General features: G+C 46.2%; 2 protein-coding genes and 1 pseudogene across 7 annotated transcripts; 2 read left to right on the top strand and 1 right to left on the bottom strand.

The window, feature by feature from the left end:
- The first annotated feature begins 5,262 nt into the window (after positions 1–5,262).
- Positions 5,263–75,560, top strand: LOC132507355 (nebulin-related-anchoring protein-like). 6 transcript variants are annotated; one of them, XM_060126619.1, is made up of 40 exons: positions 5,263–5,496; positions 5,815–5,909; positions 6,496–6,583; positions 11,415–11,519; positions 14,415–14,519; positions 15,835–15,939; positions 16,655–16,759; positions 17,544–17,651; positions 17,944–18,048; positions 21,117–21,221; positions 22,189–22,305; positions 27,273–27,380; positions 28,429–28,533; positions 32,666–32,764; positions 34,018–34,122; positions 35,439–35,546; positions 35,788–35,889; positions 37,475–37,672; positions 38,278–38,382; positions 40,804–40,902; positions 41,991–42,095; positions 43,245–43,352; positions 44,938–45,249; positions 46,380–46,484; positions 48,578–48,676; positions 50,342–50,446; positions 51,163–51,270; positions 51,790–51,903; positions 53,583–53,780; positions 55,490–55,594; positions 56,852–56,950; positions 58,857–58,961; positions 59,306–59,413; positions 60,262–60,573; positions 66,100–66,204; positions 67,019–67,117; positions 68,746–68,850; positions 72,130–72,237; positions 74,625–74,756; positions 75,304–75,560. In XM_060126619.1, the coding sequence occupies exons 1-40, from the start codon at positions 5,425–5,427 to the stop codon at positions 75,406–75,408; spliced, it is 4,776 nt and encodes a 1,591-aa protein (XP_059982602.1). In that variant the 5' UTR covers positions 5,263–5,424; the 3' UTR covers positions 75,409–75,560. The 6 variants fall into 6 exon arrangements, with proteins under 6 accessions (XP_059982602.1, XP_059982600.1, XP_059982599.1 ...); XM_060126617.1 differs by having other exon boundaries at positions 21,114–21,221; XM_060126616.1 differs by having other exon boundaries at positions 15,832–15,939.
- On the top strand, positions 72,244–74,618 carry LOC132507356 (nebulin-related-anchoring protein-like; annotated as a pseudogene).
- Positions 75,561–75,995: 435 nt separating the features above from the next.
- HABP2 (hyaluronan binding protein 2) lies at positions 75,996–111,902 on the bottom strand. The gene is made up of 13 exons (XM_060125962.1): positions 111,834–111,902; positions 99,276–99,312; positions 88,644–88,754; positions 87,107–87,214; positions 85,799–85,915; positions 84,926–85,045; positions 84,258–84,429; positions 82,941–83,038; positions 81,290–81,530; positions 80,741–80,883; positions 79,901–80,035; positions 78,382–78,527; positions 75,996–76,160 (listed from the first exon to the last, which is right to left on the bottom strand). The coding sequence occupies exons 1-13, from the start codon at positions 111,900–111,902 to the stop codon at positions 75,996–75,998; spliced, it is 1,662 nt and encodes a 553-aa protein (XP_059981945.1).
- Between the last annotated feature and the right edge of the window lie 8,339 nt (positions 111,903–120,241).

Here is a 120,241-nt window from a genome sequence, read left to right as displayed (position 1 = left end):
CGCGGCTCTGGACGATGGGGCGCTCGTCGGAGCCCCCAGCTCCTGCCCTCCCGTTGCTGCCCGGGTCTACACCTGGGCTTCGGCCTCCACACCAGCTCCAGGACCCAGTTCCCAAGGCCCGAAGGCGCCTCCCCCGCCAGACCCTGACCCCAGTTTGCGCGGGTTGCGCCCCTCGGGGGACTGGGTGCCCACATCTGCAAGAGCTACCGTCGCCCAGGGGCCCGCGCTGGGAGCCGCCGTGGTCTCCCGCCTCCCAGAACTTGCTTCGAGTCCCAGGTGTGCCTTTCTCAGCCTTGGGCAGCAGGACGCTAACTCCGTTTTCTGCAGAGCGCGTCCCCAGTGCCTAACACGGCCTGCTGGCCTGGATGTAGCGCCAGAATCATTCATGGACTATTTATTGAGTGCCCCCATGTGTCAGCCGCTGCGTACGTGGCCGTGACTTGGCCTAATGTGGGAGAGTCAGTGTAGTCCCCCCAGCACCACTTCACCCAGGCGTCTCCCACATCTGCAACACCCACGCACCCTCCCACATTTGTCCTTTTTCAACCTTCGGCCTCCAACTGAGGCCTCCAAGGCCTTGCTCTGCGAGACTCCTCAGGGGACCAGCTAATGAACACAGTCGCACTGAGGTGTAAATAGCTGAGGAGAAATTACAGTTTTATTCACACCAGAGATGTTGGCTGTGAAACTGTCAACGCCTTGAGTGAAAGGAGTGAACCTTCGTGGTGTGACATCGGGCAAGAACCACATCTTGTCTTTTATTTGCTCTCCTCTGGGACTGAGACTTCAATATTGTCGGTAAAATCTCACCAGGTAAGGACACTTTCTTGGTTTAAGAAAGACTGGTCCCAGGCAAGGGTAAGGGAGTAATTATAATTTATTAACTTCTGCCAGAATACTGAATTCCTGAATATTTTAAACAAGCAGTTACACAATTTCCACTATGGCTGCCCTATAGGCTGACCTTTTGTGCCACTCCCACCCCCCAATTCCTATGTTGAAACTTAATCCCTAAAGTGATGGCATTAGGAGGTAAGGCCTTTGGGAGGTGCTTAAATCTTGAGGGTGGAGCCCTGGTGAATGGGATTAGTGCCTTTGTAAAGGAGGCCAGACAGAGCTCCCTGGCCTTTTCCGCCGCAGAGAGAAATTGCAGTCTGCAACCCAAAGAGGGCTTTGACTAGAACCCAGGCATGCTGGCACCCTGATCTTGGCCTTCTAGCCTCCAGAACTGTGAAGAATAGATTTCTGTTGTTTATAAGCTACTCAGTCTGTGGTATCTTGTCACAGCAGCGAAAACAGACTAAGACAGGCTGCACTACTCTCTTTAATACCCATATTTGTGGGACTTCCCTGGTAGTGCAGTTGTTAAGAATCTGCCTGCCAATGCAGGGGACAGGGGTTCGAGCCCTGGCCCAGGAAGATCCCACATGCCACGGAGCAACTAAGCCCTACTGAAGCCTGTGCACCTAGAGCCCGTGCTCTGCAACAAGAGAAGCCACTGCAATGAGAAGCCCGTGCACCGCAACAAAGACTCAATACAGCCGTAGATAAATTTTAAAAATAATAAACTTACGTTTAAAAAAATACCCATATTTGCAAAATATCAGGCAAACTAAATTATTTTAGACACAAAGATAATTTACTTTTTGAAGGAATTCAGTTGTGAATCATGGGAGAAATGAAAAATCCTATTAGTAAGGCAAATAAATTACTCTTTAATTTATCTGATTTATAAAATTGTTTTTGCAAGTTATTCCTGAAATATGATGAAACGGTGTTAGATGTGGAGGAGCCTTAACAACTAATCCCTCTGCTCATATTATAGATAAAGAATCTGAGGCACAGAGAGGTTGCCAACATCACAAGCTTTCTAGTGGCAGAACCAGGATCAGGTTGCCTAGAAAAATAATGAATTTTTCATCCACAAGAAGGTTCTACCATAAATTATATCATGCAATTGTTAAAATGTGTTGCACACAGGATTTCATTGCTGGCTCAGGTAGAAAGACGGTTTGAAGGAAAGCTTTCTTTTTTCAGTTCTGTAGTGTAGACTGGCATGGGAACTCCCAATGTATTGCTCCGAGGCTGGATTATCACTGTACCAACACATAAAATCACAGATATGTGAAAGGGAAGAAACAATTTTGAACTTTCCCTCTATAATAATTGTACTGACCCTTTAGACCCAAATGATATTCTCTTCTAATTGTATTTCCTGTGTTTCTCCAGCCTTGGCCCATATCATTGTTTTCTGCTTCCTTTCCAAACTCACATGAGTAGAGCATAAGTCTTCCTCTTCACCCTAGAAAAAGAGACCAAGAGATCCAGTGTCCGGTGGCTTCTTTGGGAAAGGACCCTCGTGTTGACTCTCCCCCCTCCGTTTCCTGCCTTCTTACTTCTCTCCCTGGGACCATACTTCTGAATAAAGTCCTTGCACATAAGCCTTTGCCCCAGGTTCTGTTTTCTGGATAACCCAGGCTAACACACATTGTCTGAACCGATGCCGGGGGGCAGAAGAGCATGTGTGCTCATTGGCTGAGGCTTGGAGGACCTCATGTAATCACTGTGACAAGGGGGAGGGGCTGTACTGGATGTGAGAGGGGTCAGCTGGGCACAGGGAAGACCATCCACAAGGTCTATCAAGCAGATGAGGGCTGTGTGTCTCTTGCCAGCAACAAGGGTTCATTTTAGGTCCTTAAACTGTCCCATTTCCAGTTCTACGGGGTTGTTTTTCCTCATTATTTCTGATACATAATAAGTGCCTTTTAAAAGCAGAAGTGATGGTAGGAGTCAAATTTAACATCTTTCATTTGGGCCATCCTTGTTTTCACAAGGGTGACTGAGAACTTGTAGCAGCGATGCAATCACAACCTTAGAGGAGTGTTAGTTTTTTTCTTTAAAGGAAATCTGGCTGCGATTCCTCATCCCTCCGGATGGGGGCAGAGTTCTTTCTCTGTGATTGCTGGGGCTTCCAGCCCAGGTCCAGGTAAGGCTGGAGAAATCCCACACAGAGCAAAACGTGTGGGGAACCTATAGGTCTTAGTTCTTTGCCTTTGCTCTTCCCCTTTGTTCAGGCTGCCTTGTATCACATTTCAGCCTGGGAGTCTTCCTGGGTCTAGAGCCCCTACGTAGAGCCTCCTTCCCCTGCTGAGAAGGCAGCGCTATGCCCACTCTCCATCTGTGGGGAATTCACACTGCACCCTCTCAGTGTCATGGCAACGCTGCTCTTCTTCACTCGCTCTGTGGCCTCCTCCCCCTGGTTCTCCCAACACAACACAAAAGCACCACCGATTTCTCTCTGCCCTACCTGGGGTCCCTCCAGCAGAGTTTCCTTAGAGCCTTTTCTTTAGGCCACAGATCACTAATTGGTAGCCTGCCGTCTCAGTACTGCCCATGTTTCTGTTTTATTGTTTTATTCCCGGTGTTATACAAAAGAGAGAATTTCAGGTGCAGATGCAGATACCTGGCTTTTCTGGAAAAATCATAATATTAGGCGATGCCGGGTACTGATTGCCTCATGACAGATTGCTGGCGTGGAGTGGTTCAGATGGGACATGTGACCTATGGCTTCACCTCTGTCCCCTGTAGGTATTTTGGTGTGAGTGTTAAGTTGATTTCTTTGATTTGATAAATACTTGTTGAGCCCCTTTTCCATATCAGACCTTGTTCTAGGCACTGGGGATACAGAAAGGACAATAAGGACCAAGGCTCCTATTTTGATGGAACTCATGTTTTGATGGAGGAGACGGATAATTTTTAAAAGTAGATATAGTGGGCTTCCCTGGTGGCGCAGTGGTTGAGAGTCCGCCTGCCGATGCAGGGGACACGGGTTCGTGCCCCGGTCCGGGAAGATCCCACATGCCGCGGAGCGGCTGGGCCCGTGAGCCATGGCTGCTGAGCCTGCGCGTCCGGAGCCTGTGCTCCACAACGGGAGAGGCCACAACGGTGAGAGGCCTGCGTACCGCAAAAAAATAAAAATAAAAAAGTAGATATAGTAAGATTTAAGGGGTCAGGTGGTGGTAACCGCTGTGAAGAGCATAAAGCAGGGGGAGGGTCATAGAAGGCAGTGAGCTGAGGGGGGGGGGACAGGTGTGATGCGGTTTTTTGTAAGCTGTTTCTGGAAGGCCTGTTTTAAGTGACATTTAGGTAGACCCCTGAAGGCAGTGAGGGGCTTCACAAAGCCAAGAAGAGAGCTTGTCTTCAAGCTGCTCCCTTTCCAGCCTGGGAGGCAAGGACTTCTTGGAACGGTCCAGGATAGCATACAGAAGCCGGCACTCAAAGAGTTCTCATCTGTTCTTAGTTTTGCATTCTTGCAGAAGCTGCACACGAATTGATATCTTAACAAGTTTGCCGTCCTACTCTTATAAACATCTTTATTTATTTTTTTAAGTTTTATTGAATTATAGTTGATTTACAATGTTCTGTTAATTTCTGCTGTACAGCAAAGTGACTCAGTTACACATATATATACATATATATTTTTCATATTCTTTTCTTTTATGGTTTGTCCAGGATATTGAATATAGTTCCCTGTGCTATACAGTAGGACCTTGTTTATCCATCCTATATATAATAGTTTGCCTCTGCTAATCCCCAACTTCCAGTCTTTTCCACTCCTACCCCCCTTCCCCTTGGCAACCACAAGTCTGTTCTCTATGTCTGAGTCTTTTTTTGTTTCATAGATATGTTCATTTGTGTTGTATTTTAGATTCCACATATAAGTGATATCATATGGTATTTATCTTTTTCTTTGTCTTATTTCACTTAGTATGATCATCTCTAGGTCCATCCATGTTGCTGCAAACGGCATTATTTCTTTTTTATGGCTGAGTAATATTAAACATTTTTAATAGACAAGGCTAAATTTCAGATATGGCATTTACCCTCCTGTGGAGTGAGTCAATCCTGTTTTATTTTCTTTTGCGGGGGGAGCTGGACTTTCTGCTTTACTCACCGGCCTCACAGAGCAAGCTTTCTCATCTGGTCGTTGGATGAGGGTGTGGTGTATGCCTTCGAGTTCTTTTCTTGGATTATGATCACAGTTAGTGTTAAACTACTACATGCTGCCTGATCGTACACGAGGACTTGGTCATCCACTTAGACGTGATGCTGTTGTGAGTTCACTTTTCTATTTAGGGAAGCGTGTCAGCTGGGAATACCTCCACCTTATTTCCCAGACGCATGCGTGCTGAGCGAGTTGCCAAAATAGCCCTTTGAGTAAGTGGCAGCTTTAAAAACCATCCAGCTGCTGACTTCAAACTAGAAGGTCAGCAGAGGAAAGTGGAAGTTGGATTCTGAACGGTCAGGGTGCCCACAGAAATTTACTAGGGGTCGGGATCTTGGAGACTTGAACAACTAGACTGGGGCTTCTCCTTGGATTTCTTACTTGTTACCTATCTTTGTCTTCTCTCTTCGGACTTCAAGATGAATGTGCAGGCTTGCTCCAGGTGTGGGTACGGAGTATACCCTGCTGAGAAGATCAGCTGTCTAGACCAGGTCAGTAGACTTTTCTTGGCCTTTGGGAATCATAACAAACATGAGAAATTTATCTTCTCACATATGGACATGTGGGCTTTTTTAAACCACCAAAATAAGATGCTTTCCCCACCTTTCTTCACTTCTACCCATTTCTAGCTACATCTCCTGTATTGCCTCAAATTTTTAAAATTCATTTATGTATCGTAGCCATGTGTGTGTGTGTTTTATCACCATTTTATCACTAAAGCTCATTTGTTTTTACCCTGAAATATATTAAGAATCCTGAGTCTGAAAAAAAAAGGTAATTTTGCTAAATCTTTTCTGTTTGATTTCTAGATATGGCACAAAGCATGTTTTCACTGTGAAATTTGCAAGATGATGCTATCGGTTAATAACTTTGTGAGTCACCAGAAAAAGCCATACTGTCATGCGTAAGTGTTTGACGCCTCTTCCCACCACCTCTTGAGTTGTGTTTATCTTTTTTTTAACAAGCAGCCAACCGGAGGTTCAAATCACACACTCCAGGGTTAAATCCAAGAAATGCCTTCTCAAAAGTTTTTACTTCCATACAAACTTCCATACAATCATTACAGAGACCTAAGACGGGATTTTATGCAATGGACAGAAAGTTGAAAATTTCAGATTTCTTATAAGTAAAAGATCAAATCTATCCACTACAACCTCATGTCAAATTATTAAATATTGTGCAGAACAGTGTGATTTCCATGAATATGCATGAAGCTTTAAAACGTTTTCTTTTAAATAATTTCAGAATCCTTTTCTATTCCTTCAGAAAGTTTTTAAGTGATCATTTCCAGTTAAATTTGGTCTTTAAGTTAAATAGGTTGAATTTATTTGATTAGCCTTTGTTTTCTTTAAGACGCATTGCCTGGAAAATCTTGAATTTAATTATTAGGTTTTATATTTTTGATTTAAAAAATGACTCCGCCTTTAAGAAGAGTCAGTCATCTTGGATAAAGCACAGTTCTAATTTTGGCTTATATCTACTTTTTGTAGCCATAACCCCAAGAACAACACTTTTACAAGTGTCTGTCACACTCCATTAAATCTAAATGTGAGGAAATCTCCAGAGGCCATTTGTGGGGTAAGTTACTTAATTTTGAATTTCAAAATAGCCTTTAAAGAAGATTTCTTAGCTCAGGCACCTGTTAGGATTTTAAGTGTCTCTGCCTAGATGTGAACCTGCCCATTTTCTCCACATATACAAGCAAAGTATATTTAAGTAACAAATATTGCTATTTGCCCTACCACAACATAGAGGCCAGTACACAGGATAATCTAGCTTGAATATCTGAGATCCTTGAATCTATTTTAATCTCTCTGTGTCTGCCAGCTCTGGACACCTTGATGCAATAGGCTGTGCATACACTAGGTGCTTAATACATAAAACAAAGTTTATATAGTTGGAAAGTATTACAAAAGCCTTTCCTTTCTGTCCCCATGATATTTTGGTACAGACATTGAAACCTCTAGTTCCGTACTCTTAAATCTCTCCGAATTCAGTAGTGTTTCAGTTTATTTGCAGTGTTTAAGATCTCTTTCCCTATGGGTAGTGGTAGGTCAAAGATATTTCTATTTGGACCTGATGTTTGGATAGACCAGGAGGCCATATTGATAAACCAACCTCTTTTGAAAAAACAACAGTAGAGTTTTGTCAAATAACTGTTGATTAAATGCTTGCACTTATTAAAATGATGAATCATTTCACTTCCCTCCCCCATGCTCCACAACAAGTTGTTTTTTGGGATGGACCTAGCAGCTTTCTAAAATTAGAAAGTGACACATGAGGTGGAAGGCTCTCTAGTAATCTGCCTTCCTCATGTTACCTCACCTCATCCTGACTCTCCGGCCTGCCCAGGCCGTGTCCTCCTCAAGAAAATGGTTTAGATTGAGCTTATCATTACCATGTGGCTCTCTACACAGACGGCCAAGTAGCTTATTTCACTAAATGCTTTGCACCAACTGTGAGTTTATTATTTTTACAAGCTTATATAGTATTTACTGTACAGTCAGTTCATTTAATACCTTACAATCCAATAAAGTAAATACTATTATTATCCCATTCTACTGGTGAGGAAACTGAGGCTCAGAGAGTTGTTCATATATCATTGATTTCTAAGGATTAACAAGCCTTAAGAATTCACAAGCCTAGATTACTGAGAAGGCAAATTCTTTTAGGATTTTGCTTTCATCTCTGTTTGTTTGGTTTTTGTTGTTGTTTGTTTTCATCTCTTTTAGTCTAAGGGCAACTACACAAAATTACAATCAATACTGCATTTAGCTCAGTTCGATAGAATGCCAGCACTCTTTGAGGCCCATTATCTGTGTGATCTCACTTTTTCTTCACAAGAACCCTCTGTAATATTATCTCATTACGGTTGGGGAGGCTGAGGCTCAGAGAGATTAAGTAACTTGCCCAGTTTTACCCGCTAGTTCAATGGGCACAAATCCAGCTCTTTCTCACTCTGGGACCTGTATCCTAAACTGCTCCATGGGTCTACTCCCATGTACCTAGCGGGTGGCAAACTCTCTAGGAGGAAAAAAAAAAGCACTTATTTATGTTTACAAACATCCAGATATTTCTGCAGTTCTGGGGCCAGAGTTTGACAGATTGAACACAAGGAGACGTACTTATACATCAGAGTACTATTTGTATTTATTACAAAAAGATCCATAATATCTGTATCTTTCATCCTATGCGAGGTGTCAACTGGCATGGCCCCCTTATGCTCTTACAACAGGTCACACAGTATTTACCTTTTTTTGAGGTGGTAGTGGATTCACTTTCTTTTTTTTTTTTGTGGTACACGGGCCTCCCACCGTTGTGGCCTCTCCTGTCGTGGAGCAACAGGCTCCGGACGCGCAGGCTCAGCGGCCATGGCTCACGGGCCCAGCCGCTCTGCGGCACATGGGATTCTCCCGGACCGGGGCATGGACCCGTGTCCCCCGCATTGGCAGGCGGACCCCCAACCACTGCGCCACCAGGGAAGCCCAGTATTTACCTTTTTTTGAGGTGATAGCGGATTCACTTTCTTTTAACTTGTATGACAGGCCCAACCTGGAGCAAGATCATTGCTGGTTCTGTTTCCAGCCACAGACAGTGATGTGAGCTTCTCAGGAAGCCTGTGTGTGTGTATTTGTTCGCATCTATGTAAACATATGTGTATGTGTATAAAAATGTATGTGTGCATGTGGGGAGTGTATGTAGGTATGAATATGTGTACACGTTTATACATATGTGTGTACATGGTGCATACGCGTGTGTGTATGTATATGTACATGTGTATACATATCTGTGTGCACGTCTGTGCAGGTGTGTGGTGTGTGTGTGTTATCTGTGTGTGGTGGATGTGTGTTTACATGCATGTGTATGTACATGCATATGTGTGTACATGCGTATGTGTGCATGTGTGTACACGCATGTGTGTGGGTGTGTACATACATATGGGTGTGTAAATGCATGTGTGTGTGTGTGTACTGAACAATTGACTGCTGAGACCCCTTTCTCCTCCTTTCCCACCAGGGAAAACATCTAATGGACAACCATGTCTGTTCTAGGCCCCAGATTTTTTTTTTTTAATAAATTTATTTATTTGTTTATTTTTGGCCATGTCGGGTCTTGTTGCTACACACGGGCTTTCTCTAGTTGCAGCGAGCAGGGGCTACTCTTCATTGCAGTGCGAGGGCTTCTCATTGCGGTGGCTCCTCTTGTTGCGGAGCACGGGCTCTAGGCACAAGGGCTTCAGTAGTTGTGGCACATGGGCTTAGTTGCTCCACGGCATGTGGGATCTTCCCAGACCAGGGCTCAAACCCATGTTGCCTGCATTGGCAGGCAGATTCTTAACCACTGCACCACCAGGGAAGTCCCCAAGGCCCCAGATCTTATAACCATTCTAGGGAGTGTGGTGGATTACTTTCTTACTCCCTTTTCTTCTCTGAGAGACTTTGCCAATTGAATAAAAAACAGATTCATGGTGCACATGCTAAAATTAAAAAAAAGGAAAGAAAGGGATGCTTCAGTAATGGTGATGAAGGAGAAAAGTAAAGATTTTAAGTTGGCATTTGAAGCAGGTTGACATTTTTCTGTTTTTAAAATGTCATTCTTTAAAAAGTAAATGAATAAATAAATATTTACTAAGACAAAATTTCCTGTTTGGTAGGTGTGAATGGAACTTTTAGCAAAATAGAGCATCTGGGTTCCCTTCTATTTGGAGAATGCACTTCAGCCCTTAATGCTTCCTTACCCCACTATTAACATTTATGGCTTTTTCTCTCTTCCTGCTTCCTCTGAATAATCACGAGTCCTGTGAAAGGTCTCTGGGGAGGCAGGCACGGGCCCCCACACCGCCACCCCCCGCCCCATGATGGATTTGTCCTGTGAGACGGGACAGCAAATACGGCTTCCTGTTTATTTTGGTCATGTGATTCTGATTCCGTAAGTCAATGGCTCTCAAGGAGGGCAGTTTTGCCCCCCAGGTGATGTCTGGGGACTTTTTTGGGGGTCAGAACTGGGAAGTTAGGAATACTGTTGGCATCTGGTGGATAGAGACCACCTATCCTGCTCAGCGTAGTGCCGTGCACTAGACAGTCCCCCCAACAAATAACGAAATGGCCCCAAATATCAGTGGAACTGCCAACAAGAAACTTTGCCTTGAGTCTGTGTAATGTTTGTGGTAGTTTCTCAAAATCCAAGGGAAAAAACATGTTAAGATCTCTCAGTTTATCTATTTTAAAGTATACATATTAGTGCAGCATTAAGCAAGTCCAGACAAAGTGCCCTTGACAGGGAACTAGAATTCCTGGATTGTGAACCTGGCTCTGCTAAATCATTGAATGTTTTCAATAAGTTCATTTCTCTTCTCTGAGCTTCTTTCCTCACCTGTAAAATTAATGACTTAAACTTCAACTTGTTAAAGTTGCAGGTTTCTGGGCCCCATCTTGGATCTCATACATTATAATATCTGGATTTGGACTTAAGACCTGATTTTTTTCTTTTGTTGTTAGCTCCTTTTATGTTCTCCTCAAGAAATCTTTGCCTATTCCAAAGCCATGAAGATATTGTTAGATGTCAGTTCTCCTCAAATTGATCTACACATCCAATGCAATCCCAGCCAAAATCCTGGTGTTTTTCATAGAAATTGACAAACTGATTCTAAAATTGATATGTACATACCATGATTCTAGAATGGCCAAGAAGTCTTGAAGAACAAAATCAATGGACTTAGGTTACCAGATTTCTAGACTTACTATAAAAGTAGTAGTAATTAACTCAGCATAGTATTGGTGTAAGAATAGACAGACAGACCAGTAGAAAACAATACGACATCCAGAAATAGAGCTGCACATATGTGGTCACTTGAGTTACAACAAAGACACCACTGCATTTCAATGTAGCAAGAATGATCTTTAAATAAATGGCACTGGAGTGATTGGACACTTGTGTAGAAAAAAATGAACCTTGATATCTACCTTATACATAAAAATCAACTCAAGGTGTGTTATAGATCAAGATGTGAAAGGTGAAATTTTAAAGCATAGGAGAACAGCTACATGAATTTGGGGAGCCAGCATTTAACAAGCTCCCTGGGTGTTGCACAGGCTAAAGTTAAGAACAACTGCTCTAATGTCTAGTGTTTTCTAAGCTGAACACTTGGTGTTGTGTGATTAGCTCGTAGAGATGTTGCCTTTTTTAATTGCACTGCTAAATAGAGCTTTGCACACAGCAGGTGCTTTCTGTGTGCCCTTTGGCTGGTGGTACAGATGAAGCTGTGGTGACATTGACAGCTGTGGCTTGTAGTGCAGTTAAGATGCTTTGCAGTTGCGACTTAGGATCCCCGCCCCAGTTTAGCTGTATATTATTTGTTTCCTTTCTCTTTTCTGATGGAAACATTACTGATAATATCTTCATTGTGCAGATCGATGACCAAGACGATGGCAAACGGTTTAAATCGTTTTTTCACTGGGACATGAAATCCAAGGATGGGGCGGCTGCACCTAACAGGCAACCATTGGTGGATGAGGTGAAGGAAGAGTTATAAATGGGTTTGGAAACAGAGAAAAGAATGACACACTATGCAAATGAAATGTATTATCGGTATTACTTCTAGAGGGCATTGGTTACACTTTCTTTTATCCAGTTTGTAATTCCAGCTGTCTGCAGAAGACCCAGCATCACCTCAGCCATATCTGCTCCAGTCCAAGCTCACTGACTTCTCCCTTCCAACCACTGTGTTTCTGTCACTGGGATCAGCCACCAGGCTGGAAGCCAAGGCTGCCCTTTCTTCTTCTGACCCTTCACTCAGCTCCACCCCTTCCCTCCCATTTCACTGTCCCAGCTCTGAGCCCCATCATCTCCTGCCTGGACCTTTGTGAGGACCTTCCCTCTCCTGGGTTTGCCCCTCTCCAGCCTGTCATATGACATTGGTCACACACATCTTCCTGCTTGTCTCTGATTTACTCTTCCCATCACCTGAGAATTTGTGGTCATTCTCTGTTGACAGCCTCATCATTTCAAAATTCCCAACCATTTGCTTTTAATGATCCACATAAAACAGTCCAGACAGTGCAAAGCTAACCCTTTGTCCACTATCTCCAATCCCAGTTCCTTCTGTAGAGGTACCCATTGTTGTCAGTCTTGTGGGTATCCTTCCAGACTCTCTCTCCTCATTTACAAATTAATATCTATATAATTTATTTTTTAGTTACTTACATTTATATATGACTACTGCCACCGATTGAAGGACCTTTAATAAGTTTTTTAACCATTCTTTCCTTGGCTTTAAGTTCAATTTTTAAGTGAACTTCAAAGAGTTCCTGATTCATAGGACTATTGTAAAAATTAAAAGAGTATATAAACGTAAGGATCTTAGAACACTGGTTGGCACAACAAATGTCAGCTAGTATTTCTTATGGAAAATTATAGATGTATATTTCTATTGAAATGTATAATTTTGTTTTTCCATGAAACAATATGCATTGTTTTACAACTTGCATTTTTCGCTCAACAAATACCCTGGAGATGTTTGTATGTCAGCAACCTTTTAAGCTGTTGTAGGTGGGTAGATCATGGGTGCAATCATTAAGAGAGGATGTATCATGCTTTCTTATTGATGGGCAGGGTTATTCCCATTTTTTTTCTGTTATGAATTTGCAGTGAACACCTTTGTGCAAGACCTCTTTTGGACACAGTGAGAGTTTCTCTAGAATAGATAATGGAAAATGAGCTTGCTAGATCAAGAGTCTGTGCCTTTTTAATTTTAGTAGACAAACTGTCAAATTTCTGTCTGTACATTAAAATGGCTGTACAGGGCTTCCCTGGTGGCGCAGTGGTTGAGAGTTCGTCTGCCGATGCAGGGGACGCGGGTTCATGCCCCAGTCCGGGAAGATCCCACATGCCACAGAGCGGCTGGGCCCGTGAGTCATGGCCACTGAGCCTGCGCGTCTGGAGCCTGTGCTCCGCAATGGGAGAGGCCACAACAGTGAGAGGTCCGCGTACCGCAAAAAAAAAAAAAAAAGGCTGTACATTTTATATTCCCACAGGCAGAGTATGAGAATACCCGTTTCCCACAGACTCACCAACACTTGGTATTACCAGATAAAAGTTTTAACAACGTGTATTTTGTTGTTTGAATTTAAACTTCCCTGATTGGGAGTGTAGTTGAGCATATTTTCACATGTGAATTATCTGTCTTTCCAGATCGCCAAAAGATGGTCTGTGCAACTTGCCCCACCTCCAGCCCACTTGTTTCCTCATCGTTACTCCCAATTCCAATCAAACCCACCTCCTCATGGTCTTTCACATGAAGCCTATCACTGCCTTCATGCTTTTATTCATGGCAGTCCCCACTCCGAGAATTTATTCAACATATATGTACTGAGTATTATATGCCAGGCATAGTTCCAGGCTACTGGAATACATCAGTGCACAAAACAGATAAAAGTCCCTGCCTTCATGGAACTGACCTCCTAGAGTAGATGTTTTTCTTTTTCCCTTTGCATCATCTGTTAACTGACCTTAGCCCTGGAGGACCAGCTCAAATTCCTGTCCAAAACAGGGGCCATCATATACAGATTGCTTTTTCAAAACTCTCACTATGTTTTATCTTCAATACAGTACATTTAATCACAAAAATGTTCTCTAATAGCTCATTGTTTCATATGTTAGGTTTTTTTTTGGTTTTTTTTTGTTTTATTTTGCGGTACGCAGGCCTCTCACTGTTGTGGCCTCTCCCGTTGCGGAGCACAGGCTCCGGACGCACAGGCTCAGCGGCCATGGCTCATGGGCCCAGCCGCTCCGCGGCATGTGGGATCTTCCCGGACCGAGGCACGAACCCGTGTCCCCTGCATCGGCAGGCGGACTCTCAACCACTGCGCCACCAGGGAAGCCCCCATATGTTAGTTTTATCTCCATAGATAGGTCACAAGTATCTTAAAAGAGAAACTGTGATTTCTTCTTCTTCCTTTTTTGATTTTCTTTTCCTAGTGTGAACTGCCTGATCTAATGCTTGGCGCGCAACAGGCAGCAGGTTTCTGAAGCTTGGCTGGATAGTGCTGATTAGTCTTAGGTGGCCTGTCCACAGCAGCTCCCCGCCGCCCATCTTGGTGCAATAATGAGCAAAGAAATGTTAAGTTACATTTGGAACTCTTCTATGATATAGGTGAATCTCGGAAAGCTTGGTTATTTAGGATATTAGGTTATTTTCTAGTTTGAAAAAAAATGAACATTCTGGTTAGGTGAGACCTACCACAAAGCAAGAGGAGTTTATAGTTTTTAGAGAATGTCTACTTGTTCTATCTTATATTGACAATGTATGTCAATGTATGTATGTTGCCGGGAGGGTGGAGTAGGTAGGGGGATCTTACCAGGCAAATATGTGGGGGGTGTGTTTGTATACATTTGTGTTTTTCCTCTATAGAGAGCCTATTGGACTGGATATGGGGAAGGGAATGCTTGGTGCCCAGGAGCTCTGCCAGACGCTGAAGTCGTAAGGATGGCTAAGGCTCAGAAGTCACTGGGTGAGGTAAGGGCCCTGGAAAGTTACTTTAGCAATTAGTTTGAATATTCCTTTATTTTAAGATTGTGGTAGACAGAATACTGGCCCTCCCCGAAAGATTCCCATGTCCTAATCCATGGAACCTGCGTATATGCTACTTTGCCTGGCCAAAGGGATGTTACAGATATGATTATGGTAAGGATTTTTCTTGTTTATTGAAGGATAGTTGATTCACAATGTTGTGTTAGTTTCTGACGTACAGCAAAGTGATTCAGTTATACATATACATACATTTATATGTATATATATATTCTTTTTCAGATTCTTTTCCATTATAATTTATTACAAGATATTGAATATAGTTCCCTGTGCTATACAGTAGGACCTTGTTGTTCATCTATTTTATATATTACTATATATATCTGCTAAACCCAAACTCCTAATTAAGGTAAGGATAGGAAGATTATCCTGGATTATTAGGGTGGACCAAATGTAACAAGAGTCCTTATAAGGAGGGAGGCAGGAGGGTCAGAGTCAGAGAAAAGATGATGTGACAACAGAAGCAGAGGTCAAAAGTGTTTGGGGCCATAAGCCAAGGAATGTGGGCAGCCTCCAGAAGCTGGAAAAGGCAAAGAAATGGATTCTCCACAAGAGCCTGCAAAAGGAATCAGCCCTGATGCCCTGTTTTAGGTTTCTGACCTGTAGCACCATAAGAGAGATCTTAGTAGGTTTGCATCGTAGAAAAGGCAATTTCAGCCCAGATTATGGAAATCCTTAGTGATGTGCGCACAGTACCCTCTAGTCCTCTGCATACACCCAGGGTACCTGCCCTTTGAAGAAACCACTCTGGAAAATATTGCTAGTCTTTAGTAACTTTTCTTTAGCAAATGGAAAGAAGACAACAGAAACACAATTGCTAAGGTGGAAAACAGACCATCAAAGATACTCAAAAGTTAGGAGCAGAAAAGAGCAGACGTTTCACTCCCAGTGCTGTAGAACTGTCTCTAGTACCAGAAAGTCTTCTGCATAATAATTGCTGCCTTATCATACCAGTCTTTGAGTTAAAGGGCATCCCTTGGGTTGTGCCAGGTTCCACATAGTTTAATATAAACATTGAAGGAGAAACCCTTTGACCTGGGAAATATGCTTTCTTCAGCCTTGAAGGTGTTATTTAAATCACCAAGTGAATAACATTGTCAAATTTATTCCAGGTGACTGAAATATTTTCCAAGTATCTTATACATCCAATTGCATTGGTTCTGATGATGCTTGCTATTGCAGTTTTATTCGTTCTCATTGGATTTCATATTGGTTCTCATGCTGACATTGGTCTGACCAGCAGGAGTACACAGAAGACCATGAGGAACAGCGGGGCAAGGGCAGCTTTCCAGCCATGATCACACCTGCTCATCAAAGGGCCAAGATAGCCAACCAGCTGGCCAGCCAAGTGAGTGTCTTAGTGCTTATTCACCATTGATTACGCTAATGTTTGTCATTAGTGAACCCCTGGGATTGATTCAGATAAAATCCAAAAGGAGGGTGCTTTGGGGCAGTAGGTACCCTTAGTGTGATATTATGGAGAAAACTATGTTCTTATCTTTTCCCTATCATTCACTCTCTGTGCCTTATTTGGGCCACATCTATCACATGGAGAGAAGACCATGTAGCTCACCACAAGACTGGACCAAATAATTTCTTGTGGTGGCGTTAGCATTAAGGACACTGATTTTTATTAAGTGGATGGTGGAACCTCCTGAAGAGTAGCACAACTTGCTGGTTAAGAGCTCAGATTTTAGAGCTGGGATGTTGGGATTTGAACCCTGGCTTTCTCACTTAGTACCTGTGGGACCATGAGCCAATTACTTAACCTTTCTGTTCCTCAGCTGCTCTTTAGTAAAATGGGGAAAATCATAGTCTTGCCTTATGTGATTGTTATGGAGATGAATGAATATTTGTTAACGTTTAGAAGTTCCTGGCACTCTCTTGGACTTAACACATGAGCATTGATGCTTTTTGGAGAGGAGCCCGTAGAACAAACGAGAAAGACTTGCCATATGTTTGCGTTGAGTGTGGCCCGATGGTGTAGCTTCAGGACAGCCGCAAGGAGAGGTCCTACAAAGGCTGTTGGGTGTGACCTTGACTCTATGCTGTCCCCCCACCAGGTGGAGTACAAGAGAGGGCATGACGAACACATCTCCAGGTTCAGCACAGTGGTGGATACCCCTGAGCTTCTCCGGGCCAAGGCGGCGGGACAGCTTCAAAGTGATGTAAGAAATGATGGAGGCCAGATGCAGTGATTCTCGTTTAAGGTTCCCCATTCTTTCCTTACGTGGAGGAAGAGGCAGGGAGAGTGCAGGCGGCATCTCAATCCTGTGCGGGGGCCAGGAAGAACTTTCTAAGGTCAAGGATGGTCGGGTCAGATTTGGCAGCCAGCACAGACCTTGCAAAAACTTTTCCTTAGAGAGAAAAGTTTACACGGTATTAGTAACAAACCAGGTATATCTGATTAATCTTAAAGAAGTCTCTCCTTGTCACTGCAAATTGTAGAAGATCACTTCTGAAGAATTTCTTCCCTTTGCCTTTTCATAGCCCAGTTGCTCCACGGCATACTAAGACTGGAAACTTAGTATTGCTCTGAGTGGGAAGTTTAAGCACTTCCCACTTGAATCCAGGTTCAGCTTAACAAGTGGCTTCCACTTGACTTGGGTTGAGAAGCCTTTCATCTCCTAGACTTCACTGGCGGCTCCTTGAGGGCAGAAGCCTTCTTGTGCTGCCTGGCTTCACCCCCTGGTACACAGCAGGTGCTCACAAGTATGTGTCGAATTCTACATTGAGCATCTCCATGTATCAGGCAGCGAGCTGGGTATTGGGAATAAAATGGTAAATGAGATACACAGGGTCCATCAAGCTCTAAGCCAACTACATTGCGTAAGAGCTGGGACGGGAGACGTGCAGGGCGCTATGGGAGCCCTGAGCAGGACTTCTCAGTCAGATTGCCTGGGAGATGGTGGGATGGTGGCACGTGATTCAAAATTTGTTTTCCTTTTCCAGGTGAGATACACAGAGGACTATAAACAACAGATAGGGAAAGGCAGTTTTCCTGCTATGACCACGCCTGCTTATCAGATAGCCAGAAGAGCCAATGAGCTTACAAGTGATGTAAGTGTCCAGGGCAATGTTTGCATGGGAGGGAAGGAAGCAGAAATTTACCTGGGTCTGGCGAGTCCAACTTCCTGTCTCCTTGTCTCCATTTTTTTTTGCACCGTGGATACAGGAAGTCGCTTTCCTACATAGTTTTCAATCAGTTTTACCAAGACAATGATCAGGCACTTTTATGTCTAAGACACATTCCCTAGATCCAAGCAGAAAAAGAACATTCCACAAGACATTCATTTTTACCGTTCTGACCCCTGTGCGTAAGAGGCTAAATTTATCCTTCCCCTTCAAATAGGTGAGGTACCATCAACAATATCAAGGAGAAACGAAGGGAATGGCTGGTCCAGTGGCTGGAGCTGAGGGCACATTGACAAAGGAATATGTGGACCAGTATGGCCAGGTATGTGATAAAATGACATCCTGCGAGACCCTTTTCGATGGTCATTTCTCAGTTTGGCAGCCCTCTAGCCTGTGACACAACCTATGACCATTTAATCAGGGGTTGGGCTGTGATTTTTCTTTGCCCTATTTATGGAAGGTGGAATTTCCAAGCCTGAAAGTAGCAAACAAACAATTACACAGGGCTCAACTTGACTCGCTTAGGAAAACAGATTCTAAGCACTTTTTCTTTCCTTTTTTAAAAATAAAGGACCTATATCAAAATGGTGGGCTTGCCAGGAATAAAGCATCCTCACCTATTCATTGAAGAAAAGTCCCAAGGACTACGACTGGCTGTGTTTAGCCTGTCACTGCATAGGCACAAAAGAGATCAAAATGCATGTCTTGAAAAATATTGAGCACTTCACTGAGTAGCAGCATTCATTTTCTTAGAAAATGAATTTCTTGTCTAGGTTGCTAAATAAAGCAATATGCCAGAGAAAGTAACCCTTTTTCTCAATTTCACTTCTTTTTTTTTTTTTTTGCGGTACGCAGGCCTCTCACTGCTGTAGCCTCTCCCGTTACGGAGCACAGGCTCAGCGGCCATGGCCCACGGGCCCAGCCGCTCCACGACATAGGGGTTCTTCCCGGACTGGGGAATGAACCCGTGTCCCCTGCATCGGCAGGCGGACTCTCAACCACCGCGCCACCAGGGAAGCCCTCAATTTCACTTCTTAAATGAGCTACATCTTGGCAGGATGTAAAAAGGTTGAGTGACAATTGCAGCTAATTTTATTTGCACGTCCCTCTGATTTTCTGGTACTAGACAGGTGTTGTAAGGGAAAAAGGGAACATTATTTTTTCATGGTTGTAAGTAAACAATGTTGGAAGACCAAGCGTGTGACCGGAAGGGTGCATTCAGTGGGCTTGGGTGATATTTCTTTCTTAATTTGACAGTTGTTTAAATTTTTTGGCACTGGGTAGACTTTACAACCTATGTGACATTCAATATACATAATTTATAAAAGGAAACAAATAACTTATTTCTCTTCTTCAGAAAACCAAGTTGCTTATATTGGGGATATATTCATGTGAAACTTAAAATGCATGTGAAGATAGGTTTTGACCCTTTTGCAAATGTCTATCTGAGCAAAAATGTTTGGTTTTGAATTTAAAAGGCCATTTTATTAAATTTCATGATACGTCAGTTAAATGGTCTCTCAGTGCTTAAAACTCAATGAAAATACGTTTTTATTCGTTTCATGTTGTAAATATGTTGTTTAGAATGCTCAGGACAACTTTTAAAAGTCAGTTTAAAAAATATTTGGCTTCCATATTTAGCAAAAAGTATTTTGTTGTAAATTTGGACTATCCTATCTGCCACTAGTTGTAACACATGCATATAATTTCATGTGTGTATCTAGACCTGTCTATACACAGTGATGAAATGTAACTTCATAGTATCATAGTGGAACCTTGATTATTAGGACATTTTGATTGAAGTTTCCAATCATGATAATAACAAATACAAGGATCAAAGTGGGTGTCATTCGACAGCACTGCCCAGCAGCTGTCAGTCGAGAGGACTCCATATCCTGTGGCATTTCACTGTGATTTACTGTGACTCACCAGGGAGCGAGTAGGAGGGAGTGTTAGAGAAGCAGGCGGACACTCAGATACACTATAAATATCTGTAGTGCCTAAAAGACCAACAATTCATTCTTCTTTTTTTTTTTAATAAATTTATTTTATTTATTTATTTTTGGCTGCGTTGGGTCTTTGCTGCTGCGCGCGGGCTTTCTCTAGTTGTGGGGAGCGGGGGCTACCCTTCGTTGCGGTGCGCGGGCTTCTCGTTGTGGTGGCTTCTCTTGTTGCGGAGCATGGGCTGTACGCGCGCAGGCTTCGGTAGTTGTGGCTCGCGGGCTCTAGAGCGCAGGCTCAGTAGTTGTGGCACACGGGCTTAGTTGTTGCACAGCATGTGGGATCCTCCCAGTCCAGGGCTCGAACCCGTGTCCCCTGCATTGGCAGGCGGATTCTTAACCACTGTGCCACCAGGGAAGTCCCCATTTTTCTTTTTAATGAGTAGTTTTTTACCTTAATGGACTATACCATGTAATCTATTATTTATAACCTGTCAACTCCCCAATAGGATTAAGTGTCTCAAAAAGATTTACATACACAATATATATTCACATAAGCACAGAAGTTAAAATGAAGCTACAAGCCAACTCCAAACCGTAAAGCAGAATGGGCAAAAGGAGGTTACCAAAGAATTTGAGAGTCTTTGTTGTTATTATTTTTTTCACTTACTATATTTGGCCCAGAACATTCTGGCAGCCAAGCATAAAGGAGCACCCAGGCTAAACAGTTGTCATTATTGGATGAAAAGGAAGCCTGGACATTCTAATCTGACCCAACTATTTCATTTAAGAGAGTATGTGTGCTGGACTCTGAACCGTGATGCTGGAGCAGGGAAGGCCCCTGCTTTGGAGGAGACCGGAGAGAGATGGAGTCATGAGCCCAAGGGGGCACACTAAGGGCTGTTCCAGATTTGTGGGAACACAGATGAGGAAGCAGCTGATTCTGCCTGGGGTGGGGCTGGGAGTGAGGGAGGAGTTCCCTGGAGAGAAGGTAGCATCTGACGGAGTCTTGAAGTACCTCTGGTTGCTGGGGAAGTTTTACACTAGTAACGTGATGACAGTCCCGTGAGAGAGAAGGTTCTTTGTGGGAGAGCCTGGGTGATGGGAGGAGGAGGAAGGAAGAAATTAAGACTCAGATTGTTAATACTTAGTCTGAAATATACATTTGGTCCCAGCTGAGATCATCTTATTGCAGTGTGAAGTCTTTTCAGCCAAATTACAAAAATTCAAATAGTTACATAATATATCTTTCTTGGTAAATGAAATGAATCACATCACTCTAGTGTCTACCACCTTAACGACCACGTGCTACTGCTCTTAGGGGTGATCACAGGAATTTCCAAGGTGGACGGGCCTCCATGGGAACAGGCTGTAGGAGAGATCATTGCTAATCCCCCACCCATTCCAGGAGGGGAGCATTACTGATTAAACTTTTTGATTGACCCAGCAGGATTACTCAGAAGAGTATGGCGAGCGCAGAGGAAAGGGCAGCTTCCCGGCCATGATCACCCCGGCTTATCAGAATGCTAAGAAAGCCAATGAACTCGCTAGTGATGTAAGTGCCACATTGGGGCGACCCACAGAGCCATAGAAGAAGGAGAAATGAGACTTTGAAGGCTGTGCTTACTGAAACCTATGTACAGTTAAATTTATCAGGGCTGAGTCAAAGCAGAATGTTAGCCCTCAATTCCTATCCAAATTCCTGACATCTGCATTTTTAGCTCATGCTGTTAGGTCACATTTATCTGCTTCAAAGGAGATTGACATGGACAAGCCACACAACTTACTTGAAGTCAGCTGAAGCAAGTGCACATACCGGTCCAGCTAGATAAGCTGGGGTTAGGAGAGTCTTTGCAAAATAACCCATCTTAGAAACTGAGCACTTCAGAGGAATAGCTGATTAAAATAAATCGTATGATTATCAAACTCGGTGTAACCCAGTTGATAAAATGATTTTTATTTGCAGAATGTTAGCCAGTTGGCAGTCCTTGAAAGAGAAGCTATAATTAAACTTGGTAAAGTGACAAGCACACTGCAGATCTTACACCAACTTGAACTTGGTCTATAATCAGAAGCCCGGCATTCATTTCATACCCCCTTTGCCCTTCTCCTTTACTTTGTTACTATTCAGTCATTACCCATTTCCTTAGAAGAGTGCACTTTGCCCTGAGAGGGGAAGTAAAGGACACATTCATCACTGGAGGCTGGATGAGAAATGATTGTTAAAACCAAGGGCAGAATGGATTTTGGATTATACCTCTAGGTATGATCATTTTGAGACCTTGCTTCATGCAGAATTAGAATGTAAAGTGTAAAAAATGTGAAAGGGGGCAGTAAAATGTTAATATAAAAGGGGCTAAGTGGTTTATGGACTTCAGTGGAGGAAAAACCCATGTGATTATTTTTTCCTCCAGAAAATTCTATTAAATAAATGTTGACATTACATGTGAAGTAAGCGTAGAGTAACTTCTCTCATGGAGCATGAAAACAACAACTCCAGGTGCTCTGTGTGCTTCTTTCAGATAAAATACAGGCAGGACTTCAATAAGATGAAGGGCGCTGCACACTATCATTCCCTCCCAGCCCAAGACAACCTGGTTCTCAAGCAGGCTCAGAGCGTGAACAAGCTTGTGAGTGAGGTACGTACGGGGACATTTTCACCTGTGTGCTGTCACCTCCTTTATCTCCGACAGACAGTGAAGGGGCGACCCCAGAATGAAAAGTTCTGTGTAACACCACAGAAACTACACATGAGTTACCAGTTCCCAAAGAACGAATAGTCCGTAAAAAGCAATTCACAAGAGAGCCTAGGATCAAACTAATTAAATCCTTCTCTGATGGTTCAAAAGTTTCTTCCCAGAATTCTCACAGGGCTATAAATATTCCCAAGTTCCCAGCAATACATTTCTAGTTGCCAGAATACTGGAGGAGACAAGCTTTATAACAATATGTCATTCTTATAGAGCGGAAATCAAAGATGGGAGCGTTTTGAACGTGGAACCTCCCTCATTCTCTCATTATTGTAGTCAGTTTTCTGAGAAGTTGTGTGTACCATGTGAATTCCCCTCGCCTTAGAGGCTGACCTGGCTGCCAGAGACTGTGTTTTGTTTGGCCTACCCAGTGGTTACGATTTTTATAATTGCTAAGACTGTTTGGCAAGGAAATCTCCCCTCTAGCTCCCCACATCCTTTTTAAGTCCTGGAGTTTCTTCATAGCAGCTTCTCTGTTTGCATTGCCTGTCGGGACCCTGCAGGCATTTGAGTTGTCAGCCTCTTGGCAGGCTATTCATAGGACTCACCTAGCAAGTTATCTGAAACTCAGAAAAGGATATGCAAATTTCCCAAAACATTTTTCTTCTCTAACCCCTAAGAGTCAGTCTTTTACCCCAAAGTGCTCCTTAACCTGTGGTGCTCTAATTGCTCAGAATCACAAGGGTGACATTTCCTGGGCCTCATCAGCAACCTCAGATACTTTGAAGTAGTAGATGGGTGCCGAGCCCTTGGAACCTGCATTTTAAACAAATATTCCACATGATTCTGATGCTGTAGGCCAGAGGTCAGCAAACTATGGCCTGAGTGCCAAATCCAGCCCACAGCCTGTTTTTATAAATAAAGTTTTATTGAAACACATCATATTATCTATGGCTGCTTTCAAGCTACAAGAGTTGATATAAAGATGGGATGTTCCGCGAAGGGGCAAATATTTTCTGTCTGGTCATTTACAGAAAAAGTTTGCTGAACCTTCCTTTTGACTCAGAGACCATTAGATCTAGATGGGATCTTTGCAATCTCTAGGCCCTCGCTTTGTCATAGGCTTGGAAAAGTAAAGTGTCTTGTTCTGGTTCAGATAGACTTTTAGGGACAGAACTAGAACCAGACCGCTGATAATGTAGTTCTACCCAGGAATAACATTGTTACCATTTTGACCTCTTTCTATGTGACTATATCATAAACTAATATATGAATATAAAAACATACATTTGCAGAATTAGAATTCAACGTATATACAGTTTTGTGTACTTTTTAAATTTTACATCATATTGTAAGCATTACAATGCATCTTGCATACTTAATTTATTTATTTATTTATTTTTTGTGGTACGCGGGCCCCTCACTGTTGTGGCCTCTCCCGTTGCGGAGCACAGGCTCCGGATGCGCAGGCTCAGCGGCCATGGCTCACGGGCCCAGCCGCTCCGCGGCATGTGGGATCTTCCCGGACCAGGGCACGAACCTGTGTCCCCTGCATCGGCAGTCGGACTCTCAACCACTGCGCCACCAGGGAAGCCCGCATCTTGCATACTTTAAAAGTCATATTCCCACCAAATGTTTTATAAGATATGATAACAAGTTGCATTTCCTTTGGTAAGCAGTCACAAGGGAACCTTCCATTTCCTTTTGCTCTTATGTTTATCTAGTAAGACAAACCAGCCAGGCCTCTATTAATGGTAACCACCCTTCAGCTGCCTTCTCCAGCTACCTGGGATGACTTGGAGTCTATTTAGTAACTGTGGCCTCACATCTTATATCTAGCTACCCAGGGGAGCTCAACTAGCCATTTAAAATTAGAAGACACTTTGCATCTATGAGTGGTCTCATTTATTACACTCTTTTGTAAAGTAACTTTTTTGGTTAAATTCTACTTAAGTATACATACAGAGAAGTGCATATATCATAAGTGTACAACAGGAAGAATTTCCACAAGTGGACACGTCTGTGTAATTAGCACCCAGATCAAGAAACAGGACATGACCAGAAGTCCAGATACCTGTCCGCAAGAGTATCCACTGTCTGGATATCTAAAACCATTTTGCCATTTTTTTTGAGCTATATGAAATCTTAAAGTATTTACTCTTGAAAGGGGCTGTATATTTTTAATATTCAGCCATTTTTTTTTGCCATTTTTTTTGAGCTATATGCCATTTTTTTGAGCTATATGAAATCTTAAAGTATTTACTCTTGAAAGGGGCTGTATATTTTTAATATTCAGAACCAAACTGATTATTTACTTATCACTATTTGAAAGGAAAACACATATTGTTAACCTACAGTATCCTATGCCTGGTATTTTAAAATCTTGGGTTGAAAGTTTTCTAAAAATATCCCAAGTCGAGTCCTGGTGACATTTTCAAGAGTGACTTCGGGTTTGGTTCTCTTGTGCATCTGGTGTTTTGGTTTCCAAGGTGGAGTATAAGAAGGATCTGGAAAGTAGTAAAGGTCGTAGTGTCAACTACTGTGAAACACCTCAATTCAGGAAATGTGAGCAAGATCTCAAAATTCACCAGTGATTTGAGTTTTTAATGCCTACACGTCTGTTTGGGCTTTTTTTTTAACGACCTTAATTTCTAGGTCTCCTAAGAGACAGTCTACGTGAATGTATCTGGGTGTCTTGGAGAAGCATGGCGTCTTAGGCACAAATACTATGAGTTTTGATAGAGATTGCCTGCTGGGGCTGGTCCATGGAGTGTTAAATCCCCTGGCATGCACTTGACCTTGAGCCCTCAGGGCTGTACTTGTCCTCTTGCATCCTTCGTGTATAGCAGTATCTGGCTCCTACTGGTGAATGCTGGTGAGGGAGCCTGGCTGAGCATGCAACGTCCCCTCTCAACTTGACTTTGTGCTTCTTAAATTAGTACAAGATCACAGTTAACCTGCACAGTCACCTAGGGAGCCAGGTGTTATTTCCCCATCTTACAGGTGAGCAGATATATGCTGGAGTGGCATTTGCAGATTTGGAAATTCTCAAAGCCTGGGGATGTATCCTTGAGAACATCAAGGACTAGTTTATATGATTTTACTTCTTTGTTGTTGTTGTTGTTGCCCTCATTTTTACTAATTCCAATGTTTTTTCACAACTCACACACACACATTGTATTTTATTTTTACAAGAGATAAATAAACTGACACCAAGCATTGTAAATGGATGACCACAACAAAAGCAACAATGATTGCAATTACCAAACACGAAACACGCTCATACTATGTCATGATATTGACGTTCAGTCCAGGGATCCTCCACTGCAACAGCTCCTTTACTTTGCAGTGGAAATTGATTTGTATATTTTTTCCTCTGAGTCCTTGTGAGATTTTTTTTTAATTCAAACAGAAAGTCAAAAATTATAATCATCCTCATCAGTTCACTCAGTCCCATGTAATTAATTTTTTTTTCATCTTGATCTTTTGTTAGCACTTTTATGAATTCATCAGTTTTCCATTAGAGTTCTGAAAATGCTTATTCATTCAGTTCAGCAGTATAGTCAGTTACCAGAAACCTGTACTTGTCAGAGTCTTTTCCATGAATTCCTTGAAGATGAAACCCTTTTATAGGAACATTTTTGTGAAAACATCAGAGTACACCCAGAACTGTCTGTAAATGGCAAAAGACTTAAAAATGACCACGGTTAAAGATTTGATGAAAGTTCGTAATAATGCAATTGACAAGGACATTTAGTTATTTCTGAGATATACATTTTAAAGTAATAACTAGAATTATGACTTATAGCATTATACCAGAACATATAAGTTTTTTAGAAATTTCATGTAATGTCTGAAACATTTATATTAACATATTTCCATACAAATAACCCAAAGAAAGTTTAGTATTAGTTGGTTTTTTTGTTTGTTTTTTTATACTGCAGGTTCTTATTAGATTTTACTTCTGCTTAGCTGCATATAACAGTAGAATTTAAAATCACTTGGGACTTCGTGAGGCTCAGTAAGGAATGTCTTCTGCATAAATGTCATGGTTAAGAGCACCAGCTTTGGAGCTGACGGACCTGGCTCCACAATTAGCCAAGTGGCCGACTTTGGGCACGTTAAGTTCTTGGAGCCATTTTGCCCTCTGTAAAATGGGAATGATAATAATTCCTTCCTCCTCATAGAGCGCTTGTGAAGGTTAACAGAGATGAGTAGAACTGTGTCTGATGCAGAGTAATAGTATTCTGCTGGAATACTCTCAGTGCCTGGAAACTCCATGGCCTCCCAGGGGAGGTGATTTTAACGTAGCTTCGTTAGAAGCTACCCACCTTTTCTTATTTATGACTTCTTGTCCTCCTGTTTTGTCCTTTGTTTGGTAAGCTGCACTTGGGACATAACATCGTTATGTCACATGGTTGCGGTAGTGACCAATGTGTCATGTATACGTCACAGATTTTGGCAAAGCTGGGGTTTTATTCGTCATATACTTAGAACTGGAGGTAATAGCATGCAGTGATGTGTACTAGCCCCCAGCATGGGGCTTGCATGCAGCCCCTGTACGATCAGTGCTTGTCCTTGGAAAGCTCCAACCTGTGCAATGGGTTTTCACATTGGAAAAATCTGGTATATTTACAACTGAAAATGTTAAAAAAAAAAAAAAATTCAGGTCCGTTTTGTGCCGTCTGGGTGCATCAGATCTTATGTTTTCTTGTGTGCTTGTCTCACCCCAACTTCTTGAATTTTAAGTTATTTTTTTTTAAGTTTGTCTTATTTTTAATTCAGAGACACACTGAATACTTAAATAGGTTCTATTTAATCATTTATGTTTTGGATTAGTGCATTCAGATGAGTAGTTTATCTTCAACGAGTTGGGGAGAGAATGCTTTTGTTGAAGGTTCTGTGTTCCCATGTAGAATAAATATAAAGAAAACTACCAGAACCACATGAGAGGCCACTATGAAGGAGTTGGGATGGACAGACGGATGCTCCATGCTCTGAAAGTTGGAAGCCTGGCAAGCAACGTGAGTCCTGTTGTGAAGGGCCTGCAGGTCCCGGGGGTCTGTTGGTGTGGAGAGTGGTGGGGCACAAGGAATTTTCAGCCAATTCTTTTTCAACCTCCTTTTTAAAAAAGTCAGTGTTTTGTTGTGTAAAGATTGACCCAAAAGGGTTTGTAAATGTTAATCAGTGCAACCAAGGCGAGGTAAAAAAATCTTTGAAAAATTTTAAAAGCTTCAATTTATTAAACGCAACTTTCTCTGCTTTGAAGAGTACTTAGATCTATTGTGATTGATCCAGTGTGAGAAAAACTTTCAGTTTCTGAGAGATAAAGAGAAATGGATGAGCGTAATTCTCATGTGAAATGCTTCAGATTTCCAAAGCATTGCGATTTATTTAGAATTGGTTGGTTGGTTGGTTGATTGGTTCATTCATTCATTCAATCTTGGTGTTCATTGAAAACTTCCTGTATCCAGGCACTGCTCAAGATACTGGCATAACAAAATAGATCAGGACCCTCTTTTCCCAATAGCATGTGATCTATTAATCTCTCTTTGGCTTTGTCAATTCAGTTTACAGGTTTGCAAATGCCAAATTGTAAATCTTGGAGGTAAAGGACACTGAGAAGGAACTGATTTCGTTATTAAAACATACAGATGTCAAATTTCCTCTATTTGAGAATGTCAAATTTGACCTTTAAAAATTTTTTTAAATACTCTGAAGACTCTTGACTTTTCATTGATTTTCTGGGGGTTAGCCAAGAAGCTCTTTTGTTACATACTTGTCTGCAAATACTTCTTTTTAACAAAAAACTACAAGGGGTTCCATGATTAATAAGAAAGATAAAATAAATGTACTACAGATGACATTAACTAATTTTAGATTAATTAAGAAGAAGAATTCAAATTAATTAAAAACAAAAGTGTGAACATAATTTAATTTTCCTTGGAGGTGATGAAACTGAATTAATTTTGTTTCTGGTTATTTTTAAAAGATGCCTTTATGACATTCAAACAAGGTCAAAAGAGAGAGGGGACTAATTTCTCTTTTCTTGTTTTTTTCTTTGTGTTTCAGATTGCCTACAAGGCCAATTACAAACATAATGCTCTCGACTACAACTACCCAGCCACCCTTACTCCTTCCTATCAGACAACAATGAAACTGCTTCCCTTGAAAGATGTATGTTCTTTTCCAATAGTCTTTTCTGCTTTATTCCTGTCACTTCCCTCCAGCAGAGTGATTCTTTTTTTTGGCTGCTTTGGGTCTTCGTTGCTGTGCACGGGCTTTCTCTAGTTGCAGTGAGCAGGGTCTACTCTTCGTTGTGGTGAGCAGGCTTCTCATTGCTGTGGCTTCTCTTGTTGCGGAGCACGGGCTCTAGGCGTTCGGGCTTCATAAGTTGTGGCTCGCGGGCTCTAGAGCGCAGGCTCAGTAGTTGTGGCGCACAGGCTTAGTTGCTCCGCGGCATGTGGGATCTTCCAGGACCAGGGATCGAATCTGTGTCGCCTTTATTGGCAGGCGGATTCGTAGGGAATCCGAGCCACCAGGGAAGTCCCAGTGGAGTGATTCTTAGGCAGCAAGATGGAAAGAAACAAGATACAACAGTTCAGAGGAGATGGAAGGGACTGAGAAAGGGGAACTTTTTTCTGATAGGAAGTCCATATATACATGTTTGGAAACTCTTAGATTTCCAACATAAGGCAGGGACAACTCTGGTTTCATCTTGAAAATCCTAAGGTTCCATTTCACCTCTTAGAGTTTGGGGAATGTGTGTGCTGCTGGACACATTAAAGTAATTATTCCCTAACAATGATGATTTTTGTTTTAACGTTTTGGAGTGTGGTATGTTTAAGGACCAAAGGGAGTAAACTGAAATAGCTATAAGTTGAGAGGAAATGGTAACATTGACTTAAGCTTTTTCCCCAGGAGTGCTCGGGAAATATGGGTGGAATAATATGTATCACTAATTTATTACAGCAGTGATTTTATTTATTTATAGTTTGGCTTGTCTCCAATGAAATATGTATAATTAATTACATTTGTTGTTTTCTAATTATAAGAATTTTACTACATGTTTATTACAGAAAATTTAGATAATACAGAAATGTACAAAGAAAAAGGTAAATGTTATCTACTATTTTAAAAGTACATAAGGTGGTTTAGAACTGAGTTGGTATCATGGTTGTCAGTGAAAGTTATCTCCCATCAATCAATAATTTAATGTATCATTCGACATGTTAATTGAATGCTCAGGGCCACTTTCCTTGACATTCCTTTGGGATCAGCACAGCTTCAGCAGTTGACTTGGGCTTTGCTATTGGTAGATCAGTCTCTGCATCTTTCCCTTTTGCTCAGAGTAGGAGCAGTGTCAGGTTCAGCTGGGCATCTCCAGCGTCTAACAGTTTACAGGACAAAGAAGGCCAGTCATTGGCAAATGATAATTTGATGGATGAAAGGGGCTTATCAAATGTGTGATAAAGCAGGGGATGGGAAGTAGAAGAATATAAAGGGCCTACATTTTGCTTTTCCTTTTCCCAGAAAGTTTGCTCGAGTTGACTTATTCATTTCACCTTAATGAAATTCAAGGTTAAACTCGGCTACCAAAGCCAAGTTTCTCTTTTGGCTGCGTACATTACCTGGGATACTGGAGGGATCAAGTGCATCTTGTAAAATTTGAATGCCAATTTTCACAGTAGAATTCTAGAAAAAATGTTTCGTAGTGCAAACAAAACAGAGCGCTCTACAATTTTGTATTCCCACTATAACAGGACTTGCTGTTACGTTTGTCTGTATAAGACAGTGGATCAAACCAGGCACCTGGACTAGAGTCAGCTCTCCTGGGGAAGTCGGAGAGGTGAATTAAACTAGACTGGATTAGAAATATTAATTGGAACCAGAAGTAGTTTCCACACTGGCAACCCATGAGCCAGACCCAGGCTGCAGAGGTATTTTGTTTGGCCACACAGTGTTGAAAAAAAATTGGTTTTGAACCAATCTGTAGAAATTGTGAGAGTTCACATAGGGACTGTGGTCCTAGTTCCTGCATGGTAGCCATTGCCTGGCAAGGAGTGGCGGCTGCTTTGATCACCTTCATCTCCTTTATTTTCCCGGCTCCTGTGTGAATTTGAATTTACCACCCTTAATGAAGGGACTTTAGTATTCAGGAAGTTTGGGGAATCCATTTACAAGAAGATTTGTGGTCTCTATTTCTGTCTGGTAGTCTTAAAGGTGGTCAAGTAGCTATGAATTTAAATAAACAAGCACAGGTCCTTCATTAGAGAGCATTCCCTTCAGATGGATTTTATAAACACTAATAGCATTAAAAATGAGACTCTACCCTCAGCAAAGGGACCTTTCAGAAAGTAGACTGAAGCAATGACCAAGCATCCGTGATGTTGCAAAGATATAATTAATCATGCAGAGTGTTAATTATGTCCTGCAGAGGAAAGTAATTGTACTCTGCAACATACTTAATGTAACATTATCAGGAAGGAGTGTGCCGTTTAAAAAATACAGTTTTGTGACATTTTATCGTGCATAATTCTGAATTCTAATAGACTCTATTATGAGATGATAATTTTCCCTCTAACTTAATGCATTAGGAAGCTACTGTAGTATAATCTCATTAATGATTAACATTGAAATGACTTCATATTTCCTAGTTTTCTTAAATACCCCATGTCCAAAACTCAGAATGTGCAAAAACTTTTCTCCTTGAATAATTAACTAAAAAGCTTGAAGCAATGCTGTCCTTTTTCTCCAAATCCAACAAAAGACTCTGTGGCCCAGTATCTGGAACACTCTGCTTTTCCTAGATCTTGTTCTAGAAGCTAATTTGTAAGTCTTTTTTTTTTTTTTTCTAATTTGTCAGTCAGAATACATTTCCCTCTCTAAACAAAGTTAGCTCTGGCTATAGGGAACACCCGGCCCATCTGTAAGATAACAAGTAACAGTTCCAAGCACACCAGCTTTGGCAAACCACATTTATAGTGTGTAGACTGGGAGCCACTTTGGGAGGCCAACTGCTGGGATTTAAAACCTAACTCTGACACTAGCTGGGTGACCTTGAGCAAGTCACTTCAGGTCTCTGTGCCTGTTTTCATGGTGTGAGGTAGGGATAATAACAGTGCCCACCCACAGAGTGGTTGGGAAGATTAGATGCATCAATATGTGTAAAGCACTTGAAATAGTGCCAGGCACAGAGCAAGTGCTATTTTTTAGCCATAATTATTATTAGCTGATGTTGGGACAGGCAAGAATGGACTGAATACAAGGAAGAGATGCAGTATCAACTGGTCCTTGGGTCTGTTTCACTTGGGTCACTGGGTTTTAAAATATTGAACTATTTTTGAACCCATTATTATAATATTGAACCCATTTTCCAGCATTTAAAAAGTGTAAGAATTTACATAATAATATAGATTTCTGGTTTCTTTGGAGTAATTGGACTGTCTACTCTGAACCCCACTTTGATGCAGGATTGCCATCTCCTACAGCTGAGTGGTAGCCGCTGCCCTTCGCCCCAGTCCCCACCACTCCTTACTACTTCCCCAACAATGAGGCCAAACACTGACTAGTGCCAGCCTAGTGCCATCCAGCTAGTGGTCTGTGACTCACTGGGGTGGGCTGTCACCCGGGGAGGTGACAGCAGTCAGACAGAATGGCAAAGACATCAGAGACTAGTTTACACAGACAGAAAACGGTAGGAAAGTACAGTGCTGGCTGCAGTGCTACCCCTGTGAGGGCAGAGCCAGCTGCCAGAGGAGTATGGCCAGAGGCAGTAGGTGGAGGTCTGGACAGAGTTGGCAATAGCTAGTGGGGATGCAGGGAAGGGGTATGGAGGTCTTAGGCAGAAGCTAGGCCTAAAGAAGCTGCCACGCTGTGTGGGATACTGGGAGAGGCCCTGGGCTTTGGACAATTAAACAGAGTCATGAAGACCATGCATGGGGTGTTTGATGGTGATCTGACTGCTGCAAACAGAGCAAAAGCCTAGTTGACTAAAGGGCCTAGCCGGGAGCCTGTAGGTTTTAAAACACCTTTCTCTGATTTAACGATGTGGATGAACACATTTTCCTCCGTTCACCAACCATTTAGTTGACCTCTTTTATGAGCTGCCTGTTCAAGTCACTCAGTCCTCAGTGGACTGTTTTTCCATCTGTTGGCTTAGAGCGTCTTTTGGTCTCCAAATGGAATCTGATTCTTTCTCTGCTGATTTGAGAATCATGGCTCTGTAGGACTGAGCGGGAGGAAGCTAAGTAAATCTTAGAGAAAAGTACAAATGACTTCTTGTGTCTCTTTGCCTCTTTTTACCCAGGTCAACTACAGGCAAAGCATTGACAAGCTGAAGTACAGCTCTGTGACCAACACCCCTCAGATTGTTCAAGCCAAAATCAACGCCCAGCAACTGAGTCATGTAAGTGACCTGCCCCTGCCCAGCTGGATATGGGGGACTTGTAATTGCTTTGCAGGGTCTGGATATCTGGTTCCCCAAAGATTTGACTTTCATTGATGGTGACATGTGTCCTATTACAACCATGAGATGACTCTCTTTGATTTAAATGTTTTATTATACAAAATTTCAAATACATTCAAAAGTAGAAAGAACGTCATAATGAATCACCAGGTACCCATCACTCAGCTCAACTACTATTAACTCATGGCCAGTCTTGCTTCTATATGCCCATCCACTTCCCCCCGCCATATTATTTTGAAGAAAATCCTAAGTATTGTATAATTTAATCTATAAATATTTTAGTATGAATCTCTAAAAGATAAAAATAATTTAAAATGTATTTATACAATTTTAATATATCACACCAAAAAACTAACAACAATTCTTAACATCACCAACGTCCAGGTGGCATTCAGCATTCCAATTGTCTCATAAGGTTATCATTGTTTTTTACAGTTTATCTGAATCAGGCTCCAAATAAGATCCACACTTTGTGATTGGTTGATGTCTTCAAGACTCTTTTCATCTTGAAGTTTTCCTCTTTATCACTTTTCTTTTCTTGCAAGTTGTTTGTTGAAGAACTTGAACTGTTTGTCCTATAACACTTCCCACATCTGAGCTTTGCTGACTGCATCCCATTGTGGACTTCATGTATTCCTCTGGCCTCCAAATGCCTGTAACGTAGTGGTTGGATCTATAGGTTTGATCAGGTTCAGGTTTAATTTGGGGGCAAGACTGCTTCTCAGATGATGCTGTGTTCTTCCACTGAGAATCATATAATGTCTGGTTGGCTGTTCTTGTGTGTGATTTAAGATGACTTTTTTCCAATGGGGGCAGGCATTAGATAATTACTCTTTGATTATCTACCCTGCACATAGCAAGAGGTTCAGAACTGCCCCAAGTTAAAAAAATAAGTTTCATACCCTCAAGTGCTTCAGAGAACAGTGGGTGAGGTAGCCACAGGGAAATCTTTTGCAAACTTATAACTTTGAGCATGCCTTTGAGTTGTCTGCCTTTTCATTTGGTCTTCAATCTGTTAATTTAAAACACTCCTAAAATTACAGGCTTCCTTGTAAAAGGCCTTTTCCGGAAACTCCTTCTCGGCTACAGGCCTACAAAAAGAAAGTGAAAAAGAGAGTGTTCTCTCCAAAGTTCTCCTTCTGCCCATGTAAAAAACATGCAGTTACCCTGCAGGTTTATTTTAAATCCAACAGGTGAATTACCGTGCTGACTATGAGAAAAATAAGTTGAATTACACATTGCCACAGGATGTACCTCAGCTGGTGAAGGCCAGAACCAATGCCGAATTGTTTAGTGAGGTAAGCAGGCAGCATCGGTGAGATCGTGGTGAGGGTTACGCACAGACGTGAAAATGAAGATGCAAGGATGGTCCAGCAAAACAGGGACCGGGGCTATTCTGTCCATGGAGAGGTTCATCAGAGGCACCCGTCAGGTTATAATTTTGAATTTTGCTGTCTCATGGCATGTGGTAGTTCACGGGGCTCAATGGAGCATAGCAATTGAATTCTCACTGTATATGCACATGTATGATGTGTGCTGGGACACACACACACACGCACACACACACACACACACGCACGCACACACACACGCGCGCGCGCGCACACACACGCACGCACACGCACACGCACACACAGACACGCACACACACACGCACACACACGCGCGCGCACACACACACACAGACACACACACACGCGCGCACACACACACGCGCGCGCACGCACACACACAGACACACACACGCACGCACACACACGCGCGCGCACACACACGCACGCACACACACACGCGCGCACACACACGTACACACGCGCGCGCGCGCACGCGCACACACGCACGCACACACACGCACACACGCACACACACACACGCACGCACACACACGCACACACGCACGCACACACACGCACACACACGCACACACACGCACGCGCACACACGCACGCACGGCCTAAATCACTTTTCTGTACACTTGAAACTGGCACAACATCGTAAATTAATTATACTTCAATAAAACAAAATAAATAAGAAGGAATAACCTTTTCCATATGCTTATTCTGTGCTGGGCATTGGGATAGGCACTTTACATATGGAATTATTCAGTTGTTATAACCCCTTGGAGGCATTTACTACAGAGACACAGTTGGTGGCCTGGGCTTTGGTATCAGATAGAGAGAGTCAGGTGTTACTACCATGGCAATAATAATAACTTACATCCGTGTTGCACCTTACGTGCTTAGGTTATCTGTTTTCGTGTATACAATTTATTCTCACAGCTACCCTGAGACAGATAATATAATATTGTTTTTTCAAATGGTAAACTGAGGCCCAAAGAGGTAAAGTGATTTGTCCAAGGTCACATGATCAGGAAACAACAGCGCTAGGATGAACCCATGGGTCTTCTCTTTGCCCCCTCCCATTAGCACTGCCCCGCATGACCCTATAGTGAGGGAATCAACTGTGTTAATAATTGATGTTATCACTTTGATAACAGCCAAAATTCTGGTCTGTAAACAGAAGAAGACTTTGTTATTGAAAAAACAAAATTCTGTTCAACTTTTGGCAGGATTCTGGATAGCGACTCCCATTCACCTGCGTTCTTGTTTGTCAGGTTAAGTACAAAGAAGGCTGGGAGAAGACAAAGGGGAAGGGATTTGAGATGAAGCTGGATGCCATGTCTCTGCTGGCCGCCAAAGCCTCTGGAGAGCTTGCTAGCAACGTAGGTTTTCTCTCATTAACTCAGAAATGCATAAGAAATTGTTCCGGTGAAACGTCAGTGGTCCCGCAGAAAAAAATAATGACTGTTAACATTGTAAACATCGCTATACTTTAATCTTCCACTGGGTTCGAGAAAGACTGCGAGGTGTTTTTTTAGATTTGTTCCCCTTGCACTTGTTAAACCACAGCCCCTTAGATGGCAAAGTTTCTCTCTCACAGTCGACTTTCCTCTTTCTCTCAAGATTAAATACAAAGAAGATTATGAAAAAGCAAAAGGCAAAGTCCTGGGAACTACAGACACGAGGCTTCTGCACTCCCTGCAGGTTGCCAAGATGAGCAGTGAGGTAAACGCTTTTCTACCCCCCAAAGCTTCACTTAGAGTTGTGCTGCTCTGAAAGTTCTCCCCCAGCCTGCTTCACTGGAGACTGTTATTTTTTCCACTTCCACTTATAATTTCTTTCCTGGCTTACATGAGAAGTGTTTTCTCTTTCTTTATTTTGGCAAAGGATACTGTTCTTTTAAAGTAGATGAGAAGCATGTGGTCGGGGACCGTCATCTACTGTTCACGGTACAAGACGATGGGCCACATCTATTCACTCTGCGGGTGTTTACTAAACAACTACTCTGCGTGAGATACGGTGTGAGACACTGGGGCCGTAAGAACAAACAGCACATAACTGGTTCCTCCCTAATGGAGCTTAATTCTACTGGGAGAGTTAGACAGGAGGCATCCTGTTTATTGAGGTGATGTCCTGGATGAATCCTCTCATCCGAACACACACGATATCCAAAATGTTTAGCCACCAACTGGGGCATCCAGGCTCCAACCACTCAGAATGACACTGCTTGTAAACAACTGTAATGGCTGGAGGTTAACCTTGGTAAATGTCACTTACCAGAAGACTTTGGGGAAGGAAAGTTCTGCCAGAAGGGCAGACTTGGTTTCTAATTAAGACTTCGTTGTCAATGCCAAACAGGCAGAAAGGAAGCACAGGCATTGGTTTTCTGCTTTACGAGGGCCTGCTCTACGCTGTGAGGTCAGCTTATGCCGCTCTGATGATGCAGTCAGATATAATTACCTAATGAGTCATGAAGGACCCAGGGCTTGAAATAGAATAAGAGTGTTGGCATCTGGGTCACCATTGTGGTCGTGCCTACAGAACAGGCCCTATGATGTGCAGAGTCATGAGGCATTTGGCTTCAGTTTAGACAGAGAACAAATTGGTGTTTCCCATTTGCAGGTGGAGCAAATGGGGCCAAAAAGGATGGACTTGCCCAAAGTCATATAGTAGTCCGTGGTAGTGGTGGAGGAGTGGAGAATTAGACCCTAGAACTCTTACTTACTGGCACCGTGCTGCTTCTGCTGTACTACCTCTCCTCACCATCACACCATCACCATACCACCATCACTATCACCATATCACCAGAAACACCATCACCACCGTCATCACGTCATCCATCCTCATTGCTAACATTTATCAAGTGTTTGCTCTATGCCATCCCTGCACTAAGTGGGTTTGAGCTACTCTTTTGTTTACTTATCACAATAGCCCTCCAAGGAAAATGAGCCATTAGAGAGGTAATGTGACTTTCTAGAGGTCTTCTAGCTGACAAAGCCCTGGAGCCCAAGCTTTGTTATTTTGCCTCTTAAAGTTTCTACAGAAACCACAGGTAGAGCGTTCTCTTCCTGGAGCAACTGGGGAAAAAGAGTTAGGAGGCATTCCTCCCAGAGACAAAGTAGTGTGAGACCTCAGTTTCCAGGTGCCACCACCTTACAGAGCCAAGACTTGGGTCACATCCTTTGGACAGACAGGTACCATTGTCCAGAGCGCCAGTTCCTCATGGAAACCTGGCCTACTTTCCGGTGTTTTCACATCACTCCTGCCAAGGCAGGCTTCATGTAATACAGCGTGTTTTGGTGCGTTCAAGGTTGAATACAAGAAAGGCTTCGAAAAGAGTAAGACCCACTTTCACCTGCCCATGGACATGGTCAACATGAGGCACGCTAAGAAGGCCCAAGCTCTGGCCAGTGACCGGGGCTACAGGAAGAAACTGCATGGATACACCGTGCTGCCTGAAGATATGAAGACTTGCTGGGCCAAGAAAGCCTATGGGCTGCAGAGTGAGGTGAGCCCTGGCCCTTTGCCAGTTCTCCCCACGCATCTCTTGCAACTGGATACAGTGACAATTTCAGAGTGATTTAGAACCTGTGCATGAGTCTATTAGGTGACTCAGAGGACCAAGAAGAATTTCTGGAGATGTGCCAGGCCCAGGGAGGATGGATGGGGAGGTAGAGATAGAGAATGAGTCAAGACGGTGGAGACGAGAGGGTGGAGGATTGGGGCTCAGAGCTATTGCGAAAGTCAAGATGTGTTGGTAACGGGATGAGCAAAGAGGAAGCAAGTGTTGAAAATGGTAAATCTGGTAAATGTTGAAAAGTACATCTGGGAAGTGTAGCAGGTTGGCAGATAAGCTCCTTAGGCAAAAAGTCTGAAAATCCCTCTTTTTGGTAAGGCAGTGAGGTGTTTCAGAGTTAAGGTAGAACAGCCTCTTCTGATTACAAGGTGAGCCAGTGGCTTCACCCCCAAGCAGAGTTCCGCCCGACTATAACGGAGCGGAGAGCAGCTCTTCCACAGAGACAGATACAGGATCGAGGGCTTTCCTAACTCGCCCGTTAACTTTGCCCCATCCGCATCCACATGTCTGATTAGAGCTTGGTTTTTCTCTTGCAGCTGCAGTACAAGGCCGACCTCTCGTGGATGAAAGGCGTTGGGTGGCTGACGGAAGGCAGCCTCACTTTGGAACAGGCCAAGAAGGCTGGGCAGCTGGTCAGCGAGGTAACCTGAGCCCAGGCCCCCAGCTTCTAGTCTCTCTCAGCCCAAGTCACCACCGAGAGAGCCACCTTTCCCTCTGATTCCTCCCCCATCCCCAGGCTTATTTTGAGTGAGACTCAGAAGAGCACGTCTTCATTTTGCATGCATAGCACACCCTGAACTAACTTTCATACCCTCAAGCTTCCCGGGGAGGCATTTGTAAGAAGCCAACTAAAAGTAGGAGTTGGATCCAAAGCCTCGTTCAGAACGGTTGTGATATACAGTTAGTCACGTAGGAAACATGTTTGTTGTGTAAGAAGTGTGTGATTCCTTCTGAATCAGAGAATCTGGTGTTTGGAGGTCGGCATTCTCATGGTGCGTGTGCCTTAAACTCACTGCAGACTTCGGGCAAGTCACTCAACACTGCCGATCCTCTTTCTCTCTTATAAAAATGAGAACGTTGGAAAGGATGCTCTACAAAGTCCCCGTGGCTCCAAGCCTGTGCTTCTCTTTATACCGTGTAGAGCTGGTGTTGGCAGCAGGCAGAGGAGGACTTTTGAAGGACATTTCGTTTGGAAATGGGACTATTGCGGGAGCTCTGTTTGGGATCTTCAAAGGGGTTTCTTATTTCGGTGCCAGGAAGGCTGAGTTGGCATTTCTCTCGCATATGGTAATAATAGTGACGATAACAGCTGCCATTTATGGACTGGTAATAATTATGTAACCACTGCTATCATTCATTGATGACTTTGAGTGTATTGCATACCTATTGTTCATTTGTCGCTCACATTTACTATTGCTATGTGAGTAGACACTAGTAGTATTCTAGTAATATCCCCATTTTACATTTGCGAAAGGTGAGAGACAAAACCACATTTCGGTAAGTGGCAGGGCTGGGATCTGTACCCAGTATTTTGGTCCAATACCCCAGCTCTGGACTATTAAACAAAATTGAATCCCCCAAACACGTTTTGTAATTTATTCTCATTTTTCAACTGTACTCATCCTTCTCTCAGACAGAAACACATTGAAAGTTAGAGTGCATAAATAAGGAGGGTTCTCATTACTTAACTTCTCTGAGACCAACTGAAATCCAGGTGGAGCAAAGCCGAACCCCATTTGACTTGGATGGGGTGCAGTAAGGGGACCTTCTGCCTTAGGAATGCCCGTTCCTGTCTCACTTCCTATACTGACTAATTTTCATGCTCCTCAAGGGGCAAGAAGGTATCATTTCCTTTGCCTTTTTCATGTCCCTGCTCTGCCCTGGGCAGAGTGGGTTCTTGGTACCTCCCTACACACTTAGGATTTGACCAATGCAGAGGCTGGGATGCCCGGGAATTTCCAGCCATGGGAGGGGCACTGTGACTTCCTTCAATTACGTAGGGAAGGAGTTTTCCCATTCAACACACTGGAATGAGAAAGAAAAAGTACAAGTCTCTTTGGAATATTTTTTGCAGATTCATTTTTTTCCCGAAGGGAAGAAATTTTGGAGTTTTCCATATTCCAATCCCTATTTTGGGTTCGACTAGTATCGACAACCCTCTTGCTGACAGCACTGGGGGCTCTGCTCGTCTCTGATCTCCCTACCACGTGAAGCTTTGGCTTCCATAAGCCATTCTCAGCAGCCTCCTTTCCCATCAACTCTGGCAACTCCAACGGAAAAGCCAGAGGAACCAGCCTCCGGGAAGGACAAGAAGTCCCCGTGGGGGGACAGAATTAGCACATTCAAATTTTGCCAGTTGCATGGTGGCTGTGAGATGGCAACATGATGAAGACAAGCCCAGTGATCTGGAACACGGAGAGCTGGGAGGGCAAATCCCACCTTGCCACCCACCTGCTGAATGTGACTCTTGGCGCTGCCCTTCGTTAGAGCTGATACTTCCTGGGTCATCCTGACGGCACCGTGAATAACAGTGATGGCGAGCATAGTGAACACTTACTCTGCCCAGGGACTCGACTCATGGGAAGTGTGGCATGGAAGCCTCCGCACCACCCTCAGTGAAGCAGCTTCTATTGTTTTCCACACTGTACAGTCCAAGCCCGAGTGGCTCGGGTGATCCAGTGATGTGCCCAAGGCCGTGAAGCCGAATAGGTAGAGGGGAGATTTGGACCTTGGGATTCATGGTTGTAAAGTCCAAGTTCCCTCCACCTCGCTCTCCTATGTCAGATCTAGGTTTATAAAACGGCTCCATCCCAGGGCTCATGGTAACATACAGCGTTCACAGAAGGGAAAATTCCAGTCCCCATTCAGTAGTAGCAACTCAAACAAGCTCACCAGGGCTGGAAGTCTCAGGTCTGCATGGTCCTCTTTAAGCTATAGGACCAGCTGGAGCATCCCCCCTGGGGAAATGCTTGGGTCACAGAAGGTATGCGTGTGTATGCATGTGTGTGATGGTGGGGACAGCCCGATCCTAATGCTATGGGGTCCCTTTTCTTTGGAAACAGAAAAACTACAGGCAGAGGGTGGACGAGCTGAAGTTTACCAGTGTGGCCGACAGTTCCCAGATGGAGCACGCCAAGAGGAGCCAGGAGCTGCAGAGTGGGGTGAGTCCCAGGCTGCCCTTTCTCTACCGGGCTGCTGTGTCATGGGCCTGGGAACCTCTGGGGACAGCAGCGGGTGCTGCCCATGCACGATCCAGGGACCGAAGAGCCTTTCCTTTAAATAGGCTGGACCCAGCTCTCTATGGGCTTCCAGGCCTCCCTGCCTCACCCACTACACTTCTCCTCTGGTTGTTAAGGGCAGATGTCAACTGACATTCCTTTTCAGCTTTCAGTCTTTCCTAGTTCCTTCTTTCTTTCTCCTTCTTTTCTCTCTTATCAAAGACTCCATAATTCTGGAGCCAGGAGAGAGGAGGATAACATTTGCTTGTGGGATGTGTGCATTTCATGCCCACTTGAGCTCAAATGTGGAAGGTGGGACAACGAAACACCACATATGTTATTTACATGTTAGTGGTCAACGGCCAAACAGGTGTAGCTGCTACCATCTGGCCAGGACATTCCTACCTTTCCTTCCTAGAGGTCCAGGTACACCTGCCAGAAAGCATGCAGTCAGCATAGTTCAGAGTCAGCAGAAAACCACTGCATGGAAACTCAAGCTGGGGAGTGGGAGAGGGTGGAAGAGAGAAAGAGCAGGAGTGATATGGTTTCCACAGAGGACATGTTCACTCATGTTGCCTTTTTGGTTACTGTTCACTTTCCAGGTGTCAGTACCTGTGGAAACATTAGGTTTGATTATGGGGTGCAGGTGACAGGGGATGCTTCTTATTTTTCCCACCTGGGGAGTCTGTGCTCGTCTGAGCCCTCAGGTGGGTTACTTTTTGTGGCCATGGACACTGTGGATGGGAACAGCTTGGGGAAGTCGATGCCTCCTCAAGGGAAAGGTGTGAAAACGAAAACCTTAGAGGGGGTCTCAGGTTGACGCCCCGGCTACATTCTCCTCCCAGCCCCTCACCGCTGCTGCTCCTTCCTGCATCACCTCTTCTGCGTTAAGCCTCGCTTCCTGCACGCTGCCAGCAGCATCAGGTCTGGTTGGTCTGGTAATGGACTTTCCACGTAAGACACAGGGAGCTGAGCGGCCAGCCACCTCCTCCCTTGCCTCCTGCTTCTGACCCGGTGCTCTCTCCCTACAGGTGGTCTACAAAGCAGGGCACGAGCAGTCTGTCCATCAGTACAGCATCAGCAAAGACGAGCCTCTCTTCCTACAGGCCCAAGCCAACGCCGCCAATCTCAGTGAGGTACAGCCAGAGGGAGTGAGCAGCCCAGGGCTCTGCTTCCCTGTGTGTAGGCGCCTGGTCCACAGAACCCACCAGCCATGTCGGTGTGTCTGTGTCAGCTGAGGCTGCGTACGTCTGGTCATTGTAAACAGCTCGTGACCAGTATCTTAGGGGAGGGAAGACCAGCCTTTGGTAGGAATGAGCTGGTGGGAGATTTGAACCACTGACTCTAGGATGGGGTAGGAGGAAGTGGTTATTCCGGGACTGGAGTTAAAACAGCATTAAGAGGGGAGTAAATAAGAGCTCAGACATTAGCTTCAAACTGCCTGGGTTTGATCCTTGTTTCTAACACTCACTAGGTGTGCAAGCTTAACCAGTTTCTTCTCTCTTGGTTGTCCCAAATGGGACATGAGGGCACTCCTAGTCTCCTCGACATTAGGTCGCCTTGAGGCTTCAGCGAGCTGCTATATGCAAAACACTCAGAGGAGCGCTCACAGGGCAGTTGTTCCTTAGACACGAAAGCTTGCACAGTTCCAGCTTTCCTTCTCTGTCTTCTAAGGGGGGGCCTTTCTTGGCTCTTCTGCTTGGCTCCCAGGTCTTTAGGGTCCTGATCCGAGGAATGGGTAGAGGGGAGAATTAGAAGGAGCAACAGAAGCTAAACTGATTCACACACAGAAATGGAGGGAGGCTTCCAGAAGAAAGAACTTGAAATCTGGAGGTGGGGGGCAGGACAAAAAATGGGAGGAACAAAGAAAAGACCCACATGGACTAGAGGCTGGGCTCGGAAAGGAAAAGGGGTGCAGCTGGAGCAGCTGCTGGGCTGGCGGGGTGTGTGGACAGAGATGGAGAAGAGAATTTTCAGACATGCTGCTGTGTGTTGTGCAATGTTATTCCAGCCATGACAAGTCATTAAGACTTCCATGAAGACGCCTAGTATTTTCCAAGTCTTCTGGAGTTCAATTTCTGCCTCTTTTGGCCAAAGCCCTATGTGGCAAGAGGCCTTAAGGCAGGAACAAGAAGGCCTGGTTGTATTCCAGTTACAGGTTTCTCTGGCTCTCAGGGTTTCTACAGAAGGATGTAATAGGTGTTTGCCTCTTGGAGAGGTCATTGAAGAGTCTAAGCGAAGCCCTCTCACATGAGGATGATCTCTTTTCTCCTAAATCCCTTTAGAAACTGTATAAGAGCAACTGGGAAAAGCAGAAGGCGAAAGGATTTGAGCTGCGTCTTGACTCCTTGGCCTTCCTGGCAGCCAAAGCCAAGAGGGACCTGGCCAGCGAGGTAAGCCAGTCCCCAGCTTGTGCTCAACACCACGAATCCTGACATTTACATCTGGGAGAGTCTGAACGTGTCCTGGCAGGTTTTCAGTCTCTCTGAGCCTCAGGGTTCTAATGTGTAAGATGTAGATAAATATGACCACCTTGCAGTGAGATAATCGTTGAAGTGTCTGGTACACTGTCTGCTGCACACTGGCTTTTGGTAAGTCGTAACTGTTATTATGAGCAGTAGTAGTGTGAGTGGTAATCCAAGTCACTCATTTTACAGATAAGCTCATGCCCAGAGACATTCCATGACTTTCTAAGGTTGTAGAGGCCTGCTGATGGTTAAGAGTACAGGCTCTGGTGTCGGATAGACTTGGGATAAAATCCCAACTCCATCACCTACCAGTTTGTGATTTGGGGCAGGTTGTTTAACCTTTCAAAATCTCAGTTAACTCATGGGTAAATCGGTAATTGCAAAATGGTTATGAGGAAATGAAATGAATTGAGGTATATTAAGTGTTCTGTAGTCCAGTGCTGTCTGCTATGAGTCTGATGTGAGATGAGGAGCCTAGGACAGAATGTACGTCAAACTCTGCTTCCTTCATCGAGAAAGTCTTGCTTCCAAAAAAACCCCAATATATATACATGTATATATATTCTGTATCTATTGTGTATATATATATATAGTACATGTATATACAGAAAATATATCCGTAAATGTATATAGATATCAGCTGAACTAAACAGTGGCTTGGCAATGTGGTTGATTTCCGTTATGACACAAGCCCCTTATCTTATCAACTGGTAACATCTTACAAACCAGCACTTGTCTTCAGATGCACTTTGAGTGACACAGATTTATACCATGCCTGGCTCATCGTAAGTGTTCAATAAATTGTGGCAGATATTAATACCGTTGTTCTTGCTGGCAGATTTGAGAGTAGAGCCCAAGTCTCCTGATGGCCACGGTAATGATGATGTTGAAATGATGCCACACACCAGTATTCTGTTACAGTTTTCAAAGCATTTCTATATTTATTCTTTTTTCGGATCCTCATTACTTTTGGCCTAGTGCTTTTTCAGGCCAATGTGCTCCCTTTTGCTCCCCATAACTCCTAAATATTTATATGTACCTCAGTTGTCTTTAATTTGAGCTTCTTTCTGAAACAGCAGTTGTATTTTAGATATTCCGTGTCTTTTTCATTTTGTGATGACTTTCTCTTTATAATATTCTCACTGTTACCAAAAAAGATTATAAAGTGGCTTTCATGAAAGCAACAGGCCACTTAAAAATAAACCCAGAAATACATAGAGATAAGATAGAATTTCACCAGGAAATTGAGAAGACTGTTCTATACCTGAACTTTCAGTTTAGCTCTGAGCTTTCTGGCAGTCCAGGTGTAAAAGGAAATAATGAGTAGTAATATTTTTTTTCACTCTTTGATCAAAGGAAATACATCAGTTGTTCTAAGGAGGCAAGCTTTCTATGACACTAATTCTGATAGGATTCTGTTGTATGGCTTTGCTCTAACTTTCTTGCATGGCTTGATACTTAATTCCTTTAGGAGATGCTAATGTACCCCTGCTCTCTTCCTCTCATTTAGGTGAAGTACAAGGAGAACTATGAAAAGTCCAGAGGGAAACTCATTGGGGCTAAGGGTGCCCAGGGGGATTCGCAAATTAGCCACTCACTGCAAATGTCCAAGCTGCAGAGTGAACTGGAGTACAAGAAGGGATTTGAGGACACCAAATCCCAGTGCCACGTCCCCCTGGACATGATCCACCTCGTGCATGCCCGCAAGGCTCAGCACTTAGCCACAGACATAGGCTACAAGACGGCATCCCATCACTTTACAGCTTTGCCCACAGACATGAAGGTGGAATGGGCCAAGAAGGCTTACGGTTTACAGAGTGATGTAAGCTCTGTGTGTGGGTTTATGTGTGTGTGTGCTGGTGTTGGTGCCAGGGTTTTCCCAAACCCTTCAGGATGTCGTTTATTCTCTGAGATACCTGTTTCTGGATCCCTAAGTGGAAACATTTTAGCTTCCTAGTGCTTTAACTTTTACTCAAACTATGCCCATTTTAGATTCTATACTACCCCCAAAAATCATACAGTTACTCCTTTCTTCTTGGGATTCTGATCTATATATGTTTTCCGTATTTCTTTTTCTTGCAGGGCGGTGGCGACAGTGGGGTGGGAGGCATGTATTTGTGACCTTAACTGTGGCCCGCTCTGGGAGAGCATCCCTGGTACTCATTCTAGTGTTGGTAGTCCCATTTTTAGAAAGGGCACCTTGCTAGTCGTCAACAACCCTCTCCCCTTTCTCGTTATATTCTTTCATCTTCGGTTGACTCTTGCAAGAGAAAGTGGGTGAACCGAACAGGCAGGTCAGTTGCAACCAGACTGTCACACGTGGGCGTGGGGTGGAGGCAGCGCAGACGCACCCTTCCAGGTAGAGCCCTTTCCGGATCGAGAGGTGATATGCTAGTTTTAGAGACGTGTCCACTTAAATGGCTTTCCATTAAAAGTACTCCTTCAATGGCAAGGGAGAAAATGAGAACTACCCCCCGCCCCGCACCGAGCTTCCTGTGAAGGAACTGACACCGTGGGAAGCCTCGAATGTCTTGTGATATTCCCTCAAATAGCTCCCCACCTGGGTTCTGTTGTGAATTCTCATTTTCTTCTCCCCTGCATGTCATTTTAAACAAGAGACCAGGCAAAGCAGACAACGAGGACGGCCTTCTTCCGGAGGCCTGCGTGGCCTGTAATGAGGGATGCGGCTCATTTGGCTCCTGCGGCCCCACCCCCAATAGTGTCGGGCGGGGCCAAAGCCGCTGGCAGCAGGGCGGCTCCAATTAAGCGGGAAATTAATTTACATTTTGGAGCCCTACCTGTGACGGTGCAGAAATAGATAAGACAAAAGTGGCATCTAATTTGACTCAGCCGGCACCAGGGCGACATTGGGGAGCTGTTAACAGCCCTTTAAGTGTCCGCACACCAACAATGGCCTGCCTTTTTTTTTTTCTTTCCTTTCTCCTTTGTCAGAACCAATACAGGGCAGATGTGAAGTGGATGAAAGGCACGGGCTGGGTCGCCACCGGGTCATTAAATGTGGAGCAGGCGAAGAAGGCAGGAGCACTCATTAGCGAGGTGAGATTCCCTGACAGCGTGCAGCAGGCCTGGCTGCATTAGGCGTGCGGCATTTCTGTATAAAATTAAAATAATTTCCACTCAAAAGGCAAAGAAGAAGGCAAAGCTACATGAAAGGCCTCAAAACCCAGACTAAGGCTGGTAATTAGAGGGAAACTACATACCAAACACACCCCAGTAGGGGCCCAGAGAGCCCGGGCCAAAACAAAGTGGGTGACAAATGATATTATGAATAATAATGACAATCAAACAGAGCTCAATTGCTACCCAGCAACGTACCTTTTTAATGAAGCAACACGGGACAGATGATAAAAAGATACATTTATTGCACCTGGAAAGCCCTTTTGTGGCTTCACGCACATTTTCTCCCTTTCTTTCTGCAGCAGGCAGTGTAAACAGTTTTTGAATATTCATGTGGTGTCGAACACGTGACACGGTTCTGGTTCTTTTTTGTTGGAGGGTCTCATTTCTATTTGAATCTCACTCCCATCTACTTGCAGCCAACCTCGCTGGACCCGAAGGCTTATGAAAGGAGCCCTTTCCTCGCATTTTAGGGCAGTATCCCTGAGCAGATCTTTTAAAGATTAGATCAGGGTTCTCAACCTTGGCCCTGTGGACGTTTTGATAATTCTGTGCGGTGGGGCTGTCCTGGGCCTGTGGGATGTTTGGCAGCATCCCTGGCCTCTACGCACTAGATGCTAATGGTACCGTTTCCCATTATACACATCACTTAGACTTCGAGATGATTCCTTCGTGCATCAAAGTCTGGCATCCAAGGGATCTTTTTGGAACCATTTGTCCCACGGTGGTCTTAATCTTCTACCACATTTTGCAAACTTATTCAACAGATTTGCTTATCTTCCGTGCTTTATACTTAGTCCTCAGACTTCAGGAAGGCAAGACATCTTCCAGCAACTTTTCCCAACCATCTCATTCCAGTTTGGCACATTTCCAGTTTAGTGTCAAATTGGATTGGCCTCTAAATTTTCAGACAGAAAGCCAGGCACCGTGAAAGAGCCACAGATGCACACACACCTGTCATTTAAAGCAGGAGTTAGCAAACCTTTTTTTGTAAAGGACCTGATGGTAAATATTTTTCATTTTGTGGGCCACACTGCTTCTGTTGTAACTGCTTACCTCTACCATTGTAGCATGATGCAACCATAGACAATACGTAAGTGAACGGGCATGACTCTGTTCTAATAAATCTTTGTTTACAAAAACAGTTGATGGGTCAAATTCAGCTGGATATTGAACTGTCTTCTTAAGACAACCCAGTATACAAATATCCAACCCAATAAATAAGGAAGTGTTTCTAAAATAATTGTTTGATTGGAGAAAAGATATACTTCATAATCCCATTAAGGTAGCCACTGTTTTCAGTCTACTGGAACTGTAATTAAAAAAAAAAAAAAGGAATGAATTGAAGCATAATTTTCAGAATACTTCAAAATTGGGTATCTAGGACTTTGTTAGCATTTGAATTTCTTGTAATTTTTTTTTTGTTTTACTCAGTCTGTTTCAAACTGTATGATGACTCCTTTCAATAATAGCACCCTTTTTCTTATAACACTTATAGAATTATTGTGTATGTTAACTGAACCGGTTTCTAAAGTGATTAGATAATGTACAGTCACTGACTTAAATGCAAGGGTTTTGACTCTGGTAATTTCTGCCCAGTTCTTTTGTGGAAGGAAAATGGAAAGCTTCAGCTGATCAATGTAACTGTGAGTGTCCTTTCTTGCTTGGGAGACCCGAACTAAAATATGTAAACAACTGCAAGACAGTATTTGAAGGCTATATAAAAAAGCCTTTACTAAGTGTGTATCCTCTAGTATTTTACTGGTATAACCTAATTTTGAGATGTTTTCTTTGCACCAGGTAGAAATACTTTAATGTTAATTGACACGAGGTTATTCTTAAATTGAAACAAATATTAACCTGAAGGCACCTAGGATATAAAGATGGAGGAAGCCGAATAATAATTATGTTCACAAATTCACTCTAATCTCAAGCAACCTATGATTTTCTCTTTCAAATGGCATGAAAGAACAGCACAAAATTCACAGCTTTGATCTTTTTCTGCTCAACAGAAGAAGTACCGTCAGCATCCAGATGCTTTGAAGTTTACCAGTATTAAAGACACTCCGGAGATGGTCCAGGCCAGAATTAGTTACACCCAAGCAGTGGATGTAAGCGATAATGTATATACATTACGACTCTAAGAGTGGGCTCTTCTTTCAACCCTGCGATTGAAGCCCAGGGGTTCTTGGCTTGCTCCTTCTGTTGTTCTAAGGATGAAGGAGCTTCTTATCCTTTGTTGAGGGCTCACCTTAGTGGCGGGGCCTCCTCATCAGGATGTAGATGGGTGTTACCGCTGCTCTTAGGATGCCAAGGAGGGCTCCACCACCCCACTGCCCCATGCTTTCACTCCTCCCCATTTGCATGTCTCCAGGATTTGTCTGTGGTCGAGGTCTTTTCCCCTCTCCTTTTGTTTCGAAGCACTGTTTTCGGACATGGGACTTCTGGGCGAAATTCTTGGTAATTATAACACCTAGGAATTAGAATGCCTAGGGCTCCTTGGGACACACGGCAGGAATTCTTGCTTTCCGAATTCTCCCAAAGACTTTGAAAAGGATTTGGGTCTGATTTATGTACATTAGACTAACTTTCGAGCCATTTCCCATACTCCCTTTATAAAATGAAGCCGAGATCTGGCCTTTTGCCCTCTCAGCGCAGGGTTCCTCGTAAACTAGACGGAATGATGAGGTCCTCTAAAAATTTATGTTAAGACGTGGATTAGCCCTGGTCGGCTGATTCTACTGAGAGGGGCCCCCAGGTCATTGCGCAGGGTGGACGTGCCTTTTAAATATCTTCAGACCATTTAACTTGCCATGCGGGAAATTGACAAAACTTGGTGGGGAGGGCTTTCAAAATGTCTCCCTTGCTTCCCCATTGAACAAATTATTCCTGTTGGCCCTTATTCGACAGGCATTCTGAGATGGCTTGAGTGCCTGTCAGAATATGTTATGGGATGATTTACAAACTTACGGGTTTAGAAATGTATAATTTCTTGACCATCACGCCTTCAGAAGCAGGTTTAATTCTGAGAAACACAGATGGTCAAACAAGAACTTTTGTATGGAAAAAAAAAAAAAAAAAGAAAATAGCTGCTTTTTTCCTTATCCTAACCAACTCTAGGGGGCACTGCTGTGATACGTAGAAACTTGGACACATCTGATAAGATTTGGGATGGAAAAGCCTGGTTTAGAAACTTTCTCTGGTGGCAGATGCCAACTCCACGTGTCATTGCTAACTACTAGAATTATCATAAGCCCAGATAAGAGTTCTAGATGAAGAGCGCCCCAGACCCACCCAGGAAACGTTTATTAGCACAAGATTCCTTGAGGTGGCGGGAGGGTAGGAGGGTAGAAGGTCCAGAGAAAAGCTCGCCTGTGGAAGAGCCATTTTCTCTTGTGCCTGCTGAATTTTGATGTCCTTTCTTAGCCTATAGTTAATAACGACATTACTAGATGTTAACCAGCCATCATTTTCTCATCTGACACCCGTCTCAGCAGCGTGCTACAAGTGGAGTATTAACTGAGAGGGAAGTTTCAGCCTGTCATGTTCTGGGTTGGGAACTAGAACTCCGGAGGGAATGAAGTGCATGTCACCGCGCTTAGCCGTACGAGCCAGGGAGAGGCAGGGCGCCCAAGATCTTGTCTCTGTGCGGAGGTGGCAACTGCAGTGCCCTTGTCTCCTGGAGTGTAACTTGGCTGACGGCTGTATGGGGGAGGCTTCTGTACAATGTACCCACCTTCCTCCAGGTTTAATGCAAAACCTCTCTCCATCCACAGAGGTTATACAGGGAACAAGGAGAAAACATAAAGCATCATTACACACAGACAGCGGATCTCCCGGAAGTCCTGCTGGCCAAGCTGAATGCCATGAATATCAGTGAGGTGAGGCTAATGGAGGAGGGGGGGCTGGTTTTAATTACTGGAGGTTCAGGGACCTGCACAGTTGTACTGCATCCCATGCTCAGAAGCGTCCTGTTCTTCCACACTTGGTTTAATGCTCTGCTGTCACCATGTTGAAATTAGTTGAGATTTCTGAACAAGAGGCCCTATGTTTTCCTTTGCACTGGGCCCTGCAAATTATGTAGCTGGTCCTGCAGAAGATTCAAGCTCATTGATAAGGATGAGACTAGGAAAACTTCCTGAGTGCAAAGGACATTTGTACTGAGGGGCTGGAATATGGGAGCATCGGAATATAGACATCCAGCCAAAGAGAGACTTGGGAGACTTAACTCTTCCCTTCTATCATCCCTATCAGCACCCGCTTTCCTCTTCTTCAGTAGAGACAGTCGTTGATCTTTATTCTCCATCAAGAGCTGTGCCCACGCAGCCTCATGCCTCCTTCTTCCCATCAACTGCTGCTCAGAGCGATCTGGTTCTGACTCCAAAGCTCTTGGTTTTTAAACCCACCCCCATGGCTCTCCCCTCCAGGGGTGGACATAAGGCAGGATCCAACTCTTTGTTGGTTTTTGCTAAGCTACAGTGATCTCTCACTGGGGGAAAAAAACTCCACAAGAAACCAGATTCTCATTCTGATAATGGGAGTTCAGGAAACCACCAGGTCACGGGAGGGTCTTTATTGGTGCACATCTTCTCGGCAGACGCGTTACAAGGAATCCTGGAGCAAACTTCGAGACGGTGGCTATAAACTGAGATTGGATGCCATTCCGTTCCAGGCGGCAAAGGCTTCTGGTGAAATCATAAGTGATGTAAGCCTCCACCTCCATTCCTAGGACAATGTTGAATCCTCACCAATTTTTATTCCCTTTGCCCCTAACCCCTGCCTTCTTTTGCCTGTGGATAACATCCTCTGCTCTCCCAACTGACTGTGAGAAGGAACATGCCTTACAACAACAGCAAAAATCCCCCAGCCAGGGTACAAAGCTGATGCTGGACTGTAAATATGGACCCCCGGCAGATGAAATGCACCCTCCACCAGGCGCTTTCCTAAAGCAAGTCCACGTGAAGAGACTGTTAACAATGTACCCACCTTCCTCCAGTGTGGGCGGCCCAAGCGCTCTCATGTCCTGCCATTTCATATCCCAGCCCTTTAGTCATTGGGAGGCTTGCATATGAAAGAATAGGCCTTTTGACGACTCCCGCGCCTTTTCTTTTAACTCACCCAGTTACTGTCAAAAGAACAAAACATTTTCACCCAATACCCACCTCTTCCATTCCGTGTCCCTTGTCCTCGAGCTGTTACTCTCTCCCGCTCTCTTTCCCTTTAGTACAAATACAAAGAGGCATTTGAGAGAATGAAAGGGCAGATGCTCGGCTCCCGGAGCTTGGAAGATGATATCAGCCTGGCGCATTCAGTGTACGCGAGCTCTCTGCAGAGCCAAGTAAGTGGGAGAGAACGCAGTGGAGCTGGGGGCCCCCCACCTAATGACGCACAGCCGGCAGATATCCTGTGTCCTTCCGGTTGAGGGTATTGGCTCTGTCCTAGCTAGCTAGGTGGCGTGGTCAGGTCCCTTGGCCCCTCTGGGTTTCAGCTTCTTCCTCAGTCAAGTGAGAGATAGGACTACTTGACCCCTTAGCTCCCTTCCAGGCTGGACATTCTAGGGTTTTGACCAGTGACCACACATGGGAGCCTGTGGGCTGGATTTGGACTGCAGAGGTGTTCTGTTGGGTCTGCAGAGCGAATTAATTGCAAAACGGAAAACTTTACGTAAAAGTTTTAGACTTCTGTGCAGAAGCCAGACCTGGATTCCTCAAGACTACTGTTGAAGTTGATTACTGAGAGCCCCATTTAGAAGGGATCTGTACTCTCCTAGTCATGCAGCCACCCCCTCCTCCCCCTCCGCCTCCTTCACTCATTTATGCCACCTGTCTGGCCTGGTGGCATCTGAGTTTGCACCCCTTGATTTGATCCCCTGGATGCGGGCACGTGTGTGTGTACAGTGTCGCCTTGCCCACACATGAGTTGGCTAATGGCTGGGATGAAATCGAATATGTGTCCAACATGTAGCAGAGGACTAAACATTTTACATGCAGTGTCTCATTTAATCATCAACTTATTTCTAGGAGCATCACTTGTTCATCCTGGTTACTGATAAGGAAACCTAGACTCTGAGTGTCTCAATCCCTTGCCCAAGGTCAGCTTGCAAGGGCCAGACTAGAACGTGCAGCTAGCTCGCCATCGCATGCTCTTTCCACAGTTTCACACGTCCTCGTCTCTTTTGTTCCCTGCCTCAGTTTCCCTGTTTCTAACACTTCTCTCCGCTTTCGGTACTGGGGCGGGATTGGACATGAATTGTCCCTGGCTGTATGCTAGGGGTGGGGAGGGTGCGCGGAGGTGGGGGTCGGAGGTTAGGGACGGGTGGCTGGAGCTTGGAGGGCAGTGGGAAGGGTGGAGGAAGAGGCGGCGCTTATGCATCTGACTCCCCAGAAAGCCCAGAGTGAGTTTTGTGGACCTTCAAACGCTCCTCCGAGGACTGGGGCAGAGCTTGAGGTCTGGAAATGGGCCTCTCCCTTCCTCCCTCAGGATGCATGTTGGGCTCTTGGGAATACCCACCCCTCAGAACTGGCTTTTCAAGCATCTGCCCACTGCTCCTGGCTCCCAGATTTACTGGGATGTCATCTGATGTCTGAAGAAGCTCTCCGTTACCTAGCATGAGAGGAGAACCCCTGGTGTCTCAGTCTGAACTTGAGAGGGTGATGGGGAGAAAGCGTGTGGAGCAGGCGGCGGCTTAGCCATGTGTCTTCTTGCCTCTGGAAAATGGGAAGATCTAAGGACTTGAGCAAGGGAACCACTGACATTGTATCTGTCCCTTGAACTTCCGTATTTTCCCCAAGTAGGGGAACCATGGGCCTTGGTCATCCAAGAGCTGGAGATGGTGAGTGGCAGGACCTGGAGACGAGCCCTGCTTGTTAAGCCAGTCGCTGCAAGAAAGGAGCCCTGGCCCTGCCAGGAAAGCCTCCTGGGCTCACCTGGGACAATCGCGTCGCATTGCTCTCCCTCATGGTCCTGATGCAAATGGCGGCTTTGAAATAGCTGCTATTGATCTGTCTGCCCATCTAGGTGAATTACAGGAAAGACTTTGAACACTCAAAGGCACAGTTCCATCTGCCATTGGACATGGTAACACTGGTGCACGCCAAGAAGGCTCAGACCCTGGCCAGCGACCAGGACTACAGACACCCACTCCCCCAGTATACGTCCTTGGCCGAGGACCTGAGGCTCAGCTGTGCCAAGAAAGCTCACAGGTTGCAGAGTGAGGTAAGGGGACCGGGCCTCTCTCTCCAGGCTCTTTTCCTCTTAAATCTGACCGTGAGGCAGTGACCCACAAACTGCTGGTGGCTCAGTGGGGCTTCCGGAGGTGAGGAATCCCGTACCTGGGTTTTCTTTTAAAGCACCTGCCCTGCTTGTTCCTGCCTAGCTCTTCATAAGCACAATTGCACAGATCTGTTAACAGCAACGACAGCAGTTTATTGAGTCCTTCTGCTGAATTCCGAGCATTGTGTTTTCAGGCATTATCTCATTTAATCCTCCAAATGACCCTATATCGGTACTCTTTATCCCCATTTTACAGAGAAGCTATAGTGAGTCTCAAAGAAGTTAAATAGCTCGTGCAAGATCATAAAACTATAAATGAGAAAGTGGGTGCTGGGACTTGGATGGTGTCCAAGGAAGACGCTTTCAAGGCTTATGGTTTTGCATGTTCAAGACTTGCCAACGGTGTTGCCTCTGGCCCCAGCTTGAGCTGGGGGTTCTTCTTAGCGCATCATATGTTCCCAGGCCACCCAACTTCGGAAGAGGCCTGAGATCTGCTGGGAGAGTTGCTCAGAGCCCCTTTGGAACTGACCCACTTCAGGCAGAGGAGAGTGTTGGGCAGAGGGCAGGGAAATAAGGGTCCCAGAGACCCTTCCTGAGTCCTCCCAAGGAGTCTTGGAGGCCTTCACGCCCCCCACCCCCACCCCAATGAGGGCATTTCTAGCTCATGCCACCTGTTTTCTGAAGCAGGCAGGCCCGGGAGCGTTGGGAAGCGTTGGAGGATTTCCTCACTCCCAAGGAGATACAGAATGTGTCTTCCCAACAGGCAGCAGCATCCTTTTTGGTACTCGCCTCATCTCCCAGCTTGCCACCACGTTTCCATGCCGGGAGATTTGCAAGTAACGGACCTCTGCTGGAAAATAAAACAGTCCCCCCAGAACCCTCTTTCTGGTTTGGCAGGGCCTGAGAGCTGAGCGGTGCTCAGATCCGGGTTACTGTTGTCCACTGGAATTTTCCGCCTGTGTACAGTGTTTACTAGGTGACATAAACTGTCAGGAACCCGACAGCAAGTGGAGGAACGAGGGAGCAGCCACGCTCAACTCAGGGGCCCGTTTGTCACTTGAGCAGAGCCCTGGCTTCCCCTGCCTCTTGTTGCCATAGCAATTGGAAGGCGGCACGCACCGGGGCGCCTCGGTGGCCGAAGGGGAGTGAACTTGGGGCTCCCTTTAAACTGTCAGCCCAGGCCCCTCAGGTACACACACCGCCTCCACCCACACAGACTCGGGCCTTTGCCAGATTATTCTGGATTCATTTATTAGTTCTTTCTTAACCCATGATTAATTAATGCCGCCTTCTGCTGCTGGGTTTTGTTTTGAAGACCCATTAAACCATTTCCACATTTGCCCCAAGACAGCTGACTTTCTAACCACAATCCGCTCCAGCGTTTATTTTTTGATAGCCCACATTAAAATAAAAATCCGCCAAGCATCCCTCTAACAGCTACAGAGACAAGTGACAGCAGAATTATTTTCTTCTGACCTACATTTTTGTCTCCCTAATGAGCATTTAAGTAAGAAGCGTGTGTGTATTTGCTGAGTGTGATGTATCTGGAGAGACTGCCTTGGCCTTGAGTTCTGATTATGATGCTGTCTGTCGTGGATCCTTCCTCATTCTGCGAGCCTGGCTTTTCTGATTCCTCTTGTTGTTCCTTGTAGAATTTGTACCGGTCGGACCTGAACTTCATGCGAGGTGTTGCCTGTGTCATTCCAGGCACGTTAGACATTGAAGGGAGAAAGAGAGCATCTGAACTCATCAGTGAGGTAACCAGAGACCAGGACGGGTTGGGGGTGTCAAGTATATTCCACGGTAGAAGTTACACAACAATCTGTTTGTTTCTTACTAAAGCCAGTTAGATGCTACACTGTTAGCAGTGGCAGCTCACCCAGCCTCTCTCCTTACTCCCTTCTCCATTCAGAGTGGATGCCGTTTAAGACAGCTTTGCAGATCTCGAGCCAGTTCCTATATTAACATATAAGAATTCTTTGCTGGATCCTAAGATGTACTTTCCTAGGGTCCCTTTGAAGAGTGGCTTGTGGTACAATGAAAAGAGGGCAGGCTTTGGAGACATATGTAGTGACTGAAATTGCAGGCCAGTACTCATTTGCTGTGTGACCTCAAGCCAGTCACCTGCCCTCTCTGAGCCTCAACCTCCTAATCAGTCAAATGGGAATGCTCAGACCTCTCTCATTTAGTTTTTGTGAGGGTCAGCACTAATCTAAGCCCTGTGCTTCTCTGGCGGCTGTATATGAAATGGTGGCTATAAGCTTGGTGGTAACTTCTTGGTAAATTACCGAAGTCTGGAATTCTAAGCTCTTTGAACTCCTGAGGAATCTTGCCCACCCCTGGGAGGGCTCTGGGATTTCCATTCACGGTAGATAGGCATAATGGAAGGCACTGCGAGCAAAAGGCGATCAGCGTCCAGCCTGGGTGCCTCAGAATGGCTTACGCATTGATTAGAAGCTCTGAGCAAGCGGAATTGGCCTCACTGTGGGAGTTGAGATTTAATTTTGTGCTTTGCTTTTCCAATGAAATCACTAAAGCGAGTGGTTTCTAAACCTCATGGTGCATCAGAATCCCCTTTGGAACTTAAACAAAGTACAGAGCCCACTGACGATTTACTGAATCCCATCCCCTGGAGTGGCATACAGGCATGTGGATTATTTTAAGCTGCACGGTTGTTTCTGGTACCCCCCCAAAGCTGAGGAGCCCAGGGTTTCCAGCGAGCAAAGGAAATTTGGGAGCAAAACGTGAATCTCTATAGTCGTGTTCACATTCGTAGCAAAGGACTAGATCTCCCTTTCCCATTGATAAGTATCTGATTCCATCCGTCCTCTCCTCTCTGCTGCTTCATCCCACTGGGTTCTGAGGTCACAAGAGCAGGGGACGGACTGGATTCTGGGCCACAGACTAGCAGCCTTTGCAAAACGAGGTTTTATAGCTAGTGCTTAATGAGCACGTTCTTCTGCTGCTTTTGCATCTTACCTTGTCTTCTTATTGCCTCTTGTGTGTGAGCTCAGAGTAAATATCGTCAGCATCCCCAGTCATTCAAGTACACGGCCGTGACAGACACTCCCAGCCTCACTCATGCAAAACTCAGCAACCAGATTACAAACGAGGTAAAATCTTCAGACGGCTTTGGGATGGGCTTTTTAAAAACTGCTGGATTGCTAAAAAATATGTGTGAATATTTGTGGGATTGGCGGGGGTCGCGGGAAGGATGGGTGTTTGCATGGAAAGAAAAGAATGTCATTAGATGGAGCCTCAACAGTTTCCAGAAGGAAAAAAGGCCCAGGAAGAAATCTGGTTTAGTCTGTCGTCTCGCCCCCCAAATGTGGTCACGGACCGACGGCATCAGCATCCCCTGGGAGCTTGTTAGAAATACCAAACCTCAGGCCCTACCCCAGACCCACCGAATCCACACGGTCATCTAACAAGATCCTCACGGGTTTCCTTTGCACGTTAAAGTTGGAGACGTGCTGGTCTGCCCTTCGTCTGTTCTAGCTGGGCACATATTGGCTAATCATTTCTCCACTGTCATTCTGATGATGATGATGGGAAAGATTTGTGGTTGTCCAGGGACAGTGATACAGTGTGATGTTTGCCAAGCTTCTTAGTTCTCTGCTTCCTCTTCTCACTCACCACTTACCCAATTATCATTTTAATATTCTAGCAGAGGGGTGGGTCCCAGGGGAAAGAATCTCACTCCATAAAATCATCATTCCAGCTCTACTTCTTCTTAGTGGCCCTCTGACAAGTTTGAAATATCGAGTGAGCTTGGCAGAGAATGAAATTTCGTTTTTAAAATTCTCCTTCTGACTCTAACTTTTCCAAGTCAGTGGAGATTTGGGTATTTACACATTAGTTCCAAGCTTGGGATAAGAAAATCCAAAGGGCTGTGTAGCGTGACATGATCAAGTTAAAATTCCCACTGAACCTTTCTTGCCTGCTTTGTCACTGGGGTGCTGAGGGGTAACAGTGCCTCCTGCAGTGGCCTCTGGCCCTGGAGGACTCAGCAACCACAGATCCAGCTCTAATCACGAGAGCAGATGTTTTCACAACGGCTGAGGCCATGCAGCGCAGCAGTGGTGTGAGTCTGCCCATGGGAGGATCCCGGGATTTTAGTAAAGGATGCAGACTGGGGTTTGGGAACCTCCCTTCCAACCGGCAGAGCTTCTCCTAAATTTCCCAGATCTTAGTATTGTCTTTACACTGTGTCCTCAGCAAAAAAAAAAGAAAAAAGTCTGCAATGGGAAGAACCACCATAGTATTCTTAAAGGTGTTTTTCTTCCCTCGGCCTATTATTGAGCAAAGTATAGGGAAGGGGGAAAATATGTTTTCTTTTATCCATCTTAGGTTGTCGGCTGGGGCTCTGTAACAAAAGACAGATTAACAAGAGAAAAGCATACAAATGTATATAATATAGGCTTTAGGTGGTGCAGGAGTCTTCACAAGGAAATGGAGTCCAGGAGGGAGGGACGGTTAAACCTGAGCGTTTTTATTCTAGGTTTGATGAAGAGTGGACAGTCGTGGGAAAATGTGTAGGGCAAAAGGGGGTGAGCTAAGGGCAGGGAACTGGGGGACACTTAGCGAGGTCTGTTTGTTCAAATGCCTCTCGGTCCTTCCGAGGTCAGAGATGAGCTTGTTCCTTCCCTGTGTCAGAGGGAGGGCAGCTCCCACAGGAGGGGAGAAGGTCAGGGAGAGGTCTTCCATCTCCTGCTGCTCCCAGCTTCCTTCAGCTTAAAATACGCACTATGCCAAGGTACCATATATTGGGGTAACGTGTCCTGAACCCCATCACAAGCAACTTGCAGTTTCTTCCCCATTCCTTTCACAGCACTCAATTTGACTCATTAAGGACTATCTCTGTTGAAAAAAAACATCTTCTCCAGGCTGAAGGTGTACCCATGACCCAGCGAATGGCCTTTTACGAACGTATTTCCCAATTGCAAAGGAGGGAACTCCAGCCCTGCAGAAATGCACAGCACTTACCTTCTTGCCTTTTTTTTTTTTTCTCCTGCCCAGCGCCTCTATAAAGCAGCAGGCGAGGACGCGAGACACCAGTACACAATGACCCTGGGCCTGCCCGAGTTTGTCCGAGCGAAAACAAACGCAGCCAACCTGAGTGATGTAAGCCTTTCCCGTTGCTGAGGTGGAGATGTGCTCCAGGGCCACATGTGTCTGTGTCTGTGATGGGACCTAACAGTGACCCTGGTGACTTTCACAGAAACTTTAAACAATGTATCCTGTAGACACTCATGTGAAATATACCTTACACAGATGTGTTGATACCTGCGTGTCAGAGCCCACTTCCGAGAGGGTGCTAATGAGATTTTCTTTGCAAAATCGAAAGCTTTTGCTTGTCAGGAATTGATTCTGGAACACCACGCTACAAATAAAAGGGGGTAGCATTTGTTCTCTGAGCCATGTAATTTTTTTTTTTTAAAGAAGATCTACATGTGTTCCTACCGTAGGCAAAATACAAGGAGTCTTGGCGGAATCTCCGTGTTCAAGGCTACAAGCTGACAATAGACGCCCTCCCCTTCCAGGCGGCTCGGGTCTCTGGAGATATAGCCAGTGATGTGAGTTGAATGATATGACCTTCCATCCGGCCTAATTTCTGTTAACTTCATGTAAAACAATGTCTACGGCTGATTTTCCTGAATTAAAGCAAATCTATCACCATGTGAGACAGGATGTCACCTGCAGAATATATTAGTTATGAATGAGATTCTTTGACGGAAAGAGGGAAAGAAAGGCCCTGTTAATCAGAAGCTAAATGCAGGCAAAAGTCTCTAGCAGGAAGAAGATTACGATTTATTTCTAATTGCAGTGTCTAGGCAACGATCTCCCCGTAATATGTGAACTGTCCGTTTTCTAACTCCACCCAGAATTAGAAAGAGAACTCGCAGTAGAGATTGTGATTCTGCTTCTCTGTCGTTTCCCGTGTCGGCGGTAGCATTTTCAGCTGTGTTTCAGCCACTCTGTTGATAGCATCCATAGCTTTGGGACATGAAGGTGACTTTCTGTTTCCCACAAACAAATTGCAGAAAATGTAAACTTCAAATAAGTGGATCCTGTCTTTGGGGTTTGATGTTTTGTCAAGTGCAAGGGGATAAAGCACAAGTTTCTCTTTTACCCTTTTTGATAAATTCCTTTTGGGCACAGGACAAGTAAGGGGAGTGGGCCCCTCACTTTGGTTCTAAGGATCTGGTTTTAATTAGATGGGAGGAAGGGAGCAGTGTTTCCACTGTTCCTCCCCCAGGGAGGAAGCCGTGCTCTCAGGCCAGCCTCACTGTGGTTTTTCTTATAATCATCTCCTCCTAGTGTAAGAACAGGTGATTTTCTTACAGTCTGCAAGGAAAACGCATAAACGAAATGTAAGCGTCCCAAATGCCAGCCCCTGACCGCCTGGTGCCCCACCTTCCAGTTTCTCTACAGGCACGACTTTGTGAAGGAGCGAGGGAGGCTGATCGGGGCCCAGAGTGTGAGAGACGACCCCCGGCTCCAGCACTGCCAGCGGATGGGCCGGCTGCAGAGTGAGCTTCAGTACAGGAGGGAGGCGGCAGGCAACAGAGCCCAGTGCCACCTGCCCATGGACATGGTGCCCCTGGTCCACGCCAGGAAGGCCCAGGCCCTGGCCAGCGACCGCGACTACAGGACACGGTGCCACGAATTCACGGCACTGCCCGAGGACCTGAAGATGGCCTGGGCCAAGAAAGCTCACGCCCTGCAGAGTGAGGTAGGAGCGGGGGGGTCCGTGGGTCACACATCAGTCCCCGACCTTCCTCCTCCCGCCAGGCCTGCGTGTAAATCTCTGCTTCTTCCTTAGCCTTTCGGATCCCCCAAATGATTTGCTTGGTCTGTGCCATCTAGGTTGGAATGGTTGGAATTATTCAATCAATCAACACATATTTGTTGAGCACCTACTATGTGGCAGGCATCCCTCAAGGCCCTGGGGATACAGCAGTCAACAAAAGAGGCTAAAAATACAACAGTCAACAAAAGAGTCTAAAAACTCCCGGGGTCACGGAGCTTCCGTTCTGTGGGAGGGAGATAAAGTATAAATGAGGCGTGTAGTACGCCAGATGGAGACCAACAGGGCGGAGAAGTTGGGTCGGGGGGTGTGAGTGTGTGTGTGCGACTTTAAATGGGGGTCAGGGTAGCTCTCACTGCAAAAGTGACATTTGAACAAAGACCCTGAGCGGCAGCAGCCTCAGCATATTTGAGGCTGGAGTGAAGCAAGTGTGTGGGTGGGTGAAGAGGCTGTCGCAGGGGATGGGGATGGGGTCCAAGACAGAGGCTCAGGGCTAGACTGTGTGCAGTAGGCGTGGTGGTGAGGCGAGGAGAAGAACTGCCCCCAGAGCTGACACCCACCGACTGCTTTGCCGGTGCCGGCACCCTCGCTACCGCACTTTGGGGTGGGGGCCGTTGCTGCTCCTGTTTCACAGGCGAGGTCGCGTGGGAGGGGCCGAGGCAGGACTGCCTCCAGAGCCCACACTCCCAGCCCTCCCGCCATCTGGTGCAGGGGAGTCACGCTTCCTACGAGGCAGGTGTGGACGCTGAGGCCCAGAGAGAGGAGGTCCTGGCCCACGCAAGGTCATCAAGCCTGTAGGTGGGTAGCGCCAGCCACTGCCCCCATGGTGGAAGGCTCTGGAGTCAGTCCCAGGCCACTCCAAGCCTCGGCTCCCTCAGCCGGGCCAGGGCCGCGGTGAAAATGTGGTCACGGTCAGCACTTACCGGGCGCGTGCGCATGGCAGGCTCTGCACCACGCGGGCGTCCGTGCATCGCCTCCCCAGCCCCGCGGCTCCCCTAGGAGGAAGGCGCTCTCACGTTAGAGCAGAACCCAAGGGACTGTGGTCACATCAGTCCTTATCATCCATATCAGGGTTTCCCAGCTCAGGCCCTTTTGACCTTTGGGGCTGGATGCTTTGTCGCGGGGGCCTGTCCTGTGCACTGCAGTGTCCCTGGCCTCTACCCTCTACATCCCACAGCACCCCCTTAGCGTGACAATCAAAAATGTCTCCAAATATTGCCAAATGCACCGGGGGACAAATCTGCACCCGATTGAGAACCCGGTTCTCAGTTGAGGGCTGGTCTATATGATGCACTGAGCATGGTGCCTTGTCTGCAGGAACACGCCAGTGGGTGTGAGCATTTCGGGCTATGTTCTCCACCAAGCCTTCCGACTCTGGTGGCCTTCAGAGAAGCGGCTGCTTCTAGTTTGGTTATATTGCACAGGAGAGTGTTGTAAACACCTAACGGATGACTAATTGTGACAACGATTATGTGACTTAATGAACGTCAGGGTCATCTAATTATGCCTCGAGATCTGCTGGAACTGCAGTATCGTGTTGGGCACCAACCAGCAGAGTGTAGAGCAGGGTGAGTTCATCGGTCCCCACTCAGGGCACGTGGTCACTGAAGCACAGCTCAGGACCCACTTAGAAAGCCTTCCGCTTGCTAGAAGGCCACCCTGAGGTCCACGAAGAACTCATAGCATGACTTGGTGCCCAGCCCGGGACCCTCTTGTCGGTGGCCTATTCCTGGGGAGAAGAGAAACCTCCCGGGACAGGACAGGTCCTGAGGAAGTTACAGAGGCCACCGGGGAGAGGTCGGGGGCCAAGCTGGAAGCCCAGCTTCGTCACTCGCTGGCAGTCCTTCCACGGCCACTGGCTTTCTAGGCCTCCATGTCTCCACTGGAAAAGCAAAGAGGTTTGATTTAATTGGTGATCTCAGATTTCAGGATTCATAGATTAATGTTTTTTAAAATGCTGGCATCAACATAATGTCAGACTGTTTGACTAAGTAAGGAACAATACCAAAAACCAAACCCTACCTCAGACTACCATTTATATTATAGTTACTTCTGAAATGAAAGGATATTTTAACACTAAAAAAAAAAAAAAGCCGAAGAGGAAGAACAAACTAAGACAGAGGGTCCTTCCCAAGAAACACTAGCTGGCAATCTTAGACTTCCCAAGAAACGCTAGCTGGCAATCTTAGACTGACATTTTACCAAATGGGAGATGTATTAGAATGGTGTGTGCTGAGAAATTATTGCCTAATCGAAAAATGACTGTGTTATGCTTCACGCATTGTTTTGAAACTTCAGGTTTGTTAAACTGGGGGGTCTTGGACTCTAAGATGCTGTGAACAGTAGCCCGCACAGTGTCCACAGATGGCTCTGAGGCTTTAGTCTTCTCAGAGTCATCGCTGAAAGTCCAATTCCTTGTGGTTATGTTATAGCGAAAGGAGACAAAGGCTTAATATGAGCCCACTCAGTTCAGCAGAATCTAGGGTAGGAACCGTAGCCCTCAGTAGCCTTCAGCCATTTCTCCTGTCCTCTTCCACCCAGGCCAGAAAGAATGCTGTGGGACTAGGGGCTCACCCCTGGGGAGAAGGTCCTCAAGGCCGTGATTGCTCAAGTCATGCTAACCTCAGGGATGTATCTGAGACGTGTGCTCCGCCCAGGCCACGCTCCACCACGAATCGGTGCTGGTTCAGTCACCTCTTAGTCTTTCCCAATCTGCCAGTGCACACTGCCCTCCGTGATCTCACGCGGGGGCTGCAGGACATCCTGCAAAGAACAAGCAGGGACAGTCAAGGGGACAGTCCCGGCCTCGCCCTTTATGGCTACCCGGCCTCAGGAGACTCCTTAAGCTCTCCTAGCTTCAGTTTCCCCACCATCACAAATAACAGCAACAATAACAATACCTAAGAAGTATGGAATGCTTATCCTGGGTCAGGCGTTTGTTTAAATATCTTGCACGAACCATGTCATGTAGTATCTAGGTAAGTGCTGGCATTACTCCCATTTTTACAGTTGTGGTAACTAAGGCACCTGTAATCTTCAGTAACTTGCTTAGGGTCATAAGCTGGCAGGGAAATGATTTGCTCAAGACGATACGGCTAGTAAGAGGCAAAGTGGGGCTCTGGGCTCCTGACTCTGGGTTCAGTGCTCTCTGGCTCCCCCTGGTGGCTAGATTAGGAACCCAGGTGCCCTGGCTCCCGAGTGTTCTCTTAAGGACCACCCATGCAGCATCCCCACAGGACAGCAGCTGGTAACTCTTCTGAGAATCCGAACAAACATTTAAACCCAGACATTGTTCTGTAGATGAGAATGGCACAAGGGCTGAATAAGATAATGCGTCTAAAGCAAACCACACCCTATGCAAGGTAGCAAGGTAGTGGTTATGGTGATTCTTATTAATATGACGAATATACCCCTTCCCCTGGCCACCTCCTAGGTGCATCTGCTTATGTCATTCCTGTTAGAACTCGGGGGCTGAAAGCTGCAGCTCGTGTGTCTGCCACACTGTGCTCCAGGATAGGGGTGCCGGGAAACCCCACGTATGACTCCGAAGGTGGCTTCTAGGCCTTCGTATATACAAGGGCAAATAGTGAGGCTGCCATGTGGGGAAGCCAGATTCAGCTGAGCGTCCTGAGAAGGTCTCTTATTATCTTAGAATCCTTCTTTGAAACCGTCTTTGGGCCGATTCTCCTTGACTCCCCTCCTCTCTCTCCCTGTTTTATCGTGAAGTCTGGGGCAGGCGTGTTGTTTTTAGGGTCTGCGTGAATAGTCAAAGCTGGGCTGGGAGCAGAAATATCAATAGACAATTCATTTATAAGAGAGTCTAAGGCGCAGTCAGATCTTTGGGGAACCTGCATCTTGCCTTCTGACTCACCTGCGCTCGCACTGTTCAGCTCCACAAAAGGCAAGTTGAAAGTGTGCTCCCCCGCTTCATCTCACTTATGAAAGGAGCAAGGCCTGGCTGTGAAGAGGCCCTGTAGGATGATTCTCTCTAACTTAGAAATTTATCCAATTTTCTCTGTTCTTTATCAGAGTGGAAGGCAAAAGCTTTGCCGGTGTAGACTGAAAGATCGCGGTATAAAAAGCAATCTCACTGACATGGGGTTTTGAAACGTGCTCTGGGACCTGAGTGATGTCTCCCTGCACCAGTTGGAAAGCAGAGTGGAATTTGCACAGGGGCCTTAACCAGCAGACAGTAGATCAGAAACGGACCCTCTTTGAGGCCAGCTGTGAGGGGCACTGTGATTCCTGAAATGAAAGAAAACTAAAAAGGCCGAAAAGGCTGATTTCAGGAGTGGGTGTTTTGCGTTACAGCAGAGCTTATATCTAAATTAGAGAAAGGCTAGCAACTTCGTTTAGATCCAAATTTCAGATTTCCTTAGAGAGTCTCTTTCCACCTTTAAAAATGCCTAATTTCCATATGGAGAGGAAGAAAAGCAACTGTCTCATCGTAGGTAATGGTGAGCAGATCAAAGCATGGTAATTAGATTTAACATTTTAGGAGACTCCTAATCAGACCCACTGTCTTTTGTTTTGTTTTGAAAATGTCAAAACTGAGTTCATTTGATGCCTTAAGTTTCCCTTTTATATACACAGGTGTTAAAGGCTGCAAGTTACATGTTCCATACCTACTACGGACCCATTGTCTTAAAACCGTACTTACTATTTTCTCCCCAGAATTGATGCTGTACTCCTGATCTTTTGAGTCCTTAAAAGGAAGAAGGTGGATAAACCTTAAGCCCATTTGTGCAATATAAGCAAATCATGAGTAGAAGCAGGAGAAGGGGTAAACCGAGGCACAGAAAGAGTAAAATGGCTTGCACACCATTCGCCAGGTGTAGCCAGGTTTGTTCCAGTTTTGAGAGTCCTGCTGTAATCGTCTTCCCCTCCCCCCCACCACCGCAAGAAAAAAACAAATCTAACACATAGAGTGGCTTTTACCCCTCAGGACTCTCAGGTGTTTTCATGAGAACAGAGGGGTTGTCATGACCTTCAGGTATCACAGAGAGAAACTGAGTCACATTTTGGTACAGTGATTTGCTCCGAGTCACAGCAGGTTTGATCCAGAGCTCAAAGCCCTTTGATCAACTGAAAGTGTATAAAAACGTTTCTGTTTAGGCAGGCGGTCAATCGCCTCACTGCCAGAATGAAACAAAATGATGGGGGCTGATGTGTGGGCTGGGGTGTATATCTCAGGTCGTTCTTAGGGATCGTTCCCGCAGGTCAGTACCTTCTGCTTCAAATCCAGCCAGTTTACGGGTGGGACCTTCCTGTATCGTACACTGGACCCGTTATTTGATTCTGGACAGAGTGCACAAACTCAAACAGTTTGACTCGATGACATGCAGAACGCACCTGAATGAAGATGTTGAAATGTTGCGATGAAGCATTTTTACAAATGCCCCACAGTCTTCGACCCTCTCCTGATAAAAGCCAATGATTTTCTTCCTGCAGTTGCACTACAGATCAGACCTGATGGGCATGAAGGGGACAGGATGGCTGGCGCTGAGTTCCCCACAGATAGAGAGTGCAAAGAAAGCCGGAGAGCTCATCAGCGAGGTACCATTAATCTGACTCTACCACAGACGCAACCTGGCGTTTATTTCCTCCTGACGAGGGAAACTGCAGATGGACTGGAGATCCCAAGAGGGCCCCATGGCCACTGGACTCCTGATATTTCTCTGGGGCCATTTGCAGCCAAATCCCGAGACAGAACAAGATTTCCCTCCCAGTGAATTCACTTGCTGGGGAGTTAAAGGCATGTTCCAGTCGGGCAGTGAAAGAGGGGTGATGCATTAGAAGATTCTCAAGAGAGGCGTTAATGTACAATTGTGATCTAAGCTGGCCCATTATTTTGGGGGAGGCAGGGAGAGGGTTTGCCACCCATCTCCTGAGTTTACTCACAGAGTCCAGTGTCTGGGGGTCGTCTGACTTCAGAGGCTGTTAAAAGTTGCACAGAGATGGTTACGTTCCCTGAACTCCCCGCCATATTGATGACCTAGAGATTCTTGCCCTGGGAGCTCGCTGAGGGTGCCACTGCTTTCTTCAGTTCCTTAATAACAGAACCTACTTTTATAGGGTCTGAGCAGGGCCACCTTGTTGCTGGATCCCTCCCTTTATTGAATTCTTTATTGTGATGAGCTATGGCATTTTGCAGCCTCTCTTTTCAAGAATGTAAATACCCGGAAAATGTTCCTTATCGCAGAGGCAGCTTGGATCTCTTCCGTATGCTGGTGAGGTGCCCACCGAGAAGAGAGACGTGTTTTCCAATCACATCATTGGCGCCTTTGGTACTGAGTAGATGGGGTGAAGCTGCACTCAGAAAAGTGCATGTGGTGTTTGTTTCACGAGAATCTTGGTCCTTCTCTTGTAGACCAAATACCGTAAAAAACCAGACACTATCAAATTCACCACGGTGGTTGACTCTCCAGACCTAGTTCATGCCAAGAACAGCTACATGCATTGCAATGAGGTGGGTGTTTTCTCTTCACTCATCCCAGGCCCAGGAGTGGGTAGTGCTGCGCAGTGGTCAGTGCTTAAGATGTGAGGGCAAACCTTTTGTCCCTTCCCCAGGCGATCTTGGGTCAGTTTTCTAATGTCTTCTAACTCCAGTTCCCTTATTTGAAAGGAGGGTAATAATAGCAACCATTTCATAAGATTGAGTGAATTAAATGAGGGTTAAATAAATAAAAGTACGTGAAGCTTTTAGCAAGTATCGGAACATAGTAAGTCCTCAATAAATGTCTCTAGTTTGACTCATAATCATAACAATAATAATACTAAGTATTATTGATGATCCCTTACCAAACACTAGGTCAGATACATCTGAATTGTTGATAAATGTTAATGGAATTAAAAGCTTAACATAAGCCAATTAGAAAAAAGAAAAGAAAAACCGGCTATATCAAAAGCTTCTTTCTGCTTTTACTCTCTATATGATTTAGCCCCATTTCCTCTCTCCTGTATTAATTTCGAAGAATAGGAAGTTACATATATATTTTTTTCTGTGAAATTGTCCAGGGATTGGATTTTGCACACTGACGAAGCTGCCCCATGCTCACAGAGTCCAAATGTACTGACCAGTTCACATCTGCAAAACCCAAACTGAATTTGGGAAAGGGTTGAAATATTAAATATTATATTTCCTCTCTAAAACTGGATGAGACTCAACCACTTCCTAAAATTGTTTGCAGTTCTTAGATTGCTGCCCTAAAAATAGCAACTAAGATAAAGCTTGAGTTTTAAAATTGTGTCTTCTTGGGACACAGGGTGGACTGTGAAAACGTCACACTTCTGAACAGATATTAAGGCATTTAAGACTTTTTAGCTGTTGTGTCTTTTTATTATTACTATTAGTGTTAAGTAGCAGAGGTATGGAGGCATCTTGTCACTAGTAAAAAGCTTGAGCAATGCCCAGTTGCAAAGGTTCTCTGAAATATCCACCCGCTTATACTGTTTGTGAAACACACAGGCACAGCCAGCCAGGGTGATGGTTTGTGACCCTTTTGGAGCAAATCTTGATGAATATTTTAAGCAGGGTTTATTTAAAACCAACCCCGGGGGCTTCCCTGGTGGCGCAGTGGTTGAGAATCTGCCTGCCAATGCAGGGGACACGGGTTCGAGCTCTGGTCTGGGAGGATCCCACATGCCGCGGAGCGACTAGGCCCGTGAGCCACAATTACTGAGCCTGCGCGTCTGGAGCCTGTGCTCCGCAACAAGAGAGGCCGCAAGGCCGCCATAGTGAGAGGCCCGCGCACGGCGATGAAGAGTGGCCCCCGCTTGCCACAGTAGAGAAAGCCCTCGCACAGAAACGAAGACCCAACACAGCCAAAAATAAATTAATTAATTAATGAACTCCTACCCCCAACATCTTCTTTAAAAAAAAAAAAAAAACCAACCCCGCCACCGCCTGACCCTGGCCACGTGGGCCCCTCCCTTCCTGGGTGGCTTCTGGAGGGATGCTCTCCATGGGTTTCTGTGCCCTGGGGCGAGGGTATGGGGTCCCTTGAGTGGGAGGGGCGGGAACGGGAATCGGCCCCTTCTTCACCTTGGCTGCAGCAAGTGCGGTTTCCCATTTACTGTGAGCCTTCTTCCCCGCAGCGCCTGTACAGGTCAGGGGATGCCGAATCCCGGCACAGGTACACCCTGGTCCCAGACCACCCCGATTTCACCAGAGCCCGCCTCAACGCGCTGCATCTGAGCGACGTAAGTGAACCAGAGGGTCATGCGGTGTGTGCCTGTTTCTGTAAATGATCTGTGCCCAAACGGGATTTTATTTCTTAAAAAAAAAAAAAAAAAAAAGAAGGTCCTAGGAAGGGAGGCTGGGAGTGGAAAGAACTGTGGATTGAGAGTGGGACAACTGACATGTGTGACTCTGAGCCGCTTTCCTCGCTGGGCCTCAGTTTCCCAGCTGTAAAATGGGGCTGGAGCTGTGCTAGCCAATGCCTGTGGTCCTTCTAGCTCTCAAATCCTAATGCTGGGCCTGGCTCCAGAGACCTCGGTCAGGTGCTGGGTTACGGCCAGAGGAGTGTTGCCGGTGCCCTGGCCCCGCGGGGGTAGACACCTGCTCTGTTTGTTCTTTGGACACCTCTCCTTAGCCATTCAGAGCAGTGTAAGTTTGGAGACAAAGTGACGCTTTCTCTGCTTTCTGCAGTTTAGAAAGATGCTGCAATTGTAGTCCATCTGGTCCCAACACAATCCGCTCCTTTGTGTGTGAGGCTGTAGACCCCAACACGTCTGTTTCCCTTGGATGTGTGCCCTTTGCATGCATCACGGAGATGCTGTTTCCTAAACCCAGGCTTGTTGGCAGGGGTTGGAGGCCCCTGGTTGTAATAGAATAGGCGGCCGCTCTACCAGCAAAGCTGTGATCCTGGGATAACAGGTATCGAGGCGGCAGAATCAAAAGAGGCTGTCAGATCAGAATAACACAGGCTGAGTGTGTCGGCCTGGGGCAGCGCGGGGCCTCCCAGAGTCTGGCCATTCTTCCCGCCCTGGCCCGGCCATTGTGTCCTGGGGCTCCGTGAAGATCAACAGGGGGTTGGCGAGAGGCGCCTTCTAGTTAGCGTGTGTATTAGTTTGTTGCGTTTGTAAAGCCCTGTGGGATCCCACACAGTGAATGTGATGGTGCTTTGTAAATATGAGTTATTATGACCATTTGATGCTTTTGAGGGCTGTGCGAGGGATAATTTTAGAACAGCAGCTCTGGTGGGCTGACCTCCATCTGGGGAAGCGGGACCTCCCCCTCAGCGGAGCTTGGACAAAACATCCATCTCATTAATGCTGCAAGGATGTGGGAAGGCAAGGCCCCCATTAGAGGAACTATTGGAGGCCCATTGCCCTGGAAACTGGGATAAAACTACCAGTCCATTTGGGGCCCAGCTTAAGGAGGACAGCCACCCCAGGCCGGTGGCAGAAGCATCTCTCCTCCCACGAGGGATGCCAGTCTGCCGAGTTCCGGAGCTGAAATTAGCCGCCAGGGCACGCGGGTATGGAGAACTCATGGACCTCTTTTGAAAGAGCACTTCTTCGGGGGCGTGTAGGATACGCACAATTGGATCAAGTGCTCTGTGAGGATGATGTGGAGGGAAGGTGACCTTCCTGGGCAAAGAAAGCCACTGAGATGTGTAAGGCAGCCGAAATAACTAAAGAATCAAATGACTCTAATGTGTGAGGATGAGGGCAAAGCTGTGCCCACTGTGATAAAGAAGAGGAGCGCCCAGGGTTCCAAATCAAAGAGCCTGCGAAGTCTAAAGGCTCCCAGTGGCAAGGCGAGAACCTCAACAGAATAAAAAAAACCCGGGGAGGAAGTGATGACAATCAAGCAACTAGTATATAGGGAGACGGGAGGCGGGGGTCCAGCACCTCGGGGAGCACCCCGATTTGGGCCGCGCCCTGGAGTTGACCCTCAGAGGCTGGGATGCACTGAACACCGGAGCGGGGTGACCTCGGAGTTTGAGGCTGTGGATGGACCGGTGTCATTCCCTAGCCCAGATCTCGCACGGGGGCGCTCATTAGGAAGGCACCGCAGCAGACCCCTTTCCAGGGAATGATAAGGGCTTTGACTCTATTTGCTAGTCTAACATTTGCGGGACCATCAGGACAGGAAGCGTAACGCTGGAGGGGCTGGTTGGTCTGTCATTGTCTGAATGCCCCTCCCCTTCCTCATACCCCTCGGTCCAGCCGGCTAAACTCAGTGGTGACCCAGGAAATCTAATCCTCTGGGCCCTGATTGTGATCTGTCCGTAAGGTGATGACCCCAGCAATGATTGGTTCTGTGCTTCTCGCTGCTTGAGCAAAATAGGCGTCTGGCTCCTGGTTTGTGGTGTTGGGGCCGGAGGCGGGGATGAAGGTGGAGGTGGCGAACCGCGGCAGGGAAGAATGATGAGCCCCACCGCGCTTGGCTCAAGCTTTCCGTGGTCCCCTCTAGCTCCAGGCCTGGTTGTGGGGTGGCGTGAGGGCACTTGGCTTTTTTCTGCCACTTTTCCTGGGCTTAATCCCCCGAATCCCCTGTAGAACAGAGCCTCAGCCTTGACCTCTATTTCCAAGGGCCCCCTCACCTGCCCTGGCTCTGGGAATGAGTGAGAGACCGACACGCTCTGGGGCTGTCACTTTGTCATCTGTTGGTGATGTGCCTCGCCTGCTGTCTCCCTTCTCTGTGGCGGAATAAAGAACAGCCTTCCGCTGGGATCTCCAGATGACTCCTTTCATGGAGCCATTCCCTTATCTTGAAAAAAAAAAAATTAGCTACATGAAGGCACGGGAGATTTTGATGCCTCCATCGGTGATGTGGGCCTACCTGAGGACTGAGAGGATGTGATTACAGACTCCCCGAGGGTGTGTGAGAACAACTTGAAAAGGGAAAAAATGAAAGAGGAAGATGTGAAATACGGGGGTCAGGAACTCGGGCAGGTTCCTGACGATCAATTTAATTCAGGGGAAGGCTCTCCCCTCAGCGCAGGCACCAGGGGTGCGTGTGGGATACAGCACGCTTCATAAGGGTGCTGTGACGTGGCGTCAGAGGTAGCCCAGGGGCCCCCAGGAAGTCAGCGGAGCCAGTGAACATGTGGGTGCCGGGACCCAAGGAGCAGAACCTTCGGCATGTGGGAAGAAACGGGGTTCTTGAACTTTTGAGTTTTGGCATCTAGAAGCTGCAAATCTGAAACGCTGAAAGTAAAAGCAAAGACAGAAAGAAGGGGGTCAGGGGCACCTGGTACCAGTGGGATGTAGCAAATGAACCAGACCCACAGACCCCAAGACCCACCAGAGCAGGGCCTGATGCTCAGGCTGGGGGCTGAGAGCCGAAGCCCTTTGTGGCCAGAGCTGGGGAAGTCCTCAGGATGGATGTGGGACTGCGGGCTCTGCCGTTCTGGGCACCAGCAAGACAGAGGGTGCGTGTTTAGGAGCCGCTCCCACTGAGAACCAGCAACATTCCAGACATGGAGCTACTCACTCCCTGCTCACTCATTTCTTTGTTTCCCCAACTAGAAAGTCTACAGAAACTCTTGGGAACAGACCCGGGATGGTGGCTATGACTTCAGGCTGGACGCCATCCCGTTCCAGACCGCCCGGGCATCCAGGGAGATTGCCAGTGACGTAAGACCTCACATTCTCTCCCTCCTCTCTCTCTTTCTCTCACTGATAGGTTTTGCTCTGGTTTTCCCAGATCTGTTGAAAGGCAAACCACCGGGAACCAAAACTGAACAAATATTTCAAATGAAAGAAAAAAGTTGGTCTTATTTTTTTAGCATCTTAGCCAGAAATTTGGAATTGGGGAGGGTTGTATTCCCACTCCCTCTGTTTTAAGAGAGGCACTCTTAAAGGTTGACGCATGTGGACAGTACCTAGAAGTCAATTAACGTATGATTGATTTGTTGACCTTCCATTGAGGGACTATTTTTTTTTTAGCTGAAGTGCACTGTGATGGGATAGAAAGAGATTGGGTTTCCCCCCTAGATTGGCTTGAGTTCAAATCCTGGCTCAGTCACTTAGGGAATTGACTCTATGGTCCTGGGCAAGTTGCTTAAATTCTCTGAACTCAAATATCTCCATCTATGAAATAGACATCTAATACTGGTCTCCTAGGATTGATGTAGGGATGAAACCAAAAGGGTTCATAGTGTCATGCACAGAACATGACAAAACACGGCCGCTTCCCTTACTGAATTGGAAGATATCGTTAACTAGATACGTCATCATTCACGAGTGGCTTGTTACTGGTCCAAAGTGAGATAAGTATAGAAATCAAGAGCAAGCATTCAGAAACGTTCTTAGCAATTGGACGTCATGACCTCCAAGCCTGTGACTGGTGGACTTCTCTGGCTGAGCGGAGTAGAGGCCAGTTTTTACGTGTTGTCAGATGTACCTGGTACCACTACATACGGATCCCAGGCAGGAGGACCGCATATTGGACTTTGATAGATTGGAAATTTAAAAATTGAAACAAAATGAATCCTGTCCTTCACTATAGATGGTTTGAGGAGCATTGGACTGGGTCCCTGCAAGCTGGAAAGAATCAAAGGATGAGCGGCTACTGAGACAGTGGACACATTTTTCTTGCTGTTGGGTTATTAACCATTACAGCAGCAATGATATCATCAGTCAGCACTCGGTGGGCATGTGAGCCTGCGCCAGACATGAAGCTCAGCCCCACTGAATCCTCTCAGTGTCCCATGGGGTGGAGGTTCATTCTCCCATTTTATCAGGTGGGGAAACCAAGAAACCAGAGAGGCTCAGTAACTGACCCAAGGCCACACAGCTAGTAGGCAACAGAGGGAGATCCAGACCCCAGGTCTACTTGAATCCAAAGCTGTGCCCTTAACCCACGGTTGAACCTCCTGCTGAGATCCTGAGGACTGGTCCTAGAAGGGAGGTGGGCACCCATGACCCCCCTCTGCATCTCTGACCTGCACTCCCGGTACAGAGAGGCCTTCCTGCGGGACCGGGGCCTGCAGACTGGGTACTGCAGCATCCACGACCACCCGAGGATGAAGCGTTTCCTCAGCGTCAGCAAACTCCAGAGTGACAATGAGTACAGGAAGGACTTCGCCAAGAGTCGGTCCCAGTTCCACAGCCGCCCAGACCAGCCTGGCTTCCTCCAAGCCACGAGGAGCCAGCAGCTGGCCAGCAGTGTGTGCCACAGGCAGCCCCTGCCCTAGCCACCTGCGACCCAGAGCAGCCGGGCCGGAAGCCTGCCGAGAAGGCCCACCAGCTGCAGAGCGATGTGGGCTGCCCTCGCTCCCTGGCCGAGGCCCAGCCTCTGGGGCCTCTTCATAAGAGATGGCCAGAATCCCACATCCCATGTTACCTTCAGGGAGGACCTGGGCTGAGATAGAACCCGGGAGACCTAACTCAATAGTGCCAGAAGAAATGACAGGAATCGCAACGTACTGAGTCCTTCCTGTGGGCCAGGCTCTGTGCCGAATGCTTTCTGAGCGCCATGCCACGTAGCTCTCACAACCAGCCCATCACTGCCCCAGTTTACAGATGGGGAACGTGAGGCTTAGAGAGGTGAAGTAACAAACTCAAGATCACGTGGCACATAAGTGGCGGGCCTGGGATCTGAGCCCCATTTGGTCTGATGTGAGAGCACAAGCTCTGGATTGCTGTGCCGTGCTCTTTCCAAGGGATCTTCGTAGTCGCCTGGACCGTGACCTTTCTCTGGGAGGCAACTGAAACCCAAAAAAGGGAAAGGACTTCCGTAAGGCCACAGAGCAAGTCAACATGGGAGCTCGGCCTTGAGCCAGGTCTCTGACCCTCCACCCCCGTTACAGCCCCATCACTTGAATGGAAAGATGCAGAGGACAGCATTATGCTGGCCCAGCTCCCAGCACACAGGGTCCTCGATGCCAGGGAGCTCCTGCTTAAGCTGAATTGCCTCCCTTGACGGGGCTTCACGGACAGCATATTCTCCAGGGCAGGCTTCTTAAGCCTCCCCCCAAACCCTGCTGACCTATTCCTCTTGCCTCCCTCCTTCCCCCAAGGTTAAGTACAAATCAGACTTGAACCTGACCAGAGGTATTGGCTGGACACCTCCTGGCTCCTACAAAGTGGAAATGGCTCGGCGGGCTGCAGAGCTGGCCAACGCGAGGGGCCTGGGTCTCCGGGGAGCTTACGTGAGTAGCGGGCTGGCTTGCAAGGCCATGGGGGAAAGGCAAACTCATTGTTTCTTTTCAAACTTTATTTTTGGCCAAAGGTCAGCCGGCTCTAAAGACGTGTGAAATGCAGCTCAGGCAAGGCGCCTAATTTCATGGGTCTGAGGTGACCAGGAGGATGACACCCGGGTTAAACTTCCTGCAGGGTTTTCTCTGAAGTCACAGCCATTAGTTCTTCGGAGACAAAACGTGCCAGGGCTACATCAGTAGCAGCCGCAGCAGCCCGGGCTGTGCTGACTGTTTGCTCGTTACATTCACGGAAGGGGTCAGGGACTTGCTGGCTACAACAGTCTGGGTTTTGAACCCTACTTTGTTCGGAAGAAAGATGCCACGTGTAAATGAGAGATTGGCTTTACTTCTCTCTCTTTCTTGCCTTGAGGATCCTTCTTCTTGGGGAGGACGGAGGAGGGAGAAAGGAAGGGGAGGGCCAGCATTTTAGACAGCTTGTCCTATGGGAGCAGGACAGAAGGTTCGTCTTAACTCAGGGACGTGTGTTTGATTTCTGCAGGGGGGGCAGGAGGCTGTAGAGACCGGAGATGATCAGAGGGGGGATGTGAACCCAGATGCCACCGAGATTCTTCACGTCAAAAGGAGGAAGGCCCTGCCGTTGTGAGTGGGCGGTGTCCACCTGGGATTCTTGGGAGAGAAGCTGGAGAGGAAGTTTGCACGCCAGGGACATACATGGCTTCAGTTGGGGCCAACTGTGAAAACAGCACCCCAGCCCATGCTCCGATCCTCCTTTATTAAAATAACAACTCTCTGAAAGTGGGTGGAGAATGTTGTGTTTTGGTCCTCTGTCAGATACCTAGAAGTGGGTGGCCCTGTTGCGTGCCTCGAGTGTCTGGGATGAGGAATAAAGATGTAAAGGTGACCCCCACTGACGCTAAGCCGTCTGAAATCTCACATTTGCAAATGTCCGAGGCGAAGGCAGTCGATGAACACTGATTTTCTAGAAGCTACAATTGTTGGAAGGGAAGCAAACATCTTATACTTCAGGTTGATTCTCTCATTTCTGGGTTTCCCAGGAAGGAGCCTGAGGAAGTGGCAGCCATGCTGGTCCAGGGCATCCCAGGCTGGGCAGCAGTGGTCTCTGCTTAGAGCCTGGACACTCGGAGGCGTCAGGGGCTGTCCACGGCTGCCCGTGAGGCCTCGCCTTGGCTGGGTGTCAAGGAGGATGGGCTGTGAGCTTTGGAAGACACCTCAAAAGCTAGCCTCACTTTCCATGGTGGCTTTGATCCAAGTCAGGAATTTGGTCACTTGGGTGTAGACTCCTGGCTTCTTCCCACACTCCAGGCCCCAGCTCACGATCCCATAGACGTAGTAGGTGCCGTCCTTCTCACAGGTCAGAGGGCCTCCAGAGTCACCCTATGGGAAAAAGACGCAGGAGTCAGCTTTGTGAATAGGAATACATTCAGAGGCAGCCCCACCCTCCGTGAGGGGATGCCGGGGCGGGGCGGGGGGATGCCAGGGGGGAAGCGGGGAGACTGCTGGCCGGCCCTGGGGAAAGCAGCAACAAGGCTCTTCCAACGCCTCATGTGACGCAGTGCTCTGAAGGGAGAGAAACAAATACTGACCTACGTCCTGAGTCAGTGAGGGCTTCCTGAGTCAGAGAAGCCATGGGGCCGGGGCCCAGTGCCAGGCCCAGCCCTACTTCCTGACCCGCCATGACTCTTAGTGATACAGGTATTACAAGGGGCCCTCAACTCCTCATTCCGGCAGGGAACTGGCGGAGGCTGAGTGGTGCCCTGTTTGGATAGAGCCCTTCCAGGGGCCACAAGGGCACACACATGGCAAGGAGGATGGGGCTCAGAGGCAGCGTGACCTTGATGTTTAACACGGTCCATGGAGTTAGATCTGCTGGGCTCCAAACCAGGCTTACTGCCTGCTGGCCAACGGGGCCTCGGTTTCTCACACTGTGAACCGTGGATAGTAACAGAACCGCTGCCCCACCCTGAGGGTCTTGTGAGGACTAATGTTTGTAAAACACATAGAACAATGCCTGGTTCATATTAACCCCCCAGTTTAGGTGGAGGGGATGATGATGGTCTCTCTCTCTCTCTCTCTCTTTCACACACACACACACACACACACACACACACACACACACACACACACACACACACTGCTGCTTACGCACCACGACTGGTAGGATTTTTAATGAATTGTCTCTCTCAATCTTAGCCACCATCTGCTGATTTTATGGATACATTCTTTCCGTTTTATAGGTTAGACACCTGAGGTTGGAGAATTATTTCGGTGCAGTGGGTTGAATGTTTATGTCCCCCTGCCCCCAAATTCATATGCTGAAGCCTAATCCTCACTGGGATGTTATTAGGAGGTGGGGCTTTGGGGAAGTGATTAGGTCATGAGGGGGGAGGCTACATGCATGGTATTAGTGCCCTTATAGAGGAGACTCTAGAGAACTAGCTTTCTCTCTCCACCATGTGAGGACACAATGAGAAGTTGGCAGTCTGCAACCTGGAAGAGGGTCCTCACCAGAACCCGCCCATGCCGGCACCTGATTTCAAACTTCCAGCCTCCAGGACTGTGAGAAATAAATGTCTGATGTTTAAGCCAGCCACCAAGTCTAAGGTAATTTGTCACAGAGGCCTGAGCTGACTAAGCCATTCAGTGATTGATAAAGGTCACAAAGTAAAGGATAGAAGCAGGTTTCAAACCCATGACCATCTGCTTTTAAAGCCTACAGGGGAAGCCCTTGAAATACCTAGGGAATTGAACAATCTGTTTTCTTATTCGTCTTCTAGGGACCTAGGGAAAATCAATCCCATCTGCCCACACACCTCCTTTGATTAGGTGGATATCTGTGGCTCCTTGGGAAGGGGCAGAGGGTCACAGTACAGCCACAAACCCTGGGGAGAGTGACCGTGATTTCCCATCCCCAAAGGGGCTCAAGGCTGGGAGATCATTGTTGGGTCCCTTTGTAGGGAGGAGCTCAGATTTGAATGTGCCCATGCTGGTCCCCCAAAGTCCTCTATGGGGGCTGGTGTCAGGCAGGTTCTAAATTGGCTCTGGCCACAGAGAAGCCACTCAGCCAATTAGTTTATTAGGGTTAAGTCACCCTCCCCCTTCGCACACACACACACGTTTAAACCCTAACGGTTAGTCAATATTACTGTGAATTCTCTGGCGCCTCATCTCTCTCCTTCCAAGCAGTGGGCTTTGGGACTGTCCCCTGCTTATTGGGATTTGCATACAAGCCGCCCAGTGCTGAGGCCATTTAAACACAGTGGAGCAAATTCCTGCTCTGCCACTTGCCACCCAGGTGCTATAGGCCAAGATGGTTTCTCTAAGCATCTGTACAACGGTGATAATGACATCCCCTTCACCAGATGGTTGTGAGAATTAAGTTGGACAATGTGGGCAAAGTGACAGCTGTGGTTATTATGCTGAGTCGTCCTGGTTTGATGTGGACTCAGATTTGCCAGAGGACAGACGTGTCCCCTCTAGCTTAATGGCAAGTGGGTCTCTGAACCCACCTCCCAGCCCAGGGTTCTAAGGGCCCTCTGTGCCTGGTGTAAGGTCCTGTCAGCCCCTCCTTCTTCAAGTACCATTTGGAGTCTCTGACCTGGCAGGAGTCTTGCCCAGGCTTCTGGAGGTTTCCTGCACAAATCATACTGTCATCGATCATGTGGTCATACAGTTGGCGGGAGTTGCACACAGTGTTGCTGATGAGCTTGACCTTGGCGTCCAGGAGCTGGTGGGACCCGTCTCCTGTGGGGCAGAGAAAGGAGGTTGCCACTGTAGAGAGCAGGCTGGAACCTGCCCCACCAGAAGCCAGCAGCAGTCAGAAGAGGGCCACGAGACCTGAGCTTGGCAGGAAGGGTTTTTACGGGAGATGGGCAGAGCAGCCTCATCTTTCAGGGCTGGGGACTCTGCTTTCAGCCTTCACGATGGTTCTACAGACCTTCGATGCTGTGCTTATCCCATGGAGCAGAATCATTTATGCCCTCCTCTGTCTCCCCAGCTAGACGGCGAGGTTGGGCAAGCAGGGATGGTGTCTTAAACGTATTTTTAATTTCCCATGCCTGACAGAGGGCTGCACGTAGTAGAGACTTCATGACACTTGAAGTGCCCTGGTTGATCACCTAGAGTGCCTGCTTCCCAGAGCAGACGTTTCCTTGCCTAAAGAACCTCTGTTCTTCTCAATCTGCTCTCGTCAGCACGATGATGCTGAAAGGTTTACATGGACTCCAGTGAAGTTAGCTACAAAAAGGTTTCCTGGTTAACCCTAAATCTAATTATCTATCAGAAATCTTCTTTCCCAGAAGCCTTCTGACAAATGTGTATATTACATTTCACTTTCTTCATGAATATGGGCCTATTTAAAGTGATTCTTGCTTTCCATTTTTTGGAACAAGATTTGGGGGGAAGAGAAATCTATTTTGAGTATTTGAGAGAGACTTGATATACACTTCTGGATTTCATATGTGAGAGGATGTAACCTTGTCAGTACTATAAGAAAAGTAGCCCTTTGGTTACTTTTTAAGATCAGACCAAATCCTAGAGATAAATCAATAGCTTGATTTAACAAAAATTTATAGAATACTACTATGTAGGGAGCCTTGACCAAAGCACCATAGTAGAGTCAAAGGTGAATGAAACCTGACCCCTGCCCTCCAGGGGCTGACTTAATGAATATCTCTGGAGAATTCTATCATCTCTTGTTATCATGATTCCAAACCTAGGATGTTATTGGGAAACTGAAACTCAGCTGTCCAAGTCAAGTGACAAAGCCAAGAACCCAATACAAGTCTGTCTGACTCCAAAATCCATCTTCTTTCTAATTTATCCTCTTTCCAATGTACCTAGGAAAGGAAAAAGTTCTCCATGGATACAGGATCAAGGCTTGTTGAAAGTCAAAGATCTAAGCGTTGGGGCCAAGGACAGATATGGAGATCAGAGAAGACTCCTTGAAGGTGATGAGATTTAACTGGAGCTTGAGAGATGGGGCAATCTCTTTCTTTGGTTTATACATTTTGAATATAACACTGATATCTAGTTCAGGAGGGCAGTTGAGTGTAACCCTTTCTTGTCTGGTGGATGTAACTCACCTGGGCCTCAGGAGAATGCATGGCCAGACTCACCTGTTTCTGTAACACCCCAGCCGGAGATGTGACACTCAGTCCCAGGGGGAAAGGGACCATCAGGCAAACATACTGTTTTCACATATTTGGATTCCAGAGCACAGTGACCATCCACTGGCTTTAGCTTGAGCAAAGCTAGGTAGAGAAAGGGGAAATGGGCAGTGACATCCTCTCTGTCAAAGAAGCATCAGCTTCAACTTGATTGGAAGGTGGACCTAGCAAAGCCCCATTCCCAATACCTAAAAGAACTCTCCCTTGGTCATTTCATTCTTTTAACTTTCAATTCGGAGGAGTAATAACACTTCAGGCTGAGTTTTAAATTACTTCTAATCCTTTTTTTAAAAAACAGGCTTTAAGGGGGAAAAAACGATATTGAGGAAGCAGAAAGAATGAGAGGTCTGTGAATGGAGAAATAGGGGACAGAACTAAGCAGGAGGCAGATCGAGTACGTCATTGCCTACCAGGTGCCAGGTGTGCATGGGGATACATGAACATCACGTCACTTAGCACACAGGAAGTGGAGACTGTACATCAGTGTGCCCGTTTTACAGCAGAGGGAATTGAAGCTCAGCCAGCTGTTAATTCAAGGCTGAGCTCTCGCCACAACGCAACGTTCCTAGCATCTCTTCCCCTCAATTTAAGAACTTGTGCACATTTATCTGCAACGCTAACACAGACCTTGAAGAACTAAAAAACTCTGGAATAAATGCTCTACCTTACAGGGTCTATGAGGGACCAAGAAGGCAAGAGCACCTTCTAGAACCAAACCTCAGCTTTCCATCAGTAGAGAAACCCACCCAGGGCAAGACCCATGGGAAAGCCACGATAGAGGAGACTTGCCAATGTCGTTGTAGGGAATGTCATCTCTTTCGTCATAGTGGCTGTACTTGAGTATCTTCTCCACCCCAAAGCTCTGCTCGTGGAATTCTGTCTTCTTCAGGTCCTGGTCCCCTAGCACCACTTTTAGATATTTGGCTTTTAAGCTACAAGGGAAAGTAAGATGATCAGGGACTAGCCCTGGAATTTGAGAGCCTGGAGCCACACCCTGGCTCTGCTCCTGGTCAGCTGTGTGACCTTTGACAGATGAGCTGACCTGCTCACACCTCAGCATCCCCATCTGTAATCACGGTCTTGCTAAAGAACTCTCCTGCTCGTCTTTAAGTAGCTAGTTCTGAGGCTTGCATGTCATAACACATGTAATGCACGTGGTGAGCATTGTACACATGGGAGCTCTCTTCTATCTGGTTGTAAGGAAACATCCTTTTGCCCTTGGAGCAAGATCCGACCCCCAGGTCCTGCCAGAGTTGCCAAGATGCTGCTCAGATGGGGAGAGAAGAACACCCCTGGAGACTACAGCCACCCTAACCTCTGCTCCCAGCAGGCACCTACTCGGTGCAGTGGGCGGCAGTCAGCACCCAGCAGGGGTGGATCAACGTCCCCCCACAGAAATGGCCCTGGGGCATGGAGATGGTCAGTCGCAACGAGGTCTGCAGGGACGCCTGCCATGGGTGCTTGCCCGCTGTGCTCTTAAAGCCGCCGTAGATCCTCTTGACCGTCCTGTCTGCTATCTCAGTCCTCCCGCATGAGTCAAACTCGGGAAGTTTGGTCAGGGGCTCTGCGTGGGCAACATCTGTGAAGCACAAGAAAAATAAAGCACACTTCTCACCCTCCCTACAGATCCTCAGAAGGACCTTGTCAGAGGCATGGCTCTGCATCCGGAAGCTTAACTAGTGTCCAGAGCTAAGAGACTATACTGGTGCATATAGGATAGGCACGTGTGCAGTTAGCATTTGTGGAATACATTGATTAATACAAAGCGAGTCTATAGGATTAATGATGAAGATGTTGCTTTTTCCTTCTTATTCTGACATGTAGACAGACATATAAAAAATGTTTATCACTTATACGTGGAATCTAAAAAATACAACAGATTAGTGAATGTGACAAAAAAAAGAAGCAGACTCACAGATAGAGAACAAATTAGTGGTTAGCCGTGGGGAGACAGAAGGAGGGAGGGGCAAGACAGGGGTAGGGATTAAGAGGTATGAACTATCAGGTATAAAATAAGCTACAAGGATATATTGTACAACGGGGGAATATAGCCAATATTTTATAACTATAAATGTAGTACAACCTTTAAAAATTGTGAGTCACTGCAGTGTACACCTATAACTTACATAATATTGTACAGCAAATATACTTCAATAAAAAATGTGTGTATGGATATATAAATCCATCTCTGGGTATGTATTTAACTATTTGTTAATGCACACATATTCTGGAGGCTTTTTTGGTGCCTAGGGGAAGATATTCAGATGAAATAGAGCGGGGGAGAGAAGACATTTGCACACATAACTGTCATGCAAAGGGGAGAGCAGCAAGTGTTGCATGGATGGTGCCCAATCTATTCCATGCAGTTTGTAAGAAGGGAGAGGTAATATTTCACTTGGTAAATCTTGGAGGACTTCCTGGAGGAGTGGTTACTTGGGTTGATTCTCAAAGAATGGTTGGATATGAACAAGAGCGGGTATGGGACACAGTATTACAGACAGAGGTGACCATAAGAGCAAAGGCACAGAAATGAAACTGTCCAGGGAAGTAATTCCGTTGAGCAGAGGGAGGGTGCATCGCTTCAGACGTGGGTGGAGAGGTGGGCTAAGGCAGCAAGGCAGGAAGACTGTGAGGCTGGAATTCAGTCCATGCTGTGTCCCGAGAGGCTGTGGAGACCCAGCCACCGTTTGATCACCACTGTACACTGAAGGCCTGGCATAGCGCCTGGCACCCAGCAAGCAATCGTTCAATATTTGCTGAGTGCACTGACTGGGAGTCGGGAAGCCTGAGTCTACAAATGTATCCAAGTCTGCTCGACCTCCCGAGAGGGGAGCCGAGGATTGGGCAGTTGGGTTGCCACTGGGATTGCAAATGGTAAAGCAGGAGTTGTGGAAGGACGGGGGTAGGACAGAGAGGGAGTTCCAGGAACATCTTTCTATGGCTCTGCAACCTCCCCACTACCCGGGCCTCCAGACAGCCACAGACTTACCTAGAGCTGAGCAGGAGGGGACATCACAGTACTCCCATTTCAACTTTGCATTGTTTAATTTAAAGAAACACCAGGGCTTTTTGTCTCCATCTGGGTTTCTAAAATTAAAAAAAAAAAAACAAAGTAAGCCAGAGTCAAGCCTTGGTGAACTCGCTGGACCTCATTAAAAGTCCTTTGAGTAAGAGAGCACCAAGCTCTTGCATCCCCCTGGGACCACATTCCATTCCATTCCTCCAACAGGTTAGCAAACCTTGACATACTAGGGTGGTTATAGTTTGGGGGCCAAATCTTAACTTCCAGAGGAGAGTCTCAGTAACCAGGGAGTAGTTCACGAGCTTCGTGCCAGATCCACGGGACATATTACACTGTTTGTAGGAAAACAAATGAGATCCCTGTTGAAGACCCTTCTTTGTCAGGAAAGTGAAATAACTACACAGACATGGTGAGAGTAGGGCTCCGCTGCCCGAGCCTTCAAGTTCTGTGCGTGGGAATTCTCTGAGAGCCGCTGCTGGGGGTCACCCTGAAGAGTCCCGTGGAGGGGGCAGCTCAAGGTAAGTGAAAGTAGAAGGAAACTTGTGTCTTGTGTCTTGTGCTAGGGAAATCCTCTTGCTTAATGGAACCAGTTTAAAGCCATACAAAAACTCTCTGTTTCTATATGCAGACCATGCATGTCCTTGGCCTTGGTTAGACAATGAGCTGTGGAAGGAAGCCAACAGGATGGTCAGGAAGACGGGGAAGAAGTTACCAGTCATCACCAGGGATAGAAATGGCATTATTCTTATTTGGGAAAACCTGCACATCCTTGTGTCAGAGACCGTCATGCTAACCAAATATTCCATTTTCCATTTATCCCTTTGAAGTTCCATTTATCCCTTGAAGTTATGTGAGACTATATGACTATTTCTGGCCAATGAAACATGTGTGGTAAGATGATGTGTCACTTCTAGGCTGAGGTAGTAAAAATCTCACGCTCCATGTTCCAGTCTCTCCTTCCCCTTCCTGTGTATTTGAGTAACTAAGTGAAGCTAAGAATACCCCCTACCTCCACACCCAACCTACATGACACGCGTAGCATTAATGGGAAATTAACATTGATGTGTTCAAGCCACTGGGATTTGGGGGTTGTTCATTACAGCAGCATAACCTAACCTAGCCTGAGTTGGAAAATCTTCCTAGAGGGAAAGCTGATGAGTTTCAGTGTTCCGTTCCAACATTTCGAAGCTGGCCCAGGAGAACTAGGAGCAGAGGGGAGGGACAAACAGATCCTTCCATTGACAAGTGGCCAAGGCGGAGGACAGGGAGGATGGTAAGCTTTACCTGCAGAAGTTGTGCTCCCCAATCCCATGGGCCTCAGCGTCCTCCATGAACATGTTGTAATTCTCCTTCAAGAGGAGGTGGGAGTTCCAGTAAAGGCACGAGTGCTGGTTGATTGTCTTACTCACTTTCCCTCGGTAAGAGTAGCCATCGCCAACATAGCAGTCATCAGAACCTTGGAGAGAGCAGTTGGGACTGTGAGAACTGAGACCAGCTGGTGTGCCATGCCTGGAAAGGACTTGGCAGGTGTATCAGGTGGTGAGAGGATTGGGCCTGAATACTGATCACCCTGAGGTTTCACTACGAGTTCCCAGAAATAAGGTGGTTTGAACGCTCCACATTCAACCCAGCTTAAAAACAAGGAATATCATGGGGGTGGGGGTGAGAGCTGAGTTCTTTAATTTGGGCTCAAACAAGAACCAGTGGTAGGTAGGTTGAGGCCCAAGGATACCCAGGAGTGTTTGACTTGCCCGCACTATATCCCAGTTTATGACTTCCTCTACATGGAGCCAGACATACCCTACGCCCTTAGGTTGGAAGGCCGAGGCAATAGCAGAGCTTGGGAATTGACTTGAACCCTGTTCTGGCAACAAAATGCAAACAGATAAAGGAGTCCAGAGGCCTCACATGTGTCCCTGAGTTTCTGATGAAGTGGTGCTATAGACCCATACCTATTTCACAGAGTTTCCCCTTGAACTGGTCAGGACAGGTGCAGGTGAACTTGGATCTCCGCCTATGCCGGGAGCAGGTGCCACCATTTTGGCAGGGATTTGGCCTGCATGCAGGAACCGCTGTGAACACAGGAAGTGGGTCCAGGAAGGCTCTTTAGAAGGAGTTGCAGCTACATCTGAGCTGATGAGGAGGTATTGGTGGCACTTTTCTGGTGTCCATCCTTTCACAAAAATGGGTCACCAAAGGGGAAAGAGAGACCCACTGACATGCAAGAAAACATACACACAGACCTTAAGAACATAAGCAAACATGGATGAAGCAATATGATGGAGGCCAGCAAAAAAGAGTCTATAAGTAGATGGGTCGCTCATTAAGGAAAAACAAGGTGCATAGACTGAGCAGGAATTTGGGGGCCAGTCTGAGCTAGGTTGAAACTTAGCTCTGCCTCTTGACAGCTGAGTGACCATAAGCAAGTTAGCTAACCTCTCTGAACTTCAATTTCTTCACCTGTAAAACTGTTTCTTGTAGTGTTTTGGGGACAATGTGAGAGAGAATGTAAATCTCCTGGGACAATGCCTGACTCATAGCAGTGAATAAATATACATGGCCCATTCTAGGAAAAGACCAGGGCTTACTTCCTAGATTAAATGAGTTTTAAGATGATTATTTTTTGTTGGGAAGAGACACAGACAAGTCAATTCTCACTGGACTTTCCAGAGGTAATGAATCTTAAAAAGTCCTAGTTAAAAGGGCCATCTTGGATGCCACCAAAACATTGGATGTATCTGGACTTCCACACAGGAGGATATTGACATCCCAGGCACAAGCCACAGTAGAGAGAGCTTAGCATAGAAGAGGCCTCCAGCACTTACCTCTGGAGCAGTCTTCACCCCTGTAAGGGTGTTTACAGGCACAGCGGTAGTAAGGAGAACTCTGAGTAATGAGACAGTCTCCTTGGCCACATGGGTTGTTCTTGCATTTGTTTTGCACTGTAGGAGATCAATAGAGAAGTAGGGACAAAGTACAGGACATTATTTGGGGCACATTTTACTTTGAGAGGTACCTGTACAGTACAATGTTTGGGAGGGGAGTGCGGGGGCGTGGGGAGAGGTGGTGTTGGTGACTGATAGAGCATGTGCCCCCTGTCCATGGTTCTGAAACATCATGCTACCCACCTAGACAAGGCTTCTGTCTTATCCTTGGGTCGTGGATGATTGCTTCCCAGTTCCTTATGAGTTTCTAGGGCTCATAGTCTTTATTATGCTATTTTTATAAACACCTTGATAATTTTTACATCTTCAGAAAAGTGGAGCTGCAATTTGAGTTTCTCCATTGTATAGCTGATTTTATATTCCATTTACAATTTTGTCATTCTTCCAAGAAGTTGAGGGATAAACCCAGTAACTATGTTTGGGCCTGATATCCCAAACCATCCTGAAAATTTTATTGAAAGATTTTGTAGGATTGAAAATGGTAGGAATAACTGAAGAGGGCACAGAGAAAACAAGTCAACCATAAAACCCTCACTTCCTCCCTCACCCCACTTAGATGGTTGCTAGATGTGACAGAATCCAGGTTCTCTCTAGGGGTGCAATTAGCCTGTAAGAATTCTATTCCCAATACCTTATTACATAGCCTCATGTTATGCCCACAAGAGGTCACTAAGAGTGGACACACCTTTTTTCAGAGTCTCCACGAGTGAGGATGGCAGGAAGAGAGAGCATGGGGCTGGGAGTCAGGCACCAGGTCTGTAATTTCTGCTCTTCTCTTAATTAGCTGTGTAACCACGAGCAAGTCCCCTGTACACTCTGGGCTCCCTTTCTCTAACAAGGTTGAGCCTTATGTGCCCTGAGAGCCTTCCTGCTCTTGTATATGAACAACATTTCTCTGCTGAAGTTGGTCTAAACACTCTTGGTCAGAACCCAGCTATTATCTCCTCTTACCCTCAATCTTCTCATCTGTGGAATGGACATACTAGTCCTATCTAACATGTAAGGGTGAGGACTCAGTGAGATGCTGCCTGTGACCATGCTGAGGAATCTATTACGCATAACATAATATGTGTGATTGTCAGCCTTTTCACGGGACTACTGAACCCTTCTTTACCCCCTAGAATTGGAGGAGAAACTGCCTCTTGTTCAACATGGAGGGAAGATTGGATCCAGTGAAGGTCCACTCACCATTCTGACACCTGTTTCCAGAGAAAGGGGCTGGACAGCTGCAGGTGAATGTGGCCCCGCTGATGAGGCAGTCCCCACCATGTGCACAGGGGTTGGACAGGCATGGATCTAAAACACGTGGGCGGAAGTCAATGTTGCAATGAACAGCAGGCAAGAAGCCCCCTGTCTGCACTGAATTTCCATCTCCTGCCCCAAATGAGAGAGGAACTGCCTAGCCAGTGATTGGGGAAAGGGGGAAACATGCATTGACCTTAAAGAGCCGGGAAAACTGCCATGACAAGACCAGAGGGAGGAATTCAGGTTAGTAAGAGGAGAGGCAAGAAGGAATCGTGACTGTCTCCCTCAGCCTGGCTTTGGATGGGGCCTTTCTCGTTGAGTAACTCCCCTTTCCCGTCATCAGTGTCTCTCTCCTCCCAGGCTCGCTGGGAGTGCCACGGGGTCTGTCTCTGATGCCGAAGGCATTTCACAAGCCTGAAGACCTCCCCTACTCCCAGTGCCCAGGGGTGGAGGTCAGGAGTGGGGAACGAAATCCCACCCCTAATGAAACACAAGCTTTCTGAACATCAGGAAAGAAGACCAAAGGCAAGAGGGGGACAGAAGAATTGACGGCGAGGAGGAAATGACCCAGTGGCCTTCATCTTTCTTCAACTACTTGTTCAGTTAGATTTTGTCATATTTCATCTGTGCCTTTGGCTTTTCATGGTTGTCTGAATGGATCTTCCCTTGGGGAATTCTTTATCCTTCTGTTCACACACATTGTTCTTTGGTTCAGGAACTAGGATCCCTGGGCCTGGCTCTTGTTTTGATGGTCCCTTCTGATGTTCCCCTGATGCCCCGTATCTTGGCCCTGCCTTCCAGGCCACTTCGCAGTTACACAGCTTTTATTCCAGCTGCTAAGTGCTTTCCATTACTTCTACTGATTTAGTCACATGGCTTTGCTTAGGCCCAGCTTCTCATTTTCCTTTCTGTCTCAAGAAGCCACAAAAACAAACGTGGCCGAAGCACACATGTGTGAGCGCGCGTGCACACACACACACACACACACACACACAACTGTGCAAATCTTCTGAAGAGTGAAAAGAGAAAAAAAAAAACAGCACAGCACAATGGCAAATTTGTGAATGCTACAGTTTGAAGCCTAATGCTAAGACAGACTCTTCTGCATAATTAGGACTACCTGTCATGAAAGCTCTGGGGATGATTTTGAACATGACTCTAACCCACAGTGTCGGGAGAGCTAGATGATGATGCATAACTTGCTGAGTGACCTTGGCTAAGTCAGCTCCTCTCTTGGCCTCACTTGCTTCACCTGTCATTTGAAAGTGGGAGAGATGGTCTCTAAGAACCTCCCCAGTATTCATAGTATGTAATTCTAACTGAATAAAAGCCAGTCTAAATAATTTTGTAATACCTATTTTATGATGCTGGTCAGAGAGTAAGAGAAGAGAGAGCCCTTGCATGTGGTCACACATAAACTCCCCTCCAGGTACGCTGCTCTCCTCCCAGGAGGGCCCCCCCAAACAGCTCTGGTACCTACCGTCCTCCACGTAGTACCAGTCAGGATTCTCGGGATGGCCTAGAGCACTGCTGGCATTCCCCTCCTGGTCGTAATACTCTTGGCTGTACTCATAGTGGTCGAGAGTCCAATCTACAGATGTGGGAACAGGACAGAAGCAACCCTAGTCATCAGACCTAAAGAAGTCACCATTTTATTTCACTGAAAACCCCCTTTCCCAAAGATTTCTAGGTCCTAAAGGAGGGTTCATGTGTCTTTCCAGCTCCTGACGCTGACGGGGCAGATGGAAGGGGTCGGGCACCGTGAGTTTTCATTTGAGGGGGCTGTCATGACCCAGTGAGCCAGCGCTGGCATTTGGCAGGGTCAAGAGCACGTGATTGGAAATGGCTTTTCACTAACCGTGACCTTGGACAAGCCAACTGTATCCTCCGTGCCTCAGTTTTCTCACCTGTAAAGAGCAGGAAGATGACTGGGGCGCAGGGAGTCTCCAAGGTCCTGTATGAGATCTGCCCAGGGTCAGATCCAGTGGCACTTGGGTGCCTTGTTGGGTGGTTCTGTGAATGAAGTTTCTCAGTGGGACTTTATCAGTCACCTTAGCTGAATAAAGTCAAAGAAACTTGTCCCTTTTCTTTCAGCTTCAGCATCAAACTACTCCCGAGTTATTTACATAGAATCATCGTAACTGTTAATATTTACTGAGTCTTTACTACGTACCAGGCTCTGGACTAAGCATTTTACATGAACCACCCCATTCCATTCTCATAAAAATCTAGATGTATTATTATCTCTACTTTAAGCTTAGAAACCTGAGGCTCAAAGAGGTTAAGTAACTTGTCCAAGGTCACATAGCTAATAAATGACAGCATAGGAACTAAGGCAGTTTATCTCCATATATCCCTTAAATTGCACTCTCTCAACTGCTTCAGCGGGCCTCTCATACTGCCTCAGATAATTCAGTTACCCTTGGGAAAGGGGTCCTATCATTCCCGTTGCATATCCAGCCTGCTAATTAGGGATTGTCCAAGGACAGCCTTGAGAAGGTTCACGGATCTTGCCTACTGAAAGAAAGGGCAGTATATGGCGTTGCCCTTGGTTGTAAACCTTACACTAGACCAATCCACTAGGAAGAGCAGGTGTGTGTAAGCCTGGACTCAAGCTCTTTGTTGTCTGGGGCCTTGGAAGATGCTGATCGCTCTGTGGCTGAAGGAGAGGAGTTTGGGATTTGAAGAAGGTTGGGTTGACTTTGCTCTCTCCAGCTGGCAGGAGTATGGCAAGTCAGCAAGTTGAAGCTGTAAGGAAGCTGTCCAGAGATGCATATGTTAATGAGGCAGGAGCAAATGCAGATAGCCGACTTGAAAAGGCGCTCCCACGGAGCCACAGCGATGGCCCGGAGGATGGGACCTTACCTACGCCCGATTATCAACCACATTATCTTATTCGTCTCTCAGTCATTCCCTTATAGTCTTTATCTCTTTGGCTTTTGAAAAATCGACTTTTGCACAATGGCTGTTTTATATTTCCCATTAAAATGGAACTATCTTTTTATTTCCTTTTTGAATACGCCAACTCTGGTTCCTTGCCAAAGATTCACCTCATTTATCACAGTGTCAAGTCAAGACTCCCTTTGCCTCCTCATTATTTCTCCCGAGCTGCTTTTCCCCACTATGAAAATGCTCTCAGAGGAGGCCACCTTTCCAGGCATGAAGATCTAGGTTGAAGATAAGGCCATTGTCTTCCTGGAGCAAATAAAGTTTCTTTCCATCTAGCATGATAAAGCAGAGAAAGGGTGAGAAAGTAAGGGGAAAAAAATGTTTTTCTGAGTTTGACATGAAAGATTTCAAACTGACATTTGGAAGAGACAATGAGTTTGGTAATGAGATGATTGCCCCATTTCTTTCTTTCTTTTTTCTTTGGAGAATTGATTTTTGTTTTTCCAACAGGTGTTTATAGATAAGCGCCTTTGAATCGCTCCTGTAATTTCTCCCATCACCCCCACAAGTCGAGGGTCAGACTGGATAATCTTGGTTAGACCGTTAAGAATCATTTCTTTTGCAGATATTTGGAAATGAGGGAAGGTTTTTCATAAAGATGGAATGGTATGATTTTTCCAGGTGACAGAGGATGGATGAAATGTCTGTTGGAGGGTTTTGATTTGAATCCAGCCCTATTTACAAGGTCTGTTCACCTCTCAGTGAAGCTAAGGAGGGAATAAAACACATAGACTTTGAGTTACATTCCTGCCAAGAGAGGCATTCTCCAGGGTGCTATTCTCCAGGGTCCAGGGCCCTTGGTTGAGGTGGGATAGAAGCAGCAGAGGCTCAGTGGCCCCAGATTGCCAGAAGCCATCAGTTGGAAGACTGTGCAAGGGAAGGCCAAGATCCTTGACATTTGGGGTGGGTTGCGATATGTTTTGAAAATGCTTTTTAGAAGAGTCACCTGGGAGGGTTTCTCTACCTCCAAACTTAAAGCTTGTTTTGTCTTTTCTATTCTATTGGTAGTTCATCCCATTGCCTATGTAAGAAACATGTATTGTGCACCTACAGTGGGACAAGTATTATGCCAGGTGCAGGAAGGCTTTGGGAACAATGGAGAATTATACAAAAAAGAGTGGGATGTGGCCTCCAGTCAAAGGAACCTCGAATCCGGGATGGATGGGGGAAGAAAGCCAGCCAAGGAAGGAGATGAAAGGGTAGTGAAGAGTCAGGGGAGCTGGATGTGGCCAAGTCTAGCTGACAGCCTCAAGTTCCACATTGGTACTCCGGTGTGGTATGAGCCAATCTGATGAAATAAAAGAGACCTGATTCTTCACCTCTCCCTGTGGCCATGCGCCCTGTGGCTTATTGCAATGTGCCTTTGCAGCTCGTCTCACCAAAAGATGGAGTCACAAATCAATAAAATTAGAAATGAAAAAGGAGAAGTTACAACAGACACCGCAGAATTACAAAGCATGCTAAGAGACTACTACAAGCAGCTCTATGCCAATAAAATGGACAACCTGGAAGAAATGGACAAATTCTTAGAAAAGTATAACCTTCCAAGACTGAACCAGGAAGAAATAGAAAATACAAACAGACCAACCAATCACAAGTAATGAAATTGAAACTGTGATTAAAAATCTTCCAACAAACAAAAGTCCAGGACCAGATGGCTTCACAGGTGAATTCTATCAAACATTTAAAGAGCTAACACCCATCCTTCTCAAACTCTTCCCAAAAATTGCAGAGGAAGGAACACTCCCAAACTCATTCTATGAGGTCACCATCAGCCTGATACCAAAACCAGACAAAGATATTACAAAAAAAGAAAATTACAGACCAATATCACTGATGAATATAGATGCAAAAATCCTCAACAAAATACTAGTAAACAGAATCCAACAACACATTAAAAGGCTCATACACCATGATCAAGTGGGATTTATCCCAGGGATGCAAGGATTCTTCAATATATGCAAATCAATCAATGTGATACACCATATTAACAAATTAAAGAATAAAAACCATATGATCATCTCAATAGATGCAGAAAAAGCTTTTGACAAAATTCAACACCCATTTATGATAAAAACTCTCCAGAAAATGGGCATAGAGGGAACCTACATCAACATAATAAAGGCCATATATGAGAAACCCACAGCCAACATCATTCTCAATGGGGAAAAACTGAAAGTATTTCCTCTAAGATCAGGAACAAGACAAGGATGTCCACTCTTGCCACTATTATTTAACATAGTTTTGGAAGTTCTAGCCATGGCAATCAGAGAAGAAAAAGAAATACAAATTGGAAAAGAAGAAGTAAAATTGTCACTGTGTGCAGATGACATGATACTATACATAGAGAATCCTAAAGATACTACCAGAAAACTACTAGAGCTAATCAATAATTTGGTAAAGTGGCAGGATACAAAATTAATGCACAGAAATCTCTTGCATTCCTATACACTAATGATAAAAAATCTGAAAGAGAAATTAAGGAAACACACCCATTTACCATTGCAACAAAAAGAATAAAATACCTAGGAATAAACCTACCTAGGGAGACAAAAGACCTGTATACAGAAAACTATAAGACACTGATGAAAGAAATTAAAGATGATACCAACAGATGGAGAGATATACCATGTTCTTGGATTGGAAGAATCAATATTGAGAAAATGACTATACTACCCAAAGCAATCTACAGATTCAATGCAATCCCTATCAAATTACCAATGGCATTTTTTCACAGAACTAGAACAAAAAATCTTAAAATTTGTATGGAGACACAAAAGACCCCAAATAGCCAAAGCAATCTTGAGGGGAAAAAGTGGAGCTGGAGGAGTCAGACTCCCTGACTTCAGACTACACTACAAAGCTACAGTAATCAAGACAATATGGTACTGGCACAAAAACAGAAACATAGATCAACAGAACAGGACAGAAAGCCCAGAGATAAACCCACACACCTATGGTCAACTAATCTATGACAAAGGAGGCAAGGATATACAATGGAGAAAAGACAGTCTCTTCAATAAGTGGTGCTGGGAAAACTGGACAGCTACATGTAAAAGAATGAAATTAGAACACTCCTTAACACCATACACAAAAATAAACTCAAAATGGATTAGAGACCTAAATGTAAGACCGGACACTATAAAACTCTTACAGGAAAACATAGGAAGAACACTCTTTGACATAAATCACAGCAAGAACTTTTTTGATCCACCTCCTAGAGTAATGGAAATAGAAATAAAAATAAACAAATGGGACCTAATGAAACGTAAAACCTTTTGCAAAGCAAAGGAAACTACAAACGACGAAAAGACAACCCTCAGAATGGGAGAAAATATTTGCAAACAAATCAATGGACAAAGGCTTAATCTCCAAAATATATAAACAGTTCATGCAGCTCAATATTATAAAAACAAACAACCCAATCCAAAAATTGGCAGAAGACCTAAATAGACATTTCTCCAACGAAGATATACAGAGTGCCAACAAACACATGAAAGAATGCTCAACAGCACTAATCATTAGAGAAATGCAAATCAAAACTACAATGAGGTATAACCTCACACCAGTCAGAATGGCCATCATCAAAAAATCTACAAACAGTAAATGCTGGAGAGGGTGTGGAGAAAAGGGAACCCTCTTGCACTGTTGGTGGGAATGTAAATTGATACAGCCACTATGGAGAACGGTATGGAGGTTCCTTAAAAAACTAAAAATAGGCCTTCCCTGGTGACGCAGTGGTTGAGAGTCCGCCTGCCGATGCAGGGGACACGGGTTCGTGCCCCGGTCTGGGAAGATCCCACATGCCGCGGAGCCTGGACCCAGGAGCCATGGCTGCTGACCTGCGTGTCTGGAGCCTGTGCTCCGCAATGGGAGAGGCCACAACAGTGAGAGACTCGAGTACCACAAAAAAAAAAAAAAAAAAACTAAAAATAGAATTACCATATGACCCATCAATCCCACTACTGGGCATATACCCAGAGAAAACCATAATTCAAAAAGACACATGCACCCCAGTGTTCATTGCAGCACTATTTACAATAGCCAGGTCATGGAAGCAGCGTAAATGCCCATCGACAGACGAATGGATAAAGAAGAGGTGGTACATATATGCAATGGAATATTACTCAGCCATAAAAAGGAACGAAATTGGGTCATTTGTAGAGACGTGGATGGATCTAGAGACTGTCATACAGAGTGAAGTAACTCAGAAAGAGAAAAACAAATATCATATATTAACGCATATATATGGAATGTAGAAAAATGATACAGATGAACTGGTTTGCAGGGCAGAAGTTGAGACACAGATGTGGAAAACAAACATATGGACCCCAAGGGGGGAAAGTGGCATGGGGGATGGTGGTGGTGGGATGAATTGGGAGATTGGGATTGACATATATACAGTGATGTGTATAAAATAGATAGCTAATAAGAACCTGCTGTATAAAAAATAAAATTCAAAAAAGGAAAAAGATGGAAGTTTCTCCATCCCTAGGGTCTGGGCTGGCCTTGGGACTTGCTTTGCCAATAGCTTCTAGTGGAAGCATTGTGTACCAGCTCCAAGCTTCTCTTTCTCTCTCTCATGGACCCCTGTGACTGCCGTGTGAATAGGTTTGGGCTCTTCTAGGTAGGATAATGGAACATGTGAGGCAGCCCTAGGCCCCAGCCAAGGTCTCAAACATGTAAGAAAGCCCAGCTAATCTCCCAGCTGACTACAGACACATGAGGAAGCCCAGCCAAGATCAGCTGACCCTGCCTAGGCTAGAAGAACTGCCCAGCTGAACCCAGTCTAAATTGTCAACCAACACAGTTTACTGCACACATGGGTCCACTTACATGTGGATTTTTTTTCAGTAGATACATATGCACATGCACTGTAAGTGTATTTTCTCTTCCTTATGGCTTTCTTACTAACATTTTCTTTTCTCTGGCTTACTTGTAAGAATACAGTATATAATACATATAACATACAAAATTGTGTTGATCGACTGTTTATATTATCAGTAAGGCTTCCAGCCAACAGTACACTCTTAGTAGTTAAGCTTGCAGGGAGTCAAAATGGATTTTTGACTACATGGGGAGGTCAGGACCCCCAACCCTTGAATTGTTCAAGAGTCAACCATATCATGTAGTAATAACACATGAACACACATGGCTTAATATTGAGCTGCTGGTGGGATACGAATTTTAGATACTAGAATTCCTCAGTGGCCCAGGAGGTTGCAGAATTTTAGGTTTCACGGCTGGATCTCAGAGGGCACACCTCTTGAGTTTTGTATTTAACTTGGTCTATCTGATTTCTTTCCTTCAACTAGACAGTTGGTTTCTTAAGAGAAAGGGCGATGTCCATTCCTCTTTCTACCCCACAGTGCCCAGCACAGAGCCCTATATGCTGTGAATATATATGTTGGACAGATCAACCTTTCCCTCTATGGCCAAGCCTCCCTTCCTTCTGATTGGCTGGCACACAGTGGGCACATAGCTCTGCCAGTGAAGATGGTGTCTGCCTGGTGCAGAGTAAACAGGGAATTCAGGAAAAAAAACTATTTGAGATTTGGGTCATAGATATTTAGTGAAGAAAATGTCTGATGAGCTCAAGAGGAGTATAGAAATTTGTCCAAGGGTTTTCCTGGGGACACAGGGACTGCATGCAGCCTGACATGAAATTTGGTTCCATTGGTAGATTTTTAAAAAGTTTTCCAGGTTCCAATACAGATTACTTGAGATTTTCTCTAGGCTATAGAGAAGGAGAAAGCTTTGCAGGATGAACGGGGGAGCTGTCAGAAGCATTTCATATCAGGTATAAAAAGAAACCCTTGTGGATTTGTCTAATTATAAGAGTCTGTTTTTAGAATTTATCAGGAAGAATGGTAAAGAATATCCCGAGTTAACTCAAATATTCCAAATAATAGGTTATTATGTACTGAGTATTTTCTATGTATTGGTGACTATACAAAATAAACGTGGTTGCACACAACCTTATTTAACTTTAAAAAAACCTCTATAGCATAGGTATTATTATTCCCATTTTACAGAAAAGGAAAAACTAAGGCAGAAGGAGATGGTATCAGAAGCCAGGTCTACCTAAGTCCAAGTCTGGTTTGCTAGTTTATGAGCCCTGGAGCCTCTTGTGGGTTTGTGTTTCTGGAAACTCCATGGGTTTTGGCTTCCAGGAAGTAACACCATTGGGAAATCTCTTTTGTCACATCCTCCAGGTCCCTCAACCAGGATTATTGTGGTCCATACATGGGGTCTGTCGGAAAAACTCAAGAGTTCCTGGGATGGGGTTTTGCAGCTGCTTGGGTTAAAGAGCTTGCCAGATGTGTGGAACAGAATAAAAATCCCTGGAATGCCGTCCCTGTTGGCACCATCCATCACTGTGGCACAGACGGTTCCTCCGAGGGCCTCCCCCAAACCCCAACCCTGTCAGCCTGCATTTGATGCTTCCATTCTGGCTGACAGGGCAAGCCCAGCAGAGACCCTTGCTGGCAGGCGTCAGGACAGCTGATGGATGGGCTCAGTCTGTGTTGCTGGGCAGAATCTAGCTGGCTTTGAAGAGGCATTTCTGCAGGCCTGTGGGCTGTCATGTCACCTGCTTTGGGGAGATGGGCAGAGTCTGTGTTGTTTGATGGTCACCTCCTCTGCCACCCATTGGGGACTGTGGCCCAGGCCCATCTGCTCCAGCCAGGCCCTCACCATGTACTGTCTCCAGCAAGACCAACTCCAGTAGCAGCTTGCCCGTGGACTTGAACACAGCATTTCCCTGGCCACACTGTTGTCAAAGCCGGCGGGGAATCTGACAAATTCCATCAAAGTACAACCCTCAGGTGAAATTAAATCAGACGTGAACAGGGCTGTTTTTAGAACCTAACCTGCTCTTTGCAGAAAGACCCAGCCACTACATCTCACCCTGTTCCACAGCCAGAGGCTGACAGAACACCTCGAGATGGACTCGGGGGCATGCATGTGGCCTGTCCCAGGATCCCTTCATCTACTTAACCGAACTATCAGAAGCCCTTGGCAGGGTTCTTATAAAGCCCAGAAGCTCAGTATGTTAAATACTACATTTTCCACTCCTTACTAAGTGGCTTTTCAGCCTGTGCTCGAATACCGCCAGTGATGGAGAACTCACTACCACTCAAGAGCCCAAAAGCCCATTCAGATTTTTTGACAACTATGATGATGAGAAAGTTCTTCCTGTTTGCAGATCAAATCTGACCCTAAAGTTTCCAATCTATTTGATTAAAGCTGAAGGCCTTATGGACACAAAGAATGTATCCACTCCCTTTTCTGTGAGGTCTGTTCAGTAGGGCCACTGCATACATTTGTTCGTGTTGTTCACTGCACAATCCAGGGTGTCATAAACTCATAGTCATTGTAGATGTCTTTTGCAACTTTCTGGCAGGTGGCAGTAAAGTTTCTTGAGGTAAATACTCCTGTTAACTCCCACAAAGCCCACCTCGTGGACTACGGGTGGGGCTGCTTTTCTTTTCTTTTCTTTTTTTTTTGCGGTACGCGGGCCTCTCACTGTTGTGGCCTTTCCCGTTGCGGAGCACAGGCTCCGGACGCGCAGGCTCAGCGGTCATGGCTCATGAGCCCAGCCACTCCGCAGCATGTGGGATCTTCCCAGACCGGGGCACGAACCCGTGTCCCCTGCATCGGCAGGCGGACTCTCAACCACTGCGCCACCAGGGAAGCCCGGGGCTGCTTTTCAAACACTTGAAGAGGGTGAGGTCCCTTGAGTGTTAGATGTCCTGTTTCTTCCTCTGTGCAAGCCCACAGTTCCGAAGCTCTGTCTCGTGGGCACCCAGACCAAAGCAGCCCCTTCAGTGGTGCCTGAGAAGTTCGCGCTGAAGGCTGGGGAGGGGGTATCTCTTCCCATCTCTTGGCCTTGGACCCACCCTGGATTCCAAGTATGCTGCTGGTCTGGCCAGCTGGGGGAGCCCCCTGAAATATGATTCTTCCAAGCAATTGAATTATATGTTGTTGAATTCAACACTCTCCTTTGCTTTGGGGAAAGACACTGATCCTTTCCCAGTCCCCACACCACGCTCATGTACATTTCTATCCAATTCCACAAACATTCCCTGAGCGTGCAGGGCACGACAAGTTCCAAGCATCGCTTGCCTTGAGCCGGCACAAATCTGTCTGCCCATCCAGGGCTTTGCTGCCAGAGAATATTGACTGTCAAGCTGAATTTGACCCAGTTATCACCTTCTTTGCTCCGAAGAGACCCTTGATCCAATGTTTAGACGCGACTGTGATCTCCATGTGCCTGGCTCTTGTCCTCTGTGGGTGACCAACGCAGGTCGTTACCAGTGGGGGATGTGTCCTCTGCCCCAGTGAAATAATCAGTGGAGTTTTCTCCCTTGGGCCTCAGAGCAGCAAAGGGAGACTCAGACCCAGAGACAGAGACCGAGAGATGGACGATGTGGCAGGAAGGAGCAGCTCTGCTCAGCCCAGGCCCGGCTGAGGGCACCAGGCAGAGGAAGCGGGGCAGGTGAGAGGTGGCAGGTGTGTCTGTGAGAGAAGAGCCTGTGTGGAAGAACATTGAGGAGACACACCGGGTGGAGGAGCAACCCAGTTCGGGTGCTGGTGAGAGGCCATCAGCAGCGGTGGGCCAGCCGGGGGCTGCCTGTACAGCACCACCCTCTCAGCACAGAGGGGCTGGCTCCCCACCGAAGTGGGTGGAGAGAGTGGGGTAGCACAGGGCTGGCCTTCCTGGAGCCATTGTTCAAGACGCCCTCACTTTGCCTTGGCCTTTTGGTCTCATTTCAGACACTAATGGGCTGTGTGACCTCGGGCAGGATGTTTCCCCTCTCTGGGCCTCAGTATCCTTCTGTATAAAATGAAGGGGTTTAACGGCTTCAGCAATTCTTCCCTTGGGGTCATGAGACTGGACATCAAGGATGTCCACAGGCAACTCAAAATTGTGTAAAGCACTGTGTGTGTGTGTGTGTGTGTGTGTGTGTGTGTGTGTGTGTGTGTGACACACAAATACCCAGGAATGCATTTCTCTGGGAAGATCCTCAAAGCGGTCCGTGACACTTCTGAACCATTGGAACCCTGAGGTCACATCCACACTCGCATGTACGGGCCCCCTTTTCTCCATCCCAGAACCAGCCTGTGGGGTTGGAATCCCCAGGGGGGTCCACACACTCACCTGGGTCCGGGTCGGTGAGTAAAGACAGGAGGGAGAACTGAAAAACAAAATGACACAGAGCAGAGCAAGGTTGAGTCCTCTGAGCAGGCCGGGTGCTTTCCTGAGCTCCTGCGAGCTGACAGGAGCCTTCTTGGAGTCACAGCTGGGGCACAGGAGCACGGGGTACTTCCTGATGGCTGGAGCGGTGGTGTCGTGGATTGGAGAGAGAGGGGCTGGGGCCTATTTGACGATGCTCCCCGCTCTTCCTGTGCTGGCTGAGTGCTCCAAAGCGCCACTCTTTCTCCCCAGGGTGGATGTGTAGTGCTTGCACTTACCTGTTCCATGCTGGAACCTGGCCGCCCGGGTACTGACCGTCTTGTCAGGTACAGTGATCAGCATGTATTGTGCATCTCCTCTGGCCGACTACACATTGCTGAATTTAACTCTTCTAACAACCCTATGAAGAGGCTTTACTAGCCTGTTCACAGATGAGAAAACTGAGGCTCAGAGGTCACACAGCCGTGAGAGGATTCGGATTCACGCCCAAGTCTAGTGATTGTCTCAGGTGACAGTTCCTTAAGGTTGGAGATGGACAGATGCTTAAACTCTCCAATTACTTCCCACTGTTCTTGGAATAAAGTACAAACACCAACTATGACCTGTAAACCTCCTCCCATACCCCTCTCTCCTGCTGCTCTTTACTAATCTCCAGCCACACCTAGGTTCAAAATGACACTAGCCAAGCTCTTTCCACCTCAGGCCGTTTGCAATTGCTGTTCCCTCTGCCTAGAAAGCTCTCCACCCAACCCCTCCAATGACCATCACTGGGTCTCAGCTTAAATGTCACTTCCCTGACTCCCCTATCAGTATGATATGCCCCCATTGTTTTGTCTCTGCACCCATTCATTTCCTCCATGGTCCCCATTACAGCTTGTAGTTTTGTATGTTTATTTGCATGTTATCTGTCTCTCACATCAAACTCTGCCCTCACAAGAAAGTGGAGGCTCTTGTATGTTTCATCTCTGAGGTATTTACCCAATATTGAGCCGGTGCTGGGCACATGGCATGCCTCAAAAAGTTTTGCATAAAAAAGTAAATAATGATAGGAATAGTGTTTTTGGTGGTGGTGGTAGTGTTTTTTGTTTTTTTTACAATGCAGTACTTACCAGAAAAAGAAAGTTTTACCTATTTAATAGCTGGAATATTTTCTTTCACTTACATCAGATGTCAGCAGACAAAGGTCCTTGAGCCGAACCTGGCAGTTGTGTTTTTGCCAATAAAGTTTTATTGGAACATGGCCACGCCCACCTGCTTACACATTGCCTGTGTCTGCCTTTGTGCTGCAACTGCAGGGCGTTTGTTGACACAGAGAGTATAATCCCAAATATCTCCTATCGGGTACTTTACAGACCAAGTTTGCTGACCTCTGACTTGGAAAACAAGAGTTCTAGCTCCTGACAGGGTTCCCTTTGGGTGGGTCTCGGTGACCAGGAAGCGGCCGTCAGTGTGATGTATCTTCCTCATACCCAGTCTAGGCAGTTTGGTATATTTGCTTCCTCTACCCTCAGCAGAAGTTTTAATTTTCTGTTTTACTGTAGCCTCCTCAGTCATTTTTGGGTAAAATGGTAAAAAGAAAGAAAGCATCCCGACGTGATGTACGCACAATAGGGCACAACATCAACGTGTAGCATTCTGGACAAAAATGCTTATCCTAAATCTACTCATGAGGAACGTGAGAGGCCCAAGTTGTGGGCTTTCTACAAAATAACTAGCCTCGACTCTGCAAGATCGTCAGTGTCATAAAAGGCAAAAAAGATGGGAAGACTGTTCTTTATTAAATGAGGCTAGAGACACCTGACAACTAAATGCAGCGTGGGTCCTTGATTGGATCCTAGATTTAAAAAAAAAGAAAAGAAAAGCCCTAAAGGATATTATTGGGACAATTGGGAAATCTGAATATAGATTTATGTCAGTATTATTTCGTTAGTGTTGAATTTCTTGAGAGTGATAATGGTAGTGTGGTTTTGTAGGAACACGTCCTTATTCTTAGAAGACGCTGAAGTAGGGAGGGAGATGTCTGCAATTTAGGTGCAAATGATTCAGCAAACCAACCAACCAACCAACCAAACAAACAAACAAAACAAATGTATATATCGGGTTGGCCAAAAAGTTCGTTTGGGTTTTTCCCCAATGCATAAGAGATCATGGCAGAAAGCAACTATGGCAAAGGGTCTGTGTTGCATCTATCTGGGTGAATGATAATCAGTGAATTATTCTTTCCAGTTTTCTGGAGGTTTGACAAATTACAAAATAAAAAGTTGTGGGGGAGAAAGTCATGCAAAGAAAGGAAGAGGGGGCTTCCCTGGTGGCGCAGTGGTTGAGAGTCCACCTGCTGATGCAGGGGACACGGGTTCGTGCCCCAGTCCGGGAAGATCCCACATGCCGCGGAGCGGCTGGGCCCGTGAGCCATGGCCACTGAGCCTGCGCGTCCAGAGCCTGCGCTCCGCAACGGGAGAGGCCACAACAGTGAGAGGTACGCGTACCGCAAAAAAAAAAAAAAAAAAAAAAAGAAAAAGAAAAAAGAAATAGAAGCCATCTGTTGTCTGGACAGTGACTATTTAAATGCATCACTATTGACCTGCCCTGTTTCTGCAGGAAATAGACAAGGGGTGGGGATTTTGTTTGGTGGGGGTTGGTAGTGGCAGGCGGAGTTGGCAGAAGGGCAGGTTCAGATCTCAGGGTGTTTCTGGGGCTGGGGTGCTTGAACAGGGAGCAGCTGACGTTGACAACTCTGGGCATGAGTGGCAGGCAGGTGACAGAGAAGAAGCATGAGGGGACCCTGAGGACAAATGTTACACCTCCTTCAGTCTCTCCCTCGTCACAGCCAGTCCTGGTCCTTTGCCTGCCTCATCCTCCCTCCATAAAGCTTGTGTGGACGTCAGGGCCCGTCACTCTCTACCTGTCTTCATCCAGCCCTTCAGGACCTGAGCCAGGGCAAGACCCCCAAATCTTAGCTGGAAACTGGAGCTTGAGGGAGAGTCAGGTGCTGCGCTGCCCACAGCCAGCAGGTGGCAGACGTGCCCTTCCCAGGAGTTGGAGCTGGAGCTGGGGCTCAGACGGAAAGCAAACAGAAAGAAAACAGGACCTGCCTGGCCTGGGGGCACCTTCAGATCCCACAGGCTCTCAGGGGGTCTGAAGCAGCTGCCGCCCAGCTGTGCAGCTTGGGCTGCATGGCAGGGTGTCCCAGGGGTCGGAAGCAGACCCACTCATTTTGTGGATCACCGGATCCACCCTCAGAAAGAGGCTGTGGTGAAATGTGGACACCGGCAGCCCAAACACCAGGCTGGATATTGGGGCACCAAACCGGAAAGGCTAGGACAATAGCCAGTGATTTATGCCGTATACCTGGATCCTGAAACTAACCTGGATGATGGCGAGGGGCTGAGGGGGATGGATAGACACAGTATCTGCCTCCTTTCATCCCATTATTCCATTCCAGTTTTCAAAAGAGACAGGGAAGTAAGAACTCCTATGCCTGGGACTTGCAAATCTAAATAGGAAGGTCATTGATGCAAAAGAAGTAGGAAGAGGCGCAGGAAGGGACAGCTGTGATCTCAGCTCGCATTTATTAAGACCCGACGGTTGCCAAGGACTGTGCTAAATGATTTATGTGCATTTTGTCTCTTTTATTGCACAGAATCCTTGATAATTGAAGTACTATAATTATGCCCATTTTATTTTATTTATTTATTTATTTATTTATTTATTTTTTGCGGTACGTGGGCCTCTCACTGTTGTGGCCTCTCCCGTTGCGGAGCACAGGCTCCTGACGCGCAGGCTCAGCGGCCATGGCTCACGGGCTCAGCTGCTCCGCGGCATGTGGGATCTTCCTGGACCGGGGCACGAACCCGCGTCCCCTGCATTGGCAGGCGGACTCTCAACCACTGCGCCACCAGGGAAGCCCAATTATGCCCATTTTAGAGGTGAGAAGACACATTTGCAGAGATTAAATTGCCCAAAATAACTCAGCTAGTAAATGATAGAGCCAGACCAGAAAAGAGCCAGTCTAACACCAGAGCCATTGCTGTGAGGGATGAGGGCCCCACAGCCTGCAAACATGGTGTTGAAAAGATGGAGAAGGAAGTGGGAGAGCTACTTAATGCTAAGAGAAGCAGGACATTGAGCCCGGTGAAGAGATTGGGTCCTTATTCTTGGAAACCTTTGGGAAAATCTTATCCAGAGTTGCCCAGGCCTGGGAAGACACAGAGAGGGCCACTAGGTCCTATGGACATCTGGGGAAGGGACAAAAGTCATCTGCAGCTTCAGCCAGTCCACTGTGACAAACACATCTCAGCAAACATCTTCACCCAGATCAGAAGGCACACGAGCCACTGCCTGTTTAGTCCACCACATTCATTCCCAGTCTCACCAGGGATGAGGGGTCACAGCTGCCTCGGCTCCTCTTAGAGGGCTGGGAATAGCAGCTTCTTGCACATGGAAAGGTAGCTGCTTTGCAATAGATTCAGAGAGACCTCTCTAGATGCAATTGCTGGTCCATCTACAATCGGGCTTTCACAGTGGACCCGTGGCTCAGGACTTTGGCCTTCCCCAGTTAGAAGCAAATTATTAGCAATGTTAATATCCCACCCCCCAGCCCAGTCACCAGGGAGCATGTCTCATGATCTGGTGTCTTCTAGGCTCAAGGTGGTTGGTGGGCAAGGCAGGGAGGGGCAGAGAGAAGGATCCTGCTTCGGAGTCTTCCTGATTTACAGTGTAATCTCCTTGAGGGTGGAGGGAGTTGAGGTCTAATCTCTTCTGTCCTATCTTTATTCTAGTAATTATTTCAACTCAGGTTCTTCCTCTACCTTTCCCAATTCTAGACCTTCTTGAAAACAAAACAAAAAGGCAGAGGCTAAAATCTGCCTTGATGGGTTCCAGGAATTAACTGATAGGAAATATTCTCAGAGGACTGGGAAGCAGTAGAAGGGAGAAGTGGGGCTAGACCTGACCTTTGGGGCTAGAAGCTTGACTTAGAATGAACCAATAGCAGAAAAATCTTTCACCTGGTAAGTAAGACATTGGGACTCAAATTCCAGCCATCTCTTTCTCTGCAGTTATTCTACCATGACCGGGTGGTAGACCAGATGTCACTGCACACCAGGAAAAGGTTTGCATTGCTCCTAAAGGTAGCTGGGGAGGAGAGAACTCTGCACTGTGGCCAGGTGAGGGTGAGGCTGCTGGGCTGGAAGGCAAGCCAGGGACAGGACTGCGCAGCTCAGCAGAGCCAGTCCCCACTGCTGGACACAGCTCAAGGTTAGGGTGAGAGGCGGAGGTGACAGAGGACAGGGGTTGCCAGTATCCCAGGCACCATCCCAACTGCTGCCTCACAACATCCTCCCACTCTGGCCCCTCCTGCAAAAAGCTATGTCATGAGATGTGCAAAGCCTCAGTCATTTTTTTTAATTGTAAAATATATACTACATGATATTTTAACCATTTTTAAGTATACCATTCAGTGGCATTAATTACATTCACAATGTTATGTAACCATTACCACTGTCTATAGCCAAAACTTTTTCATCATCCCCAACATAAACTCTGTACCTATGAAACAACGACTCTCTTCCTTCCTCTTCCAAGCCCGTAGTAAGCTCTATTCCACTTTGTCTCTATGACTTTGCCTGTTCTAGGTACCTCCTATAAGTGGAGTCATACATTATGTGTCCTTCTGTGACTGGCTTTATTTCACTATGAATAATGTTTTCAAGGTTTGTCCACGTTGTAGCATATCTCAAAAATGTGTTCCTTTTTATGGCTAAATAGTATTCCATTATCTATCACAAGTTGTTTATCCATTCATCTGTTGGTGGATACTTGGGTTGTTTCTATCTTTTGGCTATATGAATAAGACTGCTGTGAACATTGATGTACAGATATCTGTTTGATTCCCTGGTTTCCATTCTTTTGGGCCAGTACCAGAAGTAGAATTGCTGGGTCATATGGTAATACTGTGTTTAACTTTTTAAGAAACCGCTATACTGTTTCCACAGTGGCTACACCATTTTACATTCCCACCAGCAATAAATGAGGGTTCTGATTTTTCCACATCCTCACCAATATTTGTTATTTTCCTTTTTTTTTTTTTTTTTTTTTTTGCGGTACGCGGGCCTCTCACTGCTGTGGCCTCTTCCGTTGCGGAGCACAGGCTCCGGACGCGCAGGCTCGGCGGCCATGGCTCACAGGCCCAGCCGCTCCGCGGCATGTGGGATCTTCCCAGACCGGGGCACGAACCCGCATCCCCTGCATCGGCAGGCGAACTCTCAACCACTGCGCCACCGGGGAAGCCCTCCATTTTTAAAAGGTTCTAGGCATGCTAGCAGGTATGAGGCGGTGCCACTCAGTCCTTTGTAGTCACAAGGAATCTCATCCTTGCTTTAGCGCACAAGCTGTACGACGCTGTCCCAGGATCGGCAGCTTCCCTGTGGCTTTGCTTTAATCTGAAGCTCAGGGTGAGGAGGAACGGCTCTAACGGGAAAATTCAGAGGTCAAAGGAGAGGCACCAGCCAGTGGTCCCTGTGGGTGGTTTCCTTCTCGAGGGCCTGGAGGAAGCTATTCACAGGACCGCAGCGATGAGCCAGGAGGCACTGTGAGGAGGAGCTGGCCTCGACCCTTTATGTGCGAAGGAGGAAGCTCAGGCCCAGCAGGGTGACATGGCTCCCGTAAGGACGCGAGTGGATTGGGCCAGGGAGGAATTCAAGGCCGGGTCGCCTCCCTGTGAGGCTGATCACCTGTGCCTGGCTCAGAGCCTCCTGCACAGACCTCTGCCCAGTTAACTGGAGACTGGACTGCAGCTTCAGGCGGCGAGCAGGGCCGGGGCAGGGCAGAGAGGAGAGTCCCGTTTGTAGACCCTGGGAATTTCCATTTTTATCTGGGGAGCGTTTGATAAGAATTCAGATCCCTGGGCCCCACTTGCAGGTTGTGCTCCCATGGGCCTGGAGTGGGCCCCGAACATGCATTTTCAATCAGCCCCCAGCTCACTCTGCCGTTGGCCACACTTCAATTCTACCTCTCTTGGGCCTGAAGCTCCTGGCCAAGGAGACAGGTGAGTCTATCTTTGCTCCCGTGCAAATTGTTGAATCTCTTTGTGCCTCGTTTCCCCAGTGATAAAAGAAAGAATTCCCTTACCCAACCTGACGTTTGATTCAGGGGGATTTGTCTGCTCAGGGAGAGCGCAGCATTTGCAGTGGGTTACTCTTCAGGTAAGCACTTAGTGAGAAGTACTGGTACGGATGGCTCATCCCAGGACTTGTGGGGAGGGGGCTGAAGGATTGGTGGTGAGACCATCCAGGATAAGGAGACTGGATAAAAACAAACACTCATTTCTGGATGTGATCATGCACTTCAGAACCCTTTGAAAAGGCAGGTGTACAAAAAAAGAAACAGAAGGGCCTGGGGGGGTGGAGTCTGAGGCCCACCACATGGGCACAAGCCCCATATTCACCTCCTTGGCCAGTCGGTTCTCAGGAAAGTAACTTCCCCATTGATGGGAACCACCTCCACCCCTGAAGCTGTCTTTACTTCTGTGCCTTCTCTGTTGTGGGACATGAACCGCTGCTGGTACCCAAGCTGATTTGGGTGGTGCCTGGCCAGGGAGAGTCATCACATCAAAACACAGCGTGAGAGAGTCATTCCCTTCTCAGTTTTACTGTCGTCTCTTCCAATCCCATCACAGAGACAGGCTGGGGTGGCCCTGGTAAGTCCCTCCCCTCTACGTCTTGCTCCTAACAAGGAGGAAGCAGGCGTCAGCTCTGCGTTTTAGCGTGACAGCCGCAGCCGGTTAGAATTCAATGGCGTTGTTTCATCTTCTTTGATTTTCTCGTTTATAGTAGTGACGGTTTCCTTTAAAATTATATCTATCTAGGTAGACAAAAAGTGAGTCTGTTCAACAAAAGTATTAAGAAACTAGTCTGGGCTTTGGCAAAATTTCTGAAGATGGATTCATTCATGACTAAAGTTTTGAAAGCACTGAGCTAGTGAGTTTGCATCTAGCAAGACTTGATCCTTCTGGTGTTGGAAAGAAAAGCTCCGGGGATTGTTGAAGGAGCCTCCGGATGGGAGTGGCTTTTCCTCCTGCCTGAAACTGGAGTCTGAGGCCACTGTCCCCCTGGACACCTTCCATTCCACATTGAGAGTCCCAGTCGTTTCGGGGTAGTGCCCGGCATGGCAACCTCTAACACAGTGGTTATGAGCATGGAACTGGCATCAGGCAGACCTGGGTTTGAATCCCAACTCTGTAACCTCGCAGGTGGGCCATTTGCACAGATTACTTAATTTCTGTAAAGCTTAGTTTCTTATCTGTAAAATGAGGATAATAGTGGTCCTTAACTCCTAGGGCTGTTGGGAAGCTTTACATGAGATAATAACCACACAATACCTGACATATGGTAAAGATTTGATAAACTTAATAAATACTTGCTGCTATGATTATAATTATGATTAGCCACTGTTGTCAATGAGTTTGAATTTTTTTTTTTCAAATTATTAAGTGATTGAGGGGAGCTCACTCAGCACAAACTCTTCCTCGAATTTGTTCATCAGGTCACAAGCACGTCACACCAACCCCCTCCCCTCATTTTTCCTGGGATCTTTGCCAAGTCCTAAGCCAGGAAACCTTGTTATATTAATTATGAAGAAAAAGCATGTTTTATTTAAAATCCCGGCTGCCGACTATTCTGCCATGCTCTGTGACAGCAGAATTGCTTTTGCATTTAGGAAACTCTAATGAATTGAAAATATAAATATATCTGTGCCTACATACACATGCGATTTCCTGCGACCTGATTTCCCTAAATACCAGTGTATACCGCCAAAGCTAATGAGATGGACTTGTGCTTAGGACCAGGTTTCTTAAAAATCTATAAGAACATGCAGTGCAATTCAGCCCCTCTCTTTTCCAGAAGACTCTGAATGGGTTACAGCAAGAGGAAGTGATGTCTCCTAGGCCTGAAAGAGACTCTGACATTCCAGAGCATCGACACTTTGAAAAAGGTGGTTCGTGTTATCCCATCCATGGCCTTGTTTGGTCCTGGGGGCCAGGTAGATTTGGATGCTTGAATTAATCAGACACTGAGCCCTGTTACCTGACCATCCAAAATTGGCTCTAATCCCTCAGCCTCCACAGTGTTGCTAAACAATAACCGGACAAGCAGGCTCTCTCTCCTTTTCTTTCTCTTTCTGCCTCTCTCTTTCCAAGGTAGAATGAGGTAGATAGTGTACACCTGTCAAGCAGAGAGGGTGTCAGAAAGAGAGGGTGCTGGGGCCTGTGGGATCTGGGAGGCTTCTAATATAAACTTCTAATTCAGCTTCTAATAAGCAATAGTTCCTTCTCCCCTTTGTGCCATGCAAGAATGGGAGCCTGTGTCACTAGAATGCCTGATTTTCAAGAAAAGCTGGGGATCTGTATTGTTATGTGAAATGTTCTGATTCTCAGATGTCACCAGGCAATTGAAAGGAAATGAAAATACTCTTCAGGCTGAACTCCTACCCACCAAATAAAACTCGGGCTGTGAGCAGGATGTACCCCAAGCTACCAATTTGCAACCTCTGGTCTGTGCAGACATTTTTGTGACTCTCTATCTAGGAGGATTCTGGAGTTCTAGAGTTCTTGGACTCTAAACTCTAGGGTTTAAAAAGCTTAGAAATGGGAGCAAACATGCATTTTAATTGTAAGGCCGCTGTTGCGCATGGGCTGAGATAAGCAGGGCGGGCCCGACAAGCTTGTCCTCTGGCTTATGACCCTAGAAGAGGTCAAACTACATTATGGCCGAGGCCAGTGGCACCTCAAATCACCCTAAGAACCACAGCAAGAAGAGATGTCCAAGCCCTGGGGACGGGGCACATACAGTTGAGCAGGCCTCCTGTGATGGACAAGGAATTGGACGGAGCTGGGTCTTTGTCCTGGCTGGGAAGTTAGTTCAACGTCTTTGGGCTTGTTTCTTCTTCAAAAAATGGGAATAACAATACAAGACTGTGCTGGGGACAGGTGTTCAAAACTGACAGGTAAGGAAAACAAATCTAGACCAGACCAGGAAGGCACTAAGAGGATTCCCTGGAATCCATGACAACTATATTTGACTGCACTTTTTCGGATCGTGGATATCTGAATGAAAACCTAAGTTAAAGACGAGCCTACAGAGAAGTCTTCATAAGTTTTGTTGCATGATCTGAGCTCATGGGAGGGTCTCCAGGCACCTTTCCAATGGGCAGCAATCAGAGACCCTTTGCTTTAAAGTTTCAGAGGCACATGGAATCTGTTACACTCCACCCAGGAAAGAGGCCCCTGGTCTAAGAGCCTCCCATCCCTACAGGAAAGACAATGCCCTGAAGCTATATGGACCAAAGAAATCTCGTCCTTAGCCAGGGCCCCAGGCAAGAGACCTTATCCAGACAGATGGACACCAGCCATAGTCTAGGACTCAGCTCTGCCACCTCCCAGCTTTGTGACCTGAGGACACATTACCCAGCTCCTGATCTGTAAACTGAGATCAGTAACAGTACCTATTTCTTGGGGTCCTTCTGGAGGACCCAAAGACCAAGACGTCAAAAGCACAGAGCCTGGCACACAGGAGTTTTCATCAAATGGTAGCAGGTGGGTATTATTTTTAGCTACATGGGGCAGGAGAGGCCACCCTGTCCATCGGGCTATGTGGCCCCTTCCTTCCTGGTGTTGCCTCAAACTCTCTAGACATCTGAGTGGACTGGTCACTTTCCCCTGGATGTCTGTGTGCTGGCCTATGGGACACAAGCTGCCCTCCCGACCACCTGTCTGGCACCCATCTGGAGTAAGAGAACATTCCAAAGCCCTGAATCCCCTCTTTGGAATTGGCTAATCTCATTGCCTAAAGGCTACCTCTCGTATTTTCTCTTTTATCCATTATTGACTTATATTTTCATCGCTAACCCTAAAATTTCACTGGGGCTTGTAAAAAAGGGATTTGGGGCGAGCATTACCTTTTGGTGAATTTCAAACAGACTGCATCCACTCTCTTCCTTGCCTGCAAACTTTAGGATCTAATTCTTTCTGACTGGTACTTTCTCCGGGTCCCTTGTGAACCTCTGATCGTTTCCATCGCTTTTCTCTAGACTTGCGGTATTTCTGCAGGATCTTGGCCCCAGACATCCAACGACAATCAGTGATGTAGGGGGTTTGATAACAACCGGTCATTGTAGCCACACACCACACACACACACACACACACACACACACACACGTCATCTCTGGAAAAGAAAACTCTTCCAGAGGTGAGTCATTGCCAGCTTAATATGGAACTAAGGTAGATGTCTGAGTACCGTTGACCAAAAGGGGAGGAGAAGCTGTTTTTTCAAAGCGTGCTAATCAGAAAACCTGGAATTTAATCTGCTGCGTGCAGGAAAATCTCTATGGAGTGAAATGGAAAATAAGATACAAAGGTATTTAATGAGATAAATAGGTTATGACTGTTATTTCAGTTCTCACCCCTTTCTTGTTCTCTATTCAAACCCCCTCCACTCCAACAAAGGGGCGCATTCTCTGATTTTTATAGAGAACTCGTATTCACTTTGGAAATCTCAAGGGAAAAGAGCTAACATTTATTGAAAGCCACATACATTGCCCCATTTAATCGGTCTCGACCCTCCCCAAATCTGGGGGAGATTATCACTAGGTTTGCAGTAGAGGAAGCTGAGGCTCACAGAGATGATGTCGCTTGTTACTTGTTCCACAGCTAGAAGGCGGCAAAGCTGAGATTCAAACCCTGGCTCCCAAGCCCACACTCACGCCTCCAACCCAACCAAGAGACGCGAGGTCTGGTGAAGGCCCTTCTCTCACATGTCCGCAGAGACCCAGCTAACACTCTTGGACCACAACAGCACACAGCAGGAGCCGACACCTCCACAACTCACCTGCTCCCGGATGTCTTGAGTCCCCCACGTGAGAACCCCTGATGTCCCTTTCCTTCCATTCTCACCATGACCTTCCTGGGGCCCCTGCTCCTCTCTGACCCATTCACTACGGCCACGGTTACAGGGTGATGGGAGAAAAAGTGCTGCCCACAAAGCTTCTCTCCAAATCTAATCCATCTAAGTGAACCTGTTGCCAGCAGGATTCTCCTCTAGAGCCAAAGCACAGGGATGCTTACCCTAGTGTCACCTGAAGTAGCTGGAGGACATGGTATGTGTGTTGGCACTTACAGAGAGAGAGCTTGTAGCTTTCGGCAGCTTCCCAGAGGGATCTCTGAGATCCACGCCGGATCACAACACCCTGCCTTAGCAGAGTTTCTTGCTCTGATCTCCTTAGTTGGAAGGTGTTCATGGAGACTCTGCTCCAAGAGGGCTCACGTCAATTGCATGCCTTCATGGAACTGGCCCCTTAACAGCAACCAACATGCCAGGCCTGCATGAGCCCTTGAAATCAGGGCATATTCCACCTGGCGGCACCAGCCTTTCACGACTAAAGTTTCTCATCACTCCTGGCCCAGCTGGTTTGGTCCTCCTAATAACCTCAGAGTCTCTCAACTACAGATATTTGAAAAGAACACTTACCCCGAAGGCTGTCTTTCCCGCCAGAAACATTAACAGCAGAACATGGAGATCAGACATTCTGGCAAACATCTTTGTAGTGTAAGAACTCTTGTTTTGCTCTCAAAACAATTTCTTTTGTTGTCTGTGCCTTGAGCGGGGAAAGTGTCAGTCTCCAAGGATTCAGGAACAAATGAAGAGGATGCAAATTATTAACTAGGCGTCAAATACTGTTTAATGTTTAATGTTTTGCAAACCAACTATCTTGATTAAACAAATGGTAACTTTGGGGCTGGGCTGAGCCACGGGGGTGGTTTGTTTTCTGGAGAGAAAGCAGCAAAGTGCCCCTGGCTCCCGGGGTTGGGGGTGAGGGGGTAGCTGCTGAGTGTTCAGGGCAGAAGGCCCGGTGGTTCCCTGGCATCCCAGCCACAGGGTGAGAGCCCTAATAGGGTGAAACTCCTGCCACAGGCCTCTGACATTGCCGATTTGAACAGAATGTTAATAGAGTTCGGATTCACCAAATCTCAAACAGAATTAAGGCATGGATGGGCTCCTAATAACATCACGCTTTACATTCATGAAAAATAAATTAAAGGAGGCAAAACTGCTATTGACAAACATTGATTCTGGGCCCTTTGAAGCATTGCCCATGGTTGCTTGTTGGCTTCAAAAGTTTTCTTTTAAATTTCATTACATAAGGTTTTAACTTTTTAATTAGTTTTTTTTTTCTCCTTTCATTGGAGTCTTTCTTTGATCAAGAGCAGGAAAAAAACCCATGGTGTTCATATTCGGGGCCAATTGTTTCCTGCGTTCCTTTTATAGCTGCGCTGGTTACAGGTAGCAATGTGTAGAGCAACAGTTACCTGTGAAGTGTGGGTGCTCGTGGGTACAACTGATCTCTTTAATAGGCATCACTGTGAGCTCCCGTCAACACCTCACTGCCCGCAATAATCTATGCAAGGGCTCCAGGAATCCTCTCACCTGAGTCCTAAATCCAGGTTCTGAATCCCTGCTGCCGACTGAGGCGGGTGCTCCCCTGGGCCTCCTGTTCACCCATTTGCCATCCCTACTCGGCACGTGTACTTGGACTCCCCAGTGGCTGCTTCCGCCTTTGGAGGCCAGGTTGCTGGTCATGAAGGGCCCCAAAGGTACCAGCCCAGGAGAAGGCCAGAGTCAGTGCCCCAGCCACCAGATAGACAACCCTTGAAGGACAAACCAAGTCCTGCCACTTTAGCTCCTAAATTACCCCCAATCTGTCCTTTGTTCTCCATTTTTTTTTTGTCTCCACCCTCATTTAGGCAGCCGTCAACTCACTCTTGGTCCACATCCATCTGATCCCTATAATACAGGCACACTTTTCTGGAAAAGTTCTTCTCTAACCTTCCTCTATTCTTCCCCTTATCCTTATTCCACCCCTAACTCTGTTCCTAACTCTAACCCTGATCACTCTTTAGCAAGTTCATTTAGATAGCCACCTAGTTAATCCATCTTTCGGATTTCAACCCAAACATTACTTCCTCAGAAGCCCTGCCTGAGTTTTTCCTTCATGGCACTCATCAGGGTTGTGACTGCATAGCTGCATAGCTCTTCTATGAATATCTATTTCCACACTGCCCCCGATGGACCAAAAGCTCATGAGGTGGGCGCTCTGTTCTGCTCACCATTGAATTCTTGGCAGGGATGCCTGGCACATGGCTGGCTCATGATAGGTGTTCAATAAATACATCATGAATGAATGAGCAAAGGAATAACCACTGTCTCACAGTGATAGTTGGATACTTTATAACCTGGGCGCCTTAGATAGCATAGCCAACTCAATGTGAAAAGGAAAACTGGGTACGGAAAGCTAAAGTATTTGTGCACTTGTAAACTCCCTTCAATTTATTCATGAACACTACATGAATATTGATTGATTATCCACTGATGATCTGCTGTGAGCCTGGCATTGGCAACACCAGGATAGAGGAGGTAGACGTGAACTTTGCTCTTAAGGAACACGCATTCTGGTCGAGGGGGAGTTAGGCGGACCATGAAAGAGTAAAGAAGTTAATTTTAGTTAGTGATAAGTCTGAAAAAGAATGAAGCAAGGTGATGGAACAGAAATCCTTGTGAGCGGGAGGCTTCCGTAGACTAGGAGGTGGCGAAAGTGGGGATAGTGGCTAAGTGGGTCCTTGGTGGGGCGCTGACACCATTGCTGGTTATCTGGTCATAGAGCAAGGGTCACAGAGACAGCGTGCACGAAGATGTTGCTATTTTCCAGATTCAAAGCTGGAGCCCTCGTAGCATCTGCTCAGGCTGTAAAAAGTGGAAATGGAAATTCCAGGCAAGTCAAATCACTGAATCAGCCATGTGACTTAGGCATCTCTTTTAGCTTCCAAAGCCTTGTGTGAACTAGGGACTGTCTAACTTTGTGGAGAGATTCCCAGAAAACAAACCAGAAGCTTTTCTTCCTGCGTGAACAGGAAGTGACCCAGTGAGTTTGTTGTTCTCCTTTAGAATCCGGATTCATTTCCCTGACGTGTAATCTTCCCTTTATCTCTAGCAAAAAGTGAACACTTGTGCTCTTTGTGTAGTAGCCACAGGTCTCTCACATATTGTCTTATGTCCCTAAAGTTTTATTATCATGACAATGTGCAATTGAATAAACGTCTGCACGTAGCCCGAAAAGAGAGAATTCTCTAAAAGATGCTTAATCCTTTTCATTTGGAAGGACAAAAGACTAGTTTATCATGTGATATGGTTTTATCTGGGGAGTTAGAACAAACCTACCTGGGATCTCTGTTTTTTAAATCCAAACACGGAGACTTCAGCCCTCACCCCAGCGGGGGTTTCAGATGTGATCAAGTCAATCTATTCTCTTGAGCTCTGGGAGACCTTTTCTCATGTGTAGGGTTACATGCTGCAGGAGAGAGACTCTGTCCTGCCTCAGGAGGCCTTGGGACTCAGGTTCTCTAGCAGGCTGATTCTTCCACCCTAAGGGAAGACTCTCTCACAATGTCCTTGCTGGAGACCCAGGCTTTGATGTACTGGGTCACATGACATCTGTTGGGCCTGGACCAACCTGCTTCATGTTTATTGCTTATAACATGTTACAGAAAAACTCGAATGAACTTTTTGGCCAACCCAATAACAACAGTCCTCTTCTTGCTAGGCCTTCCGTACGGGAAGGTAGCAGAGGGGAGGGCCTAGGAACAGCAGCCCAGACTCAGAACTGACCTGGGGTGAGCCCCGGCTCCACCACATCCCTGCTGTGGATAGCTGGCCAATCGTTTACTCTCTCTGAGTCTTGGTTTCCTTGTCTGCAAAATAGAGATGCTGTGGTTCCCACTTCATGGTGTTACCTCGAGGTGTATGTGAGAACATAAAGGCAAGGGGCTAAGTACAGCAGCTTGTGTGGAGCAGACTTTGCAAAACACACTGGCTTTGGTATCAGGGATGGTATTTCCTGAGCCCCCAGACCCTCACAGATGAAAGGACCTGTGTTCAGTGAGTCTAATCTCCAATCCAGGAACGGAATGACTGCCTTCTTGGGGGGACCCTTGCCTCACTTGTTCTCTCTAGAACAGGGGTCAACAGACTTCTGAGAGTGCCAGGTAAAAAAATTTGAGGTTTTTTTTGGCCCTCCAGTGTATGTTGTGAGTCCTCAATCCTGCCATTTTAACACAAAAGCAGCCACAGCTAATACATTGGGCACTCCATATCCACGCTTCTGCATCCGCAGATTCAACCAACCACGGATCAAAACTATTTTTTGAAAAGTTCTAGAAAGTTCCAAAGAGCAAAACTTGAATCTGCTGCATGCTGGCAACTATTTACGTAGCATTTACAACTATTTATATAGCATTTACTTTGTATTAGATATTATAAGTAATCTAGAGATGATTTAGAGTATACAGGAGGATGTGGTGTAGGCTTTATGCAAATACGACACCATTTTATACAAGATACTTGACCATCCATGGATCGTGGTATCTGTGGAGGGTCCTAGAACGAATACTCCCCAGACGCTGAGAGATGACAGTACTTATGCCAGTGGCCTTGGCTATGTTCCAATAAAACCGTATTTGCAGAAAGAGGGCCATAGTTTGTGGATCACTACTCAAGGAGAGAGAGCTGCAGATGTAGCCAGAGCATCGTGCAACTTGAGGTGCCCTGGAAAACAATGGAGACACATTGGGGAACACGGGAGGAACCCCTGGGCTGATGATGTTGCTGCCCTCAGAGTGTTTACCCAGAAACTATGCCCTCCAAACCCCAGAATCATCAGAACTTCTTTGTGCGGTGGGGGGACTAAAGATCTTTCGTCATTCTTTCTACAAGGATTTATTGAGCACCTACTATGTGCCAGACGGTGCTGTTGGGAATACAGATGACAGACTGCATGCCAGCCTCATGGAGTTACCTTCCCATGATGATCCTCACTCAGAGTCACGCGCTGGTCTTTGGCTAAATTGTTCAAGCCATCCCTAATCAGAGATGACATCATTGTAGGGACATGTCACTGCTCCTTCCCGTTGTTCCCAGGGACCTCTCCCTGATCCATTCACTTCCAGGGGCACCCTCTTTTGGGGCGAAGGGGAGATGGCTTGTTAACTTGGCGTGGGGCAGTAACCTTTCCCCAGTCTACCTCACACACACCCCCCACCAACCCAGCATGGGTCAGTATGCTCAGATCCATTGTACCACATGCCCCAGTCTCTGACCTGGAAGATACTAGGGTGCCCCTCACCCCATGTTTGTGAAAAGAAACCAGCATTTACGGAGCAGCTTCTGTGTTCCAGGTGCTTTGACAGTTCTGAGCTCATACAGTCTTTGCAACGACCCTGAAAGTTGATTTGGCTCATTTAACAGATAAAGAAACTCAGAGGCTCAGAGAGGTTAAGTAAATTGCCCAAGGTCACAGAGCTTGAGACAGAGCCAGGTTTGAAGCTCTTCCTACTCTACTGCATGGACTCGAGAGCCTTGGGGTGGTGGTTTTGCCCTTTACCCCAAGCCACCTAAGAACTTATTGAAGGAAACAACTTGTCTAAAAGCAAAGATTGCCCATCGCCGGACCAATTTCCCTGTTCTCGTCTTCCTTACTATCACTTATTCTTAGGGGTGGCAATGTGCCCAGTGTTTACAGAAATCGTGTCCTCCAGCAACAGCAGCCACTTGTTTTAGGCTGGGTTTCCTGGGAAACAGAGATGCTGAGATTTGTGGGCGGGAAGTTTGTTGGGTAGTACTCTCAGGACCAACACCCATGAGGGAGGGAGGGAAGCAGGGAGGGAGGGAGGGAGGGAAGTTGGTATTCTCAGGACCAACACCCATGAGGGAGGGAGGGAAGGAAGGCAGCCACAACAGACACCCATTTCACGGAATGTTCTGGAGCCGGGATGGCCTTCACTCTTGTCCTGCCATGAGACAAGGGGGGCTGGGACTTTGTACTGGGACCACCTTGTCACTGATTAGGGACTCTGCCTGTGAAAGAGGTGTGAGTTTGGGCAAGGCAACCCTGGTTAAGAGGAATGCAGCTGAGAGCCCCTAACAGCCAACACCTGGCCACTGAGGAAAAAGAGGGCTTCATTTGTGAAGAGGGGATCTGGTGGCGCACCCCAGAGCATCCCCTCCAACTGTTAACTGGGAATTTACCCCACATCCCTTAGTTCAAATGTCCAATTCAGGAAACCTGAATGGCGTAGCAAGGTTTTGAATGAACATCCGTAGTCAATACTTGGTCTAATCGGAGATGGCTGGAGCCGCAAACGTGGCCAGACTGCTCCAGGTCCACGGCGCAGACGGTGACAGATGTTTAGCTGAGGTAATCAATATCAAGGAGAAAAGCAGAATGCTATTATGAGAATCATAAACTCGACATAGTTGTTAAGCAAGCCAAGCTACAAATTTATAGCTAAGCTCCCTGCTGGCCAGAGGAAATCGAAAACCCTGATCGTTTGGCATGATTTTCATAATATTTAAGTCAATTTTATAAGAAAAATAAAGATTTTTTTCCAATGACCAATTCCAGGTCAATTTTCGTCTTTTAAACACCTTATGATCTGATGAGCACAAGTTGGCGTTGAGTAAACAGGAGGGGGAACCTCGCGGACACACTGGTGATCCTGAATTCCACATGGGACCTCAGCATCATCCGTGAAGGGTCTCTGTCTCTCAGGCCCAGTCAGGAGTCTGGATGAACCTATGACATAGATTTGCTTCTTTTTCTCAGAAGCAGGTGTTGAGTCTCTAGCACATAGTAGATGCTCAAGAAATGCCATCTGGAGGATGGGAAGAATCAACAGACTCTTCCAATCCTCTCCGTCTTAGAAAATGGCACCAGTATACACATGGCTTTTCAAGTTGGAAATCTGGAAATCATCATTTGACTCTTCCTCTCCTTCCCCAAACCCAAATTATCAGCGTGTTCCCACCTCCAGAATGCATCTCAGATCCTTCTAGCACCTTCCACCCTAGTCCAGGCCCACGTGATATCCTGCCTAATCTCTTGCAATAACTCCTTCACTGCTCTGCCTGTTTTCACTCCTGCCTGCTCTTAAATCCATTCTCCACCGTATGATAGCATTATTGTCGAAAAGCCTAATCTTATTATGTCATGCCCCAGCCTAAAACTCTCTGATACCTTCCTTTTGCACTTAAAATGAAATCTCAAATTCTAATGGAGATCCCGTTTGATCCGGTCTCATTGTCGGTTCTTCTCAGATATGCAGTATTCTCTGTAAGACCAGAGACCTCGTCTGTTGCGTTTACTGCCCTAACTTATCCCCTAGCCCAGGGCCTGGCATGGAGTGTCAGTATTTATTTGTTGGCTGAATGGATGAACAGATGCTTGGTTGGTTGGATAAATGGATGGATGAAGGGACAGTGGGCAGCCATGTTTGATCAGACGCCAGAAGCCTCTCTTCCGGCAAAGGGCTCAGCACGGACTCCAAATTCAGAGCTGTCTTGCCAAAGTGATCCCTGGTCTTCGGTCATTGGTAGCTCTGGCTCCTGTGATCTATGAAGTCTGGAAAAATATAAGAACCACTGATGCAAAGCAACTGTGTAACCTCCAAACACAACGCAGCCCAATGTGAATTAAACACCTCAGGATCTTCACACGATAATTGATGTGACAAGTTGTGCTTCTTTCCTTTCCTTGGTCCTCCAGTGCAGCTTCAATCTTCCCTCTTTCATTTTGAACTTCCTCTGTTCAGTGGTTGTCTACGGCAGAGAGTGTATTTTCCCCCCCCAATCTCTCCCATTCCATCAGTTCTACAGAAACACAAGATGCCCCTTGGATCTCCAGTCTCACAAAGAGCTATCACCTGGGTTGTGTGAGGCTTCTTGTTCTAAGTGTGTGTTTGATTTATTAAACATTTTTGAATAAAATTCTACATACGTTTTACATGTTGGAAAGTTTCCCCTCCCTTCAATATAATAGAAAACCTGAAAGAGGGAGGGATCTTGAGATTTAGGTGTCCCTTTCTGTCTAGACTTGTGGGTATTCTGAATAGAAGGTGCAGTGAAATTTTCAAAAGCCTTTTCTCTTTTGGGGAAGGCAGACCTCTGAGCATTTCTCTAAAATGTACATTTTCTAGACACTGCCTGACATTGACATCTTTCCTAAGCACATTTTCTTGCTGCCTCTGTGGTGCAGTGGCAAGAGCCAGGGTTGGAATCAGAAAGAGCCAGTGGCAAAGCTGTTTACTTGCTGTGTGAGCTCGGGCAAGTTGCTTAACCTCTCTGATCTTGTCTTAAATATGTGTTTTGTGTTAAATGAGAATATATATGTGAAAGTGCCTAGCACACAGCAGGCACTGGATTTGTGTTCATTTATCTTTCTCCCTTTTTCCATTCCATTTCTTCGTTTATTTGTAATTTATTATGGAAACTGTACATCTTTCTCCAAATTGACATGATAGTCAATGAAGCAAGTTTTTATAAAAAGAGCTAGACAGAATTGGAAACAACAACACACACACACACCTATGTGATTTGTCTTCCTGAATCATGCATTCTTTCATTCATTTTAGGAGACTCCATTGAGTGCCCGGCGCTATGGCAGCCTAAGATGCCTAAGAGACTTCTGTCTCCGTTGAGAAAAGACCAAGTAGGCCAATCTGCAGACATCCAGGAAAACAGGTCCTTGCGGAGGCCAATTCTGAGCCGTGGAGATTGGAGGAAAGCATACTAGAAAAATGATAGGTGCAAAGTGGGTTCCATTAGTCATTACAGGATAGCTCTCAGCTAACACATACTTAATCACCCACTCCAACCTCAGGCCGCTCAGTAAAGCCAGTTGCCATAGGTGACTCCTATCTATCACCAACACATATTTCTTGTGTGTCCAGCACTGGGCTTAGCTCTGTGGATGGAGGTTGGAGGACAGACCCCCATAGGCTCACTTTCAAGGTCCTCACACCCCATCTGGGGAAATATTCCTTAACCTTTCT

Source organism: Lagenorhynchus albirostris, chromosome 16 (assembly GCF_949774975.1).
Source record: "Lagenorhynchus albirostris chromosome 16, mLagAlb1.1, whole genome shotgun sequence".
Classification (NCBI taxonomy): domain Eukaryota; kingdom Metazoa; phylum Chordata; class Mammalia; order Artiodactyla; family Delphinidae; genus Lagenorhynchus; species Lagenorhynchus albirostris.
This window is presented reverse-complemented; position numbering and strand designations above follow the sequence as displayed.

Excerpts from the sequence above, each read along its gene's own strand:
- LOC132507355 (XM_060126615.1), top strand. The coding sequence starts at position 5,425 with ATGAATGTGCAGGCTTGCTCCAGGTGTGGGTACGGAGTATACCCTGCT. Across the intron at positions 58,962-59,305 it reads ACGCAGCCAACCTGAGTGAT|GCAAAATACAAGGAGTCTTG; the intron begins GTAAGCCTTTCC and ends TTCCTACCGTAG. Across the intron at positions 66,205-67,018 it reads CCGGAGAGCTCATCAGCGAG|ACCAAATACCGTAAAAAACC; the intron begins GTACCATTAATC and ends CTTCTCTTGTAG.
- HABP2 (XM_060125962.1), bottom strand. The coding sequence starts at position 111,902 with ATGTTTGCCAGAATGTCTGATCTCCATGTTCTGCTGTTAATGTTTCTG. Across the intron at positions 87,215-88,643 it reads CTGGTACTACGTGGAGGACG|ATCCATGCCTGTCCAACCCC; the intron begins GTAGGTACCAGA and ends CACGTGTTTTAG. Across the intron at positions 85,046-85,798 it reads GGGTGAAGACTGCTCCAGAG|CGGTTCCTGCATGCAGGCCA; the intron begins GTAAGTGCTGGA and ends CTGTGTTCACAG.